Source organism: Cornus florida, unplaced genomic scaffold (assembly GCF_030987335.1).
Source record: "Cornus florida cultivar Cherokee Brave unplaced genomic scaffold, ASM3098733v1 CherokeeBrave_3.0.0_Hap2_Chr09, whole genome shotgun sequence".
NCBI lineage: Eukaryota > Viridiplantae > Streptophyta > Magnoliopsida > Cornales > Cornaceae > Cornus > Cornus florida.
The window spans coordinates 6422403-6566581 of NW_026775579.1; the positions used below are offsets into that span (position 1 = coordinate 6422403).

General features: G+C 36.9%; 2 protein-coding genes and 1 long non-coding RNA gene across 5 annotated transcripts; 2 read left to right on the plus strand and 1 right to left on the minus strand.

The window, feature by feature from the left end:
* Positions 1-33748: 33748 nt before the first annotated feature.
* Positions 33749-35116, plus strand: LOC132272361 (uncharacterized). The gene has a single exon (XM_059773524.1). The coding sequence runs from the start codon at positions 33749-33751 to the stop codon at positions 35114-35116; it is 1368 nt and encodes a 455-aa protein (XP_059629507.1).
* A 4984-nt stretch (positions 35117-40100) lies between these two features.
* LOC132273513 (uncharacterized) lies at positions 40101-41683 on the plus strand. The gene is made up of 2 exons (XR_009470132.1): positions 40101-40282; positions 40480-41683. It is a non-coding gene; the product is annotated as an uncharacterized LOC132273513 (long non-coding RNA).
* Positions 41684-42336: 653 nt separating this feature from the next.
* Positions 42337-91363, minus strand: LOC132273512 (protein GIGANTEA). Of its 3 annotated transcripts, XM_059774468.1 has the most exons (16): positions 91057-91347; positions 90175-90323; positions 89946-90053; positions 81554-81625; positions 81355-81409; positions 81084-81226; positions 80578-80852; positions 75696-75751; positions 67910-68150; positions 67682-67832; positions 58655-58864; positions 56823-58367; positions 44452-44520; positions 43944-44162; positions 43426-43518; positions 42337-43103 (listed from the first exon to the last, which is right to left on the minus strand). In XM_059774468.1, the coding sequence occupies exons 2-16, from the start codon at positions 90214-90216 to the stop codon at positions 42804-42806; spliced, it is 3579 nt and encodes a 1192-aa protein (XP_059630451.1). In that variant the 5' UTR covers positions 90217-90323; positions 91057-91347; the 3' UTR covers positions 42337-42803. The 3 variants fall into 3 exon arrangements, with proteins under 3 accessions (XP_059630451.1, XP_059630453.1, XP_059630452.1); XM_059774470.1 differs by lacking the exons at positions 42337-43103; positions 43426-43518 and having other exon boundaries at positions 43981-44162; positions 44433-44520; positions 91057-91361; XM_059774469.1 differs by lacking the exons at positions 42337-43103; positions 43426-43518; positions 43944-44162; positions 44452-44520 and adding an exon at positions 46008-46597 and having other exon boundaries at positions 91057-91363.
* Between the last annotated feature and the right edge of the window lie 52816 nt (positions 91364-144179).

The following is a 144179-nucleotide window of genomic DNA, read 5'->3' on the forward strand; positions in this document are numbered from 1 at the left end:
TACGATTGGCAATGTGCCGAATCCTACTCTTGGCATGCCGATTGGTAACCCACCAATATTGTCAAATCCGCCAGTAGTAACTGTAGTGCCGATGTATCAACCACCGGTGATTAATCAACATAATTAGAATGTGCAGCATCCACCAATGCAGTCGGTTCCATAGTGAGAGATCGCCAAGATGTGGTTGAAAACCAAAACCATGGCAGGGCTAATCTATTGGTACCTCTAGCGGTTGCTGGGGAGCAAGGCAATGCTAAACAACAACGAGAATGGGTTAATCCATTCGTTCTATTGCACCCAAATGATCCTCTAGGACAAAATGCATGGATCGATAGGGCTCCAATTCTGGCTTTAATACAGGATGAGGTAGCACAGGGACACAGACATGCTCGGCCAGTAAACAGAAAGCCCTATCCCGATCATGTCGATACCCATGAGTTACCTAGAAATTATCGGTATCCCGATTTTTCCATGTCTAGTGGTGAAGAAAAATTTTCTACGGTGCAACACATTGCGAGGTTTACAGCACAATATGGTGAAGCAGGCCCTAGTCCTTGGTTGAGGATAAGGTTATTCTCTAGTTCTCTCGCTGGGGCGGCGTTTGAATGGTACAGCAATTTACCAGCCAATTCCATTCGGACATGGGATGAAATGGAGGAGGCTTTTTATACCAATTCTACCGAATAGAGACAGAAGCTACGCTGGCAGATATATCTCATTTAACTCAGTTACCGAGCGAATCGGTTGAAACTTTTATTGCTAGGTTCAGAAAGGCTAAACTCAAATGCCGAGTAAGTTTGCCAGAACCAGAATAATTAACTTGGCATTAAATGGTCTAGACATTGAACATCGCAAGAGGTTTGATGGGGTTGAGTTTCAAGATCTCTTTGATTTAGCAAATAGGGCTTCTCGGTATGAGGAAATACTAAAAGAAAAGAAAGAAATGAATAATTCTTCGAAGGGTACTTGGTACAAAGACCCTAATTATGAGGTATTCTCGGCAGAAGTTGGAGATGAATTGGAAATTGACGTTGCAGAAGTCAATATTAAAAAGCCATATGTTTGTGAGGCATTGGTTAAACTTAAATCAACCACGGGGGTTAATACGTCATCATCATTAACATCGGCAGCAAGGAAAGGTCCTGCCGATACCGGGAAGAGTTATTCATTCGACTTGTCAAAAATAGATCAAATCTTTGATCACTTGATGGCCAATAAGATGATATCTTTGCCTAAAGGGCATAAGATTTCATCGGCAAGTGACTTGAAAGGAAAGGAGTATTGTAAGTATCATAACTCTTGGAACCATACTACTAATGATTGTACTGTTCTACGAGGTGTATTGCAGAAAGCTATCAATGAAGGTAGTTCCCAAAGAAAACTTCAGAGACTATGAAGGTGGATACCAATCCATTCCCCATAATCGCGTCTACTAATGTGACAAGCTTAGCTAAGCGAGAAAATCGGCAGGAGGCTAAAAAGGCATCAGGCGAGTTCCTTTCATCAAATGTGACCCTTAAAAGGATGGCAGAGCTGCAGAAACAGTTGAGGGAGGCCCAATTGGCCCTGATAGACCAGGGTTATTGCCCAAATTGTAAGGGAAAGCAGAAGCCTAAAGAAGAAGAGACAATGAAGGTTCAACCAAAGAATAAAGGAATTCTTGAGAGGCTTACATTCCCAATTAAGCCTGGTGAACAACTTCGGCAAGATGATTCTGTTGGTTAAGGTTTGCCCTTTTAATGTCAAATGGAAGTTAAAAGTGTTCATGGCCATTCTCTCTATATTGATATCATAGGGGTATTTTAGTCATAGGGGTATTTCAGTCATTATACTCTTGTGTGTGTATGTGTTTTTACTCCTTCAGTATGCTGAAATACACTACAGAGTAAATACTCAAGTATCTATCAACATAGACTGGTGTTGCAGCAATTACAAGTCAAATATGAGGGCAATTCTGGAATTTCAATTGTAAAATGAAGACTCCCTACATTATGCCATGTGCACAGTGGTCCTAGTGAGAGAGGATAATGACAGAAATGAAATTCTTAGTTGTATGTATCAGCATTGTACAATGACTGTTAAGGGCTGCAGAAAAGGTGCTTCTTGTGTCATGATGAGGGTTGTACAAGGGGTAGTTTTGTCCATTCACAGTATGCAAGGTCAGAATTCACAGTATGAAAGCCAAGCATATTTCTTATTCAATGATTGGTGGATAATATTTTACACTTATCTACACTAGGGCAGTATAATTTTCCATATAAATATGTTGTTATAGCAGCAACAGCATGTGTACACCTATGAGAGCCTACATTGAGTTTTTGAGCTGAAAAAGAGTGAGGTCTCGAGAGTTTAAAGTTAATTATGATTTCAGAGAGTTTTCTTGATGATTTGAGCAGCTTTTATTCTCTGAATTCAACATGAAAATGGTGTAATCACAGTGAAGAACACAGCTCAATTTTTCTGTTGCAAGGTAGAGGTCTTGGAGGTCCAAAATAGCTGAAGGTGGTTCTAGGGTCAAAGCAAGGCTTAAGCAACTGTAATTTGGTGGTTTACATCTGTTGAAGGCATCCACACAACCAAAATACAGCTGGTATCAATTCTCATACATCAAACCTACTTTAATCTTCATTTTCTGGTGCATAGTTGCTGTGATTGTACTTAACTGAGCTACATCCTGATATCTCATGGTTGATAATCATTTAATCATGCTTAAAATGTTGAATCAAAGGTGTACAAACTATGGTTCATCATAGAAAGTAGCCTCTATATTTATTGAATTGTAAAACCGTTGTATACTAGGGTTTTTAGGCTGATTTAACTACTGTTGTAAAGCAACTCTGATATATCTTGCTAGATAAGCACTGAACATTATTTAGGCAAGTTTATATATGTGATTCAAGTTTGAAGAAAGTGGTTTAAGGACTTTGCAACCATGAATTTCCGTAAATACCCTTGACAACAGAATTATGCAGAAACTGATTATGAGTAGTTTTTGGGGCTGTAATTGATATGCTTGTTGATGTGCTTTGCCCCTGAGTTTTTGTGTGAAGATGAAATGGGTATGTGAGAGTCTTTTCCAGGCCTGAAACAATTCAAAATACCCATTGTACCCTCAGAACAGTAGCTTCACAGTAGCCTAAAAACAGACCCTATAGCAAGCTGTTTTGTTGCTGTTTTAGTGCTGCAATGTGTTCATCTTGCTGTGGAAATTGAGAATATCATGTGAACAAGTATATTTTGACTATTGAAGACTGGGGGAGTGATGTTTGGGTTGTCCTTGAAGCTACATTACTAAAGTACCCTTTGAAGCTACAAAGCAAGGGTTTAATTGGGGTTTTGTTCATTCTGAGATTTTAAATGTCATACATTGCTGTTTTAATTGTTCTTATCCACTGAGCAAGTGTAATTGAGGCTGCATTACAGTATTACTTTTGGGAGACCATATTTAGGGTTTTTAAAGGAGTCAAGGCTATTCTATTTCTTCATTACTTCATCTTGCTGATTTCATTGAGTTCTTTCTCAAGCAAGTGTATCTAAGCCTATGATAGCTATGGAAGACATTTGCAGGCCATTCTAATGGCTGCATTGTGAAGTGACTACTATACCCTTGAATTTAGGGTTTTTTACCTAGTGTGATCTACATTGTTCTACCTTGCTTTTCTTATTGAGGAATTCATTCAAGCAAGTGTATTTTGCTGAGACAAGGCTGTGGGAACCTAGCTTGAGCATCAAGTGAAGCTGCATTGTGCTTTTACAGTTCTATCCTTTGATTGCAGAGAAGTGAAGACTTGGGTTTCACATTGTTCTAATTGAGGCTGCGTATTGCATCCTTTTATTATTATTATTGCAGCTGAAGTAGTATGTACTTGGTGTATTGACACCTCATTCTATTGTTGATTTGGCTACTGAGAGCTTGTAAGTCCAAGCAGGGTTGCTTTGGACAGGGGGAGTGCATATGTGCTTATTGTTGAAGCTTGTGTATGTGTAGAGGGAGTGAAAGTCAGTGTCCTAGTGAGTACAAGGTGGTTGGAAAGTAGGGCAGCTGAGTGAGTAACTACTTACATACAGCAAGTGTTGTTGATGAGCTAGTGTGAGTGTATTAGTTGTGAAAGCTAGTGTCTATTCTGGCATAAGGTTGTGTGCAGAGAGTGAGACAGCTGAGTGTGTAACAAGATACATACAACTAGTGGAGGCTTTTATTGGTTGGGGCCAAGAACCAAGGTTTTTCCCTATTTAGAAGGTTTCCTTGTATATCTTGTGTCATGTGCATCATATGTGTTTGATTTGTTTGAAATGACTAATTTTAAAGAAATTGAATTAGACCAATTCACCCCCCCTCTTAGTCTAACAATTGGTATCAAAGCCTTGGTCAGCTTAACCAAGGCATTAACAAGTCTGCAGAAAAGTTCTTGGAGTATAATGGAAGGTCTGTGTATTAATGATGCACCATGGTTTGATGGTACTTGTTATAAGGACTAGAAAATCAAGATGGAAGCTTATCTTATGTCTCAATCATATGATGTGTGGTACACTACCACAAAGGGAGTGACTGTGTCAAATGAAGAAGCAATGTCAAATGTGCAAAAGGAAGATATGCACTGTTTAGTGGTCTTAATTTCCAGGATCTTATTAAAGTTAAAGACTGCAAGTCATCCAAAGATGTGTGGGACACTCTTAGGGCATTCTATGATCTCATTGAAGATTCTGAAGCATCTCAGACAGTTTGTATTCAAGGAGATAAGGTTGAGCAAAGGTCTTGTCTTAAATCTTTCAAGACTAATCTTTCAATTCCACCTTCCTTCTCACTCATTATTTTCAGCATGGTAAAGGCTATGTCAAAGAAAAGTGGAGTTGAAAAGATTTCTGGTAATGAAGCTAATTGCATTACAAGGGATGATGTTTACTATAACTCTGTCAGAACTGAAAGTGATAAGAATTCCTCCACTCCTTGCTATTTTTCACAAATGGCATACCTTACATTCAGACCAACAAGTTCCTGGAGAAGCTATGTGAAGTATAGAAAAGTGCACTGGTGGTACTCAACCTCTCACATCTCAAGAAGAAGAAGATATTTCAAGAGTACTCACAGTACTGTTAATATTCCTCTCATTCTTCAAAGGTATAACAGTCCTCACTTCACTATCATTCCTCTGAATCTTGCTAGAGCCCCCTCTAGTCCTGTTGTAAACAGATTTGCAAAGCATTGGTTTCTTGAATTCAAAGACAAGAAACACTTCCTGAAATTCATGATGATGAAATTTTATTTGAAAGCCAATTCAAGATATGCAATCCTTGAAGATGTTCACTCAAAAACCATCACTTCTGTTGATACAAGGATGTTCACTGTAGACAAACTTGATCATGCTTGGAAACTGCTCTACAAGAATATTCAAGCGTGAAAAGGTCTCTTCCATCTTCTAAATATCATCTTTCATGGTCTTCAAAGCCTCCACCTCTCAGAGACAAGTTAGTTGATTATTCAGATGAAGAAAGGGATGAAATATTGCAGTGCAATCTCAAGTCTTTAACAGCTAATATCTCTGATCTTCTCTCAGATTCTTAGCTCTCCATTCACTCAAGTTTTACTACTCAATATTTGTGGTTAAGGAGTCTCCTTGATATCTCAAAATGCATTATTATTGAAGGGCTAAGATCTCCTCCATTCAGAGATAAGGTTTCTCACTTCATATAGGCTGAAATATATTTGCTCTAAAACCTTACAACTGCTGGAAATAGGTTTTATCTCACATTCTCAATTCTGTGAACTTTTGGTATCTCTATTCCTATGACAATTCATGTTTTATGGAGTAAGATTTATACACTGTGTATTCATGATCTAAGTATGTTGGATTAAATTGTTCAAGTCTAATCAAGTTGAGACTTGACCTGGGAAATGATCATCTTATGTTCAGATTTTGTATAATAGGGGTTTCAATTGTTTACAATCTGTGGTGTGATATGAAATTATGTTACTATGCTACCACCACTATGATATCCACTTGAGCATGAAAAATGTATATTGGACCTGAGGTTTAGTGTGCACTACTGTGAAGTTTCCATGGTTACCTCTATGAATTGAAATACTACAGATTTGGATGTGAAGACTATTTTGTGCTGAAAATCTTGAACTGCAAATCACTGCTGTTGTTAGTATTTAAATCTTAAAACCTACTGTGTTAAGTGGTATCAGGTTAAGTTCTCTCCTCCTATTAATTCTGTCTTATTGACCTTGAATGTGATTATTCTTCTGAGAGTTAAGATTATAATGTCTGAGCATATATGGTCTGTTGATTGGAAGCTGTCCATGTTGAAATTTTACCTGAGAAAAAACTTGTTCAAATTCTGATTATGTGAACCACACAAGCTTGAGTTTCACTAATTCACAAGGTTGTTTTGAGGGTTGATAGTGCAATACATTGTTGTGCTAAGTGTATCTCTCTTCTGAGCATGCTTAGACAGTTAATCTACATTTGTAAGTGCCAAAATCCAGGGCTGCACAGTTGGTGAAATACATGGTTTAACCTAATATCAGTGCTACTGTAAAATCAATGTAGAGAATTATGTTAACAGAATTATGATTTTCTTCAACTATGTCTTGATTGTTGGTAATCTAAGAGAGGTTTGCTAGTTCATGTCTATTGAAGTCCTGCTCAACTCACAATTCAACAGAATTTTATGGTTCTCTTTTGAAGTCACTAAACTTATTGAAGGGAAAAGGTTGAATTGTCTAAAAACTGTTCTCTCTCTGTTGTGTGTTTAGCCTCCTTATTCTAAGAATGAGTTCCAGCTGTCATTGGAGTAAGAGAACAAAGCTATGTGGCAATGCTATTAAGAATTCTCATTATTGCCCCTTAAAGAGCAATATTTCTGCAAAATCTATGTTGAAGACTATTTCAAACAGAATTTTGATTTTTCCACTGCTGAGCATTGATTGTTGGTGACATTGAAAGTTTAAATGAACTTTAAAGTGTAATGACTCGGTTATTTTTCTTCCTTTTCTTTTTTCTCAGATTTTAACGGATATTTTTTTTCCGTTGTCTTTTCCTTTTTGGGTTCGGTTTTTCATCACTTGATGTTGTCTCGAGTGCTCTGGAATGATTTCTGAGACTCTTTTCCTTGGAGTGACAACTTCCTTTGGGGATTGTGTCATTTCCATATTTTATTTTTCCGAACACTATTCACATTTTGTCTTTTTCTCGTTTATCCTTTTTCCTTGCACAACCACACTTTTCGTGCTCGGATTTGATTCCGGTTTTGCATGCATTCATGATATTTGATTTTATGATAGTGGTATTTTTACTTTCCTAGAAAAGCATGTTGATTGCTTACTTCTTTCATAAAGGGGCATTAATGCATACTTTAGTATAATTATTCTTAACTTGTGGGGTTTTAGTGTAATTAAATAAAGTAATTATTTTCATCCTGTGGACCATTTTGCAACTAAATTTGGAAGATATTTTCAAAAATGACCTTTTTGTAATTTTAAAAAAGTGTGACAAGTGTCACACTCTCATTGGTCCACTTGTTGACATTTGTGTGGAAACACTTTAATGCATTAGATGATGACATTTGGAGGGTGAGAATTCACCCACTTGTTGGCCTAGGATTGGTGCACTTGTTGGCTTGGATGGTTGACAAGTGTAGGTGTGGGATTAAGCCTAGGAAGGAGCCATGGATTGGTGACAAGTGTAGGTTCACAATTTAGTCTTGCAAATATCTTTAGGCCACTTTGGGATTATGTTTTAAAGGAGGGTTTTTGTGCAATTGACCATAGATGTGTGTGCTGACCATGGTGTAAGAGCACATAGTGAGTAGAGGATTTCTATTTCCTCCACTCACACTTAACCACATTATTTCATTCTCTTCCTTACAAGAAAACCCTAGCCTCCATGGATGGAGCTTGAAGCCTTAGGCATTGACCTTGATCTTTGAGGCCCTTCCACTTACTTTAGACCATAAAGCTTGGAATACTTTTTGTTCCCCTCATCCTCCCATTCAAAACCCTTAAAGGATCTAGCCTAACTCCTAGTTTTGCTTTGGTATCTAGAGATTCAATTCTCTAGTGAGGTATTGATCTATTATTTTGAAGTATATTTATGTCATTACTGAGTGTTTTACATGCACGGAAGAGAAGGACTTGTATTTTGCCCTTAAAATTTTTAACTTGAAATTAATCTTGTCAAATTAAATATATAATATGAAAATATACTCAATTAGATTTCATTTAGTTTTGATTTCATGTAATTTTAATTTAAAATGAATTAGTTATGAATTTTTGAAGTTGTAAGCTAGTTGCTGGAAATTTGAAGCTTTTCCTTTTCGGTCCGGAAATAAATTTTTATACGGAGCTGTGATGCTTCAATTACCTTGAAATTTTTACTCGAACTTCCCCCATGGGTTTTACACTACTCAGAAGTTTTTCACAATTTTAGAACTTTTCTAAATTTTTTTAAAAATCCGAAACTATCTGCTGTCCATGTTTTTATTGCAACTGGAAAACATATTTTTAGATGATTTATTTCACTAACCTTTTGACATTGGATCATGGCTTAAATTTCCAGTTTTACACTCTCATATGTTTAATTCCAAAATAAATTAGGTTTGCCCAATTTGGATGTCAAATGAATTTTTCATGAATTTTCAAAGTTGGAAGCTACAGGCTGAAAATGTGTTTTCTGGGCAGAATTTGTTTCAAAGTTGTGGGTCAAAACTGTTTCAATTGGAAAAATATTTTGTTAAACTAAATTTATATTATCAAATTATAGTGTTTAAGATTTCATTGGGCTTTGGATTCATTCAATTTGGGTTAGAATTGAATTTTTTATGAATTTTACAAGTTGAAGGTCACAAGCTAAAAAATCTGTTTTGCTGACCGAAAATTTAGGGCGATTTTATTTCGGTGGTAATTGGGATTTTCATTCCAATTGAGGTAAGGAATGTTTTAGGATTATTTGTGTGTTGTATTGTGTGTTTGCCATAATTATACAACATATATGTATGCCTTCTATCAAATCTAGAAAGTTAGTAATTTTTATTTCTTTCTATAAGATTTAAAATTTATGATGATGTATAACTTTGATTTGAATTGTAACATGTTAGAAAATTATGCTTAGATATGTTGGTTAACATATATTAAATTTGGATCATTTGATTAAGAATTACAACTTTTATTTAATATTTATCTTTAGTGAAAGTTTAATTCACATGGTTGTATCAAGCATTAAATCAAGTTGTAATGTGGTATTTAAATAGGCCTTGGCATGTTCTCTAACATAGATTAAATTGAGGGCATTTGGAATTGTTTAAAAATATAGAAGAAATTAATTAATTAGCTTGATTAATTTTGTTTTAAGTGTTTTAATCACTTAACTTGTCATTTGATATTATATATATGATGACCATGACATGTCTTTCAATATATATTAAATTGAGGTTATTTGGATTAACTTGGAATTTAGAGAATTTAACTATTTATGTTTAATTAAATTCTACTTTATTACTCCATGGATTTAATTGCATTTTGGAAGTTGTTTCTATATTTAAATCATGGATTTGGATTTGTTGTAAGTTCACTTGATTACTTTTGAGTATTGGATAACATAGTTGTTACTTTTATATTCATGAGAATATGTTTTCCCTTATTGAATATATTGTTGTTATGTGTAAGGAATTGCACACTTTGTATTTGACATCTTACATGCCATAGTAGTTGTGAATTTTGAGCATGTATTGTACAAGTTTTCAAAATTTGGATTATGCTTGGTAAATAGTTGATATCTTGTATATACATGTTGATATATATACGTTGTTGCACAATTTGTTGATTTTAGAAACTTGGGGATGTCGTTGTTTGGTTACGGCTAGGACTTGGTCCCTCTATATAGTCTAGTGCGCACATAAGGAGGTTACCTATGGGCTAATAACCCTAAAGTAACTATGTTGTCGGTCTGATCCGGCGTGATGTCTGAGTATCCACTTTGTTTGATTTCGCATTTCATTTCAAGTTGACAACTAGATGATATCGTAACTTGTTGTTCCTTATTTGATTTCCTATTTTGAGCTTAAGATGTAGCTTTGTGAAAGCATGCTTCATGCGTTGTATTAGAAGTTCTATTGTTGGTTAAATTGCATCGATATCATAATTTGTGTTTTGATGTTCAAATGTAGTTTAGGAATGACCTTATAGATTCGTTTTGAACATAGACGTTAGGTGGCATGACCCACACTTGTTGTTTTCGTATTTTGGATTTCAAGTTGAAGACTTTGAGAATCTATATCTTGTTGCCTTGTATAACATGTTTCCATGTTGTTTGAATTGCACGAACATTGTGATTATAATAGAAATGATCTAGGTAGCTTAGGATGCTCCCTAGGTCTCATCTTGACATAGACGTTAGGTGGCATGAGCCCTTTTAACATGTTTCACCATAAGGTGATAAAATTGTAAAATGCTAGGTCGATGCATGCTCATCTCCTATGAGTAGCTTTATGTTACTCACCCCTACGATACTGGGGCATATTTTAGGTACACAACTCAGGATTTGAAGATTCCATTGCTCCTTAGATGGCTTACAGTTTCTAAGTTTCTATTTTATGCAAGTGTTAGCATAAGATGCCTCTTTGTAGCCCTATTTGTTTAAACTTGTATTCGTTGCTTCGTATATGTAAAGTATACGTAAGTGCACTCTTTTCAATGTATTTAACATGTATGAGATGAGGCCGGAGGCCAATGACATGTATCTCGTTTTCTATGCACTTTTGTTTTCAAAGTTTATTATGAAAATATTGGAAAATGTTAAGTCATTGCTTCATAACTTTCGCATCGGGTGTTGGAATTTCATATCTTTTCTGCCCGGACTCAGAATTAGACGATTCTTGAGTCTAATTTTGTTCATTTTTCGTTGTCCTTCCAATGGTGTGCACGGTGGCACCCTTTTCAGTGAGAAATGACCATTTTGCCCTTAGTTCATCTCTTTTCGGGTTAAGCATTCTTGCTTCATTTACTTGGCTCATTTGAGTTCCGTGGCTTCGTGGAGAGTCATTTTGGGGCCTTAGGGATGACGTACATCTCTTGAGGTCATTTGGCTTCTTTCGCTTGATAAGCGCCGAATATTGCATATTCAAGCGCCCTTAATTGCATTATTTAAGTCCATTGTTTGTTTAATTATATAGATTACCTTCATATGCACGTTTTTGCATATTTTCAGGTTTATTGGCCAAAAAGAAGCAAGAAGGATGCTTTGTGGAGTTTTGAACATCAAAGGTCACAATGCTGAATTTCTGGCAGCAGTGGAACCTGGACTTTGCTCGCCATTTTGACCTTGAAAACTCGAGATCTGGACTTCCATTATAAAATGGTATATTTAGACCTCTGAATTTTTCTAAATCTTCAAACGGTTTGTCATTCGGAGCTCGGAGCAGAGAGTTATGGCCTTGTTACCAGAGGTGCGCAGAACTACCTGGCAGCAATGAAATTCTGCCTTGATCTTCATTTTCGACCAACCATCCTTGAGAATTGGATCTCCACCAAAACATGAAGTATTTAAAGCTCTGAATTAGCTCTCCAAATCTTCAAACGGTTTATCATTTGGAGTTCGAAGCACAAAGTTATGGCCATTTCATCAAAGTAGGTCTGGGCAAAGCAAGTGAAGCATGGAGCTTTTTACACTAAATTCGAGTGCTCCAAGCCTTGCTTCGAGTGCTCGAATTTTGGGCAGAATGCCCTTCGGAAATGGCTCATTTCAGCCAACTTGCACCTTGGTTTCTTCATTTTGCTTTCCTCTTTAATGAAGTGGTTGGAGATGTTGGTTGGTGGCCTCTTGGAGTGGATAAGATATCTAATAAAGGGAAGGAGGCCACACATTGACATTAAGCTTCATTTTTTAGAAGATAGAGAGAGAGAAGAGAGCAAGGAGGGTGTGTTCTTGAAGCCAAAGGAAGGGAGCTAGAAAATGGCTTATTCTTCCAAGCTTCCTTCTTCCATTTTTGTATCCATGGATAACTAGACCTCCATCTAGGGAGGTGATGAAGCTCTCTCTTGTAAGCATGCTTTAATTTCATCTAATTTGGGGAATGATTCATGTACATGGTAGTTTCATGATTTAGAGTACTGGCACTTGTTGTAATGGATTTCAATGCTTATAAATGATCATGTTGAGTTCATTATCTTATCTTAGATTTTATCCTCTCATGATTATATAACTTGCATCTTCATAGTGAGAATGGAAATGAAATTGTGAAATGGGTTTAAAGGCATGTTGTATGAGAAATTTGTTAATCCATAGCTTAAGACTTCCTTTAGATGGATAAATCTTGTATCTTGACTTCATGTACTATTACCATAGTGATTGAGGGGTTTGATGGTCCCTAGATTAGTGAGCATGTTATGGCTACACCCTAATCTAGGTAGTTTTTAGCATGTGGCTCTTTGAGGGATTATACTTAAATCTTGATCCTATGATTTTCTTGAGGATAATGTAGCAATCTAGTATTCCTACATATCATTGCCATGTAGTGAAATTGTTTCCCAAGTTAATAGAAATTTAGTATGTTTATAGGATTGGTGGTGAATTCACTTCCCTAGACCTCCTTTTCTAAACTTCTTCCTCTTAAATTCCTTGCATTTATTTCTTTAAGCACATTTCAATTCTAGTGACTAAGTGACAAACCAACAAAACTCTATATACCCCCTCATCATTCTAAAAGTAATCTAGACTCTTAGGTTGCCATAGACTAGCGTAGTCTCAGTGGTTCGACTTATCCGACCAATAGCCCTATTTTACAATGATTCGTGCTATTGCGAAGGTTGATGTTTAATTGACCAACCAATCAATTTTTGGCGCCGTTGCCGGGGACTTGCAAACGGTTTAATGACCAAAGTTCTAGGGTTAAATTTTAGTTTGATTGTGAATATCGTGTTTTGTGAATATTCCTTGTGTGTTTTAATCATCTTTAAGTTGTAAGTGAGATTCTAGGAACTCGAAGCTCGCCGTGGGAATGCTAGCAAATTGTAAGTCTAGAAGACCCCGGGTAAGTCTCTTGACTTCTAGTTTCGCATTGTGAATATTGTGTATGTGTTAATCTAGTGATAATTTAATTGCAAGCCCTTGTCGAGGCTATTTCAATTGTGTATTTTCAATTCCAAGCATCGGTCCTTGTCGTGGCCATTTTAATTTTTGTCTTGATAATTGAGGAGAAAGGGAATATCATTGTATGTGGAGTTGATGATAAAGAATTATTGTGTTGATTATGTTGTGTGTTGTTGATGTTTAACTCCTAGATGGAGAATAATTATCTCCCAACTCAATTCTACACACCACATGCGTTTTGTGCTTTTTGCTCTAGTAATTCACATCATACAAGAGATTGTCTTCCAACGAGACAATTCTCGGATTTTTATCTAGAGCAACCAAATGCAAATTTCTCTGAACCGGGTAGTGATCCATACTTCAATGGTTATGACTCGGGTAAGGGAGATCACCAAAATTTCTTGTGGCATGACATGGAAAATTCAGCCCCACAATCTCATGGGCAACATTTTCAAGCCACTTTTCAACCCAATGATCATTATTTCTAGCCCTCTTCTCCTTTTCCACCGTCTCCATTGGATGAGCTAATTGTTGCTAACAAACAAATGATGGAGTCTATGCACACGCAAATCATGGACTCCAACAATCAACTATTGGCTTCCCTTGCTAGCATGCAATCCACAGTAGAGTCTATCAATCAAGTGGTACCATATCACCAGTCCTAAGTTAGTGCAATGATAGATGACCAAATATCTCAAATTCAACAAAGGATTAATGCTAAAAATCATGAAGAGGAGGAAACATTTTCATTTGAATTTATGGCCAATCCAAAAGAAAATTCTATGAATGACGAGATTACTCCTAGTAACTTTCATCATGAGAATGATCAAGTGGTTATTACATGTGAAAATGATGAAATGGTGGTTGAAAATCAAATTGTTGCCACTCATAAAATAGAAGAATTTGTGGTTAAAAATGAGGAAAAAGATGATGAGATTGCATCCTTTAAAACTCCAGAACAACCCCTAAATAATCCTTTGCTTGATGCACCTCCTTCAATGGAGGATCCTCTAAAAGCTTGTTTGGCTCATTTCAATTGTGAGGATTTTAATGTTGACAATTCCATTTTGGAGGTGAATTCTTTGCTTAATATTCATCCACCTATTCATTCTCTTCCTTGGTCAACATCAAATGTATCTCTTTCTTGGGAGCTTGCATCTCATCCCATTCCCTCACTTGAGTTGTCTCAGGTTGTTGAGCCCGAACCGCCGGATAAGTGTGAGGAGGATGTTGAAATTTTGAAGGATAAGTTGTCGAGCATTCCCGTGCTCAATATGACCCTTCAAAAGCCTTTGCTAGGTGCACTATCACCTACTCCATCTTCCTATAATCTAAATCAGCCCCATAGTCCAAAGTTCTTCATTGAGGATGAAGAGTGGATTGAGGTCTTTCCATTACCTCTTTCCAACTTTTGTCTTCAAGCTCTTTTTCTTCCGCTTCCAAAAGAACTTTCTTACTTAGGGAAGCTTGAATCTCTAGAGAGACATGGTATAGGGTAAGGAGGACTAACTTGATCTCGGTGTGTCTAGCTATCGAGATTTTTGAGGATTAGTGCCTGCTCTAACTTCGTCTAGCTATCGACATCAAATTTAGCAAAGCAAGGGAAGCAATTCTTTCAATTTCCAAGCTTCCTTCTCTTTGAAATTGCTCGTGCCTTGCAAATTTTCTGGGAAACGGTTTAGAAAAGCCAAAAATTTGATTTTTCTTCGACCTTCTCAACTCTAATTTTCATTCCCGGAAGTCTCCATCGCTTTCTAGCAATTTCATTTGATTTTTCAAATGCGACTCATGTGCATATTTTCTCATTTTTAATGAAAAGTTTGAAAATTTTCTCAAAATTCTTCATGCATTTGAGATGATTAAAAAGTTGAAAAATTGCAAGGTTTCAAAACAAAACTTTCAAAATTTCCCATGCATTGGAATGGAATGAATTTGCAAGTTTAAAATTTTCTCCAGAAATTTCATTCATGCATTGTGTGATGTTGCAAAGGTTTGAAAATTTTCTTACATCCACCCATGCTTTGTGTGATGTTCTAAAAGTTGGCAATTTTTCCATGCATTAGAAATTGCAAAGTTTGAAATGTTAAAAAAAAAAAAAAAAAAAAAAAAAAAAAAAAAAAATGAACAAAAGAGAGAGTTCTTTTCAAATTTTCCATCCATTTGAATGAGAGGATGTTGCAACGTTTAAATTTTTCCTATACATTGGCTTGAATCCATCAACATTGCATGCATAAGAATTTCATGCTCCTCAAAAATTTTATCATGATCCGCAAAGTTCCTTGCTTGCATGCATTTCATGCATTTCTATATTTCATGCATGGTTGCATGCATTTCTTTGATGCATGCATTCCTTCTTATCTGAGCCCACTGCTCAAATTCTTTATGCTTCCATGTATTAATGATCTCATTCCTTGAACCATCCATGCAAGCTTATGCATGGCCATGCAACAACATTCAAGCTCCATGCCGAGTGCTTTAGTTTTCAAGCTTCACTTTAATTTGGCTGCAATTTGGCTGCAATTTTTGAGCAATCCCATTTCCCATTTGAGTGCTCGCAGCTTTCAAAGCATCAATCTTAGCTCACTGCCTCAATTTAGAGCAATCCAATTTCCATGTGGAGTGCTCGAAATTCCTTGCAGCTGCAACCAAGGTTCAACACCAAAATCACGAGCCTACTGCCTTCATTTAGAGCACTCTAGCTCCCATTTGGAGTGCTCTAAATGTGAACCAATCTTGCATGCACTCACTGCCCAATTTTAGAGCACTCTAAATTCCATTTGGAGTGCTCTAAATTTTTAGCCCAACATCTCGCAGCTACTGCCATGATTTCGAGCACTCGAAGACTGGATTTCGAGTGCTCGAAGCTGAAACCCAAAGCTGCTTAGTGCTCGCAACTACCACTCCTCGACACACCATGAACCTACTCACCTCCAACCTTTCTCTCTCTCCTGTAACCTCAACCTTACACATTTCTCTCGGCATCTCCTCACCAACACACCCATCTCACAACCTTCCCTCATCTTCTTCATCCCTCCATCAACCCACTCTCAATGCAACCCACAACCTTGCAACCCATAAACCATACACCATGAATCAACCCAACCAACCCATAAACCAATGCACATCCATGCAACCACAACCTCATGCATCTCTCACATCTCGGCATCCATCCTAAACCAACTAACACCATCACCACCCAACCATGCCAACCCCTCGGCATCTCTCTCCACACATCAACCAATAACACAAACCGAGCCTCACAACAACCAACCTCGCAACTCCTCCTCAACCACCTTTCTCTCTCTCTCTCGGCAACTTGAGACATGCCAACTTCAAACCATTCAACCTCACACCATACACACCAACCTTCCTTCTTTCTCTCTTCTCCCTCCTCTCTCACTCTCTGTAAAATTTTCGAGCACTCGAAGCCAAGCTTCGAGTGCTCGCAGCTGCTCAACTTCTTACCACCATGCCCCATCCGAGCACTCGGCCCCCCCTCAACCTCTCCCCATGCATGCCTATACAAACCCATGTAACCCACTTCAAACCAAACAACCCACACCTCCTCACGACCAAACCACCACCACCTCTTCAAGCCGAGCACCACCCTCCAACTCATGCTTACCACAACCCAAACCAACAACCTTCCCAATCTCAGCATCTCTGCAGACACCCCACCAACCTTCCCAATCTCGGCTTCTCTCTCTTCAACTTCAACCCTACCATGCATGAACCACCTTAAACCATCCTCCACAACCACACCTACTGCAACACACAACCTCACCTCACAGCCACACCATGCAAATCTCATCACTCGGCAACCCCTCACCCAAGCAAACCCCTCCCAAACCAACCAACCTCCATGCCGACACACCACTCCTCTCGGCTACCCCACCATCCAACCCTCCTTCTCTCGGCATGCATTCCATTCCCATCACACCCATCCTCCCAAGTTGTAGGTGCCTTGCATGACACCAACCACCTCACATCCTACCCCCAACCATCAACCTCTACTCCTTTCGGCAACTAACCTCCCACCACAACCCTTCCTTCTCCCTCTCTATACCCAAGCCAACCCAACCCATGCATCCCCATGCCTGACACACCACTCACTGCCTCCACCACCCCTCTCGGCAAACCCATGCATGCCCACCCTCATGCATGCTCTTCATAAATAAATAAATAAATATATATATATATATATATATATATATATATATGCTAAATAATATAATAATACTACTACTACTACTAAAAAAAAAAAAAAGCTAAATTTTAAAATTTAAAATATATATATATATATATACATATATATTTATATATATATAGATATAATACTAATAATAATATTACTAAATAAATAAATAAATAAGTACATAAATTTTTGGGTTTTGTTTAGCTTTTTATCTTGCCATCTCATTCATGTGACTGTTTTTATTTCTATTTTGATTTTTCTTAAAAGCCTATGCTTTTACTTGTGTATAGTAGTTATGTTTTGATAGGTCTTCATATCCAAGTTTGGGGACGCGTTTGCGCATTCACATCGATGGATATTTTTGCCTTCGTCACTCCACTTGGTAATATTGTTCTTTTCCCCCCTTTGCTCTTATTTTGGTATGCTTGTCTTCACACATTGAGGACACTGTGTTATTCAAGTTTGGGGGTGCATTTATGCATTTTTGGTTTTGCATTTTTGCTAAGCAATGATAGTATAACTTGACACTAGTTAGAGATGAAGCATATGTTTAATACCTTGTGTATAGAAGCAATTGACATTTTTGAAAATAAAGAAAAATTTGAGTTGAAATGATCATGTGGATTCAAATCAGTCTATATAAATGTCTCAATTAGATTCTCGCTGGATTTGACACTCTTTTAAGCTTCACAATACACAGATGCACATTGAAAACTTAACTGTGAGGCATGCAACTTGATTGACCTTGACCTTGGCCTGGTTAATTTGATTTGATGAACCTGATAGATGAATATCTTTGGCATGATTTAAGTTGTCTAAACAAAAAAAAAAAAAAAAAAAAAAAAAAAAAAAAAAAAAAAAAATTGAGACAGAAAGAAAAAAAAATAACCAGTTGACGTTCGTAGCCTTTCCGACTCGAGCTATTAAGCCCTAGGAGTGTCTCTACACTTAGCACCCTAAAGCCGTCTGGTTTGGGAGTTGTTGGCCTAACACTTGCTACAAGGGTTGGTTAGAAAGCTTAAAGGACTTAAACATTGCACGGTCATTCAAAAAAAATTGTAACAAGCATGGTTCGTTGGAATTCGTAGCCTTTCCAACTTGAGCTATTAAGCCCTAGGAGTGTCTCTACACTTAACACCCTAAAGCCATCTGGTTTGGGAGTTGTTGGCCTAACGCTTGCTACATAGGTTGGTCAGAAAGCTTAAAGGATTCCAGCATTGCACAACCATCTTATGTTTTACTTCTGAGTTACAATAAATTGTCAACAAGCCACAAAAGTTGTCTTGTAAATAAAATCATGCCTTAGGGACCTCATTTAAAGGGGAATTCAATGATTTGAAACTTGTGCCTTGGAATTGGAAAAGAAAGTAAAAGCCGCATGTTGAGAATCCAATTCACTTTCACTGAAGTAGAGTTGATTTCCATTTAAGAGATGACAATTGAGTTATTTATATGGACGATGATGTTGATGCATGCATGTTGAAATGGTTTTTGTAAATTTTTGTATCAAAGCTTCATATATGCATGGTAGTTTTCCCAATGACCCCGTCTCCAGCTCTTTGTCTATTTCAAGTTGTATTTGAGCTATGTATATATTTATTTTTGCTATGGTTGATATTTTTGTTTTAGCATTCCCATGTTTTTCATTCCATCAAGTTTTTCATTTTGGTTTTGCTAAGGGACTAGCAAAATGTAAGTTTGGGGGTGTGATAAGCGCCGAATATTGCATATTTAAGCACCCTTAATTGCATTATTTAAGTCCATTGTTTGTTTAATTATGTAGATTACCTTCATATGCACGTTTTTTCATATTTTCAGGTTCATTGTCCAAAAAGAAGCAAGAAGGATGCTTTGTGGAGTTTTGAACATCAAAGGTCACAATGCTGAATTTCTGGCAGCAGTGGAACCTGGACTTTGCTTGCCATTTTGACCTTGAAAACTCGAGATCTGGACTTCCATTATAAAATGGAATATTTAGAGCTCTGAATTAGCTTTCTAAATCTTCAAACAGTTTGTCATTCGGAGCTTGGAGCAGAGAGTTATGGCCTTGTTACCAGAGGTGCGCAGAACTGCCTGGCAGCAATGAAATTCTGCCTTGATCTTCATTTTCGACCAACCATCCTTGAGAATTGGATCTCCACCAAAACATGAAGTATTTGAAGCTCTTAATTAGCTCTCCAAATCTTCAAATGGTTCATCATTCGGAGTTCAGAGCGCAAAGTTATGGCCATTTCATCAAAGTAGGTCTGGGCGGAGCAAGTGAAGCATGGAGCTTTTTACACTAAATTCGAGTGCTCCAAGCCTTGCTTCGAGTGCTCGAATTTTGGGCAGAATGCCCTTCGGAAATGGCTCATTTCAGCCCACTTGCACCTTGGTTTCTTCATTTTGTTTTCCTCTTTAATGAAGTGGTTGGAGATGTTGGTTGGTGGCCTCTTGGAGTGGATAAGATATCTAATAAAGGGAAGGAGGCCACACATTGACATTAAGCTTCATTTTTTAGAAGATAGAGAGAGAGAAGAGAGCAAGGAGGGTGTGTTCTTGAAGCCAAAGGAAGGGAGCTCGAAAATGGCTTATTCTTCCAAGCTTCCTTCTTCCATTTTTGTATCCATGGATAACTAGACCTCCATCTAGGGAGGTGATGAAGCTCTCTCTTGTAAGCATGCTTTAATTTCATCTAATTTGGGGAATGATTCATGTACATGGTAGTTTCATGATTTAGAGCACTTGCACTTGTTGTAATGGATTTCAATGCCTATAAATGATCATGTTGAGTTCATTATCTTGTCTTAGATTTTATCCTCTCATGATTATATAACTTGCATCTTCATAGTGAGAATGGAAATGAAATTGTGAAATGGGTTTAAAGGCATGTTGTATGAGAAATTTGTTAATCCATAGCTTAAGACTTCCTTTTGATGGATTAATCTTGTAACTTGACTTCATGTGCTATTACCATAGTGATTGAGGGGTTTGATGGTCCCTAGCTTAGTGAGCATGTTATGGCTACACCCTAATCTAGGTAGTTCTAGCATGTGGCTCTTTGAGGGATTATACTTAAATCTTGATCCTATGATTTTCTTGAGGATAATGTAACAATCTAGTATTGCTACATATCATTGCCATGTAGTGAAATTGTTTCCCAAGTTAATAGAAATTTAGTATGTTTATTGGATTGGTGGTGAATTCACTTCCCTAGACCTCCTTTTCTAGACTTCTTCCTCTTAAATTCCTTGTATTTATTTCTTTAAGCACATTTCAATTCTAGTGACTAAGTGACAAACCAACAAAACTCTATATACCCCCTCATCATTCTAAAAGTAATCTAGACTCTTAGGTTGCCATAGACTAGCGCAGTCCCAGTGGTTCGACTTACCCGACCAATAGCCCTATTTTACAATGATTCGTGCTATTGCGAAGGTTGATGTTTAATTGACCAACCGATCATCGCTTCCGCATTTCAGGTCCGTTATCATGTCAACTTTCGGTTCATCACTAACACACCGGGTTGAGAAATCCGAGTCGTTACAGGTGGTATCAGAGCTCCTAGGTTTGAATACCTTGGACGACGGGTTTTGGGTGCATATCATGCTTATGTTGCCATGCTCTATGTGTTTATATGCTTCATGATAACATGTTTTGGTTTGATAACATGTTTATGTGCTTACGTGCTACATGTGGTATGCCGTTTATTTAGCATGATTTAATTATTATGTAAAGAGCATGACATATGATGTATTCTAGATCAGATTTGTATATGCATAACTGTGTTGCATATTTGGCATGACACGAGATTGGTTATTGAGGCTCGAGTTGAGGTTAATGGTGATTGTAGTCACGGTTGTATTGTAGTTTAGGTTGTTATTGACCTAGAGTTGGTTTTGAGGTAGGTGGAGAGACACCTTTTGTTTAGGCTCTCGTGGGGTAAGCCATTAGGCACAACCGTAGTACTGGATTTGTTGATTTTAGGCCATGGTTAGGTTTTGGACCTTTTGGGATCCTTGGTTATTTTGGAAGGTTCCTCTGAGATTATAATTTTTGTGGGCGGGTACGTTGTAGGCGGGTGCATGGCACTGTAATACTACCGTACTGGTAAGCTACGAGTGCAGTTCGGATAGAATCAGCGTTGGGTTTTGTTCCGACAGGTGTAGTCCTTTTGATCGATATTGATGATGGTTGTTTTGGGGATCAGTCGTAGTAATTGATTTGGTTGTCTGATTGTATGGCTAGAGTTACCATTTTCCTTGAGTTCTCCTTACGCGATGACGTTTTTGGGGTCAAGTCGATTGATAGATGCTTCGGGTAGAGAGAGCATTGCATTGTTAGTGTCACTTGTAGTGTCACCCTTAGATTCAGAGATGGATTGTAAGAGTCTTACCATTATGGTAAGGGCTCACGTTTGTTTTGAGACAGGTTGTTGTTGCATTGGTTTTTGGAGTCAGTGTATGGCTAGGACTGGTCCTTCTTTTTTACCTAGGCACTCTAGGACACGATGTCCATAGGGTTCATTGTTGCATCACTTTTGTTTTCTGCAGTTTCATTTACTACCATGTTAGTAGTATGATTTATGATATTGTGATGCATGAGTAGGTGGAGGTCTATCCATGTTTGCCTTCTTGTTGTGTGGCAATAGCATGCCTTTCTTATATGCTTCGAGATGCCATGTTGTTACTGCACTTTAATGACATGCTTTTGTGTTTATGTGGAGACGTGCAGCATGTGCTTTTGATTTTCATCTATGTAAGTAGATTTTCTTTCTGGTAGTTGCATTCCTTGTCATATGCATGACTTTCAGGTTTGGTTTTCCCATTCATTTCCCTTGGTCGCACGTAGTCTGTATGTGGGTTTCCACAATGGTTTTGTGCTGGATCGTGTTAGGGACTTCACAAGGAGTGAGTCTCTTCCCTCCGTTACGTTGTGCATTATTTTGGGGTTGGTTGGTCCATGAGGATCATCATTGTTGTCTTGAGTCCATGGTGAGGATTTGATAGATTTTGGTCGACTTACTTCCATATAGGGGGTGAAGTCGTTGACTTTGTTGTCTTTCATTTCAAAGATGGAGTCGTGGTGTTGTCCTTTTTAGGACTGGTGGTCCCCTTTTTTTCATGTCTTCCCTTGGGGAGTTCCTGCCGTGATTGTTGACGGTTGTGGTGGTCAAGTGAGTTGATTGGTGTGAGATCATTTTACGGAGACTTATATCCATATCTTTGAGGATTGTTTGATTCATGAGGTGAGCTCGATGCTCTTTTGAGAATGTCTTTTGGAGACTTGTTCTAGTTTTGGAGGCCTGGATGTGGTTGACTCTTAGGAGGAGTTTTGGAGGATCGTTGTTGGATATGGTTTGCTTGTGGAGTTTTGTCCTAGTTATGACTAGGCATGGCCTTGAGGAATCGTAGTTCCAATGGTTGTTTATAGATGGATCGAAATTGAGGAATTTTGATTTAGCTTAGTGTTGTCAAGTACGATTTTGAGAGACTCGTTCTATGACCTAGGTTGTCAAGATTTTGATGTGTGTGCCACTTCGTGGACTTGTATTTCGAGGATCTAGTTATTCGTGATAGGGATTTTGATCCGATGTTTGATTACGGTGAGTAGTCTTATAGTTGATCTATTTTAGGATGATATCTGGGATTTTGGGGATGCTGTTTTGCTTGTTAGACTTTGGATTCGCAATTGATGTTGTTGATAGTAGTGTTTTGAGATGTTAAAATTGTTAGTCTTTTTATATTGAGAATTTAAGGCCTTAAGCGTAGTGGTACCTATGGCATTGTTGTCAGAGTTTTGGGATTGGCCAGGATGGTTCGGCCGGACATCTTTGGACCATATCTTAACTCTCACAAAATGTTGGTTTCCGTAGTACTTTTGGTAATGATCATTTTTGACATTGAAGTCATTTGTATCGAGAGATTTCCTGGGTAGACCTAGTGGGGGCAGGTTATGAATTGGTGCCTTATACTATCATGCTACCGTACAAGTTGTGTGATGTGGGCGGGTACTAGTTGCTGTCGACGCTACCTTACTAATGAGTAAGTGTGGGCAGGCACTAGGAATTGTCATTGCTACCACACATTTGAGTACGTCGTGGGCGGGTTCTGGTCGCTATTCGTACTGCTATGTCGTCTTTGTTTAGTACTTTGATTTGATTCATGGATATCTTGGAGTTCTGTTGGTGGTTATTTTTGGTTCCTTATGATGGTTCGTCAGGAGGGGTGCCTTCGATTGTTGTCTTCTGTTCCCTCGTCTGGCTTTAAGTTCTGTGTGTGAGTTTCGACTTGTGGTGTAGCTATGTGATCACTTTTCTTTTGAGGGGTTGTCCTGTCGTGAGCACGTGGGTGCGAATGACATGGGGTTGTACGTTGTCTTCAGTTTTGTGATTGCTTTCGTAGCATGTTATGAGGGATACTCAGAGATGTACTCCGTAGTTATCCTGGTTTCGCCTTTTTGTTTTGTTGGGGCTAGATTTCGGGGACGAAATCCCTTTAAGGTGGGAAGGTTGTAATGACCCGGTCATTTTTCTTCCTTTTCTTTTTTCTCAGATTTTAACAGATATTTTTTTTCCGTTGTCTTTTCCTTTTTGGGTTCGGTTTTTCATCACTTAATGTCGTCTCGAGTGCTCTAGAATGATTTCCGAGACTCTTTTCCTTGGATTGACAACTTCCTTTGGAGATTGAGTCATTTCCATATGTTATTTTTCTTAACACTATTCACATTTTGTCTTTTTCTCGTTTATCCTTTTCCCTTACACAACCTCACTTTTTGTGCTCGGATTTGATTCCGGTTTTGCATGCATTCATGATATTTGATTTCCATGATAGTGGTATTTTTACTTTTCTAGAAAAGCATGTTGATTGCTTACTTCTTTCATTAAGGGGCATTAATGCATTCTTTAGTATAATTATTCTTAACTTGTAGGGTTTTAGTGTAATTAAATAAAGTAATTATTTTTCATCTTGGGGACCATTTTGTAATTAAATTTGGAAGATATTTTCAAAAATGACCTTTTTGTAATTTTTAAAAAAGTGTGACAAGTGTCTCACTCTCATTGGTCCACTTGTTGACATTTGTGTGGAAACACTTTAATGCACTGGATGATGACATTTGGAGGGTGAGGATTCACCCACGTGTTGGCCTAGGATTGGTGCACTTGTTGGCTTGGATGGTTGACAAGTGTAGGTGTGGGATTAAGGCTAAGAAGGAGCCATAGATTGGTGACAAGTGTAGGTTCATAATTTAGTCTTGCAAATATCTTTGGGCCACTTTGGGATTATGGTTTTAAAGGTGGGTTTTTGTGCAATTGACCATAGATGTGTGTGCTGACCATGGTGTAAGAGCACATAGTGAGTGGAGGATTTCTATTTCCTCCACTCACAGTTAACCACATTATTTCATTCTCTTCCTTACAAGAAAACCCTAGCCTCCATGGATGGAGCTTGAAGCCTTAGGCATTGACCTTGATCTTTGAGGCCCTTCCACTTACTTTAGACCATAAAGCTTGGAATACTTTTTGTTCCCCTCATCCTCCTCTTCAAAACCCTTGAAGGATCAAGCCTAACTCCTAGTTTTGCTTTGGTATCTAGAGATTCAATTCTCTAGTGAGGTATTGATCTATTATTTTTATGTCATTTTTGAGTGTTTTACATGCATGGAAGAGAAGGACTTGTATTTTGCCCTTAAACTGTTTTAACTTGAAATTAATCTTGTCAAATTAAATATATAATATGAAAATATACTCAATTAGCTACCATTTAGTTTTGGTTTCATGTAATTTGGATTTAAAATGAATTAGTTATGAATTTTTGAATTTGCAAACTAGTTGCTGGAAATTTGAAGTTTTCTTTTTCGGTCCGGAAATGAATTTTTATATGGAGCTGTGATGCTTCAATTACCTTGAAATTTTTACTCGAACTTCCCCCATGGGTTTTACACTATTCAAAAGTTTTTCAAGATTTTAGAGCATTTCTAAATTTTTTTAAAAATCCAAAACTATCTGCTGTCCATGTTTTTATTGTAACTGGAAAACATATTTTTAGATGATTTATTTCACTAACCTTTTGACATTGGATCATGGCTTAAATTTCCAATTTTATACTCTCATATGTTTAATTCCAAAATAAATTAGGTTTACCCAATTTGGATGTCAAATGAATTTTTCATGAATTTTCAAAGTTGGAAGCTATAGGCTGAAAATGTGTTTTCTGTGCAGAATTTGTTTCAAAGTTGTGGGTCAAAACTGTTTCAATTGGGAAAATATTTTGTTAAACTAAATTTATATTATCAAATTATAGTGTTTAAGCTTTCATTGGGCTTTGGATTCATTCAATTTGGGTTAGAATTGAATTTTTTATGAATTTTACAAGTTGAAGGTAGCAAGCTGAAAAATCTGTTTTGCGGACCGAAAATTTGGGGCAATTTCATTTCAGTGGTAATTGGGATTTTCATTCCAATTGAGGTAGGGAATGTTTTAGGATTATTTGTGTGTTGTATTGTATGTTTGCCATGACTATACAACATATATGTATGCCTTGTATCAAATCTAGAAAGTTAGTAATTTTTATTTTTTTGTATAAGATTTAAAATTTATGATGATGTATAACTTTGATTTGAATTGTAACATGTTAGAAAATTATGCTTAGATATGTTGGTTAACATATATTAAATTTGGATCATTTGATTAAGAATTACAACTTTTATTTAATATTTATCTTTAGTGAAAGTTTAATTCACATGGTTGTATCAAGCATTAAATCAAGTTGTAATGTGGTATTCAAATAGGCCTTGGCGTTATTCTCTAACATAGATTAAATTGAGGGCATTTGGACTTGTTTAAAAATCTAGAGGAAATTAATTAATTAGCTTGATTAATTTGTTTTAAGTGTTTTAATCACTTAACTTGTCATTTGATGTTATATATATAATGACCATGACATGTCTTTCAATATATATTAAATTGAGGTTATTTGGATTAACTTGGAATTTAGAGAATTTAACTATTTATGATTAATTAAATTCTACTTTATTACTCCATGGATTTAATTGCATTTTGGAAGTTGTTTCTATATTTACATTATGGATTTGGATTTGTTGTATGTTCACTTAATTACTTTTGAGCATTGGATAACATAGTTATTACTTTTATATTCATGAGAATATGTTTTCCCTTATTGAATATATTGTTGCTATGTGTAAGAAATTACACACTCTGTATTTGACATCTTACATGCCATAGTAGTTGTGAATTTTGAGCATGTATTGTATAAGTTTCCAAAATTTGGATTGTGCTTGGTAAATAGTTGATATCTTGTATATACATGTTGATATATATACGTTGTTGCACAATTTGTTGATTTTGAAAACTTGGGGATGTCGTTGTTTGGCTACGGCTAGGACTTGGTTCTAGTACGGGGGATTGTCCCTCTATATAGTCTAGTGCGCACATAGGAAGGTTACCCATGAGCTAGTAACCCTAAAGTAACTATGTTGTCGGTCTGATCCGGCGTGACGTCCGAGTATCCACTTTGTTTGATTTCGTATTTCATTTCAAGTTGATAACTAGATGGTATTATAACATGTTCCTTATTTGATTTCCTATTTTGAGCTTAAGATGTAGCTTTGTGAAAGCATGCTTCATGCGTTGTATTGGAAGTTCCATTGTTGGTTAAATTACATCGATATCATAATTTGTGTTTTGATGTTCAAATGTAGTTTAGGAATAACCTTATAGATTCATTTTGAACATAGACGTTAGGTGGCATGACCCACACTTGTTGTTTTCATATTTTGGATTTCAAGTTGAAGACTTTGAGAATCTATATCTTGTTGCCTTGTATAACATGTTTCCATGTTGTTTGAATTGCATGAACAATGTGATTATGATAGAAATGATCTAGGTAGCTTAGGATGCTCCCCGTTTCTCATCTTAACATAGACGTTAGGTAGCATGAGCCCCTTTAACATATTTCACCATAAGGTGACAAAATTGTAAAATGTTAGGTCAATGCATGCTCATCTCTTACGAGTAGCTTTATGCTACTCACCCCTACGTTACTGGGGCATATTTCAGGTATAGGACTCAGGATTTGAAGATTTCATTGCTCCTTGGATGGCTTACAGTTTCTAAGTTTCTATTTTATGCAAGTGTTAGCATAAGATGCCTCTTTGTAGCCCTATTTGTTTAAACTTGTATTCGTTGATTCGTATATGTAAAGTGTACGTAAGTGCACTCTTTTCAATCTATTTAACATGTATGAGATGAGGCCAGAGGCCAATGACATGTATCTCATTTTCTGTGCACTTTTGTTTTTAAAGTTTATTATGAAAATATTGGAAAATGTTAAGTCATTGCTTCATAACTTTCGCATCGGGTGTTGGAATTTCATATCTTTTCTGCCCGGACTCAGAATCAGACGATTCTTGAGTCTAATTTTGTTCATTTTTCGTTGTCCTTCCAATAGTGTGCACGGTGGCACCCTTTTCAGTGAGAAATGACCATTTTGCCCTTAGTTCATCTCTTTTCGGGTTAGGCATTCTTGTTTCATTTGCTTGGCTCAGTTGAGTTTCGTGGCTTCATTGAGAGTCATTTTAGGGCCTTAGGGATGATGTACATCTCTTAAGGTCATTTGGCTTCTTTCGCTTTGGCATTTCGGGTCCGTTATCGGGTCAACTTCCGATTCATCACTAACGCACCGGGTTGAGAAATCTGGGTCGTTACACAAAGTGTTTTATGCCTGGTCTTCCTACTGAATTTTCTACATATTTCCCTTCTCTTTGCTGGTATTCTCTCTTGAGCATGTGTCATTTTAAGATGGACAGTTCACTCCTCTTGAAGTTGAAGTAATTCTCATTTGTTGATTTGAACTCTGTGTATGCCATTGAAAAGCCTGGTTTGAAACTTCTCTCAGAATTGCATGTTAAAGTTCAAGTCTTTATCTACTCTTTGTTTTGCCCTTCACTCTTTTGACTTCAATGTCAAAAAGGGGGAGAATTATTGGGGTTTTGACATTAAAGGCAAAAGGGGGAGATTGTTGGTTAAGGTTTGCCCTTTTAATGTCAAATGGAAGTCAAAAGTGTTCATAGCCATTCTCTCTATATTCATATCATAGGGGTATTTTAGTCACAGGGGTATTTCAGTTATTATACTCTTATGTGTGTATGTGTTTTTACTCCTTCAGTATGATGAAATACACCATAGAGTAAATACTCAAGTATCTATCAACATAGACTGGTGTTGCAGTAATTACAAGTCAAATATGAGGGCAATTCTGGAATTTCTATTGTAAAATGAAGACTCCCTACATTATGCCATGTGCACAGTGGTCCTAGTGAGAGAGGATAATGACAGAAATGAAATTCTTAGCTGTATGTATCAGCATTGTACAATGACTGTTAAGGGCTGCAGAAAAGGTGCTTCTTGTGTCATGCTGAAGGCTATACATGGGGTAGTTTTGTCCATTCACAGTATGCGAGGTCATAATTCATAGTATGAAAGCCAAGCATATTTCTTATTCAATGATTGGTGGATGATATTTTACACTTATCTACACTAGGGCAGTATAATTTTCCATATAAATATGTTGTTATAGCAGCAACAGCATGTGTGCACCTATGAGAGCCTACATTGAGTTTTTGAGCTGAAAAAGAGTGAGGTCTCGAGAGTTTAAAGTTAATGATGATTTCAGAGAGTTTTCTTGATGATTTGAGCAGCTTTTATTCTCTGAATTCAACATGAAAATGGTGTAATCACAGTAAAGAACACAGCCCAGTTTTTCTGTTGCAAGGTAGAGGTCTTGGAGGTCCAAAATAGCTGAAGGTGGTTCTAGGGTCAAAGCAAGGCTTGAGCAACTGTAATTTGGTGGTTTAAAACTGTTGAAGGCATCCACACAACCAAAATAAAGCTGGTATCAATTCTCATACATCAAACCTACTTTAATCTTCATTTTCTGGTACATAGTTGTTGTGATTGTACTTAACTAAGCTATATCCTGATATCTCATGGTTGATAATCATTTAATCATGCTTAAAATGTAAAAATCAAAGGTGTACAGACTATGGTTCATCACAGAAAGTAGCCTCTATATTTATTGAATTGTAAAACCCTTGTATACTAGGGTTTTGGGGCTAATTTAACTACTGTTGTAATGCAACTTTGATATATCTAGCTAGATAAGCACTAAACATTATTTAGGCAAGTTTATATAGGTGATTTAAGTTTGAAAAAAGTGGTTTAAGGACTTTGCAACCACGAATTTCCAGAAATACCCTTGACAGCAGAATTATGCAGAAACTGATTCTGAGTAGTTTTTGGGGCTGTAATTGATATGCTTGTTGATGTGCTTTGCCCCTGAGTTTTTGTGTGAAGATGAAATGGGTATGTGAGAGTCTTTTCCAGGCCTGAAACAATTCAAAATACCCACTGTACCCTCAAAACAGTAGCTTCACAGTAGCCTGAAAATAGACCCTATACCAAGCTGTTTTGTTGTTGTTTTAGTGCTGCAATGTGTTCATCTTACTGTGGAAATTGAGAATATCATGTAAACAAGTGTATTTTGACTATTGAAGACTGGGGGAGTGATGTTTGGGTTGTCTTTGAAGCTACATTACTAACGTACCCTTTGAAGCTACAAAGCAACGGTTTAATTGGGGTTTTGTTCATTTTGAGATTTTAAATGTCATGCATTGCTGTTTTAATTATTCTTATCAACTGAGTAAGTGTACTTTATATATTACTGACTGAGGGTGCTAAGTTTGGTGTGTAATTGAGGCTGCATTACAGTATTACTTTTGGGAGACCATATTTAGGGTTTTTAAAGGAGTCAAGGCTATTCTATTTCTTCATTGCTTCATCTTGCTAATTTCATTGAGTTTCTTTCTCAAGCAAGTGTATCTAAGCCTATGACAGCTGTGGAAGACATTTGCAGGCTATTCTAATGGCTGCATTGTGAAGTGACTACTATACCTTTGAATTTAGGGTTTTTTGCCTAGTGTGATCTACATTGTTCTACCTTGCTTTTCTTATTGATGAATTCATTTAAGCAAGTGTATTTTGTTGAGACAAGGCTGTGGGAACCTAGCTTAAGCATCAAGTGAAGCTGCATTGTGCTTTTACAGTTCTATCCTTTGATTGCAGAGAAGTGAAGACTTGCGTTTCACATTGTCCTACTTGAGGTTGCATATTGCATTCTTTTATTATTGTTGTTGCAGCTGAAGTAGTATGTACTTGGTGTATTGACACCTCATTCTATTGTTAATTTGGCTACTGAGAGCTTATAAGTCCAAGCAGGGTTACTTTAGACAGGGGGAGTGCATATGTGCTTATTGTTGAAGCTTGTGTGTGTGTAGAAGGAGTGAAAGTCAGTGTCCTAGTGAGTACAAGGTGGTTGGAAAGTGGGGCAACTACGTGAGTAACTACTTGCATACCGCAAGTGTTATTGATGAGCTAGTGTGAGTGTATTAGTTGTGAAAGCTAGTATCTATTCTGGCATAAGGTTATGTGCAAAGAGTGAGACAGCTGAATGTGTAACAAGATACATACAAATAGTGGAGGCTTTTATTGGTTAAGGCCAAGAACCAAGGTTTTTCCCTATTCAGAGGGTTTCCTTATATATCTTGTGTCATGTGCATCATATGTGTTTGATTTGTTTGAACAGAATAATTTTAAAGAAGTTGAATCTGACCAATTCACCCCCCCCCCCCTCTTCGTCTAACAAATTCTAGCAGCAGTCATGTGAAGGTGGAGAGGCAAAATTGGCAAAAAAATATATTTAGCCGATTTCATCCACAAAATCGGCATCTTAGTTTCAAAAGGCAGTTACCAGTTCAATCAGAAATTTGGGTATAAAGGGGAGCCAATTCATATAAGGTGCGGACTGTAAAACCCAAAACAAACTTAGCGAAAAGCAGATGGACTTGAGTCAATCTCCCAAAATTCCCTAAAGTTCAACAATATCAGAATGAAGGCCTTTCTCGATCTCAGAGACATAGAGAACAAAGGAGAAGGGCCGAGGAAAATAGGAAAACTGAAGAGGTAAGCAAAGAAGAGGTTGCTGAGGAAGTTAGTATTCCAAATAAAGACCAACCGGATGAGGAAGAGGAGCATCAGCCGACATAGCCCAGACGTAAAAATGAGTTCAAAATTCAATTTGGCAGTTTTCCAGATGAAATGTCATGTAATATAGCATTTGTTTTACCAGCAATGTTCCAGGCTCCATCGTCATCAACTGCAAGTACAGAAAATAAGAAGGAAATAGAAGATGGATGTAAAGAAGAAAGAAGAACTCAACCGATTCAAAATTTATCAATTCTTTCCTCAGAATCGGCAGTAAAGGTAGTCTTTGAGAAACCTTTGTTAGCAATGACTCAACAACTCAGGTCTTTGTATGTTAAGGTATAGGTAGAAGGTCAACCTATTAACCGAGTTTTGGTAGACAATGGCTCAGTTTTAAATGTTATTTCGGCTAATACTTTGAAAAAACTCAGTAAGAGTATGGAAGATGTTATTCCTACTGATGTAGCAATTTGTGGGTTTAATGGAGGATCTACTAGCATAAAAGGAATTCTCCCTTGGAGGTTGAAATTGGAAGAAGAACATCTTTTGCGGCATTTTTTATTATCGAGTCCACGGCTTCCTATAATTTGTTATTAGGCCATGACTGGATTCATCCAAATATGTGTATTCCATCATCTTTATAGCAGATGTTGATCTTTTGGGATGGAGATAAAGTGAAGATAGTAAATGCCGATGGCAAGCCATTCGTGGCAAAAGTGTACTCGGCATATGCTATTTTGTATGACAAAGAATGTGTTCCTATTCGATTTGTGGGAACAGGAGCTGATGGAAGACCTACATCAGCAACCATGAGAAGAAGTCTTGCCGATCGTGAAATCGGCGAGTTAAAGCAGGAGAATTCTAGGTCGAAGGTAGAACTCCCTCGGCTTACTATAATTGAAGAAGAAGTTGTTGATGGAAGCGAAACTTGAAAGAGAAGCTGCTCGGCAGCAAGCTTTTAGGGCCGTTTGCATTAGGTTACAAGCATACATAGCCAAAAAAACGGCTAGAAAAAAGAAGCAACAATAGAGCCAGGACCATCGGTTAATTTTGCAGAAGCTGATCACATCGATAATGAAAAGTTAGATGCTATTTAGTTAGAAGACTTGCAATTGGCACCAGCTAAGCTTGATGATCTCAAAGCAAAAACTCAGGATCCATTAAAGGAGGTGAATTTAGGCACTGACGTAGAGCCTAGACCAACTTATATCAGTGCACTGTTAGAACCAGAATTGCAAGCCGAGGTTATCGGCATGCTGAAGCAATACAGTGATTGTTTTGCTTGGAATTATAAGGAAATGCCGGGTTTATCTAGAGATCTGGTGGAACATCGACTGCCCATCAAAGATGGCTACAAGCCATATAAACAGCTACCTCGTTGAATGTCTCAAGAGGTGGTAGACAAAGTTAAGGTGGAGATCGAACGATTATTGGATGCTGGCTTCATTCGAACTACAAGGTATGTTGAATGGTTATCGAATGTAGTTCCTGTTATAAAGAAGAATGGAAAATTACGTGTATGTGTTGATTTTCGAAACATAAACTTGGCAACCCCAAAAGATGAGTACCCAATGCCGATAGCCGATTAACTAATTGATGCGACTGCAAAACACCAAATTATGTCTTTTATGGATGGACACTCAGGCTATAATCAGATTTATATAGCCGAGGAGGATATTCCAAAAACAGCTTTTAGGTGTCCTGGATCAATTGGAACTTTTGAGTGGGTGGTAATGCCTTTTGGTTTGAAGAATGCTGGTGCTACATATCAGCGGGTTATGAATTCTATTTTTCATGATATGCTTGGCAAGTTTATGGAGGTATATATTGATGATGTAGTAGTAAAATCAGCAATAAAAAAGAAGCACTTGGTTCATCTCAAAGCATCATTTGAGAGGACGAAGGCCTATAAGCTAAAAATGAATCCAATAAAGTGTGCCTTTGGAGTCTCGGCAGGAAACTTTTTAGGTTTCTTCGTTCATCAAAGGGGTATAAAGATCGATAAGAATAGAGCTAGAGCAATTATTGATGCTAGTGCCCCGAGAAGTAAGAAACAGTTGTAGAGGTTACTTGGGCAAGTGAACTATCTTAGGAGATTTATCGCTAATACAGCTGGGAAGTTACATGTGTTTTCTCCACTACTCAAGTTGAAGCCGATGAAAGAATTTAAATGGGATGATACACACCAAAGGGCATTTGATCAGATCAAGGAGTACTTGTCAAGTCCTCCTGTCATGATGCCGCCAAGGAAGAAATGGCCAATGAAGTTGTATTTATTAGCTGCTGAAGAATCAATTGGAGCTATGCTGGCATAAGAGAATGAAGCAGGAAATGAACAAGCAATATATTATCTCAGCCGAGTTTAACTCCAGTCGAGTGTAGATATACGCCGATTAAGAAATTATGTTTGGCTTTGTATTTGCAGCAATGAAATTAAGAGTCTATATGTTGCCTGTTTTGGTTTATATTGTTTGTCAAACAAATCTTATAAAGTATATGCTATCAAGGCCATTAATCACAGGCCGGATCAGCAAGTGGGCTCTAGCATTAATGGAATTCAACTTTGCATATGTTCCACAAAAGGCAATTAAGGGAAGAGCGTTGGCAGATTTTCTTGTCGATCATCCCTCACCTGAAATTGTGTCACAAGTATTTGATGAACTCGACTCGGCATCCATATTCATGACTCCATGGACTTTAATGTTCGATGGGTCAAATACCAGTGAACGCTCGGGAGCTGGTATAGTCATAATATCCCCAACAGGGAATCAAATTTCGTTTTCCTTTTTTTTGGATTTCAGGTGTTCAAATAATCAAGCCGAGTATGAAGCATTAATTATCAGCTTGGAAATTCTGCTAGAAATGGCAGTCAAAAACGTCCACATTGTGGGAGATTCAAGTTTGGCAATTAATCAAATCTCAAAAGACTTTAGATGTTTGAATTGGCAATTGAGACTATTTCATTCGTTGGCAACCCAATTGGTCAACCAATTTCACAATGTGACTTTGGAATACAGACCAAGGGCCATGAATAAAATAGCTAATGATTTAGAACAGATTGCTTCAGGAGTCAAGGTGCTAAGTGGTATGAAGGAAAGGATAATGAAAAGTACACGCCGATCTCTTCCATCGACTGAAACAAGAAATCAAGTTATGGAAGAAGTCTTTGCCACTGATGTTACCGAATTGGATGATGATGATTGGCGAATCCCTTACATCTTGTTCTTGCAACATCCAACTCCAGAAGTCGATCGAAGAATAAAAAGAAGTGCAGTTGATTATGTGCTTATAGATGGAGATCTTTATAGAAGATCGGCTGATGATGGTTTGTTATTTCAGTGCATTAGTAAGTTTGAGGGTTTGAAGATTATGGTCGAGGTACATGAAGGGATATGCGGAGCTCACCAAGCTGGCATAAAAATGAGATGGTTGATACGCCGATATGGATATTATTGGCCTGGAATGAAAAAAGATTGTATGACTTATGCAAAAGGTTGTATAAACTGTCAAAAACATGGTCCAACGCAGTGGGTTCTAGCAATAGAGATGCAATTACTAGTTAAACCATGGCCTTTCAGAAGTTGGGCTATGGATCTAATCGGCAAGATTAATCCTCCTTCATCAAAGGGTCATCATTGGATTATTTTAGCTACCGATTATTTTACAAAGTGGGTTGAAGCCGAGGAATATGTCTCAGTAACTCACAACACGGTGATGCAGTTTCTGGAGCGACATATCTTTCACCGATTTGGTTTACCCGAAACAATTGTTACCGATAATGGATCTGTGTTTTGAGCAAATGAAGTATTATAACTCGGCATTGATATGCAAGTAAAAATGGTAACTTCAACACCCTATTATGCTCAAGGAAATGGCCAAGCAGAGGCTTCAAATAAAGTTGTTATTGAAATTATTGAGAAAATGATAAAAGATAAGCCAAGGCGTTGGCATGAAACCCTTTCAGAAGCTTTGTGGGCTTACAGAAATTCGAAGCGAACAAGTACAGGGATAACTCCTTATCGGCTTACATTTGGCCATGATGCTGTGCTACTGATGGAGTTAAATGTAAAATCGGCAAGAGTAGCCTTATAACACAATCTTATACCTGCCGATTACAACGAAGCTATGCTTGCCGAGTTAGAAGATTTGGATGAAGTCCAAAAACTTGCTTTGGACCACCTTATGGTCCATAAAGCAAAAGTAACGAAGGCTTACAACAAACGGATGAAGTTCAAGTCATTTGTAGAGGGTGATATGGTTTGGCAAACAATTCTTCCACCTGGAAATTTGGATAGAGTTTATGGCAAGTGATCACCTACTTGGAAGGGTCCATATTTGGTTCATCAAGTATTGCATGGACGAGCTTACAGGTTAAAAGATTTATATGGTGAAATCCATGAGGGACCAATAAATGGAAGGTACCTTAAAAATATAAGCCAACTATTTTTGAACTTATGGAGAAAAAGAAAACCTTCACTAAGTAAAAATAGTTTGAATTGTATTTATGCGATTTTGTTTGTAACTTGTTTTGGAGCAATAAGTTTGTGGTTAGAATAAAGATGCATTAAAATAAAAGGCAATTATAGCAAATAGTCCAAAACCCATATTACATACCAGAAAGTCAAATTGTTCATAAAAAAACATAAGTGTTCAACATTGCTTAAAACTTTGGCAAAAATCTTCAAATTTGGCCTTCATATCTGTCCATGAGGCCTTGGTTTTGGTGAGCTTCACTTCTGCCTGTTTCCTCGACTGTTCCAACTTTGGTATTTGAACCTGAAGCGCTTTGAACCTGGGTGCATCAAGTTCGGTTTGTTTCTTCAGATTTGCCACCTTGTGATCAAGCTGGGCTTTATCTTGTTGAAGCCGAGCTAATTCTGCTTGCAATTTTTTCTCCATAACATCCAACTCGGCAGCCTCTTTCTTCAACAACAGGTGAAGTTCTCTCCCACACTTTAAAGATTGAGAAAGTTTCTCTTTTTCTTGGTTCTGGGCAGCATATTGGTTGATGGTATGAGTAAAATTAGCATAAGAAGTGATCATAGAGGGAACTTGAAGCTAGAAATTCTTGAAAAAGGATTGGTCAATTAAAGAAAATCCTAGGTAACTACTCAGAAAGGAGAAGGTCTCGGTAAGTTCTGCTTTAAAGGTAGGAATGGAGGACAAGTCCTGTTGCAACATCTGGGACAATAGCTGAATGACTTTTGTTATTTCTAAGGGGGTTTCAGAAATCTTTTCGGCAGGAGGTTCAAGATCGGGTGAATCGAATACTGACTTAAATAAAGAGTCAAGGGTTGTGAAATGGGAACTTGGGTTGATGCTGGCAGAAATGGATGGAGTAGCCGAGTCTTTTTGTACCTGAAATATTTTAATCAGTCTCAATCCTTACAAGTCTAAATAAAGTAAGCTATGTAGATCATAACTTACTTCATCAGAGTCCCCAATTTGTTCATTCATGAAGGCTGCAGCTAGTTATTTAGCAAAAACTAGAGAAATTGCTGTTGGAGAAGACCTTTGCTCTTTTCCTATTGACATTTCCATTTTTTCATCAATACTGTGGCTTATCTATGAAATTCTCTAGAAAATAATGCCGATTTAGTCATAGCAATCTAATAAAATGTAGTGTGAAGATCAGGCATAAAAGAAGTGTTACCGGAGGGGTTTCAGAGACGGGTTTGACATGACTTCATCCTCATCTAATTCATCATCATCAATCAAGACAAAGTGCCTTTTGGCTCGTGATTTTTTGACAGGTTTCTTTCCAACAGTTTTCTGTCTTATTTTCCTCAGAGAAAAAGTGTTAACAAAATAAATGGTATGCATTAAGAGAGTAAGGATGAATTAATTATGAGTATTACCTTGGTAGTAGCCGGTGATGGGGGTATACTTTGCAAAAGGACATGAAAATCAATTTGGGTTTCTTCAGACTTGGTGGGTACTGATTGCTCTAGTATATTGGAGTGTGTGCCTGGAGTCATATGAGTGAGCATATAAATGGAATGCAAGCTTATATGAAAAGATTGAAGGTGTAAAACTTACTCTGTCGGGACCGAGACCTAGTCCTGCCTACAGGAGCGGCTGGAGGAGGATGATTTGGTGTTGGGTCTGTTATGTTCTCTGGCTCAGGAGGGGTAGTAAGAGCAACGGGATCAATTGAGTCTACACCTTGAAAACTGAGGGAAATGAATTTGTAGGATTCAAAAAGATTGCATACAAGCTGGCTGGAATCTACAGTTCTAGTAAAGTTGATGTATGATGACCACCAAGTCTCAAAGGCTGGATCAGTATGTGGTTCTTCCAGAAAGGGTTTGAAATGGAATTCTTGAAGGCGTTGAGTAAATCGGTTGGTTATATCCTGAAACTCTCCACTGTTCGAAAGCTTGACCTGCCGATGATAGTTTTTGTTATAAGAAAAGTGGGGAGGTACTGGGATCATTTGGGTCAATCCAAATTGTCGAGCTAGCTAAGTCGGGTTGTAGAATTCTACTCCAGTTCAGCTCTTTGGAAGATGGGGAGTGACTGTATTACAAGGAATATCCCTAGCAGTCAGGAAATGACCCCAAAAGTTGTTGTGAAGTTCAATTTGTTCTGTTGAAGACTCGGTAGTGGGAGGAAACAACCAGGATGGAGTTAACCGACATTTAGAGAAAGGAATAAATTGAGATGGAGTCCTGATTTTACACTGATGATAGAAAAACTGAAAACAATCATTAAAGGGGTGATCTTTGGGCTTTAGTTTGGCATACCCGAATGACAGTAAAGGATCACTATTACTAAGCCGAATGGGGGAAGATAATTCAAGGAAGTACGCATGTAGCCAGAATTGATAAAGCCAAAGAGGGCCTCCAAATCTTGAGAAATTGGAGGTAATGAGATCAGACAGACCTCTATACAAGGAAGCTAAAAGAAACGGAGCTAAGGCCATCAGCTTTCCTTTGGATAATACAATGGTCAACTGGGTAAGATCTTTAGTGATTTGAATAGCAGGTGCACATAGTAAATATCTACACAACCACAGCAACAAGAAACCTATGTGTTCTTGTTCATCTACTTTAGTTCTTTCTTCCCCCAACATTTCTTTTAAAAATAGGCCATGCGACTGTACAAAGGGTTTAGACCCTTTTTGTTCTGGGAAGTAAAAGGAAGTGTCTTCATCATAGAGGAAATAGTTGATTTCATCCCCTCCAGGTTTTAAACCCGTTAGAAAGCAGACATCCCTCAATGTGGGGGACATCATGCCACAGTGCAAGTGTAGTGAATTGGTCGTGGGGGACCAAAAGTGCAGAGAAAAAAAGAATAAAGCTCGGTCAAAGGTAAGAGGGATCAAACTGAGATGGATGAGGTCAAAGATACCTATCTTTTTCCATTGATCTCCTTTCGCGGCAGACACACAATCCACGCAATCGTTCCATTGGAGCATTGGTGGATGCCAATTTCTGACGGAGAGGGTTGGTCTATCTCCTTCTGCTGTCAGGAAGAGAGGTTTAGAGAAAGGAAGGTGTTGCTCGGCTTGTGGATATATCGGCGATAGCGAAGAAGGGAATCGATTCAGAAATGCTGGGCCAAGCCCCTTAGCATTTTCGGAGATGTCGATTAACGTTGTAATATCCAATTCGTTTTGGTCTAGGGTTTTGATCGCTGATTTGGTCAGTTGGGTATGTGATGTTGCTTTTGGGAAAGGGGATTCCAAATTCAAATTACTCAATTTCATTTGTTTTGAAGTCATGATTAAAGAAAAGAAAGACTGTGACAACCCGAATTTTTTTAAGGTTTTAAATTATATTTTATCTGATATTTTTTAATTATCAAAATTGTTTATTTAATTTTCATTGGAGACTTTTACCTAATTAGAGATATGGTAATGATATTTCAGTTTGTTAAGATTAAATTTGGGTTATTGGTATTTTGTAACTTTAGCATTTGTTTTAGTGGATTAGTTTAATTAATTATTTATTTATTAAGTTAGTGGAGTTCTTTACAGGAATGTTAAAATGTGGTGGGTGATATATTGTTATACAAATTGTATATGAATGGTGAGATGGTAAATGGTGAGGATGAAACCAACTGCCAGCCGAAAGTGGGTTTGATGAAGATATGCAATTGAAATTGAATTTGCGGGTCCCATTTGATGATAAATTAAAGAGTTTATTTGGTTTATTTCATTGTATATATATTATATATGTATATATATATATATGTAATCTGTTAAAGAGGAGAAGAAAAGGAAGTGGTATTGTGATAGTTTGCAGGTCCTACCAATGATGTAAATAGATTTTGATTTTTTGTTTATAGATATATATATATATATATAATATGTATGTAATGATGGAAAGATTGAAGATTAGATAAGAAGGAGTGGAAAGATAAAAGAAAGAAAAGATGAAATAAGGAAAAGAAGGAACAAGTCAGCCGAGATGGGAAAGGGAAGAAGAAAAATTGGAAATGTGATTTTTGGTGGCGGGCCCACTAGTTGATTGTTGGCAAAGTTCTTTTGACCTTCTTTTATGCACATGCTGATTTTATTGTTTGTTAAGTGATATTTAGAAAGTAAAGAAAGAGGAGGAAAAGGGATTGTCGGCCGAAATGATAAGGGGGTGGCGGTAGACCCCATTTGTGATGATTATGTTTGATATTTGATGACTTTTGTTCACTTTTTTCTTTAGCTTTGGCCTTTCACGTGGACTGTTTTTGTAGTTGGATTCAGATGAATGAAAAGAATTAAAGAGATAAAATGATGTGAGACTACTGAAGTGATTAGGTGGTGGGGTCCAATTGGTGATATGTTTGCAAATTGCAGTGAGATATTATTGTATAGTGTCGGTGCATTGCTTATATATATGTTGTATCTGTGACTTTGGTAAGAGAAGGAAAATTAAAGAGATACAGAGGAAACACACACAGTGAGCCGAGAGTTCACAGAGGCTGAAAGTTTGATGTTCCACTAGTGATTTGCTTTACAATGTAGGGTTCTTTATACCTTAAATTGCCTGAGTGATTTTTATCTCAATATTTGCTTAATGTTATTTTGTTAAAATTGCATTATGTATTTTTGTTTAAAATCATATGTATTATTTTGTGAAGCTAATTTTCATGGAACTCTTTCAGATTCTTGTTATGGTTTTTCCTACTGAGACTTCCCCCGTCTCACCCCCCTACAGTTTCAGGTACCAAGGATGAGCTTGGATTGATAGTAGCCGGCTAGGTGGAAAATTTGGTGTTGAGGAATTATTTAATTCATTTTAGAGAGTTGTTGTATTTTATTATTTGAGGAAATTGATTCTGTATCAATAAAAAGATATTTTCTTTTGAGATCTGGGTGTAATACTGATGTATTTTGATTTGAATAAATCGAAAATTTTATTTAGAAAATTCGGATCGTGACAAAGATGAAGTTGCAGAAAATTTTGGGAACGAAGTACTGTGGCAGAAGCAAGGTTGTTGGTTTGAAGGGAAGCGTTCGGTCTTCTGTGGATGTGAAAGAGACGTGAAGTATAGGGATACCAAAGGGTTAGACGCAGAATTAATGACTGAAATGATAGATTAGTGCAATCAGCGGTTTTTGGAAGTCCCAACAATCATGATACTTAGGAAATTATATGGTATACTCATGTTTTTAATGTAATGGGTGTTATTTGAATTTTGGAAGCCGAAGGGTTAAAATGGCTACCAAAATTGGGGAGCATTGTTAACATCCATTTTGGTAATTAGGTTTGGGCTCCAATTGGGCTTGACGAGCAGTGACATAGTAGAAGTTTGGGCCGAGAGGATACTGGGCTGTAAAAGCATTGGGTTGAAGATAGGCAGTAATGAATTTGGGCTAAGCAACAGACTTGGGTTGTGATTAGGATGGCATTGAAGCAGTTAAAGGAAGATTGAGTTTTGCATGGATAATGATTGGAAATGCAACAGATATGGTTGGTTTGGATGACCGGAAGTGACAAATATTAAGGGAGTATTTATTTAGTTACATAAATATGGGTTATAGGCAAAGGAGCAATGATGTGGCAGATTTTACACAAAGGCAAAGTTACATGCAAGGGGAACACTGATCGGATAGAAGATTATTTTGAATTTTAAATACAGTAGATAATAGTTATATATTTATCCTATATTTGAATTTAGTTAAGAATTAGTATTCCGTTAGGATTAATTTGATTTGAATAATTATTTAGTTGTTTGATAGAGTTTTAAAGTAATTAGAGTGCTTATATTTAGGAATTTATGAAGTTCATTTACCATTTATTCTTTAAATAATAAAAGAGGCATGCTGAGATAGAGGTCCAGCACCCTCAGAATCTTTTAATTTATTTGTTTGCTTTCTCAAGCCTTTCCTAAAATAACATCCTTACTATTTCTTCTCTATCTCTATCAATCTCTTGTTCTATATTTCCCTTCTTTCTATATCTATTTCTCTCCCCTTTCTATTCTCTCAATTGTTACTACAAATTACTCACTGAAAAGTTCTTTTAACTAAAGCAATACTGAACTCAAAAGAAGAATTTTTTTGTTCCTTTTTTCACTAAAGCAATACTGAACTCAAAAGAAGAGTTTTTTTGTTCCTTTTTTTCCTCTTATCTTCTGAAAGTCAACCTTCTCAAAGGGACTATATTTGACAACTCACACTCGAACCATATAATTGGTTCTAGCACGCCCGCTTCATCTCAACCATATCAAGAGGTTGTCCTGAAGAAGCCAGCCCCAGCCATTGGAATCCAGATGAAGGAAATTTCCCAGATTTGTAATTTAGAGTTGCAAGCGTCAATAGTTAAGAAGTAAATTTTTTTTTTTATTTTTTTTGCAGTCACTTCAATTATTATAGTCATTATTTTATTTTATTTTATTGTTTGTCCGCTCATTTTGCGGCACTTTACTCTGTTGTTTTCACTGCACCAAATATCATTGTCCCAAAATACATACATAGTTTAATCCCATAAATTCTGGAACTCCACGTTTCACCCTCTTACCGACTCCCTAAATCGACTCATTCCATTTTACAAATGTCCTACCATGCTCAGTTGTGCTCGAGGACAGCAGGCTTCATTCACATGAAATGGATCATTCCGAACAGAAAAATGAAGCCTCCATCTCAACAGTATTCAAAGAAATGGAAGCACACCATCCAAATGACTGAACTTTTGGTGAACTTATCTGTACACGGGCGCACCACACACACACACAAAATAAAAAAATCCATATTACATCTTCTACCCCTCTAATTACCGAGATGGGGGGTACTTACGCTAGTAGAGTGAAGAATTAACAGAAGGGCAACCTCGTTGTGGTCAAATCTTATTTTACACCAACAATGTTGCATGAAGGACCATGATGACATTACATTATCTCTGGACAACAGCAGAATTTCAAGTCTCCTGACCTACCTGCAATCTTTGATCTTCTATTTGCTTGCATCTTCCTATTTTTGTGAATCCTTGTAATAAATACAACAGTAGAACCTAAAGCAGCTGCCAAATGCAAGTTAATGTCAAAAGGATATTGTACAGCCTAATTCCTTGGCAGCAGTATCAAGGAACTGATTAGGCATTCCTGTTGCAAGTCGACGATGAGCTTCCCATGTTAGACACTTTTCAATATCTGCTTGCCAGTCAATAATGCCTACATTTAGGTACTGATAAACCGGACCATTGATGCCATTTTTGTCCACTTGTTTATTCCTAGATCTTATTGAACCACTATGCAAAATATCACGAAGAACTGATGTGCTAAGAGCACGGACATGAGCGCTAGGATGAGAGAGGCATCGGATTGTAGCTGGTAGGCGACACTGCAAGCGTTTGTCCAGATAAATCATATCAGTAAAAGTTTTGCATGGATATTTTAAGAAATTAAAGTTTTGGGGTAAACCAAGCAAGCATAACCTTTTTATTTCCAACGATGGGTTAAGTTTCCTACTATAGGAGAAATAAAAAGTTCCAATAAAATAAATGTTTTTCTTTTGCTTTTCCCTCCTCTTTGTAACATGTGCTCAGACATGAGGCTTCCTTTCCATCTGCTGGAGGAAGATTCCTCCGCCTAAGTTCATATCATATTTTTTTGGCCTTAAGCTGAATTAGATAAGAGTGTTTTTACTAAGTGTGTTGATTTACCTTTAACAGGTTTGATAGGCCATCTGCAACTGCCAAACCAGATTCGCCCCACTCAAGCACTGGTTGAACTGCTCTAGCTGTTGCTTCCAGGAGCTGTGCATTTTTAGGAAAAATGTTAATACATCACATAAGTATGGGAGACCACATTATATAAAGGCTAGTGCTTTTAATATCATATAATGCATAATTGTTCCTAAGGGCTTTGAGGTTACATTAAAAGAAATGCCCAAGTGTGCTAAGAACCAGTTTGTGGAAACAAGAAACTCCTAACCAGAGGAATGAAAAGATCATTTCCCGGCATTGGTCTTGCCTAAATGATGTGCTGCTAGGGTGTAATGAGATGGACCTAACATTCGGCACTGTTTTTGCACAAACCGGCAAATCTCAGACTCGAACCCACCACTCTCATGTTTGTCAACTGTACCTCTAACCATTGCATCAAGCAATGACCCTCAAAATATAATAATCAAAGGAAAAGAAAAAAGAAGATGCTAATGTGAAGATGAATCCTGAGTTACCTCCAGTTGTGGCAAAGTGCATGCTTCTCCATCAACAAGCATACCATCTGTGGCACGTAGAAGAAGATCTGAAGCACTAGCCAAGATTACCAATGATTCTGGAGTACTGTGATTTCTCATTAGCTCCACAATCAGTTTTACAATCCGCTGGTTGATTCTCCACATCTTTTGACCTTGGTCATCATCTTTAACAATCCAAGGTTGCAATTCCCTCTCCGCCTGACAAGCACACGTGGAGAAAACAGTGACTAAATAACTCAAATGGTTTAAATGAAAAGCAATAAGAACATGACGCTGCTATTAAATGCCTACTAAGTGGTACTGGCACCTACACGCCAAGATGGCACTGGAAAAGAAATAACTCCATTTAACCATTTTTACAGTATGCCAAAAGTAGTTTTGACTTTTCAATGCCTTTTGGTTTCCTCATTGTCAAACAGGTCAGTAGCAAAAAAATACAAGGCAAATTTTTTCAAGTAAAGCATTTACAAGTTGAACAAATCTGGACCTGGAAAACAACAGCTGTTGCAGCTTTTGTTGGTGATGCAGATACGACATTGCATAGAGCATCAACCACCTGTTTACATATAGACAAGATGGTCAACAAAACAAATTTTTTTAATAAAGTAGCACAAATGGATTTACAAGAATTTACTGCTCTATAACTGCACATTGTTTGGTGTAACTAAGTTATATATTGCTGAACTCAAATTCAATTTTTTATTGTTACACGTGTGTATAAAATAAACAAATAATGTTAAGTGCATATGAGAATGAAATAGGCAGCAATCAGTAACATTTTAATCCACATAGGATATCAGGTAGGGTCACCAACAACCATCTTAAAAAGCAAAAAAATACACCTGCTATATAAAAAATGTGCGAAAAACACCCCTGCTAATTAGCTGTCCATATAAATCCCTAACATTTGAAAATATGTGCAAATTGCACCCTTCACCATCGATTTTGACCCCAAAATACCCTTTAAAATCAGTGTTTATTTTTATTTTGTCTCGAGGCATTTTAGGAATTTCAGTCTTCAAATAGACAAATAAGGACATTATAAGACTAGACTAAACACCATGCCTGATTATTACAAATAGAATCAGAAATGGATGCATCCGAAAATCTTGATGAAGGGTGTTTAAAATTCACCGGCTGCTAAACCTAACCCTTAGGGTTATGGGTTCATGGGGGCTATAACTAGTTGTAGCGTGCAGTGTACTAGTGAATAGGAAAAAAGAAATCAAGCCGACCCCAAACTTTAAATAGGTGACAAGAGATAAAAACTCATATATGTCCACCACTACAACATAAGCTTTAGCAATAGGCTGAAGAGTAGTAATAACCCCAAAAGGTCATCACTAGGACTGATCTCGTCTAATGCAATGCTGGGAGGGCTAGATACCATAGATTGCATGCATACCTAACCTTATAGCATTATATGCACCAAACAGCAGCTCTCATCTTCTTTTTTATAAGGATGGAAAAGTATTCTAGAGAAAGGTAGCTTGGTGATCTATTTTTTCCATCAAATAGTGTCATGTTGTTCAGGGTAAATATTTAATTTTCATGCACAGTCATATAACAAAGATCGTACGTGTTGATGCTGCTCACACAACTGATATATCTCATGTTGCTGTCCCCGCGGATAGGGAATTTTCTTGTTCCACATGGACAATTAAAGAATTGAGGTTTAATAACTGCAAATTGGGTAGATTCAATATTAACGATAAAAAAATTTCCCAATAACACTAAGACTAACATAATACCAGAGAAGGAAGATGTCATGTTCAGATCTCAACCTCTCAATGTTTTATGTTGTGTGCATGGTTCACTTATGAGGAGCCACACAGGAACTGTTGGGGGCAGCAGAAGCGCGCGAATAAGAAAGATTTAAAGAAAGCCAACAAAGCAATCACATACAAACACAAGATATACATGGTTCAGCCAAAACCAGCCTACGTCCATGGATGAGAAGAGATTCTACTATGATTCGTAGAGATATTACAACAAGAGAGTATAACACCACATAAATGTCTTTTCACCATGTACTACTCCACGAGCCCATCTCCTTGCTACCAGTGACCCTCGATGTTTTTCCTACTCTACCAACCCGCATGCTACCTCAACCCATCAACTCCCTCGTGAGACTGCATCTCTCTCAATCTCATAAATTTCAACCCAAAGCCTTTGTATCTAGAAACATAATTATCTATTTATAGAGTTCCAAACCCAATTCCTAGTTGGACAAGAATTACAATTTCTTAAAGGCCAAGAATTGCCAAACAAGATATTACCAAACAGAATACAACTCTAAAATAGAAACATAATTAGAATGGGAATTTGAGACACAAATTCCAACAATCTCCACCTTGGCTCAAATTCCAGTAAGTCAATCATCGCTTCCGCGGCATTGATCAGGGCAATTCTTTCGCAGCTTCAATCTTGACAATACTCCTGTAAGTCTCTGATTGTTCCACATTCTACATTACTCGACCAATCAGACCTCCAAGGCTCCACCTTAACTATTCGAGCTCCATGCCATGTAACCAAACTGATTGACTCCACCTACAACCGAAGCCCATTGCAGCACATGTTGAGACTTCTTGTGTTTCTGGATCTCCTTCACCTTTGGCTCTGATACCAATTTGCTGAGGTAGTGGAAACGCGCGAATAAGAAAGATTCAAAGAAAGCTAACAAAGCAATCACATACCGTTGTAAAAAATAAACGGAAGCGAAGAGATAAATAAAACAAGTAGAACACACAGATATTACGTAGTTCAGCCACTAGAACCTACATCCACGGCACAAAAAGCGCAAAACGCTACATCACTTTTATAATACTCTCTCAATTCATATACAATACAATGATGGAGGCTCCTTTATATAGGAGAAGAAATTATGAGAATGGAAAGAATTATAAAATAGGTAACAAGGAGGATTTTTCTCCACTGATTCATCTGGAAACACCAAATCTTCAATAATAGAAGAAACAATATCAATTACTGAAAGATTTTCCTACACTGATTCCTCCATTAAATCTTCAATACTCCCCTTCAAGTTGGAGCATGAATGCCCAACTTGCCATTGAGATGACGAATAACAACACTTGTGAATGATGAAGAGAGATGAGGGAAGGTAAAGAACAATGCTACCGAACATACCGGTAGCACAAACAAGTTAAAACAAAAATTGTCGGAGACACAGCAAAGGCTAAGACAATGCTATCGAACACACCAGCAGCCCAAACAAGTCAAACAAAAATTGCCGGAGACACGACAAAGGCGAAAACAATGCTACCGAACAAGCCGACAGCCCAAATAAATCAATACAAACACAAGATATACATGGTTTAGCCAAAACCGGCCAACATCCATTAGCCAAAACCGGCCAACATCCATTGATGAGAAGAGATTCCATTATGATTCATAGAGATATTACAACAATAGAGTACTAACACCACGTAAATGTCTTTTCACTATGTACCACTCCACGAGCCTGTCTCCTCGCCACCAGTGACCCGCAGTGTTTTTCCTACTCTACCAACCTGCATACTACCTCTGCCCATCAACTCCCTCGTGAGACTACATCTCTCTCAATCTCAAAAGTATCAACCCAAAGCCTATGTATCTATTTATAGAGTTCCAAACCCAATTCCTGGTTGAATAAGGATTATAATTTCTTACAGGCCAAGACTTACCAAACAAGAAATTACCAAACAAAATACAACTCTAAAATAGAAACATAATTAGAATAGGAATTTCAGACAGATTCCAACAGGAACTTAGTTCAAAGCAAAGCAGTCTTTCGGGGCAGCAGTTTCAAACACAATCCACTATGTAGAAGATAATGTTACGCAAACTCTGACTGAGACTTGTGCTTATGTCCACTTTGCTAAAACCTAGTTGTTGACCATCTCACACTTTGCCTACTTTTTGAGTGATCCAATGCTTACTGCCTTCAACTCCAAGATAAATGGTCTTAGATGAATGAATTTCCATTGATTGTAATCAAACACAATAAAGGTCTTTGTTCTCAACTCAATCACAGTTTTTTATTAAGGATATCTAGTGAATTTCATACTTATGAATGAAAAAAGCTCACAAATCAATAGAAAACTAGGGTTATGGAATGCCTAAACATATTCTCCCTTCTCTGCAATTTTTTTCACACCTACAATAACCGAAAGACATAATTTTATTGTTGTCAAATGCTTCCTCACAGTAGAGTCCAATATGGAATCAAATACTTGGGGAACTAGGATTACCAACAAATTAGACCGATGCAACTGGTTAATGAACATAGTTGGACTGGTGCAAGTGGCTGTTCCACCAGAACTTCATTTTGATATTTAATATATTTCACAGAACACTAAACATTGCATTGCCACAATCCATGTATATTTCTCTTCCTTGCTTCTCTCATGGTATAGTCCTCTTCCTGTGAAGCCCTTTTCTCCTCTGTCCAACCGATGCAAGTGCCGACCGTATAAACTCCAGTATAATCCAATAGCAAGTTGGACCGATGCAAAAATTACATTGACCGGTACAATGATCAATTGTTTCCAGATTCATCCTTGAATCAAATATAACCATTTAAAACATAAAATCTGAAAACACTAACACATCTACCTATTCAGCAGTAAACCTAGACAAAGAAAGGTACAGACTATCTAAGTCATTACCAACCTTACCCCTAAACAGCAGTAAACCTAGACAAAGAAAGGTACAGACTATCTAAGTCATTACCAACCTTACCCCTAAAGCATCACGGAGCATTTTGACAAGATATTCTTGTTAACAGATATGATAGCCACGATTTATGGAATGACTTACCGTATTAGCAGATATTTGATTATGCTATAGAATATGCTATGATTTGATTTAGATTTGATTTAGATTTCCTTTCTTGCAATACGAGCATGTACTCTTTTTATCTATAAATACTAGAGCTGTGAATGAGTGATTATCTCATTCAAGCCTTTACACAATTGTATCATTTTTCTTCTTTTTATATTTCTACTGTTCTAATGCAGTTTCCATCTCCAAATCTCAATCTTCAATTACAAACCTTGATGAAGAGTCCGGGCATTAACATACCACTTTTTTTTTTTACACCCCAACTGACAACCTTTGGAATGGAATTTCGCAACAATACTCGCAACAATACAAGAATTATCCTACCATTTCCAAAACCAATAAGGAGTTGCACATGTGGAACTCTTACATGCATCAGACCAAATTAACCAGTTCAACTAGGATTGTGATTCTTATCCTAAACTTGTATACGTATCTTTTCATAATTTTAAAGCCTCCATTCCTAATGTTGAGAGAGAAATTATTCTCCAACACCTAAAATTATCAGAAATCTTAGATGCCCCGACTCATTGTTTCTTATTTTAATTTTATATACGCATCTTTTCATATATCTTAAACTACCCTTTCTTATAATTATCAAAACCTTTTTTTATTGAAACTTCTTTTTCAATTTTTCTCTTCTCTCTCACACATTGCATCTCTAACTTCCTTTTCTTGGACTCTACTACTCTCTCCCTACTTAAAAATACACCCCATCAACCAAGTCTTTTACGTGGACTATCTCCCAATTTCTTTCATTTCTTCTTTTCTATTTTTTGTAAGCTACTAGCATATTCAAACTCAAACACAAATAAATCAGTTGTTGCCCCTAAGAAGACTTGAACCCTTTAATTTTTTATTTTAAAAAAAATTAAAAAATCTATTTGAGCCAGAGAACAAGTGGTCGTGGTCTCTCTCTCTCTCTCTCTTATAGAAGAAGTGTGGAGGAAAGTTCAGTCTATTTCTAACACTTAATCAATGCACAAGAACCACCACCACTAACTGTAGCCTAGTAGTGATGTTATCAGGTAACGCTTTCAAAACGTGAAATTTGACAAGAATAATTATAAATGTACTGAATGAAAAAATTTATTAATCAATAATTAACTTTCTGCATTTATTATTTTGGTTTATTTTTTTATTTTTTTATTATTGTCCAAACTCTAGAGTCGTCCCCACTAAAAACATATTTTTATGTTGGAGTACGAAATCCCCTTTGAAGGTGGCTTTCTTTGCATGGTCTGCTGCCCTTGGAAGTCCTCACTCTCGACAACCTCATAAGGAGATTTAAGGTTGTGGTGAACTAGTGTTGTATGTGTTAGAAGTCAGGAGAATCTTTGAACCACCTTTTGCTTCACTGGCTTGTGGTAAGGGATATTTGGAATATGTTCGTGGTTATTTTTTGTGTGGCTTGGGTGTTTCCTGAGTTAACGATTGATTTATGGAAAGGATGTATAGTGGAGAGCCGAGTCAAAGATGCTTAGAGTGCCACTCCCTTTTATATTTGGTGGGGTTTGTGGCGTGAGAAAAATAGGAGTTCCTTTGATATGGAGGAGTCTCCTATTTGGTCTCTCAAATACAATATACTGTCTTCCTTGTTCTTTTCGGTTCATAGGCAAAATTGTATATCTATGGATAGTGTTGGAAATCATATCTATAAATTGACTCAATGATTGTGGCAAATTTATTGGGTATCATTAAAGGCTAATGTTTAGGATTTTGTTTAAGGATTTGATTTTTATTCTGATTTGATTTTTATTCTCTTTCTATATTTGTAATTTTCCTCTTGTATATAATGATAGTCAGACTCTCAAATTGAGTACGCCAATTTTACCAAATAACTTTTTAGTATCAGAGCCTCAAACCTACGCCTCCCCTCTCTCTCTCTCTCTTTCACCGCCTCTTTTCATCTCTCTCTATCTCGTCACAGTCCCTTCCCTCTTTCTTTTTTTCTTTTCTTCACAGACCCTCTCTCTTCTTCAGGCCACTGTTGCAACAGTCCTAGGGGGAGCCAATCTCCTCTAGGTTCGACCCTGTAGGGGTATTCCCTTAGTCTTTTTCATGCACTAAGGGTCAGAAGACGTGTTTGCAATTTTTTGGGACTGCCGGGATATTCAGCAGCATTTTCGGATCGGACCGCCGTGTCTCCGGCTTCTTGGTTTGATCAAAATCAAGTTTATTCCTCCTTTATTTGAAATTATTGGTGATCTGTTGAATTGTTCTATTTAATATTATCACTGATTCAAGTAATAATAAAGAAACTCTCTCTTCGACGCAACACACACCAGCTCAACGAGTTACTAGTGTGCTGTTGAATGGCTGTAATTTTGCATCCTGGGCTCGTTCCCAAAAGAAAAATCAAGGTGGTTTTTGGGCACAGAAAAGATGCCAAATATTAAAGATCCTAAATATGCTCAGTGGGATATAGACAATTGCAACATTTTAGGATGGATGTTTAATTCTATGGAGGAAAGAATTTGTAATATAATCATGCTTAATAACTCTGTTCATGACTTCTTGTGGACTGCTTTGAATCAAATGTATGTTCATTCTAGGAATAATGCTCGTATTTTTTAGTAATACCAAGATATTGCTAAGGCCTCGCAGGAAGGCCTGAATTTGTCTATAGCTGATTACTTTGGATATTTGAGATCTCGTTGAGAGGAATTGGCTCAATATGATCAGTTTTTGATGGGATTATGCCCATAATTTGAACCACTTAAGTCTCAGATCTTGAATGCATCACCAATGCCATCCCTGTTGGAAGCCTTTGCTACTGTTGATGGTGAAGACCATAGGCACCATTTAATTCAGCGCTCACTTGTTCCTCTACCAATGTCTAAGCCTGCTGGGGATAGTATAGCTTTTGCAGCCAACTTTGGATCACGTGCTTCTAGAGGTCAGATTATTTGTCACCATTATGGAGAGGTTGGACATGTTAAGGCTCGCTGGTTCAAACTTCATCCTGAACTGAAATAGAAATTTTCTAGGAACTGGTTGTTCTCATACTGCTATTGTTGCAGAGACTCCTACTACTTCTGGTGGATCTACCGTATTTCCTAGACTGAGCGAGCTTCAGTCTCAAATTGGGTAAATCCATGATCAGCTTGGCTCCCTTGCTTCTAGAGTTAGTGCTCCTTCAGCTGCTCCCATTGCCACTATTGCTACAGGTACTCCTACTGCACTTCATGTGAAGGCCAAGCAGCCAACTTGAGTTCTGCATTCGGAGGCCAATGATCACATGACCGGTGAGTAATCAGTTTTTTTCTTCCAATGTCATACTTGTTACCCAATCTGTGTATCTTGCGGATGGCTCTACATCTTACATTCACAGTAAGGGTGATGTTTGTCTGTCTCCTGATATTACTCTTTCATCTGTCCTTCATGTACCAAAATTTTCCTTTAACATTTTATTTGTTAGCCGGCTTGCAAAAAACCTCCAATGTGCAATTATATTCTTACCAGATCACTGTCTGTTGCGGGACCTTTGTTCGACGAGGATTTTTGGCAGGGGTTATGAGCGTGATGGGCATTACTACTTTGGGGAACCACAAGGAATGGGTCTTCAAGCTTCCGTCCTACCTGCTTCTAGTGCTTATGATGTTTCTTTTCGCACTTTTAATCTGTGGCATGCACGTTTGGGGCATATAAACTTTCAGTATCTATGTTTATTGTTTCCTTCGTTAAATAAAGCATGTAAAGACCACAAGTTTCAATGTGAAGTTTGTGAGCTTTCTAAACATACTAGAACTAGCTATATTTCTCATATGAGTCGTGCTCCGAGTATGTTTGATCTTATTCATTCTGATGTTTGGGGCCCTTCCCTAGTGCTTTCTCTGGGCATCGATATTATGTAACATTTATTGATGATTATTCTCGTTGTACTTGGGTTTATTTATTGAAAAATAAATTTGATGTGCTTCTTTTATTTACCCAGTTTCTTCAAATGATCAAAACCAAGTATAACACTATTGTTCGTAATATTCATTCTGATAATAGACGTAAATATGTTTCGAATGAGTTCCGGACTAAACTTAATAAAAAGGGGATTTTACATCAACTCATTTGCCCCTACACTCCCGAGCAAAATGGTGGGGTTGGACGCAAAAATTGTCATCTTATGTCCGCGGTCCGATATCTTCTGAGTGGTATGCATGTGCCTAAATTCTATTGGCATATGGCTGTTCTTACAGCTGCTTTTCTGATTAATCGTACTCTCAGTCAAGTTTTGGGTGGTAAGGCCCCACTTCATATTCTCCAGTCTGATTATACATTGTTTCACCTTCGGCCTCGTGTTTTCGGCTGCACTTGTTTTGTTGATAACCGTAGTCCTTCTCGTCATAAACTTCATGATAAATCTATTAGGTGTATTTTCTTAGGGTATTCTGCTATGTTAAAGGGTTATCGTTGTTATGATCATGTGGCCAAACATATATATCATTCTCTTGATGTGACATTTCATGAAATTGTTCCTTTTTATAGTACTAATTCTGTGGTACAGGATTCTCTCTCTTGTGGTCAGGAGAAAGAGATCTCTCCTATTACCCGTCCTGTTCCTCTCTTTGAAAATCACACTGTCCTGGAATCTCCTCCATCCATGCAGGGTTCCCCTCCGCCTTTGCAGGTCTACTCTCGTTGCCATCGCACTCAACCTCCCTTTACTAGAATCATCTTAAAAACCAGGTCCAGGTAACTCTCCTCCTGTGGCTCCTACCATTCCTGAGCATACATCCCGTTATCCTAATCCTACCCATGATTGTCACCTCATAATTGATATGGTTTCTCTAGTAGCACTAACCACCCTATTTCCCAGTATGTCTCCTATGATGGTCTTTCAGGTGCATATAAATCCTTCCTGGGTAAGATTGGGACCGTTTCTATTCCTCGATCAGTGTCAGAGGCCCTCCAGAATCCCAATTGGGTGTCTGCCATGACAACAGAAATGGATGCTTTACAGCGTAATAATACATGGGAACTTGTTGTTTTACCTGTTAGGGAGAAAACGGTTGGCTGCAAATGATTCGTTACTGTGAAGTACTTAGCCAATCGTTCTATTGATCGGTATAACGCTCGGTTGGTGGCAAAAGGCTTTACTCAGATTCCAGGCAAAGACTTTGGTGCTACCTTCGCTCCCGTGGCAAAGTTGACGTCTATGTGACTGCTTATCTCCTTGTCTGTTGCTCAAATTTCTTTATGGTCTAAAGCAATCTCTTAGAGCTTTGTTTAGTCGTTTTAGCGATGTTGTTCTATCCATGGGCTTTGTACGCTGCCACTCGGACCATACTTGCTTTATTCAATGTCGCTATAATGGTCACTGCATTATGTTATTAGTATATGTGGATGATATCATTATCACAGGTGATGATGCTTCAGGGATTGCTCAGGCAAAACTTCATCTTCAAAAGTCCTTTGATGTGAAGGACTTAGGTCCCCTTCGATATTTTCTTGGAATTGAGGTTGCTAGATCCCGTCGTGGAATTTCCTTATCTCAAAGGAAATATGTTTTGGATCTTCTTCAAGATACTAGCATGCTTAGGCATCGACCCGCTTCCACTCCTATAGACCCCAATCTCAAACTCTCTGTTCAATCAGGGGAATTACTTCCAGATCCGTCCGTGTACCAACGTTTGGTAAGTCGTCTTATCTACTTGACTAACACAAGGCCCGATTTGACATTTGTTGTTAGTGTGGTTAGTCAATTCATGCATGCCCCTTGCTCAGCTCATATGGATGTAGTCTACAATATTTTAAGGTATCTTAAGTCGTGCCTTGCCCTTGGTCTGTTCTATGCCTCAAGAAATCATTCTGGACTCTCATGCTTTACTGATGCAGACTATGCTGGGTGTAAGACAGATAGACGTTCTACCTCTAGCTTCTGTACTTTCTATGGTAATCATCTCATATCATGGAAGAGTAATAAGAAAGTTGTTGTCTCCAGATCCTCTGTTGAAGCTGAATACCGAGCTATGGCTCAAGGTACTTGTGAGCTCCTTTGGCTTCAATCAAATTTGGGAGAGTTAGGCCTTGTAGAGAAAGGTTCTTCAAGGCTGTTTTGTGACAATAAATCAACCATTATGCTTACTTCCGATTCTGTCTTGCATGAAAGGTCGAAACATGTTGAGGTAGACATTCACTTCATTTGAGAGAAGGTTCGATCAAATATCATTAATCCTATTTTTGTGCCCTCTTCAGAACAAACTGCAAATGTGTTCACAAAGTCTGTTGGGCCTTCTCTTCTCCAGTCTTCCATAGTCAAGCTGGGCTTGGTCAACATATTTGCTCCAGCGTAAGGGAGTGTTGGTAATCATATCTATAAGTTGAATAAATGATTGTGACAGATTTATTGGGTCTTCATTATAGACTAATTTTTAGTCTTTTGTTTAGGGATTTGATTTTTATTCTGATTTGATTTTTATTCTCTTTCAATATTTGTAATTTTCCTCTTGTATATAATGATAGTCAGGCTCTCAAGTTGAGTACGCCAATTTTACCAAATTACTTTTGATAGTCTTTTGGGTTTTGTGGATATCTTAAAGTTGTGGTGTCATCGTTAGGCGGCTTGTTTTTCCTTCGGGAGCACTCCCCTTTTGAGTGCCTTTAATGAATTATTACTTAAAAAAAAAAAAAAAAAAGGATATGGGCCCAATCTTCTTTTACAACTACCAACAAGACCTATTCAACTCCTTCTACTTCTAAATCACGGACCTTGCGCTAACTCTATGATGGCCTAGGGTTTGAGTCATTACCATCAGTTATTGAATAAAAAAATTCATATAGTTCCCAATCTCTCTCTGTTTTTAACCTTTTCACATAGTTTTCTGTAAACTGTATATTGACTTTCCTCCTTTTTATTGTGTCCATAAGTTTACTACAATTATCAGTTAGTGATATTATGTTCCACATAGGTATTAACAAATTGTTGATCAGAGGATCGTTATCACAGCGAAACCAACAGAATATATCATATAATGCAGATCATAGGGTGGACTCTGCACTTTTCGTCCGGGTAGGGTACCCTAACGCTATAACCAGGCTAGGCAACTAGGATGGCTGCATTGAAATTTTGTATTTGACAGTGATATTTTCTGTGTATTGGACAGTGATCATTTTGTGTTTACTTAATTATTAAGTTTTCTTGGTTATTATGGAAGCTTTTTTTATGTCTATAAATAGGCATATATGTAACAGATATGGATAGTTGTTGATTTAGTATTGAATTAAATTGTGTTTTCAAGGATTTCTCCCCCCTTCTTATTCCCAATTCCTGCTGTTCTCTGCCCTCAATCAGTCTAGCCTATCGATTCACTCTATCTTATCATCCCGTTCATTTGTTCCTCTGCCTTTTCCTTCTAGCCTCATCTCATCTTCTCATTCTCGTCCCTTTCTTTCAATCTAGTTCTAAATCTGTACCAGAGTTGCCCTACCCGTCAATGATACAGGTGATAGGTTGAGGGTTAAGCTTGCGACAAAAACAGATGAGGCTGGAAGTAGGAAACCAACCATAAGTCCCGAAATAAGAGCGGCAATTTTTGAAATGTTAAGAGTCAAGAGCTTCATGAAAGTGATCCCCTTGGTTGCACCATGTAGGCACCATATTTCGACGTGACTGTAAAGCTGACCCATAAAATAAAGATATGAAGCACAACAAGATTGTCATGTGGCATTATTTACAACAAGTCACAGAATGAGTAAGACACCACCTGGCAGAACCCTTACTTTCCAAGCCAAATACACCATGACACTACATCCTTGCTTGGGCCAGGAGTAGGACATAGGAAGCCCAAGTGGCTAAGTGCATTGGTGGTGGAATCCAACACACCCCTTGCAAGGTGATGGCCCTTGGATAAACAATGTTGACATATTTTATTCATCTTTTTGAAGATATGTTGGTAAAATATCATATGAGAAAAATCCATTATAAGCAAGAAAAATATGTTACGCCCTATCCGGCACCATTGTTTTCTTTATGTGAAATAACTTAAAATTATAAATTTATGAGACTGTGATACGGAAAATTACCTGTCTCCATCCTTGCTGGGCTGAAGTGCTCTCAGCAATAGGTTGTGTATCAGGGGTCACAATCAGCTTGTACCAGAGCAACGAAACAACAGAGAAACATAATTCGTGTTTCTCCGCCAAAACAGACCTTAGAAGAACTTGTGCACTGCAACTAAATCCTATATGCCTGTCCATTGTCAGGAAATTGGCCAAATCTGAAGCTTCTGATGGGAAGCTTGTGATCCCTTTACCCGGGTTATTTCCTGTTCCTTCATTTGAATGTGAAGATTTCTCACCCTTAGGTAAAGGCTTTGAATCAGCCAAAGCTTCACACTGCTGAGCTGATGGATGTTTTGATTCAAAGAAGCTAGTGTTTACACTTTGATTTTGATTCCTGCCAGCAAGAAAAACTGGCACATCCTTCCAAACTGGTGCACGCATCAAATGTGCTTCCAGTGGTTCTGCCTTGTTGACTATGGATGCAACTGCTTTGCTGTGAATATCGATAAGATTGTAAAGTGAAGATGACCTGGAGTGAATTTCACTATCCCATTTGCACCGCATCAGGACAGATAGAGCATGCATACAAGCCTTTGACCGTCTGAACAATTCAGATATATGAGCCGCAACCATAGCTGCAGCAACTATCTCATTTGAACTGTAACTCCATGAGGTGCCAACAGAAGATGGTTTCAGAGAAAAAAGTGCCTCCAGAATTGCCAATATCCTGTGAGTATGACGAACCGCATAGTCAATACCATTTTGCAACTCACTGCAAGATCCATTTACTTTTGCAGGCTTGGCTACATCCAGCACATTTTTGGAACCTGAATAATTACTCCCTCTTGAAATCAGAGGGAACAACTGAAGTTCACATGCAAGAGCACAAACAGCAGCTAAAACATACGAATCAAATGCCGCTACAGGACCTTGTTTTTTCGCTTTTCTAGTGCCCATGTCTCTCTGATTTTCATCCACTGCTTCTGTGTTTTCATTGACTTCACCGGGGGGACGACTATTCTCACCTCTTAATCTCTTGTTCCCGTTAGGCTGAGCTTCATGACTGACACACACAGTTAATACAACAAAAAGCAGGCGGGAGGCTAAATCTACAGAGGCACATGATTCTAAAAATAGTGAGTGAACCATTGAACGAAGCTCTGCTACAGCAAGATTTTTGGAGGCAGACCCAACACCAAAAAGATATCTTGTTTTTCTGATTTGTTCTCTGGAGGAATCAGGTGGAAATGTTCTCTGAAGAATTGCTTCAACAGTAGCAACAAATATTTTCATGAGACATGCTTCAGATGGACTTCCACGAGGAAGATACTCCAGCACTTTAAGAAGAGGTATGTATAGGTTCCACGATAAAAGGGGAGGTTGTAATGGGGTTGCAACTATAATTTCTGGAAGATCAACAGCTGAGGAACTTAATGGTATCAGGCCATAAGCGGCTTCCCATATGGTACATATTCTCCACTCAACCTCTGGGCCATGGGCACAAAGCATTGACGCAATCCCTTGTGCAGTGGCTTCAATCGTTGCTTCAGCTGCAGGTACTTCAATCTGATCAATAATGTTTTGCAGAAGAAAGCTTCATTAGTAAACATTAATATTCAAGAACCTCAAATTCAAATATACCGTTGAAGATGTGCTCCAGTAACTAGAAACATTCACCGCCAAGGCTAAAGCCCAAGTGGTATTTTCTTCTTTCCCCATATGGGAGGTTACGGTTTCGCATCCTCATTGAGGCAATAGTTAGTGTGTGTGTTTACCTATCAAAAAATAAATAAATCCTAGAAGCATTGAACCAAAAGAATAATATGCAAATAATTGTTGTTGATGCCAAGTACCTGTTTTCTGTAGCATGAAATGTAACCACCTAGAGGTTCATGTTGAACTTCAACTCCTTCAACTTGTCTTAGAGGAGGAAAAAGCAATGCAGGCTGTGAAAGTATACGGAAGAGTAGAGCTGCTGCAGCATCTGCAGCAATGCCTGCCCTCATGGACATTGCAGTCCCAATTGCACGTAAAAAATGAAAATGCATCCAGTTTCTTGGAAGCTACACCATTAAAAGATAAAATCAAGACATACGTATTGGAAAAAACTGAATTTATAAGTTGATCAAGGCCCTCCCATTAAATTTTCATTGGTTAAAGTTAACATCAACTATTACTCAAAGAGTTGCATTCTATAGTAAATAAAGTCCATCATGGATATATGTTATCACCATTTTTTTCAGATAAGTAAGATTGTATTAGAAAGCGTTCAAAAGGGGAACGTGGTCCAAGAACAACACAAGCCACAAGGGATATGTTATCACCATTTTGTTGCACACCACAATACTTTGATTACATAGAGGAATAAAAAAAGGCTTAAAAAGAGTTTGAAGGGGCCATTCACAATATGAAGTGGGAGGCAGTTTTGTCATAGACCTTCGAGCATAAGTAGTTGTTTAAGGATTTATATATTTAAGTTACACCCCCTTTAATAACTTAAGCTTTTGGAGTAGATGGTTGTTTACATAGTATCAGAGCCAAAAGTCTCGAGTTCAAACCTCACCGTCACCCTGATTAAAAAATTGAAAAACACGTGTTAGACCAAAAGAAGGCCACACTTGAGGGGGCGTGCTGAAGGATTTATATATTTAAGTTACACCCCCTCTAATAGCTTAAGCATTTGGAGTAGATGGTTGTTTACAGTAGTACTAAAAGAAGTTTTGGCTTTATATACAAGAATAGGGTACAAAGGAAGGAAACCAAATCAAAAAAAGACAGAAAATATGCCAAAATCTACGTGATCCCATGATTATGGAGATCTTATCTACGGGATCCCATAATTACAGGGATCTTATCTACATGATCCCATGATTATAGGGATCTTACATAAAACACCTAATAAAAGGCTAAAAACAGCTAAAAATAAATAAATATAAAAATAATAAAGAAATTTCAACACTCCCCCTCAAGTTGGAGTGGAGATATCAATCAAGCCCAGCTTGGTAATCGAGGAATGAAGCAAAGATGGAACAACGGATTTGATGAACACATCGGCCGACTGATTAGAGGAACGAACAAAGCACGGCTTGATAATTCCCGAACGAACCTTCTCTCTGATAAAATGAATGTCCACCTCTATATGTTTAGTCCTCTCGTGAAGAACAAAATATGAAGCAAGCATGATGGCTGACTTATTATCACAAAACAAGTCTGAGGACTGTTTTTCACCTAGCCCTAGCTCCTCCAAGAAAGATCGAAGCCAGAGAAACTCACAAGTACCCTGAGCTATGGCACGATACTCAACCTTTGCTGAAGATCTCAAAACTACTAGTTGTTTCTTACTTTTCCAGGAAATAAGATGGTCTCCATAGAAAGTAAAGAAGCCAGATGTGGAACGTCTATCAATCTTAGACCCAACATAGTATGAATCACTGAAACAGGATAGCCCAACCTGCTTGCTAGAAGAATAGAATAATCCAAGTCCAAGACAGGACTTAAGCTATCGAATAATATAATATACTGCATCCATATGAGCTGTACGAGGAACATGCATAAACTGGCTCACAACACTAACCGCAAAAGCCAAATCAAGATGGGTGTTGGTAAGATAAATCAATCTTCCTACCAAGTGCTAATACTACGAGGGATGAGAAAGGAGATCTCCGGACTTAGACGAGATCTTCAGATTAAGATCCATAGGAGTGGAAGCAGGTTTGCACCCAAGCATACCCGTGTCTCGAAGAAGATCCAATACATACTTCCTTTGCGATAAGGAGATACCCTGCTTAGCTCTAGCAACCTCAATTCCCAAGAAATATCTGAGCTACCCAAGGTCTTTCACATCAAAAGTTTTACCCAATTGAAGCTTTACTTGAGCAATCCCAGGAATGTCATTGCCAGCAATGATGATATCATCAACATAGACAAGCAGAATTATACATCAACCATTGGAGGAATGGTGGATAAAACATGTATGGTCAGAATGGCATCTAACAAACTCCATAGATAAAATTACATCACTGAAGCGGCTGAACCAAGCTCTAGGAGATTGTTTTAATCCATACAAAGACTTCCGCAATCAACAAACCTTTCAAGCATACTCCCCCTTAGCCCAAAAAACCAGGTGGAGGATCCATGTAAATAGTCTTAAGAAGATCACCGTTAAGGAAAGCATTCTTCACATCAAGCTGATGAAGAGGTCAATTGTGAGAGGTAGCGAGGGAGACAAGAAAACGAACAAAGGTCAATTTAGCCACTGGAGCGAAGGTATCATTAAAGTCTTTACCAGGAATCTGAGTAAACCCTTTGGCCACCAAACGGGCTTTATACCGATCAATAAAGCCATCAGCAGATATTTAACACTGAATACCCATTTGCAACCAATCTTTTCACCAGGAGGGAGAGATACAAGCTCCTATGTTTCATTATGCTGCAAAGCATCCATTTCTACCTTCATAGCAAACATCCAATTAGGATTCTGGAGAGCCTCAGACACATTTATGGGAATGAAAATGGAAATGGAATCAAGTTTGCCTAGAAAGGCTCGGTAAGAACCTGAAAGACCATCATAAGATATATACTGCGAAATATGATGATCACTACTACAAGCGAATCCAAATCGAGCAAGGGGTTTGTTGTCCCGAGTGGGATACCGAGACTTAGGAACAGGGTCAAGGCAATGTACGGGATCATAACACCAGTAACCTTTTGACATGGAAGAGTATCCTAAAAAGATACATTTAATGGCCTTGTCATCAAGTTTAGTATGAGAAGGGCAACAATTCTGAACAAAACATGTTCATCCAAACACCTGAGGTATGATGGAAAAAAGAGTAATATTAGGCTAAAACACTTATAAGGGGGCCTTACAATTTAAGACACTACTAGGGGTACGATTAATGAGAAAAGTAACTGTACGACTTGGGCACATTCATACAACTTAAAAGACATCGAACAACTAACATTAGTTTACAATTTTTACGCTCTTACCACACCATTCTGTTCAGGGGTATTTGGGCAAGTAAGCTAATGAAGAATACCCTGTAGGTTAAATTGAGATCAAAACTCATTGAAAACATATTCACAACCATTGTCAGACCTAATATTCCTAACAATTTTATATTGAGTTTTGATCACTTGGAGGAATTGAGTGAACAAGGGAAAAACTTCAGATTTCTTTTAATGTAAATATACCCACGTGCAGCGGGAATAATCATCAATGAATGTGACATGATACCGATGCCCCGAAAAAGCAGTAACAGGAGAAGGACCCCACACATCAGAATGTATGAGATCAAACATACTAGGTGCATGATGCATATGAGAAATACAACTGGTTCTAGTATGTTTAAAAAGCTCACAAATCTCACATTGAAACTTATTATCCTTACAAGTCATTATTAATGAAGGGAAAAGTAAACATAAATACTGAAAGTTTAAATGCCCAAGGCGAGTATGCCATAAACTTAAAGTCTGAAAAGAAAAATGTAGCCCTTTGGGCTCTTTGTGCCGTGGATGTAGGCCCTAGTGACTGAACCACGTAATATTTGTTTGTTCTACTTGTTTTATTTATCTCTTCACTTCCGTTTTATGCTTTACAACATTGTATCAGAGCCTAATTTCTCTTCCTAAGTTCGGACCCCTATTTTGGGGTATCTAAAATGTTGCTAAAGGTTTTCGGAGCTATTTGTGATTTGTTTGGGCTACCAGTTTGTTCGACAGTAATGTTCTTCGCCTTTGCCGCGTCTCCGGCAGTTTTTATTGACTTGTTTGGGCTGCCGGTATGTTCGGTAGCATTGTCTTCGTCTTTACCGTGTCTTCGGCAGTTTTTATCAACTTGTTTGGGCTGCCGATGTGTTCGGTAGCATTGTCCTCGCCTTTGCCGTGTCTCCAGCAGTTTTTTGTTGACTTGTTTGGGCTATCGGTGTGTTCGGTAGCTTTATTCTTCGTCCTCTCTCTTGTGTCTTCATCATTCACACTTGTTGTCACTCGTCATGATGTCATCTCAATAGCAAGTTGGGCATTCATGCTCCAACTTAAGGGGGAGTATTGAAGATTTAATGGTGGAATCAGTGGTGGAAAATCTTTCAATAATTGATGTTATTTCCTATTATTGAAGATTTGGTGTTACTAGAGTAATCAGTGGAGAAAAATCCTCCTTGTTTTCTATTTTCTAATTCTTTCCATTCTCATAATTTCTTCTCCTATATAAAGGAGCCTCCACCATTGTATTATGTATGAATTGAGAGAGTACTATAAAAGTGATGTAGCCCTTTGGACTCTTTGTGCCGTGGATGTAGGCCCTAGTGGCTGAACCACGTAATATCTATGTGTTCTACTTGTTTTATTTATCTCTTCGCTTCCGTTTTATACTTTACAACAGTATAGTATTCACTATTTTACTTATTTATGTTATGCTTACTATTTTATGTAAATATTTACTAATTAACGATCAACATGTTAATTTTCCAGTTAGCTTCTTGAATCTCCAAAATAATAGAACAATGGCAACCCTTTTAGAGTGCTACTTACTACTAAAGTATGATTACTACCATTTAAAAATGGCAAATCCAGCGCACGAGGCTCTTGCCATTGCAGGGTTTGGGAAGGGTCATATGTACTACTAAAGTATAATTACTGCCATTTAAAAATGGCAAATCCAGCGCACGAGGCTCTTGTCATTGCAGGGTCTGGGAAGGGTCATATGTACGCAGCCTTATCTCCAGATCGAAGAGGTTGTCTCCTTCCTTCGAATCTGTGACCTCCATGTCACAATGGAGCAACCTTACCATTGCGTCAAGTTATAAGTTGGAACTTATAAATTTACAAGTTAGGAGTCGTAATTAATTATAGTTATTGTTGTTTCAGGATAAACAAAAGAACTTTGGAATCTCAATAACATAAAATGCAGCAAATCAAAGGAATCTCGATAATTGGCTAAGTTCAATTCTTGTAAAGTACTTTTACATTTAAACATGCAAATGCAATATTGATATACGGTTTGATTGACTCTTAACTCAATTTCGTTTATAGAACTAGAAGATCTGAAATTTCATTTATAGAACTAGAGATGCAAAGAAGTTTGTGGAAAGATCTGAAATTGGGAATTTAGGAAAAACAAAATCTGGGTTTTGTCAGAGGAAAAAAAAAAAAAAAAATTGGATATATATAATTGTAAAGATAAGAAAGAAAAATGTCATACAACTTGTATAATAATATTACCTTATTTATAAAGTCAAAGTATAAAGGTCAAAGAAATCGCTCAAGATTGATTGATCTATATTACTTAAATAAAACAATATAGACTATCCATTATAGCTGTGAACTGTTCATAGCCTTAGATAGTCTTTTACAGCAGTAAAACATTATCCTTGTTAAAAGACCAAAATCTCCCATATTTTTACATCCAAATCGATAGGTGGCATGATCGTGACCGTTGACGGGTATTAAAGGCATATTAGCAAGAATATGAAAACACACTCGGCCGTTACAAAAAATTGTGCAAATGAAGCGCTTACACTTCAGTCTTCTTCAACCCTTCGAAAGACGCTACTTTTGAACCAAACCGCCTTTGTTGTACCCGTATGTTTTCTGATCTCGTTAATGGCAGTCTATTTAACAAATAAAACATGAAGAAAGTTCGTAATCCTTCACAAGTACCAACCCAGACATCATTTTTTGAATTTTCGTCATCTATCAGCTATGTCTGGTAGATGCCATGAAGGATCCGATTCAGATTCAGTGTCCTTGTCCATGTCGTGTCAACACGGACACTTCGGCCTGAATAGGCGAGTATAGGTAACACACGCTGACAAGTTTTAGGTTGGTAAAAAGGATACAATTTACCAACAGGCCAGTGGCCTAGCAGTACCAAACCCCTACTTCTCAAAGGGAGGTCAGAGGTTCAAACCTCAGTAAAGGCATGGGTGTGTGAGTACCAACTAAGAAAGAAAAAAAAAAAAAAAAAAGGAAACAATTTGAAGTCAGACTTGAGCTCTTTAAATCTTTGATCAACATCAGGCACATCACCATGTTTGGAGCCCACTCTCAATAGCTTTTGAAACAAAGGAAGTTTGATGGGGTCAAGAAACAAAAATTCCAACCCATCATCAAGAAACACCAGTAGATAATCATGTTATTTGTCAAACAGTAGATGATCAATGGCGAGAAGATGGTGGGAATGTAAAGCGGCGCGGCGCGGCGAGACGATGGCAACGTATGGCGGCAACAGTGAAACCATGGAGGCATACGACGGTGACAGTGAGATCATAGAGGCGGCGATGGCGAGACCATGGAGGCAATGGCGATATCGTAGAGGCGTGTAACCGAGATCATAGAGGCGTGGAATGCAGTGGCTCTTCAACTCATCATTCTTAGGATAAAGATCAATAGACTTTCAGGAACCGTAGGATCAAACTAATTAAGGGGTAGGATTAATCTGAGATTTAAATTATATATGCAATTCGGGTCTCAGATTGGGCTAGGGTTAGAAGTGTTGTAACCTAAGGTCAACCCGAAATGGGTCTGGACAAAAAACTTTCAACCCGAGCCAACCCGACTTCGGGTTGGGCTCGATTTATCAATGTCGTAACCCAAGCCCAACCCGAAATGGGCCTAGACAAAAAACTTTCAACCAGAGTCTAAAATTCGGGCTGGGGTTCAGGTTGGGCCAGGTTGAACCCGCCCAACTTGCACCCCTAGTGTGCAGAAACATCTTTCCTCTTGCTCCTACGCTTGCATTGCGGGCGGGTAAAGCCATGATCTCCATCATTTAACCAACCTCAGTTACTCTTTCCCTAAGAAGCATCAACACTTCTTCGAAGGTACCGAGTCCGACACCGTGTCCAACACTCGAGACTTCACGGACACTCCTAGACACGTGTCCATGGCCATCTCCAAAATTTAAAATAATTTATATCATTTTTTAGACACTTGGCCGTCACATCTTGGACACTTCGCCGACACTTGGTCAACACATTCCGAACACTTGACCGACACATCTTACACTATGTCTTATACAAAACGAACACTAGATAGCCTAGAAAGAATATTATGAACATATACATCAAAGTGCCAAACCTCTTGTTCTTTAAAAAAATTTGCTATTAAACACGTGTTGTGTAATGAACAAAAACATAACTATAATGACAAGATAGGAGAGTTATATTGTATACAATATATTTATTTTTTTTCTTATAATCAAATAGCTTTATCTTTTAACTTGTATAACTTTAGTATAAAAATTCTATAATTGTCTTACTCAAGAGATATGAAAATGAAAACATTTTTTTATATTAGTTGTGTCCACGTTATGTCCGTGTCCTACCTACCTTTTTTAGAATTTGACGTGTGTATCCGGGTCATATCATAACTGTGTCCCCCGTATTTGTGTCTATGCTTCTTAGCTCTTCCTAATCAATAAGTAACACCCATAGCTAAAGCTTCCCCAAAGCGGTAAAACCTTCCAAAGGGGCTACAATCTTTGCCTTAATAGCAAACCTATAGCCAACAGGTTTAAAGAAAATAAAATTGGTATTTTTTGACTCGCTTCTAAAAGACCGTCAATACTCGAGTAGCCTGATTTCCAAGGGAGCAACCCATAGAATTATGATTAGTTCTTTTTATAGGCATAGGCGTCCAAATAGCTGAAATCTCAAGAGAGAGAAGAATAAAGAGATCCAATCCTGGGTTATAAAATTCAACTTTTCATGGACACCTCTCGAAAACCTTGAGTAGTCGACGCCCACATTGAAGATAAGAAATGCACCATGCCTTAATGATTCGCTTTAGAGTGATACATGTCTTCAGAGATTCTACTGTTCCTGTCACACCAAGCAACCCAAATAATGGCCAATATAACACAATCCCTTAGAGCCAGCTTTTCCTTTTTCCAAGTTGATACTCACACGCTCCCCCTCCAAGGGATTATTTGCACCCAAGAGGAGTCGAACCTTAGACTTAATGCTTCCTAAGGCACCAGGGCCAAGTTCTTACGCATTTGAGCCAACCCCTTGGGGTTTCTTAGAGCCAGCTTTTCACCTTCTAAAGGCTTCAATGGAAGAACCAAGAAGAGAGCTAATTTCCCTAGGAGCAACCAATATGAGCCCAGAGTTAGCAAGTAATTTCGCCAAAGACAATGTGATCAGGAAACAAATAGAGTCCTTGAAAGTTCCATTGCACCTTTTACACACCATACATATGCAAAGGCTCAAGCCTTTGTAAGGCCTCTCAGTTTGGACTTTGAGGCATCTCACTAGCATTTACCCTACTGTGAGCTCAGAGTCCAATCAAAGATTTAATTCTCATTTTTAAGGTATGGAGGTCTAATTTTCTGAATCATTTGACCAGGAAGAAAAGAAAGAAGTCATTAATTATTAATAGAAAAGGAATTTAGAAGAAACAGATCAACTAGAATCCAGGCATCAACATCTGTCATCTGCAAAGGGAATAGAATTGCGAACCTTTTTTAAGCAAAAGGACAAGGACTGTCACTTTTCCTTTCTCATTTGAATTTCTAAACAAGTCCAAGTTTCAAGAGAAAGAATCAAAATACTTAAATTATATTGGAGCCTATGGAGACTGGAGATTCTAGATAGTAAGGTAATAAATCATAACAAGCAAGGTCAAACAAATCATCTCAAATATGAATTTTGGATCCATCACCAATTATGTATGTAATAAGAGGAGAGAAATAATAGACTACGACTATCCTTTTGAAATGACTTTCCATGGGCATAAGAGTGTCACCTATGAACCAATTAGCATTTAACTATTTTCTTCAAGACTTTAGATGCTTCTAATTACAAATTTAGTATGATACTGACCACCAACATCAAATCCTACCATATTTAGATGGTTGGAATTGAGATGATTCAACTTACCCTCATGCCAGATGCATAATCTTCAGCTGCTCTTAGGAGTTCCACAAGTTGCACAGCAGCATCTAGTGCATCTGGAGCCCATGATGGAGGTGCTTCTAGAAGTCCAAGAAGAAGTCTTTGTGTGGCACTTGGGCTAGCAATTGCATAATACCTAAGCCCAAATATAGACATATTTGAGTGGTATATTTAACAAATTTCAGGAAAAGACAGTGAGGTCTAGAAATTTACCGATGAAATAAACGTGCATACGGCTCAAGAGCTGGTAGCCCTGCAACAAGATGCTCATCCATAGGTGTTGTTGGGGGAGGAAGCAGAAGCGCAGGAACAGCAGCTGCAGTTAAAGTTGCTGTCTCATAGCGAGCAACCTCCTCGTCACAAACGCTTAAGATAACACCAGCACCATTAGCAACAGCCCACCGTGGAGTTGATGGCACGAGCTGGGGATGCTTTCCAGATCCACGAGAAGAAGCTAATAAAATGAAGTAAATCAAAAGTTATCCTTGCTTCAAAATGTAAAAATCCTTATCACTTTTGCATTAAGAACATTCAATGAGGCATTCATTGATAGAGGAAGAACTTCAGAGTTAAAATCTATTTTTATATAGAAATAAATCAAACAGATAATAAAAGAAAAAAAATTGAATTATGAATGGATCATGTTTAATGTGACCAGCATTCAAATTTGAGAAGCATCACGCTGGAAGAATAGACAGAACTGTATAAATAAACAGCACGCAGAATATTTTATTTAATAAAGATTGAAAATTATTCCACTACCTGCTTGTGGTCATAGCCTATAACAGACTGAAAAGGTAGAAGAACCATCAGCAATAAATTGAGTAGATTAAGTTGATTGTTGAGCATAAGGTGCAATCAACATATATAACAGAATAAACAGTAGAAGCAAGGATAAGAATATTCTAGCCCATACACTAAAGGAAAACACTGGATCACCAGACGGTGATCCCGTTGATGTGGGAAGTGTGCTAGTGATTTCAAATGACTAGGATCTGGGCTAGCTGAAGATTTTGTATATTGGAGACAAATCACATGTGGGTGATTCCAAATATATTGGGATAGGACTTGTTGGTGTAGAAGTACATTTCTTGGCCTTAGTCGATTAATTTCCTGTTTATCATGTTTAGGTTTTTCAAATAAAAGAATCCGGTGCCCCTTTTGATTTTTGTCCCTGCTTTTTGTGTGGTTTGATTGCCAAAATGCAAAATTGCTCACATAAATGAAAATGGCCATTTATATTTGTTTGGTAATAAAAAAAGTAAAAGGAGGTTGAAACACCTATCCATCCCTCCTCTAGGTCTGCTTTCCATTAGAGTGTTAGATCATAACTGGGTTCTGCTTGTGCCTCTTCACCAACTTGATATCAAAAATGATTTTCTTCATAAAGATTCCTAAGTGAAGGTATACATGAAGAAAACTCCCGACTTTGTTGCCCAAGAGGAGTCACAGAAGATATGTAGACTGAAAAGCTGTTTATGGGCTTAAACATTATCCAGAGCATAGTTTGATAAATTCAGTTTTGTAGTGGCTAAGTATGGGTCACAATGTACTGTGATTATGCCAAGTTTATTAGCCAAACTGCTATTGTATGTTGATGATATCATAATTATTGTGAAAAATGCTAAAGAAATTCATGGTCTTAAGGTTCACTTGAGCCATAATTTTGTACAAAGGACCTTAGTAAGTTGAGGCAAACTTTGGGTATCAAATTTTGTAGACCTGTTCAGGGAATATAGCTTTCTCAAAGAAAATTTTTTTTTTTCTTTTTTTATAAGTAAAAATGTATTAGAGAGCATTCAAAAGAGGAACGCATCCCATAGACAACACAAAGGCCGGAGCCCCAAAGAAAAGGTCCTACAAACCCAAGGAACCCAAAAAGTCAACCATCTCCTCTATCGAATTACAATATGTCCCCTTCGCCCAACAAAGAAAACTAATAATACTAAATTTCAGAACCCCAATGGAAGATTCCTCCCCATTAAAAGATCTTCTATTCCACTCCTTCCAAACGCACCACCAAACGCAAAAAGGTGCATCCTCCAACCATCACGGGTATGGGATCCAACAGAACCACCTCATCAAACGTCAATCAATCCTCTCGAAGACTGTGGCATTACCCACTGAACGCCAAACAAGCAAAAAATAAGACTCCAACATTCATGAGCCACAAGGCAACACAAAATGAGATGATCCACCGACTCACCATCCTTCTTACACATGCAACACCAATTGACAGTAACCTGTCTTCTCCTTCTCAAGTTATCAAGCGTCAAAATCTTAGACCAAACTGCGGTCCAAATGAAAAGGGCCACTTTGAAGGGAGCCTTCGAGTGCCAAACCGTCTTCCAAGGAAAATCAACCCTTGAGAATCCGGAAAGGCAACAAAACGCAGAGCGTACATCAAATCTACCCTGGGGAGAGGACACCCAGAAAAGGGAGTCAGAACCTCCACAATCCACCTCCTGTCTATACAATAGATCCAGTAACCCAAAAATGTCATCTAGTTCCCAGTCTTGAAAATTTCAATGAAAGCGCACATCCCAAGAAAACCCACCGCTATCAGTCGGCAACCAAGACATGTCTATCAACGGCAATCTTGAAAAGCCTAAGAAAAAGACAAGTCAAAGAACGATTACCACACCATAAGTCCTCCAAAATCGAGTACCCGTACCATCCCGAACTTTATATCTAATGTGTTTTGAAAATTCATCCCAACCATTCCAAATTAATTTCCAAATACCGACTCCTTCGACAGATGTACACACACGAGAACACCATCCTCCTCTCTCCTCCCCATGGTGACACGAAATAACCCTCCTCCACAATCGATGACGCTCACCTCCAAATCTCCATTACCACTTGCTATGGAGGGCCCTCTTGAATGGAAGCAGCCTCCTAACGCCCAACCCACCCAGATGAAACGGTCTGCACACCTCCCAACGAACAAGATGGTACTTAAACTCCTCCCCCAAGCCGCCCCATAGAAAATCCCGCTGCATCCTCTCACCCATAGAGAACGGGATCTGAAAAAGAGAAAGAAAGTATGGAGGAAGACTCAACAACACGCTCTTCATAAAGGTGACCTTCCCACCCTTCAAAAGATACTGCTTCTTTCACCCGGCCAATCTTTCTCTCAAACCTCTCAATCACGGTATCCCAACCCCTCGCCATCCTCGACAAAGAACCCAATGGCAGCCCTAAATAAGTAAATAAGAAATAGGAGAGGAGCTAACCCCACACCCAAGCACCAATGAAAGAGAAGCAACGTCACAAATCTCCCCCATAGGAACTAAAGTGCCCTTCCCCACATTTACTTTCCAGCCGGGGTCTCCATCTGAATGTCTTAAACTAAGAGATCCATTCGAGGAACATGGGGACTAGTTGAAGTAATGAGCCTTCCCAGAGTAAAGTCTCTGGTAGTACCAAGCAATCCCCCTGCACACATCCTCCCCCCTACGCAACTCCACCCCATCAATACGGATTTTCCCAATATGATTACCCCCTATGAAAGAACCTCGTATTTCAATTACCCTCCTTAAGCCATAAAGCCCTAGATTTCTAACACAACGAAATCTCCTCCAGAGTAGCAATCTTAGCAATATCCGTGTGACACTCTGCCCTCCAAATACTCTGAGCGTCATCAATACCACCCAACCCTTCTAGCCTATCAATATCTGCAATCTCAGAAAGAGCCCTGTTTTTCCTCCATTCTAAATTCCCTAAATCCTCCTTGTTCCCATCTCTTAAGCTCAATCTTCAACAACCGAAGCTTCCCAGCTAAAACAAAACTCAAAGTGCCAAACACCGAAGCCTCCTCCCACCAGGACCTAACTCTCTCATGGATGTTATTCGCTCTAAGCCATGTGTTCTCAAATCTGAAAGGAGTACTCCGAGATCTCACCCCACCACAATCCAGAACCAAGAGAAAATGATCAAAGGTCACCCTCATCAACACCGCCTGGATAACATCTGGGTATCTCTCCTCCTAATCCCCAAAAACCAAGAATCTATCCAACCGAGATAGAGGGGTGGATGCCTTACCACTGGACCATGTGAAGGTCGCACCCTCCAACGGTAAATCAACAAGACGATGGCCATCAATAAACTTTGAGAATTGTGTCAACAGGAATCTAACCACATTAAACCATCCCCCCCACCCCCCCGCGCGCAAAAAAATAAATAAAAAAACCCAACACACCATGGAAGAGATCATATCCCCTTCACAAGACTAAGCTCCTCCCAAAGAAGAATCATGTCCCCATCATCCACCGGCCTATAAGCCCCGGAGAAAGCCCACCTAAAGTCATCCTCCTCTGTCACGAAAACACAAAAAATAGAGAACCTCCCTCTCCAAACATCCACCCTCGAAACCCATCTCCTATCCCACATAACGAGGATACCCCCAGAGGTCCCCCGGATACAACGCCTCCCACTTAACGAACCTCCCTCCCGGAAGACTCCTCACCACCCTATCCGTTGTCCAAGCAACCTTAGATTCCTGCAAACAAACCACATGAGCCACCCACTTCTTCACCGTCAAATTCCCCACCTTCCTTTTGGTCAAGTCCTTGAGACAGCAAACATTCCAAGAGATGATTTATAGCTTCATAGGGAAACAATGTCCTTCCCCACCCCCTTACTCCTCCCTTTACCCCCTCTCACTCGCTTGCCACACTAATATTCTCCTTCACCCAATGAAACCCCTATGATCTCATATGTAAAATTTGTGAGAAATGTTGGTTTGTTATTAAACGATCCCGATCAATTTGAACAATTGGTTGGGAAGCTAACATATCTAACCATAACTATCGTGATTTTACATTTGTAGTTGAAGTTGTTAGTTAATTCATGCAAAAATCCATGCCAACATTAAAATGGAACAGTTATCGTATCTTGAAGAATCTCAATGGCACTCCAGGAAGAGGTCTAATATTAGGCCTTCCAATTCTACCGTCGTTGTGGGTTACTCTGTTATAGATTGGATCAGTGATGACGGATGAGACAAATAAAGATCATTTTCAAGGAAGTAGCAAAGTCAAAACGCTGAAGCACAAAATACAGGTCTAAAGCCGCTATCTGGATTTAATTATCTTTGCATGAGATTGGATTCACTAGTGACAAACCTATGATAATGTTTTCAAACAAACAAGATGCTACATGTATTCCTTATAGTCCGGTCTTTGAGAACCAAACATAAAGAGGTAGATTGTAATTTTAATAGAGATATGGAAATAAAGATGTTAACCATGTAATTTTAATAGAGATATGGAAATAAAGATGTTAACCACCATCTACTCCAAAGGCTTAAGCTAGTAAAGAGGGTGCAACTTTAATATTTAAATTATTCAACACGCCCCCACAAGTGTGGCCTTCTTTGGTCCAACACACGTTTTGAATTTTAATTTTCAATTGGGTGATGGTGGGATTCGAATTCGAGACCTTTGGCTCTAATACCATGTTAACAGCCATCTACTCCAAAAGCTTAATCTGTTAAAGAGGCTGCAACTTTAATATTGAAATTCTTCAACAAAAGAAAGACATCTGTTAAGTTGGACAATCAAGCAGATGACAAGTTTATTAAAGCTTTAGGGAAAAGTCATTTTTCTTAGTCATATAACAAATTGAACATAACAGATATCGGTGCTCCAGGTTGAGGGGGAGTACTAGTAACAATATTTGTATTGAGGGGTAGTTAATATTTAGTAGTAATAATAGGATAGAAAGTTAGACCCAAACAAAGTCCGTGCTAACTCTTCGATTAGCTCTCTCTCTCTCTCTCATATGCAGGTTAACAATTTGCTTCAGGAGGGTGCTGCAAGAGTGCAAATTGGCAAAACCTAAATTTTAGCATTATATGCACAAATGGTGGTTGTGCTCATACTCGAACCTGCATTCTCATGCTTGGGAGTCCAAGGTTTTACTACCAAGTAATTACTATGACGAAGACTTACCAAAAACAAAAAATTTACTATGACGAAGAACTATACAACTCCTAAATTAAAGCACCATATAAAATAATAATAAACTAAAGTAAATGAGACTCCGAAAATTAAACTTTATTCAACCTAAATCAGTCTTCCTTGACCCAAGTTTTAAATCAGGCCACATCCTTGACCCGAGTTTTAAATCAGGCTATAATCTAACTCCAGCAAAGCACAACAATATAAATTCAACCCAAGTTTCACTAGTCTACCTTTGTCCTAGTAGCTTCGAGTCTTAACTCTCAAGTCCTAGGTCAAGGTTTCAAGACTCGGAGGAAACAAAAAAAAAAAAAGCATTTTGGTGTAAAATGATCCAACCTTCATCTCTACATGCACAAGAGATTGAAACTTGTACATTGCATTACTCGTTTGCTATCTATCCCATATCAAAGAAAGAATGCAAATTTATTAGTTCTAATTCTGCGGCTATAAATAATTTAATTGCACCAAAAATTACATTATGGCAGCAATTTCGGCTTACCGTAGATGTTCTCTTTAGTAAGAAGATAGATAAATACTATATTTAACAAGTTTATGGGGAAAAAAATGTAAATGTTTATACCAGCAATGTAACTTGATAAATTAAATTATTGCTTTCCCACAATTCCATTATATTCAGAATAACAGATTTTTCAAAACTCATAGAATCTTTGATTTTTTTTTTTTTTTTATATATATAAGAAACCAAAAATTAATTTAGAACCAAAGAAAGAATTACATGGTTTAAAAAGGGGAAATTATTTTGTACAAATAAGACCAATAACACAAGAAAACACATATGATAGAAAGCTCCACCAACCACATAATAACAAATGGAAGGAAGCCACCGTATCTATCAAACTCAAGGCAGGTAAAAATGACCTCATAAGAAGATCAAAGATCAAGTGATCACCCCTCTCTAGCAGAGAAGTCAGCCTCTTAATTAGCTAATCAAGAAACCCAACGGTATACATATTTAAATTGGATGACAAATCCATAATTCATCTCAACCAGTGGCCATTCTCACAAGCCAAATGATTTCAGAGCCACCAGCTCTAGCCACATTAAATTCCCATTGACTGTGCAATGAAGAAACCCCACAAGAATACACCTCTAAGGTCTATCGTAGAGAAAAAATATCAACCTTAATAGTATGATTAATGCCAGCTGGTCTGCAAAAAGCCAAGATAGCATCCCCACTATGATCTCAAGTAGTCCCTGTAATTTCCATTGAAAATTTGTTTCCCCAAACTGATGAGAACATTACATTAAATAAGGGCCTCTTTGATAGACTTCCAATAAGAGATCCATTCTTTTGGATCCCTTAATAATTTGAAGGCTTTCCTTCAAGAGAGCAGAGGCCCATAGGATATCAAAAAAAGTGATTCAACACCACAATATTTCCCCTCCCAGAGGATGTCCTGACAAAGGATTCTAGATTGCTCTGCCTCGCCAAATACACCAAAAGAAATTTCAATGAAGAATTTCATTACCAACAAGCAACACAACATGAACCAGCAAAGTCTGCCGCCAACTCCACCCTGTAGTTGTTTGTCTTATTAAAAACCCTAACTGATTCTGGCACCTACTCCCAGTCCCAGCCCAAACTACAATTTAAACACTTTCAGCACTCTCCTTTATACTGTATTTTACCCTCACAACCCTCAACAGCGATTGTTAAAAATAAAGCAACGCTACATAAAACAGATGAAGAGATAAGCCCGTCATTGCAACCTCTCTCTTCAACCACCAAGCATGCTAACAAGTTTGAGAATATTGGAGGATCTGTGCAATGTTACACCTTAAGGGTATAGAATATAATTGCACGTGTCGGGTAAAAGACTTTACTAATGTAGTTTTAGTTGTAAGACACAAGTATTCAGTCACAGAACTTGATCATGTAGCCATATGCATATCAGCTCATCTATTCTCATACAAAATCTTTCTCAGCAGAATACACAGCATTTCTAATTCTAAAACTTAAACCAAATTAAGCAATTCAAATAACTAAAAGCATTGAACCAAACTCCACTTACCAGTTGAAGGGGGCTTGAGTTCTCCAGCCGTATATCTTCCCATAACACCACCACACCTTTAAATGAATGAGAAGTACATGAGCTTCAGAATAAAGGCTCGTAAGACCAAATAGTTAAAACAATTTACTAAAGAAATAAAGAATATTGCCTATAATTAATTATGGGGCACGTTTTCTATCCCATATGGAAGGTATTAAATAAGACTACTTTCTATTCTAGAAAGACCATAAACCGTCAGAATGGTCAACATGCAACAAAAACCAAAATTACACTAAATTAACGAATGAAAATTTTATGCAGTGGCATCTCCACCTCCCATAGAAAAATATAAATAAATAAATAAATAAATAAATAATAATTGTTATGACAAACGCAACGAACCCAAGTTGAACCAAGAATCACAACAGAAAAGTAAACACGCCACACAAACAACACAGATTTATACGTGGTTCGGCAACAGCCTACGTCCACGGTTGGGATTCGGCGAAAGTTTTCACTGTGTGTAAAATCGGAGATTACAAGTTTTCAGCCCCTCACTCTGTTTCTTTACGAATATCAGAGTCTCTCTCATCCACCACTCCAAACCCTAAGCGCCCTTATATATCGGGCTACAAGAGACTAATTAGGGTCCACAACCCATGAACAAAAAACAAGTTAAAAAAATTTCCTCAGGGGCAAGCCCCTGAACCCCCAAATCTTTGGTGCACCTGGGCCACATAAAGCTCATCCAACGAATTGTCGAGTCATAAGCAGGTCGCAACACGACCGGTACCAAATTCAGGCCACAATATCACAATAATAATAAATAAATAAAGTCACACTAAAGTAGTGACTTTAGCTTTATTAATAATAAAAATGAAAACGGGATGTTAAGAAGAGAATAGAAGGAAGGGGTTAAAAGACACACGTCCATGTAATCAGAGTAAAAGCTTAACCCTAAATGACAGTGTGCTTGTGTGTTGTGTTAGAGAAAATAATGTATAGAACTGTTAGAATATTCAGAATATTATATCTTAGAATATTTGCAACGAAGTATTAGAGAGAGAGACTTTTTCTATAATTATTTACTCAGCCAATAATATAAAAATACACAAGTGTAGAGAAGACTACGTGTATCATTATTCAAACCCTTCTTCATATTATCTCTCTCTCTCTCTCTCTCTCTCTCTTTTCTTTAACCTTAGTTTCATAAATATTGCATTCCAACTTGTTCAAAGTCCTAACGTCATTAAAATACTCTAGAGAATGCCAGAAACAACAGAGGTGCTTTGACATCATCCTCCATAAGATGACGGCATGATTGTGTCAGCATCTGTATGGTCGGTTCAAGTTGAAACCAACATGGATTGACTAGTCCCATCAATCTAAATTGTATGGTAATTTTCCAGAATTCTTTTAAGCTATCTTGAAAGTCTTTTCCATTTTTTAATTATTCTCGGAAAAAATGGTCTGTCTTTTTTGCTCTGCTGTTTCGCTGAGTATGGCCAGGAATTTCTTTTTTGATTCAGTCCTAAGGGATGTGCTTAGGCCATACTAGATTCCTCCTTGATCTTGTTGCATATTATTTGCATCTTAAAGTGTTTTTCCTCAATTTGGAAGTGTAGCTGGAGTTCTTGGGCATACTTTTGAATTGTACTTGCTGTGATATTGTGTTATGGGTTGCTGATGGAGCATATTTTTTATTTTGGAGTGTTTTTGAGCATGTTTTGGCTCTTGAAGGCCGACTGTATTCCTTTCATTCTGTTATCTTTTTGTTTCAAGATTCTATGCCACATTTGTAGTGCTCTGTTTGTAGTATAGACATGTCACAGGCTAGCGCAAGTTCTACCAGCAATGACGAGGTGGGCAGATATCGTATTAGGACTTTTGGAGATAATCCCTCCCTTCAGATCAATCCAACAAAGTTGGATGAGAGCAATTATTAAGCAGACTTGGGGAGCAGAGACTTGGGGAGGAGAGGGGTGGGTGGTGTTCCCTTGAGTCGAGGAGCCCAAGCGGGGTGTGTGTTTGGAAATTCATCAGGAAGGTGTGGGGCGGATTTTCTAAGCACATTAGACTCAAGCTGAGAGGAGGCACTTTCATCCGATTTTGGGAGGACTGTTGGTGTGGGGATAGTAAGCTAGCGTGTACTTTTCCCAGGCTGTTTAGGATTGACTCAGATAGACATGCCTGGGTTGCTGACTGCTATCATCTTGATGGGTGTTTGGAAATTCATCAGGAAGGTGTGTGACAGATTTTCTAAGCACATTAGACTCAAGCTGAGAGGGGGAACTTTCATCCGATTTTGGGAGGACTGTTGGTGTGGGGATCATACGCTAGCGTGTACTTTTCCCAGGCTGTTTAGGATTGACTCGGATAGACATGCCTGGGTTGCTGACTGCTATCACCTTGATGGTGGGAGGTTGACCTGGGATGTGTGTTTTGTAAGGCATTTCCAGGACTGGGAGCTTGGTCACATTTTTGAGCTGTTTTCTGTTTTGTATCGCCAGAAGGTTATAGTGGGGGCAGCTGATTCTTTGGTATGGACCCCTTCTCCTCGGGGAAGGTTTGATGTTTGTTACTTCTTTGGGAAGCTTTCAGATTCAGGGGAAGCTTTTCCTTGGAAGGCTGTGTGGTGCACCAAGACCCTCTTAACATAGCATTCATTTGTTTGATGGCGGTGCTGGGGAAGATTCTGACCTGTGATAATTTGAGGAGGAGACAAATCGTGGTCAACTGGTGTTGCCTGTGTCAGACAGATGAAGAGGCGGTTGATCATCTTTTGCTTCCCTGCCCGGTTCCTAGGGACAGCTAGGGTTTGATTTTGTCTTTGTTCAGGGTTCACTGGGTCATGCCTCGAACTTCATTAGGGATGATTGAGGCTTGGCGAGGTTGTTTCGTGGGCTCTCAAGCCCGTGTCTTTTGGAAAGTGGTTCCTTTGTGCCTTTGGTGGAGCTTATGGAGAGAACACAATAGGAGATCCTTTGAGGATGAGGAGACTCCTATTGGGGTGTTTAAATTTTCTATTCTGAGCTCTCTTTTTTGTTAGGTTGCTGGGAGAAATTGTAAATCCTTAGAGGAGATACTTGAGTTTTTGGACATACTTAGAGATTAGGGGCCCTATTTGGCTCTTCTTTTGTTTCTTGGGCTGCATTCCCCTTTTTTTTCTTTTTTCTTTTTTTTCTTTTTTTTTTCCACCCCCCCTTCCCTTTTGAACGCCTTCTATGTCATATATTACTTATCAAAAAAAGGATCTTGCCTGTTATCTGTTCAAGCTCATAGCATCAATGGATATTTGACAGTGGCGACTAGGGATGGCAACGGAGCAGGTTTGGGACGGAGTTGGCCAAACCCTACTCCGCCCCTACTCTGGGATGGGTTTTTAATTAGTATACCATCTTTGCCTCCACGGGGTAGACGGAGTACCGACTCCACCCCTCTTCCTCCATTTAATTTAGTACAATAAATTAACCTATGGTAAATAAATGGAGGTGAGTGGCTTATTAAAAAAATCATAAATGAATTTTGCAGCAGAAAATAAAAATCAATACCTCATTCAGAGATGCAAAAATATAAAACAATGAACAAATAAACACCTCTAATATGTAATCGGGTTTGGGGCGGGGGGGTTCAACACTAAATCCGCCCATGCCCCTACTCCATTTAGACTATTATGCGGATTTTCAGGAGTTTTGTGGCAGTGACAGCCAAAATTTAGAATTTGATCGAAAAATAATTTGTATGTAATTTTTTTGGCTAATTCTGATAGGAGTACCATCATATTCTTGTTCAAGAGAGATCCTCATCCTTTCTTGAGATAGACTTCTGCATTTGTCAGGCAGAAGGAGAGTAGAAGAAGTGCTACGCTTCATACTTTGATTCAATAGAATTGATTTGCCACATCATTTGGGCATTTGATTATAGATCTAATATTTCAGATTCGAATCCAACCCATAAGGGCAATGAAGAAAGAATTGTCAGTCAGTACTTAACTCAAGGACAAGTTTCTTCCAAGGAGGAGGAAATGATGATATATAAAGTCCTTTGGAAAGTGTCGAGTCAAACTTTAGTATAATTATAGTCTGGGAAATTTAAGATGTCAAAGGAATTATAGTCAGGTAGTTTGAAAGCCGACGTAAAACTTTGTCAGGACCAATATGAACATGAATCTTATGAATTTACAACAACTAAGAGGATGCCGGATATTCTAGTAACTATATATAAAAATAAAGGGGGCATACAAAGTTGCAATAATTTCCGTGGTATTAACTTAATGGGTCACACTATGAAACTTTGGGAGAGAGTGGCTGAACAACGCCTAAGACAAGAGACGGAAGTGTCGGAGAATCAATTTGGATTCATGCCGGGTAGGTCAACAATGGAGGCTATTTGCTTATTGAGGAAACTAGTAGAAAGATACAGAGAGAAGAGGAGAGATCTCCATATGGTTTCAATTGATTTGAAGAAAGCCTTTGATAGGGTACCTAGAGACCTACTATGGAGGGTTTTAGAAAAGAAAGGAGTCACAAAGCGATACATTTGTTGCGAAACTAAAACAGAAAAGCAGATCAAACACACAAGAACACAAAGATTTTTTACGTGATTCACCCAAAACTAGGCTTATGTCCATGGGTTGCGCAGGGATATCATATGAGAAAACGACACCAAATACAAAGTTCATAATGAATAAATACCCTCGCACTAGGGCAACATAACGAGTGCATAAATTACCAAAAAACCACAAAAAAAGTTGGATCAGCGAAGTTGGGCTAAGGTGTACAGAACTATTAGGCTCCACAATACCCATCAACATTGACGCAATAAAGGATTACAAAGGAAATAATGTAGATAATTTTCTAACCAGAATGAAATCACCAGACCAAAAAATAATTAAAAGACTCACCATCGGAAGTAGTCACTTCTAATACCCAGAGGTGCAGCAAGCAATATATCAGTAATCCAGGGGGACAAAGGCCTTAACGGTTTCCTCTCTTGTTGTACAGGAGGTGAATGACGGGATTCCGTGTCCGTAGATTTACTTGTTGTAGCCAGGCTGCCGCTACTGCTTCTATCTGCTTCACTTTGCTGAAGCTCAACCTTTACTTTTGGGCGATTGTAATGGGTTAAAATTCTTAGAATCTCTCCACAAGCTAGAGCCCACTGCTCGGAATACTCATGCTGTAAATCACCAATAATTTGTTCCTATTAAACCTCTAATATGATTCTGAAAGCACATTGCATGCTTTATCTAAAATTAGAATATATTATCATAGAATTTCAATTGTGGAAGAATAAGCATGAAACTTAGAAGAGAAATATTGAACACAGTTTAACAAGAGAAAATTCATCAGGAGAATAATGAATAGAATTTTAATGTAGCCCAGATCATTCATTCAGGTGTTTCCATACCTCAACACTTGGACTGACTAAGGAAATGAAAGAAGCAAATGGATGAGTACCCCGATCATACTCCAGTGTACCATCAGTGATGCAGGAAATTATAGGAAAAATAACTGCATGCCCATGTTCTGGATGATGGAGAACAAATGTGGCTGGAAATCAATAAAAATACATAAAGAGATCATTATGCTGCCCCCAAACACAAAAACAAATGGAAATTTTTTAAATGATAATTTTTAGTGGTAATTAAAATAATTTAACACAGGTGAAACATCAATACCCAAAACATCATCAAAAAGGCGCTTTTCCTTGGATGGATAACGGTTCCGTATCAGCTGTCAAAAATTTGTATCTATCAATTAGTAACATATATTACAAGTACTTTAACAAATCAAAATATGACTACAAAGACATTATTAAAAATGGAATTATTAGTTCAAGAAAAACCAGTTAAGATGTAAATGATAAAAATGAAGTACCTCAGCTATATCATCAGGAAATTGTTCCGATGTGAACTGAGCAAAATACTCAACGTAGGCAGTAATTTGAGCCTAAATATGAGAAAGTAGAAACATAAATGAATAATGGAAAGAATTCGAAGGAGGTAGAAAACTAAAAACAAGAGGTCATATCAATAAAAATTAATGAGAATATTATCCAGTCATGCAAGGCAAATACATATAATTAGCAATTAATTTATATACAACAACTATCAGTGCCATTATAGGATAGCTTTACAAATTAAGATAAAGTTGCAGTCAAACATCATGATCAACACTAAAGACATTTTAACTTTTAGAAATTGATATGAGTGTTGAGATAGACAGATGCATCATATCTTATCTTTTCAGTTGTGTGACAGATTGGAATGATAATAAGATACAAAGAAAGGAAGAGATAGCACAAAGCATGACAAAGATGATCATGGATGACTCATAAAACATGACAAGGATGTGGTTCCACTAAGTATATGGATGGTGACTTTCAAACTAGAAACACGTGGGGACGTAGTTAAGATAGATGTTGATCAAGAGACACTAAAAGGTAAATATTTTGGGTACCTAGCCTCGATTATACACAAACAGGAAGAGATTAAAGATGGTGTAACACAGAATTAAAGCAAAATGGGAAAAATAAAGAGTGTTCCTATCATATTGTGTGATGAACATATAGTTCGAGTTGGATGATATAAATATATCAACTTAAGCTTTTAGAGAACTACAGAACTAGTCTACCTCTGTCTCGGTGGTATATGGTGATTAACACGTTGTGTTTAAACGTAATCGTCACCCAAAAAAATTATAATTGATGCATGTGTCGGGCCAAAATCTAGCCACACGTGAAGGGGCCTGTTAGATGACATAAATAATCAAGCTATGCCTTCTCTAACAGCTTGTGCTTTTAGGGTAAATGGTGATTAACATGATACCAAAACAGGCAAGGGGTTTGAATTCAAACCTCATCATCACCTAGATAATTATAATTGATACATGTGTTGGACCGAAATATAGACACATATGATGGGGCTTGCTAGATGATATAAATAATTAACTTAAATCCTCCCTAATAGCTTAAGCTTTTTAAGTAGATGGTGATTAACATCATTGCCCCAGGTAGTAAATAAAAAAAGACTGTTGATTTGAGTTGGATTGGGTGATGTTATAATTGATACATGTGTCGGGCCAAATCTAGCCACACATGAAGGGGCCTGTTAGATGACATAAATAATCAAGTTATGCCTTCTCTAACAGCTAGTGCTTTTAGAGTAAATGGTGATTAACATGATATCAAAACAGGTAAGGGGGTTTGAATTCAAACCTCATCATCACCTAGATAATTATAATTTTTTTTTTTTTTTTTTTTTTTTTGATAAGTAAGATTTATATAAAAGGCGCTCAAAAGGCGCTCAAAAGGGGAGCGCACCCAAAGAAGACAACAACCGACCAAAATCGACACTATAGCTTTAAGCTATCCACAAAATCCAAAAGACAATCCATTGAATTACAATCCCACCCAATTATCCAAAAGAATAAAGTAATATTGTATTTAATAGCCCAAATGGGATACTTCTGTCCTTCAAAATATCTCCTATTTCTTTCGCGCCGCAGACCCCACCAAATACAAAGGGGAGTGGCCCTCCAAGCATCTCTGACTCGACTCTCCACTGTACACCATTTCCAAGTCTCTAACAAGTCGGTGGATTCTGAGAACACCCATGGAAGACCAAACGCAACCAAGAAGATAGCCCAAACATCCCTAGCCACTAAGCAATGAATAAGGAGGTGGTTGACAGATTCCCCCATCTTCTTGCACGTATAACACCTGTTAATCACAATACGACTTCATTTTCTAAGGTTATCAATAGTAGGGACTAAGGATGCTTCCCAAAGCAACAGTCCACGAGAAGAATGCCACCTTCAGTGGAGCTTTCGTCCTCCAAATGGCTTTCCAAGGAAACATAGGGCCAGAACACTCCAACATACTATTGTAGAAGGACTTACCCTCGAACACTCCTCTCGGCTCGGGATACCCACCCATAGCATCTTGTCCATGCCCACCCCAACCACCACCTGTCTATAAATGAAAGCTGGGAAATCTGTAACCTCCAGAAGTTCCAAATCATGAAACTATCTACGGAACTGCACATCCCAAGTCACTCTCCCATTATCGAGACGATAATAATCGGCAACCACAACATCTCTAAACACAGCAATCTGGTAAATACGAGGAAATCTACTAGCTAAAGCCGAATCCCACACCATCTATCTTCCCAAGACCTGACATTATTCTCGCTTCCAACCTTAAACCGAATACTTTTGCAAAATTCATCCCAACCTCTACGGATTAGTTTCCAAGAGCCCATACCTGCTAGGGTTCTAGCCTCCTTAGAAATCCACCCTCCATCACCCTCCCCGTAATGACAAGCTATAACACGCCTTCGCAGCTTGGACCTCTCCCCCGAACCACCACAACCACTTGCCCAACAACGTCTTATTAAACACATCCAGCCTTCGAATACCCAAGAGGGGAACACGCCCTCTCCCAGTTAACAAAGTGGTACTTGAACTCATCTCCTAAACCGCCCCACAGAAACTTCCTCTGAATATCATCGAGTCTTCGAACAACTTAGGCGTCAGAAAGAGCAACATAAAGTACGTTGGGAGATTTGAGCGTGTGCTTTTCATAAGAGTAACCCTCCCCCCTTTGGACAAGTATTGCTTCTTCCAATCTGCAAGCCTCCTCTCAAACCGCTCAACAATCGGATCCCACACAGAAACTCTCCTCGACGAGCCTCCCAAAGGGAATCCCAAGTATGAGATCGGAAGAGAGCCAACACCACACCCTAGAGTATCAGCCAAGGCTTGAATATCATCCACCTCCCCAACTGGTAGAATCTCGCTTTTCACAATGTTAATCTTCAACCCGAAAACAACTTGGAAGTAGGCCAACACACACCATAAATACCTCAACTGAAGGAGGCTAGCATCACAAAAAACAATGGCGTCATCCGCAAAAAGCGCGTGAGAGATGACTAACTGATTTGAAATATGTGTTGGACCGAAATCTAGACACATATGATGGGGCTCATTAGATGATATAAATAATTAAGTTAAATCCTCGCTAATAGCTTAAGCTTTTTGAGTGCGATGGTGATTAACATTGTTGCCCCATGTAGTAAAAAAAAGACTTGATTTGAGTTGGATTAGGTGATGAACATTCCAAGCAAGGGTTTTGTGTTTAAACCTAATCGTCACCCCAAAAAATTATAATTGATACGTGTCGGGCCAAAATCTAGCGACACATGAAGGGGCCTATTAGATGACATAAATAATCAAGTTATGCTTTCTCTAACAGCTTGTGCTTTTAGAGTAAATGGTAACATGATATCAAAACAAGCGAATTCAAACATCGTCATCACCTAGATAATTATAATTGATACATGTGTTGGACCAAAATCTAGACACATATGATGGTGCTCGTTAGATGATATAAATAATTAAGTTAAATCCTCCCTAATAGCTTAAGCTTTTTGAGTAGATGGTGATTAACATCGTTGCCCCAGGTAGTCAACAAAAAAAAAAAAAAAGACTTTGTTGATTTGAGTTGGATTGGGTGATGAACATTGTTATAGGATAAAAGTAATTTTGTATTTGATAGAGGATATAAATAATTAAACTACACCCTCTCTAATAGCTTAAACTTTTAGAGTAAATGATAATAAACATGGTATTAGAGTCAAAATGTCTCAAGTTCAAATTATCCTCACCCAAATAATTATAATTGATAAACATGGGGACCAAAATCTAGCCACATGTGAGGGGACATGTTACAAGATATAAAAAATTAAGCCTACGCGTCAGAGACATAATTAATTAAGTTCCACTCTCTCTAATAGCTTAAACTTTTAGAGTAAACGGTGGTTAATACCTCTAAAATTTAAAGGTAAATTATATAGAAAAGTAATTAGAATAGTTATGCTTTGTGGAACAAAACCAAAACCGAGATGTTGAGATGGTGTGTTAATGCAAAAAGGATTAAATTAAAAACAATCTCATTTTTAAGATGGATGAACCATTGAAGTAGCACCCGTTGGATATAAAATGAGAGAAGATGAATAAGATGGTTTTGTCATTTTCAGCTAAAGACCAACTGCACTAGGAAAGAAGGGTAATGTGGTCGATATTAAGAGTCGATGCAAAGGGAAGACCACAACTAACATGGATGGGATAGTAAAGAAAGATACATGGATGAGACAGTACCGAAAGATACGGCACCATATGATTTGACTGCGGTCATAGACTTGGAAAGTTGGACTATGGAATTGCGATGTGGAATTCATGTAGTGTTCTCAAATTGTAGGGACCAAAATAATGAAGAAGGATACGACACAAAGAAAGGAGAAGATATCATAAAGAAGAATGATGTTTGCAAGGACCGCCATAGATCTTGTTGGCTTTTTTAAAAAATAACTTTAAATTTAAACAAATATAACAAAATTTTAAATACAAATTGTAACTGAATCACTAAATTTTTCAATCCATCATACAAATCAATCATGAATAATAATATAAATAAGTAAGGCATAAAAGATGGACACGTAGATTTTTATGAGAGAGACTCAGAGACCCAATCGAGGGAAACTATGGGATGCAGTCCAAGTAAACTAAATACACTATGATAAAGAGATTTAGAACTATGTTAAAGTTCCCAAGTCCTAGAACCCCTAGTTTTCTCTTGACACATCGATCCGACAAACTCTCGACTAGAATCTTCAGGCATGCCATCCGCTCGTCAGCAGATTTCACCTCCTCAAGAATCTGCTTCTCAAACGATTTGATTCAATTCCAGCCAACAAAGTCATCCAACACAATATATAATGAATAGATTGATGTTGGTGTTGAACTTCTCACATTAGCTCCACATCAGTGATATCAACACACTCACCAATTCCAATGCAAATTAATGAATGCAATAAGAAAAATATGAAGCACTCTAGAACTTAAAATTATATCTTTCTCCCTATGTCTTGGCTATGTGTTCTACGTGTGTGTAATTTGCCTAGAATAGTGTATTTATATGCAAAGTGGTAGTGTAGAGAAAGTAAGGTTTTTCAATGTTTCATTTTGAAAAGGAAGCTAAAAATTCGAACAGGTCAATCAATCAAACCAAAAAGATATTGACCCACTTCATTCGATATCTAACAGGTCGATCGATAGACATTCAGAGACCCTTGATTAATCGAACTCAACTGCAGATTTATCCATAAGAAAATCTTTAGGAAGTTTCCAAAAACACTTTATATGCATATCAATTATCAAATATAGGATTTTCCAAATTAAAACATGAAATCTCAGAAACCTAATATATAAATAAATGAACCCTACTTTTGGTGAGTGCATCGGAATGTCAAATTACCTTTATACCCTTCGTGTAGAAAAGTATGCTTTTATCCTTGGTAAAAGTTTGACCATGACCAAGAGGTAACTACTATAACACTAACGAACTTTTAAAATATAACTAAACCATAAATCAGAACCAAAGTTAAATATTCTAGTTTTGATTAACGAAATTTGCCAACATAAGTCTTATCGACCTACAAAGAGGAAGAAACAAGTTAAATAGGAATATCCTAAAAAGTTTCCAAGTTAGTTGCTTACCTCTTTGCAAGGCAATCCACTCATGATGGCGCCCATGTTTGGGTTGAATGGAAAGAAACCTAGCTAAAGAAGAAAATATAAAAAACTACATGACAAATATCCAAGGACCACAATCAAGGAAAATCCTGTGAAATGGCACTTGAACAATTTCCTTTGAAAATTGGATGTGTGTGGACTTTGAATGCCTGAGTATAATAAGTAAAGCACAAAGTCTTATCATGGTTGATATCCAAATAAATGAACAAGACTCGGCTTTCCTTGGCATCACATTCCATCTAATCTAGCCCAAACATATATATACCTAACTTTTTTTTTTCCTAAATATATATATATGCATACATTAATTCACATATATCTTTCTAGATCTATGAGATAGCACCAATGGATGTTGGCCATGGTTTCCCTACAAAGCAAAGGTCATTAATGATCATTACTCAAATGTGGTTCCACTAATCGAGGGTGCTAGGAGGAGTAGACTAAATATAAAGCCAACCTTCGACATTATTTACACAAAGAGTGTTGCATTCAGTGTTTGAACCCGTATTCTCACGCTTGCACCAGGCAATGGCCCCTGAATTCATTTCGACGAGTGTTGGAGGACTTCACATTTCACAAAGGAACCACAAGTTCCCTATGTGAAAGTGTAAGAAATAATAATCAATCATCATCTACTATTTCAAAGGAAAGAACACCTACAAAGGTAGAAACAATCAAGGCCCAAAGTAAAAAAAGTTTTTTGTAGTATGCTTACTATAACCTTTTTTGGTTGGTATTTGGTTACTATAAACTTTCCAACTCCGAAGTGAAAACTACAAGAAAGTAGTATTAATGACAATATAAATCATAAGAATTCCATAAAATGTACAAATGAAAAGTTGAAACTACTATTTAGCAATTTTACACAAGTGAATGTTTACATCACCTAACATGTAAAGCACAAATTAAGCACAAATTATTATTTCATAATTTTCTTAAGTTTTTCAAGTACAAGCATTACACAAAAAAATACATTTGTATCATTATTTCTAAATAAATTATCACCAAAAAAAATCTAAAGAAAAGGTCACCAAAAATGTTCTTCTAGTCTAGGTCATTCATTTTTTCTCTTTTTATGTGTGTATTTCTTCCTTTTTTCTTTTTTCCCTGTCAAAAAACTCCCACATTGCTCTTAGGGAGGCTCGAACCCTCTACCTTTCACTTTGAAAGGAGAGGAGACACCACTAAGTCATTATTTTATTGGTTGATGGAGAGGAATCTTCCATTGGGGCATTGAAATTTCGTATTATTAGCTTTCTTTTTTGTTGGTTGATGAGGAAAAATTGTAAATCTTTAGAGGAGATAGTTGATTTTTTGAGTACTTTGGGTCAGTGGGACCCCTCTTGGCTTCGGCCTTTGTGTAGTTTTTGGGATGCATTCCCCTTTTGAACGCTTTCTAATACATCTTTATTTATCAAAAAATAATGTGGTATCTTATAAATTCATAAAGTGATAAGCTTCATAATTTTTGTTATGTCCTAATGAATTCAATAAAAATTTGTGGAAATTGTGTAAATTTATGATCACCAGTAAGATTTATATGGGTTTCCTAAATAAAAAATATGTATAAGATAATTCAACATATTATGGATGGAAGTATGTTAAAAACTAAAATGGAAAATGGAGAATGAGAATGGAGTAGTTTAATGAACTAGAGTTTGCATGGTTAGCATAGTCACAGCCTTTAGATCCAATAATAGGCCATAGATAAATTTAAAAGACAATACCATTCCTACTCTATTTTATTCTTTCAGAAAATTAGTCTGCATAGAAGGTAGAGACAAAAAGGTCGATCAAAACTAACAAGGAATGAAGTAACAAGAAGTGACTTTAAAAATATAATATAATAGGAGACATGACTAGTAAGAGAAAAGAATGCAACAATAGAATTCAAATGGCCAACACTAATGATATGGGATAAAGGCAATGATTGTGATAATGATGAAATGATAAATACAACCCCTACTACATGGTCTAACATATAAAAATAATCTATTATTTAGCTAGTTTGTAAAATACAATACTACCCTGTTTACATTGCCCTAGAAACTGCTGGTTTTCAGTTAGTTCATACACGACACAGTGTCAGTACCTAGAAAAACATCGACCAGTGTGATAGCTTTATGCTCACGGGAAACCAAATGGGAGCAAATTGTGTCACAAAGTAATTTCTAACAATTCACATGCAAGTTTCTGCAACGCTATCTTTCCATGCAACTCAACTCAACAAAACCTTTTTCCCAAGTACTTGGTGTCGGCATGCACCAAAGTCAAAATCCGACCACATTTAAGTCATTCATGAGAAATAACCTCCCTTTCTAATGATGAATTCAAATCTATAGTGTAAGAATAACCTCTTATCTAATGATGCATTCAAATCTAAGTTACACTATACATTTAGATTTTCATACATTTCGAACCAAGAAAAAGCTGTAGGTTTCTAAAGGGATATGTGATGTATCATGCAGAATCTAATTTCCCTCCACAATATTTTTAGATTAAAAATCTAATTGATTCACCGAAACCTGAACCTATTCCTTGAGCTACAATTTATAATAAAACAATCGAGCAATGTTTCCTTCTGGAATTTAAAGGAAATGGGAAATGCAACTTATGTTCAATTAGTCATAAATGATGAATCATAACTTTAAAAGGCAGCTTAAGAAATTAATCACACCTTTCGTTGCTGTACATCCTGCGGTGGAGGCCAGAAAAGTGAGGAAAACTGAAGACCATCAATCCACCTTTCACACGAACTAGCCATTCGAATATCTTCGGCGCGAGCCTTTTTATTAAGCGCAACGGCACCCACAAAAGAAGCTAGAGACTTTCACTTTGATTGTTAACAATCAAGTGTCAAAAACTACTATTTTTTCAACATTCTAAAGTCCAAACAAAGCACTAACCATAGATGCCTTGACCAAAAAAATAAGGGGAATCAAGATCATCCACTTGATAAAAATTCAGAAACAAAATTTTGCAACTCTCAGCTGTAAACTTCCTGAATTCAGTAATTATTCTGGTAACGATTGCTTTCCATAGTTCGGCAAAATCTCTGGACATAATGAAACTTGGTAAGCAAAATATAAATTCAATTTTAAATATATATGTGTGTGTGTGTGTGTGAATAATAGAGACTAAATTTAATTAAATCAATTTTAAAAGCTTGAAAAAATCTTAATTGGATACAATCCAAGTCTGAATTCTATCAACCAATAACAGTTTTTATTTTAAATAGTAAAATCATAGTTCGACTGCTAAGAACATAGAAAATAAAAGGTAAACAAACCTCAATGTTCTTATAACTAGAAAATATCTACTAGTGTCTACTGGAACAAGATATAAATTCGAAAGATGAGAGAGAGTAGTCCAATTCAAATTTTTACTAAAAAATCCAAATTGGCAATTACTCAATTACAGATCATCAATATAATACCTGTTTGTTCACAGAAATTTATCTATAAATTTTAAAACAAAAATTGTTTAATGGAATTACTATAACCTTCATTAGATCGTCCAGAATATGGTAAAAGAATAAATAATCAAATAAATCATCGTTATGAAAAATATGAAAAATCAACTAATAAGACAAATGGTAAAAAAGATAGGCCTAGTTGAAGTAATTTTAGCCCTGAGTTGATTATCTTTCCTCCATTTTCTCAGCAAACAAACAACACATCGAGGGAAATTTTACCATGAATCATCACCTTCAATAGACTCCTATGCATACCTCCGAAACAAGACTCATACACATATGTACATATGTAAATAAAAATTAAACAAAGTACCTGGTTTGCTTGTCAGAGAATTTAAACAAAGCTCTGTTAGATGAATTTTTGTGATTCTGTGCCTTTGATTTTGGTTGTTATCTTACTGTAATTCTGTGAAAATGAGATTTTTTTGGCTGTAGAGACGGAGATTATAAGATTTTGGGTGGAGAGAGAGGAGAGAGAAAAAAGGAAAAGGAGATCTTTAGCTGCTCTCTCAGTGCATCGACTTGCTACGCTGCATACGTGTCAATATAATTTGGAATCATATTAGCATGGCCATACATGTGCCATACATCATACATAGAGGGCCATTAGATGTATTGCAAAAAAGTGTGCTGGCCTGGTGCTCTTCCTTCCAAGGGATTAAATTACTGCCGCGCGTGACTCATATAAAATTAATTTATTGCCTGCACTATCCTAGATATTTTTGCAAGGGTTTTCGTGGTTTAGAGCTGAGGAGTACGTCCACCTTAGGTTTAAGCCAAATTATTACGTGGCCAAATTATTAATTTATATGTGCGTCTAAGCACAAACATTTCTTATTTTCTATTTCTATTTTATAAAAAGTCAAAACAAAATTAAAAAAAATGTGTTTTTACTTTTACATAGTCCAAAACGTTTCTCAAATTTATAAAGAAAAGAGAAAATATATGAAACTCGTTTCCTTTGTTTCTCACTGTAGCAGCGGTCAAAATGTTTTCATCACTGTAGCAGGTCACTTTTTGGATGCTTGTTTTTTTTTTAAAAGGTAAAGTTAAATGTATAAATAGTAAAAGAATATGATGTACATGCTAAATTTTTCGAGAAGATATAAATCCAATAGAAAATTTTTTGAGAAAATAAAAATTCAATCAAAAAAATTGCGTCTCATCTTGACTGAATTGAACTAATAAATGGTTGAAATTAAGAAGAAGAAAAAATTCAAAGAACGATTAAAAACAAAGTAATGGAAAAATAAAAATCGTATAGATTCATAATGAATATGCGGATAGAAACTAAAAAAGATATTTCAGTTTGATGGAATGATGGAATGATCTTATTATGCATATTGAATTAGGAGTCCCAATTCATTGTAAAGGTGCTTGAGCTTTATAATTGCGTATGGGCATGTTCCTTGAGCTTCCTAATGGCAGTCTCATAGTCTAGTACAATGGTGCTTCTGAAATAGTTTTGGTTGCTCGTGACAAGGTAATCATTAATTCAAGTGGTGAGATTGTTTCCCTTGGGACCAGGATCACCCCTGCTCTAGCAGTAGCTCTTTTTTTTTTAATGAATAATAATTACTAAGGTGAGTAAAAATGTTTATTTACTTTATACATAATTTATATATATATATATACTGTTCATAAATATTATTTCTTCTACCCTCTCTTATTTTTAACAATCCAAATCCCGTCATTTTCTTCTCTTCTAAAATATTGATTTTGATTTCTTTCTAAAATCCCGCCATTTCAGCAACCCAGATTTTAATTTCTTTTCAAAATATTATTTGTTAGGAGTCTTTGGTTAATTTTCACAAAAAATATCAATCAACCCAAATCCCGCCAGTTACTTAGATTTGCCCAAAGGTTTCAGAGAGAGAGAAAGAGATCGTTTTCTACTTATTATCTTCTTCTTTCAAATTTCGATAATTTTCTTTGATTTATTTCCAAAACGAATCACAAACAAATCAGACATCTATTTCTCAATTCCTTTATTTGCATAAATTTCTCAGATCTATTTCTCCATTCATTTGTTTCCATAAATTTTTACTTCCCTTTCTTGGTATACTAAGTCATTTTATTCCAAATTCACATTGCAATACGGGAACAGAGCAACATCTGGACTGGTATGATTTTTTTGTTTAATTATTTGTGTACTGAATAACATCCTAAACAATTTGTAATTTAAGTCAATTTAAGTTGTAATTTAAGTCAATATAAGTTGCACGCAACATCCCAACATAATCCTAATAGATTATTTGTACGTAATATCCCAACATAATTCTACTTAACATCCCAAGCAATATGTACATAACATCCCAATAGTTTGTAATTTAAGTCAGTATAAGTTGTACGTAACTTCCCAACATAATCAAACTTTACATCCCAAGCAATACATATTTTGTATCCTAAACAGTACTAACTATATTTCATGCTTATGTTATACGTAAAATGTGACACCCCCACATTTTCCACGCATAAGTTGATCAGGCTTATACATGAAAAACGAGGGATATCAAAAACAATTGGCAATATACAAGCATGGAATACAAAATGATGATAATAAAAGAATTTAGACAGGAAAGGAACACTAAATAATACAACATCCATCCATCCTTTATTTAATACAGTACTCCATTACAACTTGGAAATCCTATGTCAAGGATCCCTAAATATAACCCTGAGAGTTCAACGTCAAAAGTAAATAAAAACTGAAACTGAAGTAATACATAAAACTTCTACCCTGAACTGGATCGTAAGAGTAGATGAGTTCGAATGGTGGTCCCTCACTGCTAACCTCAACCTTGGAACGGGTACTGACCGTATCCTGAAATAACAACAATGGTGGGTCAACCCCACGAGCAAGTCCTCTCTACTATGACCCAAATCAGAGAATCAAATAAATTAATTATTATGAATCGGATGAGTACTATATCTGTATACATCCTAAGGGAACTATCCAAGGTATAACATGACCTCAACCAGAATAGACGGTGATCACTTAGACTCACACTAGGTGGTTAAGTGTCGCTTTTCCCTACCCGGAAAATCAGCTATTATACATGGTGCACGGTACTGACAACACAGACTATAACGAACTACACCGTGATAACACCTCTCAAAGTACTGATGAATATACTGAGCATATAAATTAGGCAACACATGCCAATAATATTACTAAATATACTGAGCATGTCAATTAGGCAACACATGCCAATAATATTAAACCACATACCCCGACAGCCACACATCTGTCTATAGCAACGAATGCATAAGGTATAAATGAGTCTAAACTTATTAGCCAGCTCATATGGTTCTATATGGCAACACATCCATATAATATAAATGCGACATAATTAAACAGTCCATTTATTTCCGGAAATGCACACAGCATAATAATCATGGTTTATATATCATTTAACAGTATAAACATCCCATAAGATATCATGGATAATTTATCTGACTAAAACCATGGCATTATTTAATTTAACAGTAATGTTTGATACCATTTAATAAGATAATAACACTATTTATATTTAACAATGTCGTTAAATAAATCACATTAGTATCCGTACTGTGAACGAGCCAATAAATGCTTAGAAAAGATTTATCGGCCATAAGAATAAGTAACGGGTATTAAAATAATAATTTCGTGGCCCGTTAAACCCGTAAATACCAACATAGTACCTAAAAATCCAAGTTTAAGGTTCTGGAATTTACAAAACAGGCCCTAGGGGTATTCTGGTAATTTCCAGCAGCTGTAGAGACCCCACACGCGCCCTCAAGCGCCTCCCAGAGCCTCCCCACGCGCAGCCCAACCTTTCCCACTCTCCCACGCTCCTCCACGCGCGTCTGGCATCAGCCACGCGCGCGCACGCGCTCCCACGCGCGCACTAATGCATCCTGATGACGTGGCTCGTCCTAATTCGTTGGCTGCATCATCCTACTATGGGCGCGCTACACTGAATTATCTCACCCTCTCATCACTCAATCCTATGCTCATAGATCCGGGTGTACCGCGGTAACATGGACCGCGATGCACCGAATCAATCATCTTCATCTAAGGCCCAGGATGCGCGCGCACACCCTCCTATATTGCGCCGCATCACACCGGATCACTCCGGTCATCTCCCCCATTGCCGGCGACCAGAAAACTCGTCGGAAGGTCGCCGGAAAATACAGAAAAATTCCGAAAATTGCCCAAAAATTCTAGAAAAAATTCTAAAGCCTTAAATAACAATTTCCTAAGTTTCAAATAATTACCTAGGCTAATAATAAATTATTTAACCCTTAAATAATTAATATCTCATTATTTTAATAAATTAAATAATTAATTTCTCATTGTCCTAACATGGTTTCTAACCTCAAAAAAAATAGCCGAATAAATGTAATGAATAATTTATGGACTCAAAGGGGAAAAGTAGATAATAACTTGCCTTTTTGGATTTAAAATAAATCCGCCGGTTGCGCGTAATCGGGTAAATTCCCTACACCGGTTCAGGCTCCTTTCTTTCTCTCTTTTCCTTTCGGTCTTATACAAGAACTCACTTTTATTATTTCCTTCTTCAACTTATGTGAATCCTCAACTAAAGGGCTAACTTCTATATATAGATAACTTATATAATTTAAATATTACAAATATCTATTTTTGCATTTAATTAACCATATTCCCAACCATAAGGCTTTAAGGCTAGCAAGCCAAGTCAAGCAAGATGTCCTAAGGTAAATCCTATCCTAAGATTTAATTTCTTCATCATTACATTGATTTAATACTATTATTATTTATTATAAATATTATTATTATTTTTATTATTAATAAACTATTATAATAATTATTATTATAAATGTTATTATTATTATATTATTATTATTATTAAATACAAATTAAATACTTTAATTAAATAATATTAATTAATCTAAAACATAACCAATAAAATGTCTCAACTAATCATTATAATATATAGAACAAAAAAAAAATCAATATTACATGCACAAATAAATAAAATTAATTAAATAATTTAACATATATAATTAAAAGGTGAATAAATCTACACATTAAAGAATTAACCTAACACAAAATTAATTTAAAAAACTCTTTAAAATTACGGTGTATTACATAAAATCCCAACAAAATTCTACTAAAAAGAGTGCGAACCAGTGATGTTTGTGCTCTTTAATCAGATAAGAATAAACAGACCAAAAATCGAGATTTATATGAACAAAGCTTAGATTTGTGGATGATACCATGGAGTTTCTGCATAATACTTTAGTGAAATTACATAGGTTTTTGGAGTGTGTTTGGGTTTTGAAGTGAAGTTTTGAAGTTCAAAAGTTACGATGAGTCATTGGAGAGTCCATTAATGGAAGCTGATGAAGCTTTTAGAGAAAGAAAGGAAGAATACGACATATTTTGGAAGAAGACAAGCGTATTTTGGATACAATATTTAAATGTGTTTATATATATGGAATACAATATTTAAAACTTTTATATATAAAATACAAGGGTGATGAAAATTTAGTTACCCAAAAATTTTAATTAAAGTGGTCAATTCTCCTCCACTTATTTCAAAATGGTGGAAATGGCCTACTATTTCATTGTAGGTGATTTTCACCCTCCCTTGATGAAGCATGTGTCAATCATATCAATGTATAGTAAATTAATTTTAATTCTCATTGATAATTATATTTTATCAAAATTTGAATGGTCATCAAAAGTCTCTAAAATTGAAATATTAATTTATACTAGGATTTTTTTTGGTAATATCAATTTAGTAAATTTAAAATTGGGAGAAAAGTGGTTTAGGAAACTCTAAATGGGTAGAAAAGTGATTTTACTGGATTAGGAAGGTAGAAAGGTAGGTTTGTAATATCACTGTTGGATTTAATCCAATGGTAGATGTGTAGAAAATTTCTTGCTTCGAGATCACTATTCTATAGTTACTTAAAACCACTTAGATTTTATTTGATGAATATGAAAATGAAAATTTCAGACTTGATTCAATCACAAATAATGACTTTAAATTGGATGTATTTTACATTCATGTATTTGGTATTGTTAGAATGTGTTGCTTTACATTTGATGTTGTATTTTTTTTTTCCCTAAATGTATTTCATGTATCTACTCCAAATTCTGCAAATTAAGTACACCATGTACTCTTAGGATTTGAAGGTAAGCTTTTAATAGATAAATAAAAAATAAAATAGGGGAAAAAATGTTTAACAAATGTGTTACTAATTTTGCTTTCAAAATTGTTACAAAAAATTGGTTTTAATAAACACAATTTTCTTTTTCTGTTTTCACTCAGAAAAAGCAAAATTATATTTCTATTTCTTGTAGAAGCAAAAAGAAAAACTGTTTCACGTCAGTGAACACAACCTTAGCCTCCTACCTAGGGATGGTAATGGGACGGGTACATATGGAGCGCGTTTGCGTAAATCTGTACCCGCCCCGTTTAATTATGGAAAAATTCATACTCGCGATGGGTTTTAATTTCACAATCCATACCTACCCTGTTAAAAGATGAGTGTACACGTGTCTGCCCCGCCCCATCTACGTTTTGTTTGTTTCTTTTTTTTTTGTTATCAATATAAATAAATTGATAAAATCTATAAATTCTATACAATGTAAATAATGATATATAATTTTTTTTAAAAATAAAGTATAAAGAGCGGGGCAAGGCAGATGTTTCTCAAAACCCGTACCCCCCGTAACTCGCACCGGGTTTAAAATCTAAATTCATATCCGCCCCTACAGTATATAAACAGTTTCTATACCTATGCTATTAGCGGGGCTCTGATGAGGCGGTACAAATTGTGATGACCCAAGAAGGGGGGTGAATTGGTTTTTTTACAAATCTTCTTTCAACACTTAGTCAAATTTTAGGTTCACTATAAGTAATGAAGGTTGTCTTCAATAAACGATAAAGGCTCACATATTCAACCATAATTACTAAGTGATTTTACAAGAAAAATCTCTCTCAACTACTGATCAAAAACCTTAGTTCATGGCCTCAACCAGTGGAAATCCACTAGTTGTAATGCAAGAAGAAACACACTCAGTTGTCTCACTCTCTGCACGCATACCCTAGCTCACATATAGTGCACACAAGCACTCCCCTGTCCTAAACAACCCTACTTGGACCCTAGGAGCTCTCACAACTCACCAAATACACTATAAAAGATTTATAACAATAATAATTTATCTTTTACAAAGGATAAGAGTGATTGTACAACTCAAAGTATCAAACTGTGATACCCCTCAGATCCAAGACACGGGTTGATCAGGCCCAGGCCTAAACTCGAGGGAAATATCAAACAATTAATATTTGATGAACACAGAATACAAATTGAAATAATAAGAAATAAATGACTGAAAAGAACTCTAATTGAAAATCCTCAAAAGATAATTTTTCAAATCCATTAATCCAAAACCTGCAATTAATTAACAACTCGGGAATCCATCTAGTGGACCCCTAATAAAAATCCTAACTGTAAAATAAAATAACTGTAATCAAAATCCAAGCTAATAAGGAAGCAGTCCTACGTAGTCGAGGGAATGAAAGTCTGTATCTGCTCTGCACGACTAAGCTCTAACCCTGGAACTGACGAGCACCTGAAAAATAAGAGAGTGGGTCAGGCCCACATGCAAGTCCAATCCTACAACGATCCATACAGAAATTCGATACGCAGATACATCCTAGATAGCTTAACAATATCTAGAGTAGTCCATATATGTATATAATACACACTATAGGACGTTCACTAGTCCAATAGGTCTGTCTCAGCCTGAGTAGAGATACGATGGAAATCTCACATTATGTGGTCATGTGTACCTAGATCTACCAGGGAACAACACCTATGTCCAGTTATCCATCCTAGGCGATATACGCACCCTAACCGTGGTCCTGAGACTCAAGCTTATACCATTGCACCATATCATAAATATATAAAGTCTGTATACTCCTAATACAAAATATCATCCATTTGTATAGTGGTCTGATATATGTATAACAAATCCTCCAGAAACTACTAGGTCATTCAACTATTTTATTGACATGACTAAAATATGAGATGGACTTAACCTTTTTGGTTAATCCATACCTCAATCCAGTTTAGGTAGGACTTAGTATTTGAACGAGTCCATCCCTAGTATGCCACCGTCCCATACCAGTGCATACAATCCTCCAAATAGCATAGTTAATAAAACAACGCTAAATATTCAACAACCAACCTTCAAATTATGCATCAATATAAATTAATACATGTATATCAATATTAGGCATTCATTATAGAGCCCAAAAAAAATAATGTAAACTGCTAAAACAAATATAAGCATTCACATCCTCTAAATTGTCCATAACTGATGCAGTTGAATAGCAATGCGAGTATTAATTTGATCCAACACAAGCATGTTTAAATTCAAGTAATCTATGTTACTTATAATCCTATTTAAATATGATTAATCAAAATTAAATCACATATAAACAATCCTCCAAGTTCCAAAGTGTACGCTAATTAACATCCAAAGTACAACATGTAGGATCTTTCCCTAACTGTACATTGTCCATTCCTTAATCCATTTATGAATTATTGTTTACTTATAATCTTACAGGTTTAAAACAATAATATACATCATTTAAAACAATTTAAACGAAGTATAAAAACTCTGTACAGCCCAAATACAGTCTAAAAACCAAAAAATACAACATTATGGGTGAGAATAGGCTCTCTCAAGTTGAGAGCTTGCTCTTTTGAAGTGAGATCCGGTTCCCTAAATTAGGGAGCCTGCTCTTTGCAACATGGAGCCGGCTCCTGTGATGAGGGAGCTGGCTCCCTCCTTTTGGGAATCTGCTCTCCCCTTTCCGAAGCTTTCTGCGTTTTTCTACTTCGTCTTCCTCGCCTCCGGAAATACCAAGGCCTCTGTAATTCTTTTAATACTTGTTCTAAGGTTCAATTAATGTTCCAGATTAATCTTAAATCATTGGTATACAACCACGACATGAATTGAATACAACATTTGAAAACAACGACAACAGGTTTTCAGTTAGAAATTCTTAAGCAACACAACACAGATAATTTAATGAAATTAAGTACTGTTTAAGCATGCATAATAGACGTGTTATAACATTCGTTTAATCTGTTTTTAAAATTTATTAAATCCCTGGAGACTACCTAGGTATGCACAGAATACAGATTAAAGGGAAAGAGTATAACAGAGACTTGCCTTTGAGACTTTGAATTAAATCTCTACGCCGTCTTCCTAGATTTTCCGGCGATCCTTCACCGTTCAATCCCTCTGTTTCTCCTTGGTTCCACACACGTACAACACCCCTTCAATCCCTCCTTGGTTCAGCCTTAACCCAGTTAACCTTAGTTTTTCTCTCTCTGTTTCCTCTCTGCCTCCAATACGTATATAGGGTTCTAAAACCCTTGGCAGATTAATACAGATATATATATAGGCTTCACTTAAAAACCTAATTCAGATTCTAAACCAACTATAAGTCGGCTAAAACCCATAATGTGATAAAACATAAAAAATCCTATACTAATTTATACCGTTAAAACAATTATACACTTAAAACAATTACAAAACTAATTAAATCAATTACATCCATAAAAGGAAAATAATACTAATACAATTAATGTAACAAAATACAATTAAATACTAAAACAAATAATTCCAATTAAATAATTAAAAAAAATAAAAATAATTAATTCAATTAAATCACCCCAATATAAAATAATTAAGCAAATAATCAAATACAATGACACATAATCAAATAAAATGCAATTAAATAATAAAGTACATACCAGGAATATCCTTTTAAAATTAGGGGTATTACACAAACAGCAGCAACACAACTTCATTATGTAGGTTATGTGATCTGAGGGGTAAAACGAGAAATTCGTATTAACACAAAATAGAACTTGGTTCCCACAGCCTTATATCAACATTATACACATGCTCAGATGATGTTCTCAATCGTAATAGCAAGGTATGACACAATTACATCTCAATAAGAACTAATTCTCCATAAAACCCTAAAAGTTAGGGTTTCAAAGGTCAAAACCACAAATAACCATTTATGTGTGCAAAACTCAACTTAAACAGCCTTGATTCAACTATATAAACTTGCTCGGATGATAATAATGCAACTTACAACAATATATCAACTATATAGGCTCATATCAGAAAGATAAACCAGAAAATGCAAGCACAGATGGAGGTTTGAGACATCAAGCTATAAAACAGATACAAACATGTGTTCTACAGATGTAAAATAGCTAAACAAACTTGCCTTAACCTTTGGAAGACTCAAGAATGGCCTCAAGCTCTTATTGAACCTCTGAACCAGCCCTCGGCAGCAGCAAAGCAGCAATACATAGCCTTCACCATCATCTTCAAATGCACACTCACACTATATGCAACTCTGAATTGAATTAGCTCACAAATTGTTCTAAAAACACAAATTGTATTCATTGTTCTTGGTGTCTCTAGTGTATGTCACAATGTAGCTCACAAGGGTGCTCACAGAATGCTTAGGAGGCTCATTGTTATAATAGGACATATATATGGGTACCTTGAGCTGAAATCCTACCCTAATGAGGAAATACATATGGCATTTTCTATCAATCATTGGCCAGAGAATAATCTGACATTCCTTGAGTGAAAAAGACTACAATGCCCTTGGTACAGCTCACTGTTTTGTCATCTAATGCACATACAAATTGACAGCATGTGTATAGATATATATCAACAATATATATCTTAAGCTTGGTCACTAAGAAATGCATAACAGACCTCATTTTCTCACACTAGGACCGCAAGACACGTTTCACACAAGTGTTCATCATTTGCAATGACCAAAATACCCCTAAAGTGGACACTTGTCAATATTTTCAAAAATTTGTTACTGCAGCTATGTGTATTCAACTAAATTGAATTTTTGTGCAATACAATCCAATGTAGTATCCCAGGAAAGTGTAAAATGACTATATTGATATGTGAAAAGACTTATTAGCCCTTGAGGACCTCTGTAGCCAAATATCATATACACAACCAGAAATACATCACAAAATGGCATGTAAATGGATTATAAGCGCAATGTACCTTCCCTACTCATCATCAGTGCTTTCACACATGGTAAATGACCATAATGCACCTGAGCATCACTGTAATGATCCTGATTTTTTCCATTTTTTATTTTTTTTGGGATTTTTTTTTTTATTTTTTGGATTATTTTAATCCTTGTCTCGTTTTACGTGCCGAACACCGTGGGGTGTGCCGGGTGTGTTTAGAGAGTTGGTTGGGGCATTTCCTTGAGTTTAGGATTCTTAGAAATATATTAGTTGCCATTTTGGTATTTTTTCATTTTTTTGGTTGGGAGGTCCTAGGTGGGACCCACTACCGGGGTTGTTATGCACGGGGGTTGTGTCACGGGTTTATTGTATTTTGTGCATTATTAATTTGTGCATAAATTAATTGTTTAAATGCTTATTGTGGTTGCATCATAGTTAGTGTATGTATAATTAAATTTGTGGTGAAAAGTTTAAGTTAAATTATATAAGGGTGGGACCCACCATTATTCTTTTAATGGCCATAAGGCCAATTAGCCCATCAGATCTCTCACTCTCTCTCACGCCACTTTCTCTCTCCCTCTTATTTCATTTTCTTTTTCTTTTGCCATAAACTTCAAGCTTTGATCTAGGGTTTACTAATGGGAATTTGATTTTGCCGCATAAGGCAATTTGACTGGAGCCAATCTTCGTTTGGCCACCATAGGGATTTTCATTAACTTTGTTGTGAAAAGTTTAAGTTAAAAGATTTTTATATAAGGGTGGGACCTACCATTATTCTTTTAATGGCCGTAAAGCCATTTAGCCTATCAAATCTCTCACTCTCTCTTACGCCACTCTCTCTCTCTCCCTTTTATTTCATTTTCTTTTTCTTTTGCCACAAACTTCAAGCTTTGATCTAGGGTTTACTAGTGGGAATTTGATTTTGCCGCTTAAGGTAAAGTTGGAGAGCTCGTTAAGGTCGTCATTTTGACCAAAGCCAATCTTCGTTTGGTCATCGTAAGGATTTCCAAAAATTTGGAGATTTTGGGGTTTTTTCTTCTCATTTGAGGTAGGGGTCTCTAATACCCATATTCTTAGATTTTAGTCAATTTTCTTCTTATAAATTGGCCATATCATGTTTTAGTTGTATAAAAATTGTTTATGCTTATGAGGGTTTTGTGTATTCAATATGATTATTGTATATCATGTGATAGTTGAGCTTATGTGTATTGCAATTGTTTAAGAAGACATGTTAGATTTGAATTTCATTTGCCTAATATGCTATGTCCTATGAATGTGGGGTTGATTATGTGAATGGTTATATGCTAGTTGTTTTCAAATTATGCAAGCATGATGTTGTCATAATGTGTAAGATTTCAATGTTTACATGGCATGAAAAACATGGATCATTCATGCATTATCATTGGGAAAGATATGGGAAAACCGTTTTGGAAAGAAACGAAAATGGTTTTGGGAAAAGTTTTGATGAAAGGTTTGCGAAAATCCGGTCGCCTAGGAGTTGCCTAGGGTTTGTGGTATTAATGGAACCTAGGGGGTGTTGGGATTTATATGCACTGGCATAGCAAATTTCTATTTGGATTAAAGTGACATATGTTCCTAACATATCTGAAATATTTATGCTTTATACAATTGGTGAATTTAATGTATTACGTTTCGATTCATTATGGAATTGATAGTATCCACTTGATTACAAAAGATATATATATATGTGTGTGTGTGTGATGGCGATCAATACATGAACATAAATAGTAATCATAAATAGTTCATAGTCGGTAATTATGAATGAACTCATCATTAACTAATACTTGAACTGGATCTGCGTTAGGTTGATATATATTGCGAGAGCCGTCGTATGCAATTACTCCCTATCACTGTCATGGCATTTAACTCTTAAGCATGAAAGAAGTATAAACTCTTTTATTAATTAGTAATTATTTTGATTTGTTTGGCAGAATCTTCGGAATCCATAGACCGGCACTTTAGGTAATTATGTAATTAATAGTTAGATGGTTATATTTTCAATATTTGCATCATTGCTACTTGTATTTATTTTGTATTGATTATAATCGTGTGTTTTTAGACAAAGTGATTTTATATATATATATATTTATTTAAATTATTATTTCTGTCAAACAAATATTTTATTGTAATCAAGCCGAAAATAATCAAAGGTACCAAAATAAATATATTAATTTATTAGTTGGATTGATGACTTTATTTATCCAATAACTAATTATGTATAGAGGGGTCAAAGTGCAACATTGATTTAAAGGTTATTTATTATTTAATTGGAGTTTAATTAATTTCTTTTAGTGGAGTATAAATTAATTTATGAATTAATTGAATTGGGTCCATAGATAAGACCAATTTTTAATTCATTGTAGCCTAATAAAATAATAAACCCAAATGATTCTCACTCATAACCCAACTTGATATTGGAGGCCCATTAAATTTAAGATATCACGTTACTTTTAAAGATTGAGAAAAATATATTGTCTTTAATTATTATTTTTATTTTGCCTATATATACATGGGGTCCATGTATATTTTATGTTACGCCTTTGTGCAATAATTTTTAGAAGACAATAAAAGTTTTTCTCTCTCTAAAAAATTAGGGTTAGTTTTCTCATTTGATGGAGGCTCTCACAAGCTTAGCTCTCCAAGGTCATTCATGGAGGCTTATAAGTAATTCCTAAAGGTAAGATCATTACTAAGAAGATGAAAATTCAAGGAGGAGGCATCTAACTAAGGGATCTACAATAAATGAGAACATTCAATTTAGATGAGAGATTTAAGGTTAACTCAAATCTTAATGTAAGTATTCTATTCTTAAATTGAATAGATAATCATATTCATTATGCATAATACTTGTCTATACATATGAATTAAGATCTTTATTTTAAAATCCCTCTAAAAGTTTTAAAAACTTCCGTTTCCCCAACAATAGTATCAGAGCTAGATTTGATTCATGTATAGAGTTCATATTTTTTATTGAAGAAAATCATCATTTATAGATCCAAATTTATATGCATATGTATATATTAATATATGATCATGATATATATATATTTGTGATTGGATGATTTTGATGTATGTTTGGGTCATGGATGAAACTTATATGTTAATTAAATATAATTTTATCTTTGGAAAAATGTAATTAAGGCTTTGATTTAGCCATTTGAAAGTTCAATGATGTAATTTAATTTTTTTATTGTATTTTAAATTGTGAAATTTATTTAAAGCCATGTAATCTTCATTAAACAGTAAATTATTGCCCCAAAGTGGATTTAAAGTTATTCTCCGCTACTTAAAGATAGTGGGAGTTTAATGAGGTGCAATAATTATAGCACTTAGTAATTATTTAGTTTTTAATGTTAAAAGCTAAATCCATTGGCCATTTTATTTGCTTTGTTTGTCATTTATTTATTTATGTGATGTTTGAAATGCATGAAATGGATAATTGTTAATTAATTATTATTCATGCATTTGATTTATGATATTTATTTAAATGACTTGATTTATATTAATTAAATTATGAAAATAAATTGGATTTGATTACTAATTAATTAGATGGCACTTAAGGGGAAATGTGAAATTATTTTTGAAAAATTATTTTATTTTTTAAAAGGTGTGCCTCAAATTAAATATTAGTAAATCATTTAAAGTCCGAATATTTTCTAACTTTAATTGGATTAAAATCAAGGCTTTTTGCATACATCATATCATGTATTTAAATAAATGAAAAACCCCAATTATGAATGATTAAAAATTAAGTGGGAGCGGGAATTTTTATACATTATCCCATGGCCTTCGTTATTATAACAATTGTAATTAGATCTTAAAAAATAAGGCTCCACGCATTATTTAAAGAGTCTAAGAATTACAAGAATGGTTGTCTCATGAAAATAAAAATAATAAATATTTATTGTAATTAGATCTTTAAAAATAAAGCCCCACGCATGATTTAAAGAGTTTAAGATTATAATGACACTATATTTTGTGACGGCCGAAGTTTTTCAACTCGATGCGTAAGTGATGACCCGAAAGTTGACCCGATAACGGATCCGAAATGCGGAAGCAAAAGATAAACCAAAGTCTTAAGAGATAGGAGTCACCCTTAAGACACCAATGTGACCTTCCATAAGGTCACGGAACTTAGAGAGAGCAAAAACGGAAACAATGGTCAAAAGGGACAAAAATTCGTTATCTGAGGGGCAAAATGGTTAATTCACAATTAAAGAGAGAAACTTGACTCTAAACAAGTCAAACAAGGTGACTATAACCTAATCTAATCATTTCCCAACATTCCAAGGGGTTTAAAGAACATTGGCCAAGAATCCCACAAAATGCCCTTTCTCGGTTGAAGTGAAAACTGACACTACTTTACTAAAACATGAATAACTCCTACTGTGATTAGAATCTGAGAATGGGATTGGTACCATTGGAAAGCTGACTCAAAATCCTTGAGTTTAGGCTCAAGAATCACCCCATTTGGATTAGAAACGAAAAAGTTATGATCCTTTGCAGTTGGATGATCAATACTGAAACGAAACCTGGAAGCTGTGCATATGAAAGCTATTTCGGTCGACCGAAATAGAGCTTCGGACGACCAAAATGAACAAAAAACTTGCTGAAATCATGAATTTAAGTGTTGATTGTTTTGGTAGACCGAAATAGAGTTTCGGTCGACCGAAATAGGCCTTGAACAGTAGAATTGGCTACTGGAATTATGAGTTACTGTGCATAGACAAATCCAATTGCCATCGGTCGACCGAAATGGAGTTTCAGTCGACCAAAACACCTCGAAATGATACTAGAAAACCTGTTATGAGTCCAAGGTGCTAAGGTTCAACCTATACTTTGAATCCCGTGACAATTTGGTTCAAAATGAATATGTAAAACTGATTTTTCATTGAAATTCAAATGTGTGGATAGGCCAACAACTTTGATATGAATACTTGAATGTAAAACAAAGGCCCATGGCCTCATACATATCAATTACAAGATTTTCATATACCAAACCTCCAAAACTAGTTCAAATACATTTTGAAGCAAAAGTTTGATACCAAAAGAGTTCGAGTACAAAAGTACACATGTTTGACCCTTGGCCTCTTTACATACGTGCTTATAATGTCAAAAGTAGATATTAAAGTATCATTACACATCAAGAAAGCTACATAAGCTTCTAAAGTACCATACACCCATGGTATACAAAATGTGACATCAAAAGAAAGGCATGATAAACACTTGCATGTCAATACACAAAAATGCTTCAAATAGCTTATAAGCCTCTAAGGATGATGAACATCCAATAACATAGTCTCTTTACCTGAAAAACAACCCAAACCACTAGGGTGAGTAATCAAGTTACTCGTAGGAAGAAGCATATGCGTATACCCTAAAGTTTCAATATCATTGCAAGATCAATATAGACGAATACAAGGGATCATTTCCCTTAACGTCTATGTTCAAGGTGTTCTAAGGGATAATCTTAAGCTAACTTAAATGATTCTTTAACAACACATAATAACATTAACGTACTTAACAACATCAATTCGCCAATAACAAAAATTACAACTTACAATTAAACATTGGTTGCCAATTTGGAATTTAATGCGAAATTAATTAGCGGAAGACTTGGACATCACATCTCGGACTAAACCAAGATCAAAAAGGTTATTCCGGGCATTAACCCGCTGGGAAAACCACCCTAGTGCGCACTATCTCAATTGGGGAAAACTCATACCTCCCGCACTAAAGCCAAACTTTAGCCATGTCATTGTAACAATGTCCCAAGAGAATCCAAAATCTTAATCAAGTTCAAATCTCATACACTATAATTAAGGCATATAAACCACCTTCCATGCACAAGTATTTTGAAACTACACAAACCATGTCTTAGGGTTCCAAGTCTAAAATGACATACGAAATGACAAGTTCTCATCATGATATTATGCACAATATAATACCACCAACTTATAAATTTAAATCATGCCTCAACAATAAGCTTTATATACTAAATCTCAACATTATAGTAATAAGCTCCTAAGGTAACTACAATTAGTAATCCACAAGAATATAGAATTATTATCTTAACAAATATAGCAATTCAAGTCAATGGGAATTACATATAACATTAATAATTCCACAAGAGTTCTACATCATCATTACATATGAAAATATAAGAATTTAGCATACTACTAAAGTATATAATCCTTCTACACATGGTTTATACATATCATACATGCTTAAATCAATAAACCCTAAGTCAAGATGCGAGGGTTTCCTATAATATGCAAGACTATCATATTAAAAGCATGTATACAATATATATTAAACCGCAAAGATTATAAAACACTTAAAATATAAACATACTACCACCCCTACCTCAATAGAGAATTGAATATCTATAATCCAAGCAACCAAGCTCAAAATGTAAAACAAGTTTAGGGTTATTGGAAAGGAGAGTGAGAGGAAACTTTTCTCTCCCAAGGTTTATGGTCTAAGGTGAATGGAAGGAATCCAAAATGAAGAAGAAAGCTATTAACCAAGCTTTTCTCTAATGGTGTCTTTGTTAGGGTTTTGAAGAACAAGTGAAAATGAAGAGGATGAAGGTGAAAATGGTGAGTGGAGGGTCTAGTAATCCTCCATTCACTATGTGCTCTTACACTACCTCTCACATACACACAATGCAAGACCAAACCATGAGCCTACACTTATCACTAATCCAATGCTCCTTCCTAGGCTTAATCTTAAGCCTACACTTGTCAATAATCAAAGCCACCATGTGCACCAATCCTAGGCCAAAAAGTGGGTGAATCTCCACCCTCTAAATGTCAAGAGGTTACACATCCAAGTCACGGTACCATGATAATGTGACACTTGTCACATTTTTCAAAAATTACAAAAAGGTCCTTTTTGAAAACATCTTCCAAAATAAATTACAAAATGGTCCCTAAAATGAAAAATAATTATTTTACATAATTACACTAAAACTCCAAAATCAAGAATAATTACAATAAAGTATGCATCCATGCCCTTTTATGAAAATAAAAGCAACTAGCATGCTTTTCTACAAAAGTGAAAATACAAATATCATGGAAACCAAGTATCATGAATGCATGCAAAACCGGAATAAAATCTGAGTATAACAACTGAGGTTATGCAAGGAAAAATGATAAACGGAAAAAAGACGAAATAGGGAAAAGACAAAATAAGAAAAAGACGAAAAAAGAAAATCGCCGAAAAGGAAAAAGGAGGAAAAAGATCGGGTCGTTACATATTTAATGTTTTATTTTTCATTGGAGCATTAATAACGTTATACACTCAATCTAAAATCAATAGTGTTAGCTCCCTAATGGAGTGGTTTGCACTAGGTGATTTTAGAAAGGTTAAACATAATCAGGAATCATTTCATCAATATAGACAAGGCATTGTCTTAAGAGATATAGAAATGATGGGATTTGCTCGCCAATAGCAATAATGAACTTCGCCAACCCAGAAACTTCACTTCTCGCTGCCAAAATTCACATTTCTCAAATTTGGTATATAACTGGTGTCCACGAAGCGTTTGCAACACTGTGCGAATATGTCTAGCATGATTGTCCTCTGACTTAGAATAGATCAAAATGTTATCAATGAAAACAATAGCAAACTGATCTAAGTAAGCTCGAAAGGCATAACACGAAACTCATAAGAATCATATCTAGTGAGAAACGCTGTTCTAGGAATATCCTGCTTCCTAACCCGAAGTTAATGATATCCAGAGCGTAAGAGAAGTATGTAACTCCCTTTAACTGATCAAAAAGGTCATCGATCCTGGGCATAAGGTACTTATTACGAATAGTAACCTTATTTAGCTCCCTATAATCTATACATAGGCGAAGTGATCCATCCTTCTTCTTTATAAACAAAACTGGCACTCCCCAAGGTGAAACACTCCTACGAATAAAACTGTAATGACCCGGTCATTTTCATTCCTTTCCCTTTCTCAGATTTTCACACACACACACACACACATATATATATATATATATATATATTTTCCGTTGATCTTTTCCTTTCTGAGTTCAGTTTCTCATCGCTTAGTGTCATCTTGAGTGTTCGGGGATGGTTTTCGAGACTCTTTTCTTTGGATTGACAACTTCCTTTGAGGACCGAGTCATTTCCATATTTTCATTTTTCGGACACTATTCACTTTTCGTCTTTTTCCCTATTTTGTAATTTTTCCTATTTTGTCTTTTCCCAGTTTGTCACTTTGTTGGCATAACCACACTTTTTGCATTCGGAGTTGGGTTTTGACTTTACGTATCTTCATTCTCAGTGGTTTCTATGAAATACGTATCTTTACTTTTGCAAAAAAGTACTCTAGTTGTTCCTGGTGTCCATAGAGGCATGGATGCAAAGTTCTTTGGGAACTTTTTCTTTTCTTGGGGTGTTTTTCGTAAATATCTTTTGAAGATATTTTATTTCAAGGGTTTTTAAGAAAATATTTTTGGAAGATATTTTTATTCTGGGCCATTAGTGTAGTTTTCACTTTTTAGAGGGGCCATTGTGCAATTAATGAAAGTTATTGCTAAATGTCTTCTTTTGAGCCTAGATCATTTTCACTTTTCATCGAGTCGTGTACTCTTGAAATTTCCTTCTGGTCGTTTTTCTCCAGTTTCAGAGTTTCTGGCTCCGGTTAGCGCTAAACTTGTTTGGGGCATAACTCTCTGCTTGGGACTCAGTTTTTGACGCCGTTTCTTTTATTGTTCTTATTTTCTCATTTTGAATCTTTTTTGTACACAGAGTTTTGCCGTTTGACCGCGTCTGCTCAAATTTCACTATTCCGGACCCGGCGGGGCCCTTTCGGGACACTTTTAGGGTTTTTCTATAAATAGGATGTGACACGATAAATCAGATATTTTCTCTCTCTCTCCTCTCTCTTGGCCGGATCTCATGGTAGCCATACTTCTCTCTTCTTTTCTGGTCACTTCCTTTTAGTGAAAAGGTGTAGTGCCTTAGTGTTTTTTGTTCCCCTTGCCGTGCTTTACCTTTCCCCCTTATTAGAATTTAGTTTTGGCCATTTTTTGAATTCGGGTTTGAAGCCATGATGTGAATTTGATTGGGCTTCCTTGGGAGTTAAGTTCACGGTGTTGTCCCCGACAAAACCTAGAAGTTTCGTCGAATTCGAAGCACATTCATTTTGGTAGGGATTTGAGATTTCATCTCAAATGGAGGTAGGGAATGTTTTAGGATTTTGTATGTGTTGTATTAAGTGTTTCTCATGATTAAATAACTTATATGTATGCCTTGTATCAAATCTAGAAAGTTAGTAATATTTAATTCTTTGTATAAGATTAAATTTTTACGATGATGTATAACTTGGATTTGAATTGTGGCATGCTAAAAAGCTTAGTTTTAATATGTTTGTTAACATATATTTAATTGAGATTATTTGAATAAAAGTTGCATCTTTTATTTAATATTTTTCTTTGTGGAAGATTAATTCCCATGGCCATACTTTACATGAAATGAACTTGTGTTATGCTTATAAATTAAGTCTTGACATGTTCTTTAACATACTTTAATTTGAGAGCATTTGGTTGAGTTTGAAATTCTAGAGCCTTTAATTAAATTAATTAATTAAAATCTATTTTGTGATTTCATTGGCCTAATTAAGCTTTTGAATGCATATATATAATGACTATGATTTGTCCTTTAACATATATTAAATTGAGGCCATTTGGAAATGATGTAAAATCTAGAGAGTTTAATTATTTTGATTTAATTAAATTATATCTTGTTTATCTATGGATTTAATCATGTTTTAGAAGTTGCTTCTATGTTAAGATCATGGATTTGGACTTGTTGAGTATTCACTTGATTATGTTTTAAGCATTGAAGAGCATTGTTGTTAAATTTATATTCACGAAAACTTGTTGCCAATTTTGAATATATGATTGACTTGTGTAATGAATTGTATACTTCGTGTTAACATTATGTATGTCATTTTAGAATTTGAATCCTAAGACATGGATTGTGTGGTTTCAACCTACTTGTGCATGGAAAGTGATTTCGTGCATTATATAAATTAAATATAAGTTGTGAACTTATTTGGTATATTTTTTATTCTCTTGAGACATTGTTGTTACATGTGACATGGCTAGAGTTTGGCTCTAGTGCGGGAGGTATGAGTTCTCCCTAATTAAGATAGTGCGTACTTAGGGTGGTCTTCCCTGCGGGTTAGAGCCCGGAATAACCATTGGGTGTCAGCAGAATTCCGAGCGTGATGTCCAAGTCTTCCACTATTTGTTTTCGCATTCAATTCCAAGTTAACAGTCATGTTTATATTGTAACTTGTGATTTTGGTTATTGACGATTTTGATGTTGTTAAGTACATCCATGTTTATGATTTTAATGAATCATTTTGATGTTGTTAAGTACATCTATGGTTTATGATTTTAGTGAATCATTGTGAACTTTGATGTTGTTATGTACATTATGCCTTATATATTCAAATGTGGTTTAGGAATGATCATATAGATTCATTTGGAACATAGACGTTAGGTGGCATGACCCACTTTAGTTATTCTAACATTTTAGATTTCAAGTTGATAACATCTTGTTGTTTTGTATAACATGTTCTTATGTTATTGAATTGCATAAATAATGTGATTTATGCTAGAAATGACCTAGGGTAGCTTAGGATGCTCCCTAAGTCTCATTTTGACATAGACGTTAGGTGGCATGAGCCCTTTGGCATGTTTCACCTTAAGGTGATGAAATTGTAAAACGTAGGTCGATGCATGCTCATTTCTTACGAGTAACTTTATGTTACTCACCCACATAGTGGGGACATTTTTCAGGTACTGGAATTAAAGTTGAGACTCTCATTATGCTTGGATGATCTGTGGAGTTGAAGGTTTCCATTTTGTGAAGTTGGGCTTGAAATGCCATTGTAGCTTTATATGTCAAAAACATGTATATTTGATTCTAATCATGTAAAGTGTACATAAGTACACTCCTTTCAATGTATTTGATATGTACGACATGAGGTCAAGGGCCATAGACTTTAAATTTCAAGTGTATGTACTTAAATTCCAAGTTTTGCCTTTGAAATGTAAACTTTTCCAACTTTGAGGTCTGGCATGTGAAATTGAGTAAATGTCATGTAATGAGGCCATAGGCCATTGTAATACATTTCAATATATAAAGTACACTTGCGAGCATGCTTATACAGCTTAAAAACATGTTTTTGGTTCATATTCATGTTGGGGTTTGAGACTTGGGTGAAGTCTCAACAATTCTTGATCATAGCAGGTCTTATAGCAGGTTTTCGTGGTGTTTCGGTCATCTGAAACTTCATTTCGGTCGACCGATGGCATTTGGAATCATCAAGGCACAGTAAAAATTCATTTCCAGTAGCCATTTCTACTGTTCAGGGACATTTCGGTCAACTGATGGCTTATTTCGGTCGACCGATGGTTCATTTCGGTCTCCCGAAGTAACCACACCTCAAATACATGTTTTCAGCACAAATTTTGTTATTTCGGTCGTCCGATGGCTCATTTTGGTCGACCGAAATAGGTAGATCTCGAGCACAGCTTCAGTTCAGTTTCAGCACTGTTCTTTCGACTTTGAATGGGCATAACTCCTTCGTTTTAAATCCAAATGGGGTGATTCTTGAGCCTAAATTTATGGATTTTGAGTCAGATTTCCAATGGTACCAATACCATTCTCAGATTCCAATCATAGTGGGAGTTATTCATGTTTTTGTGAAGTAGTGTCAGTTTTCACTTCAACCGGGAAGGGGCATTTTGTGGGATTCTTGTCCATTGTTCTTAGAACCTCTTGGAATGTTGTGAAATGATTATTTTGGGTTGTTTTCACCTTGTTTGACTTGTTTAGAGTCAAATTTCTCTTTTTTTGTGAATTGACCATTTTGCCCTTGGTTCACGGATTTGCCTGTTTTGACCTTTTGTTTCCGCTTTTGTTCTCTTTGAGCTTCATGACTTCATGGAAGGTTACATGGGTGTCTTAGAAAGGGTTTATATCTCTAAAGACTTTAGTTTCATCTTTTGCTTCCGCATTTCGAACTCGTTACTGGGTCAACTTTCCGTTCATCACTGACGCACCGGGTTGAAAAACTTGGGCTGTCACAGAAACCCTGACTGAGCAATTGCTGAATTTGATCTCTCAACTCCCGCATCTCCACTGGTGCCATCCTGTATGGTGCCCTAACAATAGGCGTAGTGCCTGGAACTAAGTCAATCACAAAATCTATCTCTCGACTAGGTGGCAACCCTGGGATCTCCTGAAATATATCCGGAAATTCCTGTACAATTAGTATATTATCCAATGATACAGTAATCTCCTCCTCGGTCTCCTCCTCAATGTAAAACAAATACGTGCTAGAAACCTTGTTAGAACGTGGCATAGCAACGATGTACATATCTTGACCAGGTATAGTGAAAATAATAGACCTATCATAACAATTAACTTGGGCATGGTAATGAGATAACTAATCCATCCTGAGTATCACGTCATAAGTGTGCATGCCTAGGACAAATAGATTGGCTAGAAATCTAAGTCTACCAATCCATCCAGGTATAGTGAAAATAATAGACCTATCATAACAATTAACTTGGGCATGGTAATGAGATAACCAATCCATCCCGAGTATCATGTCATAAGTGTGCATGTCCAGAACCACTAGATTGGCTAGAAATCTAAGTCTACCAATATCTAGTGTCACAGGCCCATCACTCTCATGTAAAATGGCAGTATCGCCTAAAGGTGTAGAAATACCATGAGGTCTATCATATACTCGCCTCATCATCCCAGATAATGCAACAAAAGTACTAGATACGAAGGAATGTGTAGCACCCGTATCAAATAAGACATGACCATGTGTACCATGAATAGGAAATATACCCTCAACAACCTAAGGTGCCTGAACATCTTGTGGCCTAGGGTTATACACCCTCCCATAATGCAACTACTGTGGTGCTTGTCCCTGTGGCTGTGGTGGTGCTGATAAAGCCAGAAAGATCAGTCGCTGAATGCGCGGAATCTATGGAGTGGGTAAAGGTAATGGTGCTCTCTGTCCTTGTTGCATATGTTGACCCTGTCCTGCCTGTGGTCCCCCATTCTGCTGCTTCTTAATAGGTGCCCCATCTCTGTGAGCATCTGAACCACCCTTGTGCTTCTTCTAAGACTGTTGTCCCTGAAATTTGCCCTCATCATTGTGTCGGTGTCCATTGTCGTTCCCTTTCTCAGCTGGATGATTAGCAGAGTCTCTGTCACCCCGCTTCTCACCCCTAGCCTATCTGAAGTCCACAATCAACTGATACTGCTATAGAATGACGTCTACCACCAGAGCATAAGTATTGTAGGATGGACAACCTGTAATAGATCGTTTAATAGACCATATAAGCCCCTTAACGAAGCTAGCACATTTCTTCTCCTCGGTATCCACCTCATCTGGAGCAAAAAGTAATAAGCGTGTGAACTGTTGCTCATACTCTGCTGCTATCATGTTCTCCTTCTCTAGATTAAGGAACTCTGTCTTCATAGCTATCCTGACTACATATGGAAAATACTTCTCATCGAAGCGAGCACTGAACTGAACATAGGTGATGAGCGCTGAAAAGTGCACATTTAAACCCCTTAAGCTTGAGTGTTCTAGGATCTTTATCTATCTTATTTTTCCGTTTTAGACTAATTTCGTATTATTTCCTTTTTTAGGTCAATAAAGTTAAAACGAGCTAAAAATGGCTTCTTAAGGTTTTTTTGGAGTCAAACTAAGTCTTTGTGAGAATTTGGAGCAAAAGGAGGTTGATTTGGAGCAAAAGGAGGCTGATGCTGAAAAACTGCCAAGTTGGATAGATCTGAGAAAAGTCTGATAGATCTGAGAAAAGTGAGATCGATCAGAGTTAGATCGATCGAACAAACTCTGATTGATCGAAGAAAAGTCTGATCGATCGAAAATGTGCTGGCAGTGAGCTGTCTAATTCCCGAGCGCGCCAATTTCTACCTACCACATAGTTGTGGGATTAGATATTTTTGGGGCTATATTTCTGACTTAATGACTAAGAAAAGGACCTTCTATTTAAAGGGAAGTGACCCATTTTGTAAAAGAGCTTTTTATTATTTTACTTTTACAATGTAATTTTAATTTCTTTCTCTAGAAAAGTTAGAGATTAGGGTTAGAAGAAAAGAGGGAAGTGGAGGCACATCTCAAGATCCATCTCTAGATCCACTCTCTCTCTCTCTTTAGAGCTTCAAAGAAGAAGAAGAAGAAGAGGGAGCCATGTTTGGAGCTTACCCTTGAGGGTTTCATGACCACATCCACCTCCTCCATGATTGGCTAGATCTACACTTAGGGCTTGGATGAGCCCTAAGTCTTGTGTAATCTAAACCCTTATATTTCTATTTTTGGGGATTTATATATATTGTTGTGATTAGTGTTTTAGCCTTGTGAATTTAATGAATCTTGGTATATTTTTATGGTTTTTATGGTTTAATTCTTCCTATTAATTCTCTAGTTTATTTACATGTCTATGTGTGATTAAATTGGGAATTATGTCTTACATGATTCATAAGGATTAATTCTTTTTATCGATTCTCTATGTGATTACATGTTGTCTTATGTGTAATTATTTGGGAATTAATCTCTACACTAGTTTTTTTATATTAATTGCATGTTTATGTGTGGTTGAGTGAGAATCTAGGGATGGCTTGACAATGTTTTTATTAGATGTTCGTCAATTAATTTGATGAATTATACTTATGCTTGATGGGTTATTCTACAAATTAATTCATGCTTGTTGGTAGGTAGACAATCTTTACTTGCTTTGATATTCCATGACTTATTATTACAAATTCCATGATTCTCTAGATTGATGTGTGCTACAATTGTGACAAGTTTGATGGTCAATGCTTGATATTGCAATTGGTAGTCGCATTTTGTTCATAACAACGTATTCCCCATTAATGGAAAGCAAGTGGTTCATTACATGAGCTTAGTGGTAATTCCAACACCCTAAGACCTTTCTTCATATCTCTTAAATCCCTATCTTAACTTAGTTTTTATTTTAATTGCATTTTCATTAATTGAAGTAGTTTAATCATCTCATCAAATCTCTTTATAATCTTGTGATACATTAGAGTCAAAGTTAAATTCCAACGCATATAATCCCTTGGGATGATCCCTACTCACTCTAGCTACGTCAGTAGTAGTGGTGGTAGTGGTTTTTATAAATTTAAATTTAACCTAAAAGGCTTTTCTTGAACCGCACATTCACTACATTATTTTGACGTATACAAGCGGCCTCGTCAATAGGTCAATGAAGTCCTCTCCTTCGCGGTGGTAACTGACTCCTACCACAGGAATGCATCTTCAACAAGGTTGAAGATAGCAAGCATCTTCTTCTAAATTTCTGTGCACTTAACCATGTGAAGATGTCGCTCGATGTCCTTCTTCCACTGGTGAGCTACTTTCGCATTGGTGGAGCCTGAGAACTCAGCTGGGCTTCCCTTTGTGAAAGAACTCCTAGCCTTCTCCCAAGGATCTGTCTGAACCACTGGTGCTGGTATAGGTGCCTGTTGAACTCGTGGCTGATTGCGAAGTGCAACTGCTATACCTGCTTCTATAGCCCGAGCAATGAGATCATTTATATGGGGAGGATACCCTGAATCCCTGCCCTGATTGTAGCCCTGATCTTGAGACTGCTGGACTTCCTCATGCTCCTACGTACCACTCCCATTCACCGCTTATTTATCTGATTATCCTGCCTTCGTTTAGCGTTAACCATTCTGTTAACATAGAAAGACAGACATCAGTACGATTAAGTGGATCGGAAAAGAATACAATGAATCCTAAACTTAAGCTCTAAATAAAAGAATATGCTACGTGGAAGTTTTATACAAAAGAATCCTAAAGACACTTGAACTTGGAGTGCTCTGATACCAATTGTGGTACCCCTCGATTCTAGAGCCACGGGTGATCAAGTCCGAGCACAGATCTGAGGGATATCAAACTATTAAAGTATTTAATCGAACACAGAATACAAAATGAATTAAGAATAAATAAATAAGTGGAAAGAAAACTAAATAATAAATCCTTAAATTAATAAATAATTAATCCTCTAAATGAAATATGCAAAACCTCCGATATCATTATAACTCAGGAGTCTATCTACTGGACCCTTAATAAAATCCCAACTGAAATAACTGTAATGAAACATAATTCGAAACTAAAACATGAAGAACAATCCTATCTAGAAATGGAAGAATGAAGTGGACTGTCTCTGCTCAGCATAAACAAGCTCTATGTCAGAAACTGACGAACACCTGAAAAAGTAATAGCGGGTCAGGCTCATGAACAAGTTCTTTCTACGACAACCCCAAATAGAGAGCGGAGAAACTACACATCTATAGCTAACCTATGCAATAACTACATATTCCATAAATACATATACACACTAAAGGAACATCACTAGACTATAGGGTTGCCTCAACCTGAATAGTAGACTGTAACGACCCGAACCCGGAGATCCGAACCGTTAACCGGGTTCCAACTCGAACCCGAGGTCATCTACGTCAAACTCAACATTTCTAATGTCAAAACATCACCCTTAGGGTTAACACTAGGCTTCCCAAAGGTTCAAAACACACTTCCCCAAGGTTTAAGGGCAGGAAGTCATGAAAGGAAGAGCAAGGGGACAAGAGAGGTGCACTTTGGTAGACCGAAGTGGAGCTTTGGTCGGCCGAAGCAGACCCTCCAAAGCCGGTCGACCGAAATAACCCTTCAGTCAACCGAAAGGTGAGACCCTGAGAGTGTGAAGATGGTTCGGTCGACCGAACCCCATTTCGGTTGACCGAAACAGGAGATCATGAGAGCACATACTTGGTTCGGTCGACCGATGCACCATTTCGGTCGACCGAAGTGGCTCCCTCGAGCCCTGAAGCTGAAACTGACCTGCTGCCTTATGGAAATGAAAGGAAAACTAAGATGGGGACTTTAGAATGATTCAAATGTGGGCTAAACCATCAAAAATGAGACATTCCACAATCATGAACATGAGTACTATCGCATAATCAACTTACAACATCTATTTAAGTCATTACATGAAGTTATACACAATATTACATTAAACCCATTTACATTCAATGAAAGCTAAGTTTCATTCTTAAGTCATAAGGCCATGAATATTAACATTTGTTACATTTTCAAAACAATAGACATACAAAAGAATGAACCAAGTACAAAATAGCTAAATGGTCTTCTAACAACTTTCAAGCTTGCGGTGGATTATCATTCGCCGATTCCTTTCCATGACCTAAAAAATGATAAGTATATGGGGTAAGCAATTTGCTCAGTAGATGACACTTATGACACACCTCTTGTGTCCCCGTGAACCCACAATAAAGAATAGAGCAATGGGAATGGGGATCATACCATATTGGGATATAGCAACATACTAATCAATCTCAAGTATAAATAATGTAATGCAATGGAATGCAATGCATGCCGATGTCACTCCCCAATTTCAACATTTAAAACCATCACTTTCAAATGGTTAATATAACCCGCCCTTTGGTGACCCCGCAGCGACACGAGAGAAGGATTGGCTAGTGTCCCTGACCCTTGGTACCCCCGCGGCGTCATTTTGGGCCCAGCTAGCTCAACCACGCTAGGGCAATCTCCCTAGTTCCCTCTAGGCTATATTAATCCTCCGGCCCTTTGGTACCCTCGTGGCGACCGGGTTTTCATAAAACCAATTCATCAAAACATTTCCCCCAAAATTTCCTTTTTCATTTCAAAACAATTCCCTTCATGAAAACCCAATGATATGCACATGTATATGTCCCATGCTTTAAATGTCATAGAATTTAGAAAAATTACACTACACAATTAAGCATATTCCATATTCATCATCTAGAGTAATGTATCAACACAATACACATAACAAATCAACATCTCAGCATGCTTTTCACACCAAACAACTCATATTCGTAATCATGCATTTTCTAAACAACATTTAGAAGATCTTAAGATAATTACCATTCAAATTAAACATGCTTGCAACACTTTATGAGATATGATTCACCAAGGAGCAAGAAAAACATGAATTAAGAACCCTTACCTCTTAGAATGCAAAAACCCTCAAAATGGGTTCAAATTTTGAAAATAAAAGGTAGACCTAAAGCTAAAATTGTTGGTACTCATGCGTAGAGCTCGTCGTGCTCTCCGTTTTGCCTCAAATGGCACTTAAAAATTCCAAGTATTGAGAGAGAAACCTTAGATTAAAGTTTGTTTCCAAAAGAAAAGAAAAATGAAGAGAAAATTGAGAGAGAATAAGGAGTTACGGGAGAGAGAGAAAAATAAGGAAACAAGGTGGTTTCTAGACCATTAATTGGGTAGTAGTGGGTCTCTCCACTATCTTTTTATTTTCTATTTTTCTTTTGATTCAATTTCTACACCACACATATCCATATGCACACATTTAATTTGCAACTACTTAAAACATAATAAATCAAAATAATTATGACACAAATGGACCCAACTAAAATCCCCGTGTATAACAATACCGGTAGCGGGTCCCACACGGGACCGTCCGATCCGAAAAACAGAAAAATGTGAAAATTACTAACCTTGCATTTCAAAGAGTCCTGGACTCAATGAAATGCCCCAACCAACTCACCGACACACCCGGCACACCTCACGGTGTTCGGTGCGTAAAACGTGAAATGACGAAAATGCCCTTGCACCAACAGAATTCCAGAAAAATGAAATATGCGAAAAATCGGAAACATCACAATCTCCCCAACTTAAAAGGATTTTGTCCCCGAAATCAAGCCATACCTGGAGATGGAAACAACTCTGGGTACCTGGAGCGAACCTGTTGTTTAAGCTCCCATGTAGCCTCCTCGGCTCCGTGGTGTTTCCAAAGAACTTTCACTAACTGTACTGTTTTGTCCCTTAACACCTTCTGCCGCGTGTCAAGGATCTGCACCGGTCCCTCTTCATAATAGACATCTTCATCAATGTCCACGTCAACCCAATCCAAAACATGAGATAGATCTGGTTCATACTTCCGTAGCATCGACACATGAAAAATATTGTGAACCTTGTCCATCTGTGGTGGCAAAGCAAGTTTGTAGGCAACCTCTCCTACACGGTCCAAAATCTCAAACGGTCCAACGAATCGTGGCGATAACTTACCACCCTTCCTGAACCTCATCAAACCCTTCCGTGGAGAAACTCGTAGAAAAACATAGTCTCCCACCTCAAACGATAGCGGTCATATCTGCCTATCTGCATAACTCTTTTATCGGCTCTGAGCTGTGAGCAATCTTTGTCTGATCAATTTAATCTTCTCGGTAGTCTCGAGTACCATGTTGGGTCCTAAGGCAGCTGTCTCGCCTACCTCAGTCCAACAAACTAGAGATTTACAGGGTCTTCCATACAATGCCTCAAAAGAAGCCATCTCAATGCTCACCTGATAATTGTTGTTGTATGCAAACTCAATGAGTGGAAGGTGGTCCTCCCAACTGCCACCCAAGTCAAGCACACATGTCCGAAGCATATCCTCTAAGATCTGGATAGTACGCTCCGACTGGCCATCTGTCTGTGGATGGAATGCCGTACTAAGATGCAACGCTGAACCGAACGTTGCTTGAAGTCCTTCCCAGAACTTTGAAGTCAACTTGGCATCCCTATTTGAGACAATGGTTACTGGAACTCCATGTAACCTTACACTCTCCTTCACGTAAAGATTACCAAGTGCCTCTGCATCATTTGTTGCCTTAATAGGCAAAAAGTGAGCCGTCTTAGTCAGTCTATCAATGATGACCCATACGGCCTCCTTGCCTCTCCGTGACCTTGGAAGACCTATCACAAAATCTATAACAATCTGTTCCTATTTCCATTGCGCTACAGGCAATGGTTACAACAACCCAGCCAGTTTCTGATGCTCGGCCTTCACCTGTTGACAGGTAAGGCATCTAGCCACAAATTGTGCAACATCCTTCTTCATCCCGTTCCACCAATACTGACGCCTCAAATTGTGATACATCTTAGTATCACCTGGATGAACTGCAAAGCGAGAAGTGTGAAACTCCCGTAAGATGTCCTCACGACATCCTGTGGGAACGACCAACTAACCCCTGAACCGTAGACCCCCATCTGCATACAAGGTCCAATCTTTCACTATTTCACTACTGGAGATTAAAGCGTGAATGACATCTAAATCCGAGTCCTATCTATGTGACTCAATCACTTTTACAACAAGAGTAGGCTAAGCCACTAGACTAAACAAGAATGCCGATTCACTATAAACATCATCATCAACACAATACAATCCCATTTCTGCTAAATCCTTGAGCATCTTCCACTTCCGAATAGCTAATCCGGCCAAAATTCTATGAGATTTCTGGCTTAAGGCATCTGCTACCACATTTGCCTTGCCCGGATGATACTGTAAGTCAAAATTGTAATCTTCCAAAAATTCAACCTATCGTCTCTGTCTGTTATTTAAGTCCTTTTGGGAGAAAAGGTATTTGAGACTCTTGTGATCCGAGAATACCTCAAATCTCTCACCATACAAATAGTGTCTCTAACACTTCAGTGCAAACACGACTGCTGCTAACTCCAGATCATGAGTAGGGTAGTTGAACTCATGAGTCTTTAACTGTCGAGACCCATAAGCCACTATTCTACCATCTTGCATCAACACATATCCCAACCCATCACGTGAAGCATCACAATAGATCACATAACCCAAGCCACGCTCAGGTATCACCAACACTGGAGCTGTAGTCAATCTTGTCTTCAGCTCTTAAAAAGATGACTCATAGGTTTTATTCCACACAAACTTGATTCCTTTTCGGGTCAATCGGGTCATAGAAGCTGCCAAACGGGAGAAATAATCTCTGATCGCTAGGCCAAGGAAACTCCGGATTTCAAAAACATTCTTGGGTTGCTCCCAATTCAAAATTGCCTCAATCTTTGATGGATCTACTGGCACTCCTCCTTCCGAAACAACATGCCCCAAAAACTTCACCTCTTGTAGCCAAAACTCACACTTCTCATATTTGGCATATAATTGGTGTTCCCGCAAAATCTGCAATACAATGTTCAAATGGATCTCGTGCTCCTCCCAAGTTCGTGAATACACAAGAATGTTATCTAAGAAAACTACCACAAATTGGTCCAAGTAATCGTGAAAGACACGGTTCATCAAGTCCATGAATGCCCCTGGCCCATTAGTCAAGCCAAAAGGTATAACAAGGAACTCATAGTGTCCATATCGTGTATCGAACGCTGTCTTTGGGATATCTTTATCCCTAACCCACAACTGATAATAGCCAGACCTCAAATCAATCTTTGAGAAACAATTGGCTACCCTCAACTGATCAAATAAATCATTTATCCTTGGCAAATGATACTTGTTCTTGATGGTGGCATGATTCAACTTCTGGTAATCAGTGCACAATCTCAAAGAACCGTTTTTCTTCTTAGCAAATAAGACCGGTGCGCCCCACGGTGACATACTCGGTCGGATGAAACCTTTCATCCTTAAATCATCTAGCTGTTTCTTTAACTCTTCCAACTTAATTGGTGCCATATGGTATGGTGCCATAGAAATCGGCGTGGTACCAGGCATCAAGTTAATAGTAAACTCCACTTCTCGGTGTGGAGGCAACTCTGTCAAATCCTCTGGAAACATGTCCAGAAAATCACGAACTACCGCCGGATAGTCTTCTCCCATAACATCATCTAAGAAATAATCTCCACGACTTCGTTCACGAATTCCATACAATGATGAAGGCTGGAAATTACTCCGATCTCCCACGAAAAAGAAACAATCTCCCTCAGGAGTGCAAACTGTAACTCTCCCTCTGAAACAATCAATTGTGGCACGAAAGAAAGCTAACCAATCTATCCCGAGAATGACATCAAAGCTAGTCATCTCGAGGACGATAAGGTCAACACAAAAGTTCGCCCGACTGTCACAATGGAACAATCCCGTACAACTCGATTCAAGGACATCGAAACCCCAACTGGCGTATTAACAGACAACGCCCTATCTATGAGACTGACCTCTGACCCCGATGCAAGTGTAAATGATGATGAAATGAAGGAATGAAATGCACCAGAGTCAAACAAAACACGAGCCCAAGAACCAAATACTGGAAAGATACCTCGAAGAACTGACGGTCCAGAAGATGCATCAGCCGGTGTAAGTGTAGAGACATAGCCCTGTTGTGCTTGTGCCTGAGAACTGCCACCCTGAATATCGGACTGCTGCGTTGGCACAGTAGGAGCATCCCTCTTAACGGTTCGTGAACCCTGAGAAGACATAGCAGGCTGTGGTGGTGGTGGTCTAAAACCTGACTGAACTGTAGCCGACTGTGACGGCCTTTGTCGTGACCCTCTGCCACTACCGATGCCTGCTCCTTGACTTGGACAGTCTCGAATCAAGTGACCCTGCTGGCCACACCAATAACAAGCCCTTGGAGCTGAAGAAACTGAAGACGATCTCATACGGCAACTGGACTTGTAATGCCCTGACTGCTGACACTGGAAACATACGACTCCACTCCTGTCAGACCCAGCTGGTATAGGAGTGGTAGGAGCGGATCGTGAAGACTGTTGCCCCTGAAACTGAAACGAACCACCCTTGTTCTTCTTCCAAGAAGATCCTTCTGAAGATGGCCCAACACCTCTCTATTGCTTCCACTGTTCCCTCCTTGCATCCTTATCTTTGATATCAGCCTTAAGCATCAAAGCCGTCTCTACTGCTTCAGAATAAACCTTGATAAACTGTGCCATTATCAACGGCCTCATTCGATCATTGAGTCCAGAGACAAATTTCTAAGTCTTGTCAACTTTATCACTCACCATTTCCTGAACAAAACGAGAAAGTGAAGTGAACTTGTTCTCATATTACGCCACTGACATATTGCCTTGGATAAGGCCAAGAAACTAGTCCTTTAACTCCCATCTTTGGGAAATTGGAAAATATTTTTCATGAAAAAACTCCTTGAACTTGTCCCAACTCATCTCTTCCACCTTATGCCGATTCGTAACCGTCTTCCACCAAAGCTTGGCATCCTTAGCAAACTTGTAAGTTGCTAGGATGATCTTTAAGTGATCCTCTGTCACATCCATTGAGGTCAATTGAGTTTCAACTTGATCCATGTAGTCGTCTGCTACTATTGGATCTGCACCGCCTTCAAACATAACTGGCATCAGCTGAGAAAACCCCTTAATGATCTTAAGATGCTTCTGAGCTGGCGTCTCCTCAACTTGAACTATAGGTTGTGGTGCCGGCTACGGCTGAGCAGCAATGGTGGCCCTCACGGCCCTCTGCAACAAGCAATTCAGTACCAGTTCTACAGAACCTTCACCCACTTCTACGGGTGCTTCAACATTATCCCTCCTTGTGGGGACATTTCTCGTGGGAATCAAATCCCTAAGAAATATGTCCTCATCATTTAGCGCCTCCAGATTGGAGCTGGAGCTCTCGCCAACATCACCCCTTGTCAGCCTAAGGCCAACTTCCCTGGGTTCCTCACGCTGTGACATCGTGCTATAAAACGAGAAAATGGTTCAAAACATGACGCTAAGGTCACCTTAGATGACTCAACATGAAATGATGCCGTAACGACACTTAGTATGCACAACTATACAAGAAATATTTTAACATAAACATTTAAGCACGTAACCACATAAGCAGTTAAGCATGCTTCTTCTGGTAATAAGTAAGTAGCAATTAGTCACATAAACAATGCAATCAACATCCTATGCAATCCTATGAAGGCCTCTACCTGTCGTCCTATAGGTTTTCGAACCTTGGCTCTGATACCATTCCAGTAACGATCCGAACCCGGAGATCCGAACCGTTAACCGGGTTCTAACTCAAACTCGAGGTCATCTACGTCAAACTCAACATTTCTAACGTCAAAACATCACCCTTAGGGTTAACACTAGGCTTCCCAAAGGTTCAAAACACACTTCCCCAAGGTTCAAGGCTAGGAAGTCATGAAAGGAAGGGCAGGGGGACAAGATAGGTGCACTTTGGTCGACCGAAGTGGAGCTTCGGTCGGCCGAAGCAGACCCTCCAGAGCCGGTCGACCGAAATAACCCTTCGGTTGACCGAAAGGTGAGATCCCAAGAGTGTGAAGATGGTTCGGTCGACCAAACCCCATTTCGGTCAACCGAAACAGGAGATCCTGAGAGCACCTACTTGGTTCGGTCGACCGATGCACCATTTCGGTCGACCGAAATGGCTCCCTCGAGCCCTGAAGCTGAAATTGACCTGCTGTCTTATGGAAATGATAGGAAAAGTAAGATGGGGACTTTAGAATGATTCAAACGTGGGCTAAACCATAAAAAATGAGACATTCCATAATCATGAAATGAGTACTATCGCATAATCAACTTACAATATCTATTTAAGTCGTTACATGAAGTTATACACAATATTACATTAAACCCATTTACATTCAATGAAAACTAAGTTTCATTCTTAAGTCACAAGGTCATGAATTTTAACATTTGTTACATTTTCAAAACAATAGACATACAAAAGAATGGCCTAAGTACAAAATAGCAAAATGGTCTTCTAACAACTTTCAAGCTTGTGGTGGATTATCATCCGCCGATTCCTTTCCATGACCTGAAAAATGATAAGTATATGGGGTGAGCAATTTGCTCAGTAGATGACACTTAAGACACGCCTTTTGTGTCCTCGTGAACCCACAATAAAGAATAGAGCAATGGGAATGGGGATCATACCATGTTGGGATATAGCAACATACTAATCAATCTCAAGTATAAGCAATGTAATGCAATGGAATGCAATGCATACCGATGTCACTCCCCAATTTCAACATTTAAAACCATCACTTTCAAATGGTTAATATAACCCGCCCTTTGGTGACCCCGTAGCGACACGAGAGAAGGATTGGCTAGTGTCCCTGACCCTTAGTACCCCCGCGGCGTCATTTTGGGCCCAATTAGCTCAACCACGCTAGGACAATCTCTCTAGTTCCCTCTAGGCTATATTAACCCTCCGGCCCTTTGGTACCCCCGCAGCGACCGGGTTTTCATAAAACCAATTCATCAAAACATTTCCCCTAAAATTCCCTTTTTCATTTCAAAACAATTCCCTTCATGAAAACCCAATGATATGCACATGTATATATCCCATGCTTTAAATGTCATAGAATTTAGAGAAATTACACTACACAATTAAGCATATTCCATATTCATCATTTAGAGTAATGTATCAACACAATACACATAACAAATCAACATCTCAGCATGCTTTTCACACCAAACAACCCATATTCGTAATCATGCATTTTCTAAACAACATTTAGAAGATCTTTAAGATAATTACCATTCAAATTAAACATGTTTGCAACACTTTATGAGATATGATTCACCAAGGAGCAAGAAAAACATGAATTAAGAACCCCTACCTCTTAGAATGCGGAAACCCTCAAAATGGGTTCAAATTTCAAAAATCAATGGGAGACCCAAAGCTGAAATTGTTGGTACTCATGCGTAGAGCTCGTCGTGCTCTCCGTTTTGCCTCAAATGGCATTTAAAAATTCCAAGTATTGAGAGAGAAACCTTAGATCAAAGTTTGTTTCCAAAAGAAAAGAAAAATGAAGAGAAAATTGAGAGAGAAGAAGGAGTTACGGGAGAGAGAGAAAAATGAGGAAGCAAGGTGGTTTCTAGACCATTAATTAGGTAGTGGTGGGTCCCTTCACTATCTTTTTATTTTCTATTTTTCTTTTGATTAAATTTCTACACCACACATATCCATATGCACACATTTAATTTGTAACTACTTAAAACATAATAAATCAAAATAATTATGATGCAAATGGACCGAACTAAAATCCCCATGCACAACAATACCGATAGCAGGTCCCACATGGGACCGTCCGGTCCAAAAAATGGAAAAATGTGAAAATGACTAACCTTACATTTCAAAGAGTCCTGGACTCAATGAAATGCCCCAACCAACTCACCGACACACCCGGCACACCCCACGGTGTCCGGTGCGCAAAACGTGAAATGACGAAAATGCCTTTGTACTAACAGAATTCCTGAAAAATGAAATATGCAGAAAATCGGAAATATCACATAGACAACATGCAAAACGCATATATAGTGAGCATGAATACCTAAACCTACCAGGGCACACAACTACACTATATCTAGCTATACATCCCAGGCAATATACGCACCCTCACCACTGATCTTGAGGCTCAAGTTCATATCATGTCATATATCTATATATATATATATAACATTTATCCTATCAATATAAAATAAACCACGATGTGTCATCCAACTTGTTCAGTTGACCTAACACCAAAATAAGTAGGACTTAACATTTTAGTTAATCCATTCACTTATACAAAAATAGGTAAGACTTAACCAATAAGTTAATCCATCTTTAGAATGCCGTCATCCCATACTGGTGCATTATATCCACATAATCCAACAATTGATGTAACAATTAAAGAAGTGCATCAAATAATCCAGAAATAAACATAAAAATAGAATATCATGTTATCACAAAATAGGCATAACTTATAATTTATTTAAGCTTTCTACATCATATATCCTACACAAACTGAATTTTAAACATGCTGATATTTTATTATACAGTCAAGTAAGCATTCTCCAAATATAATTCATTCTAAACATTTAATCTCAATTGCTAGAACAAATTAAAAAGATTAAATCCATTCATTCTGTAAAATTTTCCAAAAGCATGCATTGTTATGATCAAGTCTGTTTAAAAATTTATTTAAACTCATACCCAGTTCCTATTTAATGGTCAGGACCCTTAAAAACCAATTAATATCAATTTAACACTGTTTATGAAAACTTCCCAGGTAAGGCTCGAGCTTTTCATTCTAATAGCTTGAGCTTTCTACCCATGGCTCAAGCTTTACATCCATAACTCGAGCTTTGCATCCAATGCTCGAGCTTTTCACCTATGGCTTTAGCTCTGTTTCCAGGGCTCGAGCACTATAGTAACGGATCGAGCACTGTCACGCGAATCAACCCAGAACTTTTACTGTGAATTTGTTCTTTACTGTTAGGGATTCTAAGGCATGTTTCTAAGTCTCATCAATACACAAATATGAAATTATATCATTTAAAACATGTAAAAACCAGATCTGTTAGTCACTAATTGACTCTAGAGGGGGGGTGAATAGAGTCAAGGATCAATTTTTCAATTTAAAAATTATATTTCTACCAAACTGTTAAATATCAGTTTATTGAAATATTCAAGCAAAATAAAGTACAAAAATAAGAGAGATAGAGATAAAAGATTGTAAACAATGACTCGGTGATTTAGCGAGGTTCGGAAACTCCTACTCCTCGGCTCAAGATCCCCCTTGAGACTTCCCAAATTCATTAGAGCTTCTCCTTAATGGTGGAGAGCAAACCTTCACTTTTGAAACAAGATCTTGCTTCTCTTCTTTGCTAGGAGAACACCCTTCTCCTAGGCTTTCTTTTGGGTTACACCAACCCTTTACAATAGCTTTGAAATTTGAAGAAACAAGTGTACAAGAATCTCTCAAAGATAGATTACAGAGTTTAGCTCACAACTATAGAAAAGATGAATATACGTGAAGCTCAGAATTACTACAGTGATATGAAATAACAGAGAGAGAATGAAAGCTCAGAATACTTCTTTAATGCTTTTCAAGGAATGATAGAATGTTCTCTGTAAAAGTGTATTTTAGTTTGAAGACCAACCTCAGTATTTATAGAATCAACAGAGTTCAATATAGCTATTAGAGGTTGTTAAGAACATTTAATGAAAATGTTTACGTTACAGTTCAAAACCCTAAAGAGAGCCGTCTCTTGAAAACCAAAGAGCCTGCTCTTTGTTCATTTTCCTTGGAAAGAGCCTGCTCAATAAAAACGTGAGCCTGCTCTTTATTTTGAAGATCCATTTTCGTAGCTTTCTTGGAACAAAAAGAGCCCTCTCTTTCTTTTGATTGAGCCCTCTCTTTTTCTTAAATACTTCTCAAAGACTTACTGGAGTTAAAGAAAAGAACCTTCTCAGAGCTCACTGAATAAGAGAAAAGAGCCTTCTCTTTATTTTATGGAGCCTTCTCCATCTCACATTATGATACGTAATATGAAATTCTTTAAGTCCTGTGAATGTGATCATGAGCTGATTTTATTTTCTTTGAGAAATAAAATGGGAATGCAATGCATGGATTGAATTTTGAGCTTCAAATATATTCAAATTAACTTTGACATTAAATCTTAAGCTCTCACCATCTAATCTACCCTTTTCTTTAATCTTTGACCATGATCGGTTAGCCTTTGATGGAGTACTTGAATAATCTTTGAATTCTTGCAACTTCAATGCTTCCTTGAATCCATTGCTTGAGTACTTGGAATGTTTCTGGCTTATTATTGAGGATTGAATTGATTGATCAACTATACAGCACTCAAGGAAAATATTAGTACATAAACATCATTAATGGTTTGTAATCATCAAAATATAAGATTGACCTTTAGATTAAATCCTTAGGCCAACAATCTCCCCCTTTTTGATGATGACAAAACATTGATGTGTTTATTGTCAAGGTGGAGTTGCATTTTGAAATAATGCTCCCCCTATCAATAAGCATATCTTGAATTTATGTCAACAACAAATATTTGAAAAAAAATATGTCTCCCCCTATCAATGTTATCAATGTTCGTCTATCAAAATAGTAATGCAATAGAATAGACACCATATAGCATAGAACACATCTTTCTCCCCCTTTGTCATCTCAAAAAGTCTACTTCTATGAAGGAGAAAATACATGCCATTTCATGAACTATTAGAGAATGAGAATTTAAAGGACAATTAAATGGGAAATATGTCATTTTATAGATTGCAGAAGACAAAACAATACATAAGGAAAATATGAACATAACTAGCAGATGTTAGACAAAAGCATAGATCATGATAAAGACTTGAAAAGAAAATGACATTAGCAAAAACATAGCAAAAAAAAGCTTGAGGTGATATTGTTCTAATTAGAACGAGGAGGGGGTTCATGGCCTTTTCGAAAGGCTTCAAAGTCTTCACTTATATGAGTGACAGTCATAAGCACTTCGTCAAGTTGTTGTTGTTGGTGTTCAAGAGTGGTTTGTTGTTCTTGAAGAGTGGCTTGATTTTGACGAGTAGCTTCTAGAATTTTCAATAAAAGATCACGATTGGTGCAATTTTCAGCTGGAACATCGTCATCTTCAGCACTGTCAGCACTGTCATGTTCTTGTTCATCCTCATCATCAACTTCCTCAATTTCTTCTCCTCTATCTCGAGCCTCCTCAAACCTTCGTTGCTTAGGATAGAACCACTGACCATTTGAATCCCTTTTTAGCCCCATTGACACAAGATTTAAAGCAGTGAGCATGTGTCTTGACCCTGGTTTAACTGCTTCAGAACTATCGAGCGGAACTTTCATATCCATGAATATGTGAGTGAGAACCACGGCATAATAAAGAGAGACCTTTTTCTTTCTCTTGCAAGCAAGCAAATGATGAAATATTATGTATACAAGATCAAAGGGCTTTCCATTTAAGACACACCAGATAAGGAAGACGTCCATGTGAGTGACTTTGGATCTACTGCCGGATTTTGGAAGAATGGAGTACATGATGATCTTGTGAATCAATCGGGCTTCCATAGTTAATTGCCTGGTGCTTACCACTTTTGTATTGGTTACACGGGAATCATAACTCATTTGCTGAATAGCCGTGAGTTTGTCAAAGCCTTGTCCAATAAACCATGTGGAAGGAGAATAGAATTGGATGCCACCCTCAAGTTTGAGAATTCGAGCAATGTTACTTCTATCAAGGTAAAAGTGAACTCCAGCTACATAACAATTTAGTTTGTCTTCTCCAGGACTTTCTTCAAGGTGAGTGTAAAATAACTTTACTAATTTTGGATAGTATTTGGTACTCAACCCAACAAAGTTTCCTAGGCCAATTGCGTCAAACAATCTATAGGTGTTGAGATTAAGATCATCGCAAATTTTTTTGGACAATACCATTGTTGTGGCCAATTTTCTATGTTGGTAGATAGTGTCAAATGCTACTTTGTAGGTGGGGTTTCTATAAAGCATGGTAGTAGAGATTTGAGTTTGTGTACTAGGACTTGAACCAACATCTTGAGATCTTTGTGAGTTCCGTGTTTGACCACGAGGAGGACTCTTTCTACGAGAGGATGAAGCCGTGGACATTTCTAGAAATTGAAACTGAAATTTCAGAAGGAATACTTAGAACACATATCTGAAGAAAAATTCACTTAAATTTGTTTGGAGTGAAGATTAAAAAAAAAAAATTCAATTATCATAACTGGAAATTTCAAGGCTCAAATTGGTTTTGACTGAGAATTAATGATAATAATTGAAAATGATTTTGAACCAATGTAACAATTTCAGGTTTATACTAATTTGAGTAAAGAGGAAAAATGCTTAAAACCCCAAAAAAAATTCAGATAATATGATCTAGGTAATAAAGTTTACAAATTCATCAAAATAAAATGGAATTCAACAATGTATTGCCTAGATGAATTATAAACAACATATTGTGAGAATTTATTCAAAGATAAATTGAAAATAAAGGGGTTTGAAAACAAAATATTTCTAAGATTTAATTGACATGAACTAAATTCGTAGATTAGTCGTATGACAAATGCATAACTACTAGAAATTTGAATTAGCAAACCAAGAGAGTAGTAATTTCTACTCAAATATGTTCTTTCTATGTGAGGAGAAAGTCTACAGTGTAATCAAGGGTTTCATGGATGAGAGATTAAAAAGCAATGAACTCTAAAATTTGTAGAAAATAGATCAACTAAAATGCAAGAACTCATATCTTTGAGATGGAATTTGAGGAAAGGAGTTACCTGTGAAGATGCCCAATGGAGGAAATGTTCCAACCCTAGCCGAGAGAGTGCTCTAGAATAAGCCTCTGTTATGTCTAGAATGGATTTAGTACACTGAATGGAAAGTGCCGAGATGGATTATAAGAGATGAAAGCCTACTGTGCACTTAAAAGGAAATCAAGAAGTCTGTGTGTGTAGGTTACATGGATTGAGCCGGCTCACTTGTTCATAGAGCCGGCTCAATGAAGTTCCTTGGAGCCGGCTCTTCTATTTCATGGAGCCGGCTCTTTCATTCTTTTACCCTGCATCCAAATGTATATGTGAGATGCTGAGAGTAAGGAGATTTAATCCATCAATTGAGCAGGCTCCTCCTTCTGAAGAGAGACGTCTCCATTTATGTGTATTGAGCCAGCTCAAGCAAAATTGGAGCCGGCTCTTTACAACCTGCATGAGATGCCGAGAGTTGAGTGTTTAGATGAGTGTGTGTGAGCCGGCTCATTGTAGAATTGGAGACTGCACTTACTGAAATCTGCATGAGATCCTAAGAGCAACTAAAGTGTATGCAGATTATGGTTTAGGTTAGGAGCCATCTCTTGTTTTTATAGAGCCTGCTCTCTTAGTTTGTAGAGACTGCTCTTTCTTAAAAATATAGAGATCCCGAGAGTATGCACTTTGAAATCATTTGTGAAGCTTGCTCTACTTTGTGTGGAGACAGCTCTTTTTCTGAATGGAGCTGGCTCTTTAGCTGCTAGAGTTACTTTAATATTTCTTCTTCTGCAGACATACCTATTTCTCTTCTGAGCAAGCAAAATCTATCCTCTTGGAGTGGTTTTGTGAAAATATCTACTAGTTGTTTTCAGTATTAATAAATACAAGCTCAATGTCTCCTTTTGAGACATGATCCCTAAGAAAATGGTACCTAATTTCTATATGCTTTGTCCTTGAATGCTGAATAGGATTTTTTGAGATACATATTGCACTTGTATTATCACACATAATAGGAACATGATCAAAGTAAAGTCCAAAATCCTCAAGCTGTTGCTTAATGTAAAGCATTTGAGCGCAACAACTACCGGCTGCAATATATTCAGCTTCTGCCGTTGATAGAGCTACGGAATTTTGTTTCTTGCAAGACCAAGATACTAATGATTGTCCTAAGAAATGACAAGTTCCGCTAGTACTTTTTCTATCAACTTTGCATCCTCCAAAATCAGCGTCCGAGTAACCGACAAGCTTAAATGATGTATGCCTAGGATACCAAAGCCCTAAGAATGTAGTAAAACTTAAATAGCGAAAAATGCGTTTAACGGCACATAGATGAGATTCTTCAGGGCAAGATTGAAAACGAGCGCATAAGCATACACTAAACATGATGTTCGGTCTACTTGCGGTTAAGTATAAAAGACTACTAATCATACCCCTATATTTTTTAATATCTACATTAGTGCCCTTTTCATCTTTGTCAAGTTTCAAAGATGAGCTCATTGGAGTATTGGCATGTTTGACTTCCTCCAAGCCAAATTTCTTTAGCGAATCTTTAACATACTTGGATTGGCAAACAAAAACGCCATCAAGTGTTTGTTTGATTTGCAACCTTAAGAAGAGTAAGTTCACCCATCATGCTCATTTCGAATTCATTTTGCATGCTAGAAGCAAATTTTTCACATAGCACACTATTGGTTGATCCAAAGATAATATCATCAACGTAAATTTGAATAACCAACAGGTTGCTATCAATGGTTTTAGTAAAAAGAGTATTGTCAATTTTTCCTCTAACAAAACCATTAGCAAGTAAGAAACCACTTAGTCTTTCATACCAAGCTCTTGGAGCTTGTTTCAAACCATACAAAGCTTTTAATAATTTGAAAACATGGTTTGGATAAATGTAGCTTTCAAAGCCCGGCAGTTGTTCTACATATACTTCTTCTTCAATGAATCCATTTGAGAAAGCACTTTTTACATCCATTTGATATAACTTAAAGTTCTTATGGGATGCAAAAGCAAGGAGCATTCTTATAGCTTCAAGTCTAGCTACGGGGGCAAAGGTCTCCTCATAATCAATTCCTTCTTCTTGATTATAGCCTTGAGCAACAAGCCTTGCCTTGTTTCTCATAATTATTCCCGATTCATCCTTTTTGTTCCTAAATACCCATTTTATGCCAATGATAGTTTTATCATTAGGCTTTGGAACCAAATGCCAAACTTTATTCCTTTCGAATTGGTTAAGTTCTTCTTGCATGGCCAAGAGCCAAGATTCATTATTTTCGGCTTTATGAATATTTTTTGGTTCAAGTTGGGAAACAAAAGCCACATAATTGCAAATGTTACCCGTTTGAGACCTAGTGCTTATTCCTTTAGATGGATCGCCAATGATTTGATTTATCGGATGATTAAGCACTTGCTTCCAAGCCTTAGTAAGAATGTCTTTATGAGAGAGACTTTCTTTTAGAACATCTTTGGAGCTATCTTCAAGAGAAGGACCATTTAAATCAAGATTTTCAATATTCTTTTCAATCTCAATCACATCTTCATTATCATCTAATGAACATCTAAGAGGGGGTAATGGTGATTCATCAAATACAACATGTATTGATTCCACAACCACTCGTGTTCTTTTGTTAAACACTCTAAATGCTTTGCTACGAGAAGAATATCCTAGAAAAATACCTTCATCCAATTTAGGTTCAAATTTTCCTAAATTATCTTTGTCATTTAACACAAAGCATTTACACCCAAAGACTTTAAAGTATCCAATGTTTGGCTTTCTTTTGTTCCAAAGATCATAAGGAGTCTTATTAAGGAGTTTTCTAATAATGACTCTATTTATGACATAGCATGAGGTGCTAACGGCTTCGGCCCATAGAGATCTAGGAGAATTATGTTCATTTAACATAGTCCTAGCCATTTCTTGGAGAGACTTATTTTTTCTTTCAACAACTCCATTTTGTTGAGGAGTCCTAGGAGCTGAAAGATTATGATTGTATCCATTGTCATCACAAAATCTTTCCACATCTTGGTTGTCGAACTCTCTACCTCTATCACTTCTAATGGACTTAATTTTACATTCTTTTTCATTTTCAACTCTCTTACAAAATTTAGCAAAGATTGTATGAACCTCATTCTTGTGTGTAAGGAAAAATACCCAAGTGAATCTAGAGAAGTCATCCACAATGACAAATGCATAGAGTTTTCCACCAAGACTAGCAATTCTCTCCGGACCGAATAAGTCCATGTGAATTAATTCAAGTGGTCTTGAAGTCGTTATATCCTTTTTCCTTTTAAATAATGACTTGATTTGCTTGCCTATTTGGCATGCGCTACATGTTTTATCTTTAGAAAAATTAGTCTTTGGGAGGCCTTTGACCAATTCATTCTTAGATAGTTTTGAAATCAAATCCATACTAGCATGACCCAACCTTCTATGCCACAACCAACTATTTTCATTTGAGGATACAAGACATTTGACATCTTGATCATGTAATTCACATAAAAGCAAAGTATATACATTACTATTTCTTAGAGCATGGAAAACTTCTACATTATCCTTTTTGACAATGCACTTGTCCGATTTAAACAAAACATCATATCCTTTATCACATAATTGGCTAATACTAAACAGATTATGTTTTAAGCCTTTAACAAGTAACACATCATCAATAGATAAGGAGGAGGAGATACCAATAGTTCCAATGCCAATGACCTTGCCTTTTGAGTTGTCGCCGAATGTGACGCTTCCTCCTTTATGAGGTTTGATGGAGCGAAATTTTGATTGATCTCCCGTCATATGCCTTGAGCATCCGCTATCAAGGAACCATTTGTCCTTGGATGAATATGGAGACTTCAAGCAAACCTACAAAAGGAATTTGAATAATCTTCTTTTGGTACCCACATTCTCTTGGGTCCATGAGAGTTAGGAAGAGGTGTATAAGTCCCTTTAATAACCCAAACTTCTTTTGTCCTACATGGCCTAATAGGACAATGATTGATCTTATGTCCTGTTTTTTTACAATAGTTACATTGTGGACTAAAAGAGGAATTTTTAACAAAGTAATTGTTCAAAGGTATTCTCTTTTTCAATAAACAAGAATCTTTGTTGTGAGGATCAAATCCAAGTCCATCCTTGGCATAAGCATTTCTTTGCTTTCCAAGTATGAGACCCAAATTCTCTCTACCTTTTGTGAATTTAGTTAAAGTCTCAATTTGATCTTCAATTATAACTTTCAATGATTTATTTTCAGAAATTAAATCAATTGAAACCGATTCTTTAGCTAATTCTTTTTCCTTTTTCAAAGCTTCATTTTCAAGTTGAGATTTTTCAAGGTTTTGAGAGATGATATACTTTTCCCTTTTGAGAGTAGCACATTTTTGAACCATTTTGCCTAATTCATCATGCAATTCTCTAAAAGCATCTAGCAAATAGTTGTGTGCATCAACCAATTCATCATAAGTAGTTTCCAAATCAAATGAGTTATGATTAGAATTTACCTCATCTTCATCGGCCATGAGACAAAGATTAACCAATTCATTGAGTTCATCATCACTTTCAGATCCATTTGAATCATCATCCTCCCATGTAGCTTGCATGGCTTTGCCTTTCTTTTTCCTTTCCTTTTCATTTTTGTAGGCATAGCAATCGGACTTGAAGTGTCTCGGTTTTCCACAATGGAAGCAAGTAGGTGCTTCGCTTTTTCCTTGCTCACTAGACGACCCATTTCTTTTGAAGTGGTTGCTCTTTTGGAACTTCTTCATTTGAAGAATTCTTCTTATGGTTTTGGTAATGAGAGCAAAATCTTAAGCTCTCACCATCTAATCTACCATTTTCTTCAATCTTCGACCATGATCGGTTAGCCTTTGATGGAGTACTTGAATAATCTTTGAATTCTTGCAACTTCAATGCTTCCTTGAATCCATTGCTTGAGTACTTGGAATGCTTCTGGCTTATTATTGAGGATTGAATTGATTGATCAACTATATAGCACTCAAGGAAAATATTAGTACATAAACATCATTAATGGTTTGTAATCATCAAAATATAAGATTGACTTTTAGATTAAATCCTTAGGCCAACAAGATCAAATCCATGAATTTATCAATTCAGACAACAAGAACAACTATAAACAAAATTCATAAAACCTATATTCTACATCAATTAAATTATATATTTCAATTTTAATTATTCTTTAAACAATCCTAAAATTATACTCTAGATATATAGTTCACATATCAAAGGAGAAGTGTAGAACAAGAACTTGTCTTTAGGGATTTGATAAAAACCCTAACCTCCTTCTTCCTCTTTCTCTTCCTTCTTCTTCCTTCTTTCTCTCTCTCTCTCTAAAATATATTAGGTGATATATTCCTAGTCCCCCTTTCAACCCTACAGTTATATATTTATAGGCTAAATAATAACTCTATTCCTTTTCCCAATCCAAGACAATTTAATAAAGAAAATAATAAAATTAAAATATTAAAAAGGTAACTAAAATACGTTACGTATAATCTATATATATTCTTATTATATAAATATACATACATCAGATTATTTATTAATACTAATGTTACCATAACATTAATTAATAATTTTTAACCCAAAAAGAAATATTAATTAATAAATTACTTTCCTATTATATATATATATATATATATATATATATATCTATATATACATATACAACTATCCATGGGTAATTATCTGTACCCATCAAACCTCCTACTCAAGTAGTCCATGGAACCCAATTGGTTGGCCCATTACTACTAACCATAAAAATAAAATTAAAAAAATAAAATAAAACAAAAGAAGCATTTAATTTACAATTTATTACAAATAAACAACACCTTAATTAAACCAACTAATTCAAATAATATTCAAGCATATAATCAGTTAAGTCAACTAACAAATTTAAGCAAATAAATTATGTAATTAAACAATTCAATTAATCACGTAATCAAATAAATATATAATCAAATAACCATATAATCAAATAAAAAAATAAAATACAACCAAAATATTTAAAATAATACCGAGACTATCCTTTTAAAATTAGGGGTATTACACAATCTCATTCTTGTTTCACTTTTGGTTTATAAAAAATGTGTTGTTACTTTTGGTAAAACTGCTTTTATAAAATTGAATAGATGTGCGATTACTTCTGGTGCATTGAAAGATGATTAATATACTACAATCACAAGTTCTTCATATTTGTAGGATGTAGAAACTAATATTGCATCTTCTAGATTGAATGTTAAGAGAATATTTGTTACTTCTGACTCATTGTATTTTTAGTGTTTATTGGTTATAATCAGTCAAAATGAGATTTAAAGATTGGTCAAAGAAGGTTTATCACCTAGTAAGGTAGAGGAGCTTAAACCAACTTATAAATCATGTTTTGAAGGATAGATAACCCTAAGGGCTTTAATCAGCCAAATGAAATAGAAAAAAAGAATAATTGGAGTCGGTACACAGTGATATGTGTGGTCTTATGAACACCCATGCAAGACTACTCACGTTTTGGATATATTTACCTGATGCGACACAAGTCTTAAACTTTTGGTATATTCCGAGAGTGTCAAGACTGATGTGGAGCACAGATTAGGTCAAAACACTTTAATCTGATCGTGGATATAAGTATTTATTGGAATAGTGCAAAGACTATATGGTCAATGAAGGTGTAGTGTACTAGTTTTTCGTAATTGACGCTAAATGAAATGAGGTGTCAAATAAGAATAACAGAATTCTACTGAACATGGTTAGATCTATGATCAGTTATGCTACATTATCTCTTTCATTTTAAAGTTTAGCCTTGAAGATATCAATGCACATTATGAACTGCATTCCATCTTAGTTTATTTCAAGGATACCTTTTGAGCTGTGTTTTTTACTAAATCTTAGTTTGAATCACATGCACATATGGGGTAATTTTGTACTTGTGCGCTTGATATGGACAAGTAAGTTGGAAACAGATCATATGCATGATAGATTTGATAGCTACTCTAAAGGCACTAGGATGGATTATTTTATGATCTCAATGATAAAAGTTGATTGTTAACACTCACTGTTTATCTATAAGAGGATCATATTATGAATTGCATACCTAGTAGCATCATAGTGTTAGAGAAGATGGTCAAAGTACCAGTTGTACCACATATGAACACACTTATTATAAAGATTAAGAAATATAGATGAATTCTCTATTGATGCATAAGCATCATCTAGTACATAAATTCCTGCATTAATACATTGATGTAGTGGGAGGATTATCATCCAATCAGACAAAATCATATCTTTAGGTGAGACCGTTATGGACATCCCTTTTAAACATGAGATGGACCCAGTAAGCTACACGGAAGCGTGAACTGATACAGATATAGATTGTTTTGGCAAGTTGCTATGAAATCAGAGTTGGAATCTATGTATTCTAATAAAATTTGGGATCTTATAGTGGGGTGATACCTATGAAAGGTAAGTTAATCTACAAAAGGATACCAGAAGAATTCTTCGTAAATGAACCATGTTTGTATAGGGTAATGTCAGTGTTTTTTTCTAATTTTATATATTGATGACATTCTACTCATTTATAATGATGTGGAAGCTTTGTCATCATTAAAGAGGTAGTTGTTCAATTACTTTGAAATGAAGGATCTTTAAAATGTAAGCTATATTCCTAGGATTAAGTTTTTGCAAGATCAGGTTAAAAGGAAAATAGGCTTATCTTAATAATTCTTCATTGATAACATTTTGACCAGGTTTGGTATGCAAAACTCAAAGAATGAGTTCTTACTTTATTGACATGGATTGCTTTCTCTAGTAAGTAGTTTTCCAAGATTAGTAGAGGAGATTAAGCAAATGAGAGTGGAATAATATGCTTTGGTATATGGGATTCTCATATATGCCATAGTCTATACCAAACAGGACATCCGTTACATTATAGGGATAGTCAGTAAATATCAGTCCAATCTCGGACTTAATAATTGGTCTGTTATGAAAAATATCATAAAGTACCTTAGGAGAACCAATAATCTCAAACTCATTTATGGATGTGATGATATGGTTCCAGTCGGGCATGCTAGTTCTGGTTTTAAATTAGATGTAGATACTATAAAGTCTATGACTTAGTGTATGTTCACTCAATGGAAGAAAATTCAGTTGGTAGATTGTTAAGCAGATATCAACTGCTGACTCAAACCTGAAGGTGAAGTATATTGTAGCCTTAAAGGCAGCAAAGGAAGCTTTTTGGTTTGATCTCATTGATTTAGAGGTTGTGGAGCATACTAACCTGCCTATCGAGCTATATTGCGATAATAGTGCATAAGTAGTCCAAACCAATGACCTAAGGTTCCATAGAGGAACAAGGTACACTGAGAGGAAGTATCATGTCCTACATGATATTGTCTGGCAAGAAAATGTTCTCGTGGCTAGAATATTGCATTGGAACACAATTTTGTTGATCCATTAACAAAGGTGTCATCGATCAATAATTTTGATCGTCACCTGGTGTAATACTTCTAATTTTACAAAGGATAGTTCTGGAATTTTCATTAATTATTAATTGTAATTTTTAAATGATTAATTGTTTAATTGCTTTGATGGTTGTTACCTTATGTACTTGTTTTAATTATTGATTTGGTTTTCGTTAATTTGTTTATTTGCGTTACTATTTTACTTATTAATATAATTGTTATTTAATTATTTCGTGGTACTTCGTGTTTTAATTATTGCTTCAATGTTATGTTTTAATTATCTTTAATCAGTTTTATCGTGACTGTAGGATTGGTTGTATATAGGTTAGCCGACATGGAATTTAACGTAGTTTTTATAGGCCGAGTAATTTCAATTAGGGTTTAAGGGAGCCTAGGATTAGTGTGGCCTATAAATATGCACCTAAGTTGTTTACCTAGGGTTTTTAGAATAAACTTACGGCATTGTAAGGTTAAGAGAAGTTTTGGAGACGGTTGGGAAAGAACAGAGAGCAAACAGAGGATTCGCAGGAAATTTGAGACGAACATCAGTGTAAGGTAAGTTCTGTCTTAACTCTCTCCCTTAGGCTTCGTGTTCTTTGCATACGTAAATAGTTCCAGGAATGAGTTACATGTTTTAAAACAAAAACGTTGTCTGTTTACATCTTTAAAATTTATATTGTAGCAGTACGTGTTATACTTGTTTAACTGGTTAAATTGTAAACTTTCTTGCATTGTTTTCTATTTGAATCCCTAGTAGTAATTGTAATAAGGACTGAAACAAGGGTTGGAATCTACTGGGACTAAGTTAACTGGGAACCTAAACTGTGAAGTGCCGGAGGTGTAGACGACGACTGAAGAAGAAAACGAGGCAGAGGAGGGAGAGAGCCAGCTCCTCTTTGGATTGGAGCCGGCTCTTCTTGGTTTGGAGGCGGCTCCAAGACCTTTGGAGGTGGCTCCAAGGACAATGGAGGCGGCTCCATGATTTTGGAGCCTGCTCCATTTTTGGTTTTCTCAGTTTTCTTCGTTCTGGTGTTTTTCTTTTGGTTTTCAGTGAGACAGGTGCTTGGTTATGAAAATTTCTAAGTGTTCTAAGAGAATTAAACATTGTAATGGATGGTTTAACAGTGGTCTGGAGGGGGATTAAAGTTCCAAGGAATTGAATAATACAGATTTAAACACCTAGTTTTAATCATTAAAACTGTATAGAATTTTTATGTGCCTTGCAGACCTGTTTGATTTTGGATAGTTTATTTCGTAATTATTTTAGAAGTTTCTGTGAGAATTATTCACTGCTAATTTCATATTCAAAGAATAGAAATAGTTGCTAGGAGTCTATGTTTTCTTATGAATTAATTGATGATTAAGTTTCTAAAATGCAGTGTATTAATCTGTTGAGTAGAAAATAATAAGTATGATAATTTACTTATGTTTATGTTGCATGACATGGAATTGACTGAGACAATATTTAATTAAGCTCTGTTAATTATATGGAAACTAGGAATGGAGTTTAATACGGATACAATCCTGTGTAATCAAGTTATGGTATTCTGTATTGGTTTAAAGAAGCATAGTTGTTAATCTGCTCTAACATGCTTAGTTTGGAAATCTTGGTATTGACATTTATATGATCAGTATTTTATCAACTGTTGGTTTAATTAAGCATGTTTGATAATTTACTTTATTATGCTTAGAATGGAATAGTTGATATTGTTATTGTAAATACTTTATCAACTATTGGATGGATGAGATTGTATGCACCGGTATGGGACGATGTCATACTAGGTTTGGATTAGCTCAATTTGCTAAGTCCTACCTAATTTGGAATAAGGGTATGGGTTATTAAATAAAATCCTCCTTATATATATGAGTTAGTGCGGTTGAATACGCCGAATGACTTACTGGATTTCTTGTGGATGGTTAGGAACGGAATTTAAATATATTTTTAGGTTATCGTGACATGAGCCTGAGTCTCAGAGTCGATGGTTAGGAGGCGTATATGCAGTTGGATGTGTAGCTGGCTATGAGGGTTGAGGTATACCCTGTTTAGGTTTAGGTACTCATACCTACTCAGGTGCGTTTTGTGTGATGCCTTCTATTCAGGTTGAGACCCTCTTCATGGTCTAGCGAGAGTCCAGTAGTGTGGATATATTTATGTATGAATTATTAGTTATTGTTAAACTATTTAATATGTACATGAGTATCGAGTCTCTGTTTGGATTGTAGTAGGATAGAACTTGTTCGTGGGCCTGACCCACTTCTATTTTTCAGGTCTACGTCAGTTCCAGGCTTGAGTTTGTTCGTGTTGAGCAGAGACGATCTTCCATTCTACCGACGATGTATGATTTCTTTCCAGATATTGGATTTGGATTTTATCTTCATTTTTACTTTCATTCAGTTTGGGATTTTATTAGGGGTCCACTAGAGATAGATTCCCGAGTTGTTTAACTTATGGAGGTTTTGGATTATTGGGATTTAAGTATATTTATTATTAAAGGATTTTATATTTTAGTTTCTTTCAGCTCTTAAAATTTTAATTCTTATTTCATTTAGTAATCTGTGTTCGTTATAACATATTAATTGTTCGATATCCCTCGGGTTTAGGCCTGGGCCTGATCAACCCGTATCTTGGATCCGAGGGGTATCACACCTGGATAACATTGGAGTTAGATACAATTAGAATTGGCTATGAGGGCAAGTGGGAGCTGTTGGGATTTATATGCCCTGGCATAGCAAATTCTTATTTGGATTAAAGTGATATATATTCATAACATATCTGCAATATTTATACTTTATACAATTGGTGAATTGATAAGTACCGAATATTGCATATTTAAGCGCCCTTATTTGCATTAGTTAAGTCCATTAGTTGATCATATTTTATATATTAGCTTCATTTACATGTTTTTGTTTGCTTTCAAGTTGGTTCCCCAAAGATAGTTAAAAGTGTGGCTTTGTTGAGTTCTTGAAGAATCAAAGC

Bases quoted from the DNA above. Each gene is read 5' to 3' on its own strand.
- LOC132272361 (XM_059773524.1), top strand. From the start codon at position 33,749: ATGAAATTAAGAGTCTATATGTTGCCTGTTTTGGTTTATATTGTTTGT.
- LOC132273512 (XM_059774468.1), bottom strand. From the start codon at position 90,216: ATGATCTTGATTCCCCTTATTTTTTTGGTCAAGGCATCTATG. The intron at 44,521-56,822 runs GTAATTTTCCGT...ATATGTAAACAG, and splicing joins CCCAGCAAGGATGGAGACAG to GTGGTTGATGCTCTATGCAA. The intron at 43,519-43,943 runs GTAACTCAGGAT...AAAAATGCACAG, and splicing joins GCACTTTGCCACAACTGGAG to CTCCTGGAAGCAACAGCTAG.